Source organism: Crassostrea angulata, chromosome 4 (genome assembly GCF_025612915.1).
Source record: "Crassostrea angulata isolate pt1a10 chromosome 4, ASM2561291v2, whole genome shotgun sequence".
In the NCBI taxonomy this organism is placed as follows: Eukaryota; Metazoa; Mollusca; class Bivalvia; order Ostreida; family Ostreidae; genus Magallana; species Magallana angulata.
In genome coordinates this window covers 24,073,874-24,218,052 of record NC_069114.1, presented here as the reverse complement: position 1 = coordinate 24,218,052, position 144,179 = coordinate 24,073,874, and the positions used below count along the sequence as shown (strand labels likewise).

Below are 144,179 nucleotides of genomic sequence, written 5' to 3'. Positions count from 1 at the left end.
AATTAGCCAACTTTGACCCTCCCCGGTTCTGGGTTGGGGGTAGTGACCTACTTCAGGAGGGGGAGTGGACTTGGACCAAGACAGGGAGTGTGATTGGCTCTCAGGGCTTCTCTCACTGGGGCCCAGGGCAGCCGGACAATGGGGTGGAGCACCTAGACGAGCACTGCCTGGAGCTGGAGGCGGGCCACCACTGGCTGTGGAATGACGACGACTGTGAAGAGTTCAAACACTTCATCTGTGAAAAAGAGTGAGGCTTCTTTTTCTCTTTGTAGTTTATCGTCAAACTTCATAATGACGTACAATTTGATTACTAGTTTTATATTCTAGTCCTTACAATTTTTGCTTCGAAATGAACGGTTTATTTACTAAGTATTTTTTTTTTATTTCATAACGAGTTTTTTTTTTAATAATTATGAAAGTGTGGTTATACCGAGAATGCAAAAGTCTGTCTTGTGAATTTAAGAGAAAGCCATAAGTAAAGGAAGTCATTTTGTGTAACGAAATTCAGCAGCACCCATTTTTTCATGAAAACAGACCCTTTTTTGGATTTTGCGATTTAAAAAAAAAATCTTCGGAAATAAGCGAATTCTTCGGTAGTCATATTGTTTCTCTTTTCATTTTTCAGACTCTTTGATACAACAATCATTGGATAAACTTTCAAATTCATTGGTTATTAGATTGGAAAACAATGATTACCATTAAAGAGGGTTTTTTCTTTTCGTCGAGAATAAAGTAAATCAATTGTGGGTTTACTTAGATCGTCATTTTTCTGTTTGAGATTGCGAGAGAGAGAGAGAAAGAGAGAGAGAGAGAGAGAGAACCAGCAATTATCTCCATTATAGTGTGATTCCTTCTATTTGTTACGGAATTTAATAGTTAGTTTGTAGCCATACTAAAATCTACATCCTGTTAATTTATTGGTTGAAACCAACATCAACTGAAACTGACATGATTTATCGATTGGTCGAAACCTACAGCGACCTGAGAAAATAACGGGCTGCAGAAAATAATCATGACACGCTTAAATTCCTTTTGAGGACGATTTGGCTGTTTCTTTTAGCTTACGTACTGATGTAAATCAACAGTTATAGAGTAAATTTAACTTACTGTTTAAAATTTGTTAAAAGAAAGATGTAAATATAAACAATAATAATTATGTTCTCTTTTGTAATTCATGCGAGTTATGGAGGAAGCGATCATTCCAGATTTTTTTTTTAATTCTGCGATGCCGCCACCTTCATACCCCGCATGAATCACAAAAAAGGCATTTATTGTTTAAATATTTACACTCAGTACACTTGTATATTTCCCTTAGACTTATCTTTGCATTGGAAATCTCTGAGGTTCAATTTTCAATAACAAATTAAACCTTATCACGGCGTATGAGCACAGGTAAACGTCATCCTGCGTTTTGAATAGATATATTATTCAAGTTCAAACTTACATTACCAATTTGATATGTACTTGTAAAAAAAAATAATCGTTAAATCATATTTATCATTATCTAATCTTGTCAAAGTTTCAATCTGGTACTATATTTTTGGCAGCGGAGCGAACTATATAACATGTCTTATAGATGTTCCAGCTATTACAAGTGTTCATATCCCTGACAAAAGGCGGGTATTTAAGCATTGTATGTTAAATTTTGGATGTCGTTGGTCTTACATAACACACCAAATCATCATACCGAACTAACGCGCGGTATTCAATTTGTCTGCACAGCCTGCATCTTGTTTTATAGCACCGACGACATCTAAAAATAAGCATCCAATGCTTAAGGTGGCTAACTACACCGTGAAATATTTTCTCAAATCAGCAGAAATTTACTTGATTATGATAGATGTCATAATGGATAAGAAGTATTTAAATCTAATATGCAAAAATGTGCAATTTTGGATGAAAAATTACATTTTCAAAAATGTAATAATATAACGTTAACATGACAAAAGCTTCAGGTGGATTCGAACTCATGATCTGCGGTTCAGAAGCCCAATACTTTAACATTGAGCTACAACGATATATTACCCAATCGAACGATATAAACAGTTTAACAAAACATTTAAATCGCCATCTTGTGACGTAGTGTCTTAAAAAGTATAAGTGTAGGTTTAGTGAGGTACCTTAAATACCGGTATATATTAGCAGGAGAACAAAATGATTTTAATTGTTTACAGTATGAGTGGGCTTTGACAGTGGCTAAGTATAATATGGGTACATTTCGGTAAATCGATGCACTGGCATAGCTCTAACGCGATCATAAATACGAGAGATTTAAAAAAAATTAATAACTTTAACACCTTTTGATAAAAAAGTACCAAAAGTCGAACTTGGTGCACGTGGATAACGTTTTATGTGTTGGATGGAATGGAACAGTGGGATCTGCTTGGTACATTTTCCTCTCTCATCTGCACTAATTGGAACACTTGTCGAGTGTAGCACTATAACGGTCTAACGGTATCCGATCGCAAATTAACGTAAATACCTGTTAATTCAAGGAAACAGAAATCAAAATTTATCAGCAGAGCATCACTGTGAAGCTACACAGGAAGTCTTAAATCAATTTGCCAAACCATATCAAATAAATATGGAAAACGAATTTGGAATAGAATGACTGACAGACCGCGATATTGACTGTATACAGTAGTACCCCTTCCCTCGGTTTTATCGGTAGATGACTAATAAATGGTGACAGCTCCCGTGAATGCTTCCCCTCCCCTGTAGCATGTCTAAAGCATTATAAAGACAGTTTAATGAATATGATGCAAAAATACATGGACGATATGAATAAAACCCACATCCAGAGTGTAAAAGAAAAAGTCTCAGTGCAAATTATACATGAAGGGGGGGGGGGGGGTCCCACTTGTGTGAGACCGTAAGCTAGGAGTCGCTGTCAGTGATATGATATGGAAGTGTAATGGGTAAATTAGGTAGACTGACTTTGTACCCCTAGCGTTATTTTTTCTCAACAAGAATGTGGTCTTGTTCGAATTGTGTCATCTCATGACGGCGTACAGTTCATGTACATATACATAGCGAATTTTCCGAATCGAGGGATAATATCAGATGTCAGAAGTCATCTCAAACAAAGACTGAATTATATTCGTTTGTTGAGATCCTTTTTTTTCTCTCACAATGATGTCGATTTAGTTTTCTTGAAAAAAAAATCAACATATGGAAACCATCCCAAATGTTAAATTCGAGTTTTTAGATGAGGCAGTGACCATCACGAACTTGCAAAAATGCGTATTTAGTTAAAACGCATAATTTTACTTTACGCCTAGCATTTACAATCTAACTAATAATAATGGAAGTTGTATACTTCAGCTGGGTGTAATTTATGATAGCAAATCATTTCATATGGCCATTTTTTGGTAATAGCGTGATGTGCTATTTTTAAATTGTGTCCTTTAGAATAGATTTAAAACTTTCAACGTAAAAAATCATCACAGGAGTTCCTTAGAAATCACATTGCCAGTATGTCTGTCCATTATCGCATTTGCTTCAGACGTGAACATTAAAACTGTTCTCACAGTAATCCCCTTTTTGTTCACCAGATCCAAAGCTAGATGTATGTAGTAGTGAGAATAGTCCAACGTCTTTCAAAGGCCACACATGGGAGCCAATTTTGCAGAACAACATATAAAAAAAAAATTCTGAAGAAATCAGAAATATATAATGATTTGAGGAAGTAAAATGTGTATGCAAAATACTTTGAAGCATAATAAAGTAAAAAAAATAAAAATAAAAACGTGAAGCCAAATGCTTAGGTTTGATTTGATCTTTCAATGAATATTGAAGCGAGTAAGCTACATTGATGAGAATTTGACATTGCTGTTCATGCGTTGTAGCCATTGCAAATCTGTAGACGTGAATACAAAAAATGATTACAAAACGATTACTACCTTCATCGGCTACTATCTATATGTTCAAAATGAACATATCAATTTTCATGTCCATCGTCTTTATGTATACATACATATGCTATCAACAGTTAACCAGTGATGGTGTTTTAAAAAGTCAGTGTTTCTTGTCAGTGCACTTTGTTCGGGTGCTCAATCTACCCAGGTATGTAAAAATTACCTTGTGTTACATTTCATGACCTAAATCCGTATAACACCACATCAAGAAATCAGCGATGTGATATGTTGAAGGTATTTAGTCGGGTAGGTGATGGTAAATATGGTTTTAGCCATATTCTGGCTGAAATAGAAGGTATGTACTAATATTTGTTAACTGATTTTTGATTACCAAAAACATAAAAAATGACAATATTCCATCTCTTTTAATTAAGGTGTCCTGTTTGGAGGATTTTTAGATTAACTTTGCTAGTTTAAAATTAACGAACGACTTTACTGCATTATTTATTGCATATTTTATTTATATAAGCTCTCTTGTCTGGCGCCGACGCCTGACCATCCATATGGAGCCCCTTCCCAACAACGCCCAAGATGTTGCACGCTGCAGTCTGTGTGAAACTGCCGCCTTGTTGTTCTGTGAAGTTTGTGACATTAATTTATGTAAAAAATGTGCAGACGATCATCTATTTGATGCATCAAAAGTTCACAGTGTGGTTTCACTAAAACAACACTGTACAACTGAAAATTATCCAAAATGTGGAGAACACGTCACCAAACCATGTGAGCTTCACTGCGAGCAATGTGATGTTCCTATCTGTGTGAAATGTGTGACACAGCGGCATTCTGGTCATCGTATTGTCGACTTTTCAGAAAACCTCCAAGAAAAGAAAGACACCGACGGAGAACGTCTTTCTGAGCAGACTGATTCTCTGTCGTCGTCCTCGTCATCTTCAACAGAAGATGTATATACAAACCCGTTCCTGCAGGAAGCCGCCGAGTTCTTTCACCCAAACAGGTCATCTTTAGATACATATACGGTCGTGGCTGCTATAGATACATCCAAGGTCATTGCAGCTATAGATACATCCAAGGTAACTGCAGTAATAGATACAGGGCATATCCATCTAAATATTGTGGCTTGTCTGAACGATGAAAATATTTGGACCTGTGGCAATGACAAAATGATAAGACTTTACAACCTGCAGGGAGAACAGGTAAATTCAGTAAAAACCAAGTCGGGCAACAGACCAGAAGACATTGCAGTGGACCTGGGTGGTGATCTTATTTATATCGATTACAGTGACAGAACTGTAAACATAGTGCAGAATACACTAACAGATTGCACTTTCATCAGATTACAAGGGTGGAGTCCTCGCAGTGTCTGTAGTACCGTCTCTGGTGACCTCTTGGTAATCATGGACAGCGATGATGAAAAAACAAAAATGGTGCGCTACTCTGGTTCCACAGAGAAGCAACAGATTCAATTTAATGACAAAGGCCAATCTCTCTTTTCATCCGGTGGTATCTTATGTTGTTGTGAGAACCAGAATCTGGATATCTGTGTGTCAGACTGTGACGCATATTTAGTAGTGGTCGTCAATCAGGGCGGGAAACTCCGATTTATGTACACAGGTTCTCCCTCTACTACCAAGCAATCGTTCAGTCCGCGCGGCATAACCGGAGACGGCCAAAGTCAGATCTTGATAGCAGATTTCAACAATAATTGTATCCACATCCTGGATCAGGACGGACAATTCCTCCGCTACATTGACAACTGTGGTCTACAAGGTCCGTGGGGTTTGTGTGTGGACACCAGAGACAACCTCTTCGTGGCCGAGTGCTACACTTGTAAAGTTAAAAAAATCCAATATCGTTCGTGATTTTCCTTAGGTTGCTGAAATCGATAAACGGAGCATGTAGATTTCAGTCCTTTCAGTTTCTCCAGAGCTATGAATTGCAACCATTTTCCCGAAGAAATACATATTCCAGCGTCTTTGTCTAAGATAAAAATACGAATCGATTTTTGTAATATATTTTCCAATACATTTCAATAACAATTTTAATATTCAATCGTATAAATTGCTGTAAATATAAGCAATAAGGAAGCATTCGTTGGCTATTAGGAGGTGATCACGGTCGGGGCTTTTCACACAATATACCCAAAGAATGTGTCATTGTCAAGATGGAGAGGTGACTAATTATGCACTTTTTCAAAATGTTTTTAGAGGATAAAAAAAAACAGTCCATTAATATGACAATGTTGTTTCAAACACTACTTTAAATGCTAATTATTGCATGGCTCACTGGTTTCGTTCTGGATTAGTGACTAAAAACACGCAGTGCTTTGCGTTCAAATCCTACTGGTGAAACCTTTTTTTTTTTAACTTTTTGGTTTTTAAATGTATGTTGATAAACATGTTGTTGAATTTTAGAATATCGGTATACTTTAATTTGTCATTATTGATTTCTGCCGTGTGAACACTATTTTCTGTTATTATAACTAGTTTAATAAGATATGTATAAAATATTTAAGCATTTAATGCTTATTTTTGGATGTCGTCGGTCCTATGACACACCCTGAATGCGGTGCAGACAAATTGAATACAGTGCGTTAGCGCGGTATTATAATTTACTGTCTGCACCGCATTGGTGTGTCATAGATTTGATTTGAACATATTTTATTGTGTAAATTACACAAAAGGATTGGAAACAAGTTCTTCCTCTCCTAATGATAATGTATACAATATATACAATTGTCATAGTAATATTATAGCATTGAATGATTTATTTTTGACGTCGTCGTGTCAATAACTGCCGTCAGGTGAGCAGACAAATTGAATAACGCGCGTTAGCGCGTTATGATAATTTGTCTGCTCATCTGACGGCAGTTATTGACACGACGACGTCAAAAATAAATCATTTAATGCTTATATTTACATTCCCTTACTGAAGAAATCAATTGTTTACTTTAATAAATCGATATAAAGTGCAGATCACAGAGGGAGTAAATTAGTAACAGCAAGAACAGCTGATTTGTAAAACCGGTTTAAACTGGTTATCACAGAGACTTTTGAGATGAGATCGACGAGCATGAAAATATAATCCATGAAATATAACTATTGAAATGTTGCTTTTAACAATAAACTCAACTGTTTTGTTGAATAATTTAAAACATGGTGTTTTGACAACATTTATGAAATACATTTTTTAACCGATAACATAGAAATCACTGTTTGAGAACTACTTATGTAAATTACTTGTAAATTCATAGGCAGTGAATAGGTGTTGCATTTAGAGGCATTTAAACATCACGGAATTTAATGGAAAAACACAGTAGAATGTAAATATTACATATTACTTATAGCTATTGACTTTATAATAATTAAATTCATAAACATGCATTTACAAAGTAATTGCGAATATATAGTAGATAACGTTAATATACAGTATAAAAAGCAATAGCAAAAAGGAATTTAATTATTAAATCTTCCAGACTCTTTAATGAACTTTTGAACTTGAAAAATAAAGCAGTTTGTATTGTAAGACAAATTGTCACTACACCAAAGAAGCAAATGTGAGTTGATTAAAATTGTTTCTTAAAGCCTATTAAAAAATAATCCAAAAAGATTGTTTCTTGCATTAACATAATTCTTGCATACAAAGAAAAAGTGATAAACATCATCCTTTTGACCACAAATACAATTGGGTGATTCAATAATGTTTCTTCTATACAGATCATAATTCAAAAATACAGTTGTGTCTCAACTTGGTATGTAAAATATTAATAGTGCGTTTACCAAATGAAAAATATTTTGGAGGTTGAGGAATACTTTCAGTGATGTTTTTCTTGAATATGTGGAGAGACGTTGCTTCCCTAACTTTTAATTTGAGGGAATTCCATTTCCGAGTGGTGTCAGGTACAAAAGATTTTTTGTAAAGTTCTAATCTGCTGATTGGAACACTATAATTTTCGCAATTTCTTGTGTGATATTATTATTGAGACATTTTTTGTTACAGGAGTAATAATGTTGCTCAAGTACTCAGGTACTTGATTTGCATGAATTTTAAATAAACATGGTTATTAATTTAGCCTTATTACGTCGACTGACAAGAGGTTCCCAGCCAGTTTCTGTGTAGAGAGATTCTGTAGATGCTAAAATGGGTAAACCAGTAACAATTCTTGCAGCACTTATTTGAACTTTTTCTAATCTCTCCATGTCAAACATATTACAACCGTCCCATACTACAGAAGCATATTCAAGAACTGGTCTAATAAACGTGATATACATTTTTGATAAATTAGTTCTACCTAGAGAAAACTTTAGTTCTCTCAAAAGTCCTAATTTTTTGTATGCACTGTTTACTATATTATTAATATATTGAGACCAACTTAAATCATTAGAAAAAAGTAAACCAAGATGTCTGTGGGTTGAAACATAGTCCAGTTGACACCCTTGAAAAAATAACGTAGGAAAATCTTCTACACGTTTCTTGGTGAAAAAACAGCTTTTGTTTTAGACGGGTTAAATTTCAATAACCACTTGTCAGACCAGTCACTGAGGTCTGTCATAGGACCGACGACATCCAAAAATAAGCATTCAATGCTTATACATGTATTTATATTCATAATGATGTTTATTTTTATGAAATATATGGGTATTGACAATTTGTCACTGTAAAATCATTATATTTACATCTACCAAGTATTATTCCCTCTATTTCTTACGGAAAGTTATAGTTAATTCATAGCTCTCAGTGGCGTCGGAAGCAAATTGAAAGTGTGGGCGGGGGGGGGGGGGGGGGGGGGGGCTAGACTAATCCTCATAAATCTTGACAAGCAAAAAAAAAAAACTTAAAAAAAATTCTTACCTACCAAAAATTTTAATTCGTAGCTCTATAAAAACAGCCAGACTGGAATCTACACGCCCCGTTTATCGATTGGTCGAAATCTACAGCCGCTGAAACTGACAAGAAACTGACAGGACTGAAATTGACACGCCCAGTTTATCGATTGTTCGAGACATACAACTACCTAAGAAAAATCACGGACTGTACGAAATAACCAAGATTATGTCAGACTCAGTCTCACAGGAGACGATTTGGCTGTTCCTTTTAGCTAACGTACATATGTACATTAACAGTTAAATTTAGTAAATTTTACTTACTTTTTACGCTCAATTCATTCAATGCTTATACATGTATTTATATTCATAATGATGTTTATTTTTATGAAATATATGGGTATTGACAATTTGTCACTGTAAAATCATTATATTTACATCTACCAAGTATTATTCCCTCTATTTCTTACGGAAAGTTATAGTTAATTCATAGCTCTCAGTGGCGTCGGAAGCAAATTGAAAGTGTGGGCGGGGGGGGGGGGGGGTAGACTAATCCTCATAAATCTCATAAATCTTGACAAGCAAAAAAAAAAAACTTAAAAAAAATTCTTACCTACCAAAAATTTTAATTCGTAGCTCTATAAAAACAGCCAGACTGGAATCTACACGCCCCGTTTATCGATTGGTCGAAATCTACAGCCGCTGAAACTGACAAGAAACTGACAGGACTGAAATTGACACGCCCAGTTTATCGATTGTTCGAGACATACAACTACCTAAGAAAAATCACGGACTGTACGAAATAACCAAGATTATGTCAGACTCAGTCTCACAGGAGACGATTTGGCTGTTCCTTTTAGCTAACGTACATATGTACATTAACAGTTAAATTTAGTAAATTTTACTTACTTTTTACGCTCAATTCATTAATTGGTTAAAAGAAAGATGTTAATATTAACAAAAAAATGCTTTCGTTATGATTCATGCGGGTTATGAAGGTAGCGATCATTGCAGAAAAATTTTTACATAACCCGCGATAAACATGATAAAAGTGTTCATACCTTACGAGGGTTGCGTTGTCGTGTCCATTTTAGACTAACCTCCTTTTGAAGAAGAAGTCTCCATAAAGAACGAGGAAGTATTCAAATTCTATTTGGTGTATTATTTAGAATCTTAATTTACTGAATGCAAACGGGTCTCGGAACAGTCTGATATTTTGTTTCCATACAGAATTAATATCGGCATATATCCATTATACATATCTTAAATTTTAAGAATTTGTTTACCACCGCCTTCAGATATTAAAGGTTTCTCCATTGCAATCCCACAAATCAAAATGAATTAAATCAATTGATATTTAGTTACAAACAGTAATAAGGCAAACAGCACAAATTACATGTCACTTATTTCTTATGAACAAAGATTTAATTCAGTCTTAATATCAAATTATGAAATACATAGTATTTTAGTTTAACCACATTAAGATCTTCAAGGTGTATGTATCATTATCTGAATCGGGTTTCCACTAATGGAATGTGCTGCTTATAATTTGGTTAATTATAAAATTCATAACATTATGTGTCACAGACGAAGAAAAATTTATTCTATATTATGTGACATTTATTTTCAAAAGGCTTTGGTATCAAGGTTTGGCATAGGAGGGTTTTTTTCTTCAAACTAAAACTAAAACGGTGTTGTTGCGTTGAGAACTTCACTAATTTGCAACAAAATTTACCTTTTATAGGCGGTTTTTTTTTATCAGCGTATAAACAAGAGGCCCACGGAACCCCACTGTTGGATCAGGGGTGGGGTGGAGGGGGGGGGGGAGGGGTAGGGTCATGGCTTACCACTGGTCATAACTCCCCATTCACAAATTTCAAATCAGTAATTACTAATAGCTATATGTGATAAGTACTTGTCTAGTATTTTGTAAAAAAAAAATTCCATGAGTTTAAAAATATCAACATAGAACGCTAACGATATTTATTTTTAAAAAATTTCTGTTTGTATTTAACAAAGATTTCCTAGCATTTATATCAGATTAATATATTGTATTAATTGAAGAGAAATTTTAGGCGCAAAGATACCTTGTTTGCACTTAATTATTTTTTTCCAGTTTCTCTGAATAAATACCGAAAAATAATCATCAAAAATAACCGACAGCACATAAATCTCCCTTTTAATTATGAACCCAATGTCAATGTGATTACCAAATAATTCCTATCATTTGTTTTTTGTACTCAACATACTTGTTGATCATAGCAATATCAGACTTAAGTAAAAAAAAAATGTACACTAGCTGTCTTCATGTTTCTAGATTGAAAACACTGACAAAATTAAAATGCTACTAAAATCGTCTTAGTATAAAGTTGTTAATTACAAATTTCAATTGTCATATTATGATAAACAATAATTTTATGACTGACTGAAATTTTGACTTAAGGCTGAAATTCCTTCATGATCCTGGGGCCTGTACAATCCATAGCATCCTCAACTCCCATGGGAGCATACAAGCAGAGCTGCCACATAGCCAGCTCGTCTCATATGAGGGCTACCCATTTTTACCCCAGCTGGAGAGAGAGAGCACAAGTAGAGTAAAGTAACTTGCCCAAGGTTACAATGTTAAAGCAATAGCGACAGACCAGACTTGAACCCAGGGCTACCATGTCCAAATCGGTCGACGCTATCATATGTGCCAACATCTTAAACTGTAAAAGTAACCATCAGATGTGTCAATAGTTGAATGTGTTGTCTAGTTTATGATACAGTAAAATATTCTGTATATAATTATTACATGTACTGATATCTGGTATCAATGTCTTAAGAAACAAGAGGCCCATGGGCCACATCGCTCACCTGAACAGCAGTTCCTTGTAACATTACATTTCGTAGCATATGCTTTTTCTATTTTAAACATTGAACCCCTTTCTGGGGACCCAGTAATGGTCCGAGGTTTATGGTTGGCTTGAACAACATAAATAGTAACATAGGAATGAAAATGTGTAGCACTGCGGTGGGACCGCACGTACACAACCTGAAAAACTGAACATAGCAGAGTTCCACTTCAAGAGGAATAACTCTCAGACTGTACAGAACACAAGAAAGATAACTCTTGGTTCCACTACATTAGAGTTTACACAATTTGAGGATCCTTGCATAGTAATCTCACAAACTGTAGCATTATAGTTCTCGAGAAAAACTTTTTAAAAAAATTTTCAATATATCTTTCTATGTTAAACTTTGAACCCCTCTTGGGGCCACAGTATTAGTCCAGTGCTAAGGTTTTAATTATTTAGAATCTACATTATTTAAGGATGCTTGCCTAGTTATCTCACAAGCTGAAGCATTATAGTTCCCTAGAAAAAGATTTTTCAACATTTTCCCTCTATATTTCTATGCTAAACTTTGAACACCTCTTGGGGCCCCAGTATTAGATTGAGATCACGGCTTTTATAATTTCGAATCTACACTATTTGAGGGTGCTGACGTAGTTATCTGACAAATTGATGCATTGTAGTTCTCGAAAAGAAGATTTTTAAACATTTTCCATATATACCGGTACTTCTACATTTAACTTTAAACCCATCTTGGGTCTCTAGTATTAGTCCAGGGGTCACTATTTTAAAACTGTCGAACCTTCATTATCCAAGGTTGTATGCATGATAGTAATCTCACAAACTGAAGCATTGTAGTTCTCGAGAAGAAGATTTTTTAACATGTTACCTTTATATTTCTTTAATAAATTTTGACCCCATCTTGGGGCCCCAGTATTGGTCCGGGGGTCACGATTTTACCAATTAGGAATCTACATAAGCGAAGGATGCATGCATAGAAATTCCACAAACTAAAACATTGTAGTTCTTGAGAAGAAAATTTTTAAACTTTTCCTTTATGTTTTTTAAAATGTTTAAATTTTGAACCCCTCTTGGTGCCCATCAATTGTCCGGGAGTTACAATTTTTTGAATCTACATTATTTAAGGATGTACATGTATGCATAGTAATATCCCAAACAGTTGCACTATAGTTCTTGAGAAGAAGATTTTAAAACATTTTCCTACATATGTTAAAATCTAAACCCCTACTGGGGCCCCACTTTTTGTTCGGGGGTCACGATTTTTACAATCTTCACTATGTATACAACCTTTTGTGTATGTATTGGCATTTTTGGTGAAGTGGTTCTTGAGAAGAAAATTTTTAAACATTTTTCATATGTAGTTCTATGTTAAACTTTGAACCCCGCCTGGGGCCCCAGTCTTGGTTCGAGGGTCACGATTTCTACAATTTAGAATCTTCATTATACATACAAGCTTTTGTGTAAATATTGGCATTTCTGGTGCAGTGGTTCTTGAGAAGAAGATTTTTAAAACATTTTCCTAAGGTATTTCTATGTTAAACTTTGAACCCCGCCTGGGGCCCCAGTCTTGGTCCGAGGGGCACGATTTTTACAATTTAAAATCTTCACTATATATACAAGCTTTTGTGTAAATATTGGCATTTCTGGTGCAGTGGTTCTTGAGAAGAAGATTTTTAAACATTTTCCTATGTATTTCTATGTTAAACTTTGAACCCCGCCTGGGGCCCCAGTTTTGGTCCGAGGGTCACAATTTTTACAATTTAAAATCTTCACTTAGTATACAAGCTTTTGTGTAAATATTGGCATTTCTGGTGCAGTGGTTCTTGAGAAGAAGATTTAAAAAAAAATTTCCTATGTATTTCTATGTTAAACTTTGAACCCCGCCTGGGGCCCCAGTTTTGGTCCGAGGGTCACGATTTTTACAATTTAGAATCTTCACTATACTGGCACTGTACCAGTTATCGGCTAAAATTTAACGTTTTCTTTTCGTAATTCCTTATTTCTTGATATTTTTGGATAAAACTTGACATACTTTAAAAAGTTAACTCCTTATTTATCAATCTGTTAGTTTATATCATTATTAAGAACCCAAAACATCTTGTTTTGTGCTTTTAAGCAAGCCCCGAATTTGCCGAGTTTTTACGATTTACTGTACCAGTTATCGGCTTCGTGATAATAACATAAAAGAATCCGTGTTCATGTTGATTTTATACTCTGCTAAATATAGTTTGAATTATGCCCCTTGTGAGGTCAGACTAAAGTATTCGGGGTCATGATACATTATAAACAAAACTCATAAAATAATTCGTTTATTATCATACGGTAATACACCAAATCGTATACTATTCAATACATAATTGTGCAATCAGGCGTTCAAATGCGCTACGAATCTCTCGGAAATTCGTGAATTCCTTTTGTTTAATACATGTTAAATGTATTGATTTTATATGTCAAATCAAAGAAGGGATATAATAACGTATCACAAAGAGGTAATATTCTATTTTTAACTTATTTCGTCACTTCCCCCACTGCTGAAAGTGCAAAGATGTAAAATCAGCGGTAATCAATGATCATTTAAGCTCATGTATAAAACATATTCAAGAAAGTTTTTAAGCAAACTTACTTTTCTTTATTCGAAAAAGACGACTGAATTAAAAAATCTTGGATTGTCGCGTGCTATAAACCCGAACTCTCAGTTTAGCCGATAACTGGTCTTAGCCGATAACTGGTACAGTACCAGTATATACAAGTTTTTGTGTAAATATTGGCATTTCTGGTGCAGTGGTTCTTAAGAAGAACATTTTTTAAACATTTTCCTAAGGTATTTCTATGTTAAACTTTGAACCCCGCCTGGGGCCCCAGTTTTGGTCCGAGGGTCACCATTTTTACAATTTAGAATCTTCACTATATATAAAAGCTTTTGTGTAAATATTGGCATTTCTGGTGCAGTGGTTCTTGAGAAGAAGATTTTTTAAACATTTTCCTATGTATTTCTATGTTAAACTTTGAACCCCGCCTGGGGCCCCAGTTTTGGTCCGAGGGTCACGATTTTTACAATTTAGAATCTTCACTATATATACAAGCTTGTGTGTAAATATTGGCATTTCTGGTGCCGTGGTTCTTGAGAAGAAGATTTTTAAAGACATGCACCCTAAACTTACTGTTTCGCAATTATCTCCCTTTTGAAAAGGGCTGTGCCCTTTATTTTAACAATTTATAACCCCCTTTCCATAAGGATGCTTTGTACCAAATTTGGTTAAATTTGGCCAAGTGGTTTTTGAGAAGAAGTTGAAAATGTGAAAAGTTTACAGACGGACGGACAGACGGACGGACGGACGGACGGACGGACGACGGACAACGGGTGATCAGAAAAGCTCACTTGAACCTTCGGTTCAGGTGAGCTAAAAAACCTCTGAATGGATTCAAGTAAGTTAAGGTGCAGAGTGTTTGCACAAGAGTCATAACTCCTAATGCAAATTCCTTTACAACTGGTATTTATTACAGTTTATTAGACAAACACAGGTAAATACCCGGTATAATGTATAAAGACATTCATTGATTTACATTTAGTATTCCCCTTTGATTGAATGGAATGGAAATTAAATTGATTGTTTCCCAGTTCATTCTCAATCTGAATAATGTTCTCAAAATTTGTAATCAAGTAAAATCATGTTTTTTTTTACATCCTACATCAGTCAACTTATTTCATTGTCTTGCATTGTATGGACATAAATGTCTCTCTCAAAAATTCACAAGAGTATTGGTAATGACATAATCAACCAGATAAGAAAATTACAACATCACATAAATTCTCCAAAACAAGTATCACTAGAACATAAATCTGAATGTTTTTAATGTGTATAAACATCAATAACATGATATAAACAAAGTCTGCATTAACATATGTAAATCCTTTTCAAGTTTTACTCATCATTCATATAGGTTTTCATATATACTGATATAAAAATAGTTCTCTAGTTTTCACTTCTTTCCTTCCACCATGATGATGTGATAACCAAATTTGGTTTTGACGGGTGGGTCAGTGTACACTGGGTTGGCTAGTGAGCTGGTGGGCAGGGCGAACGCCGCATCCTGGAAAGGCCCCACCATACTGCCCCTGGTCATCCATCCCAGGTCCCCCTACAGGTAAAAATCCAGGAAGCCATGTCAGCCAATTGTCTATATTCAATATACAGATATCTACATGTCTATGCATAACATCAATACATTTCCAGGTTATAAGAAATGATGCAAATTTTAGAGGAGGGTTTCTCAGCCATGTTCCATAAATTTACATTATCTGGAATCTTTTTATTTGTACCATAAATCTGCCTTTTATACAGACAATTTTATTCAGTATTCTAGTGTTAATTAACTGTTATTCAAGGAAATGCTTGGCTTAGTGGTAGTACCACGGAAATCTACTACATCTAGGTAAAGGGGTTTGGGTCACTGATGCACCAGTACAACCTTTTAATTTTTTTTAACTTGATCTCAACTTGTATATTTATTCCATCATATCCATAGTGGGTGAAATTGCACTAACTTTGTAAAATGCATGGTATCCATCAATTAATTTCTTTTTATTTCATTTCATACAGTTTGAAGGACAAATAACATTTTTTCATTAAAAAAATACTTTGAGGCTGAGGAATTGGAGAACCTTATCCATAGGCGTCAGAACCGGGGGGGCTAGGGGGGGCTTAGCCCCCCCCCCTCTTTTTATGCAAAGTTATACCTAACCATTAGAAACATAGCATGATAGAGGGTTCAGCCCCCCCCCCCCCACTTTTTCTCGCTGGAAAGATTATTGTTCCTAAATTTACCTTGAAAGATTCAGAAGCATACTAGCCCCCCCCCCCCCCCCCCCCCAAACGGATTAGGAATTTCATGAATTTGGGAAAAAAATATTTGGGTAAGTTTTTTTTTCTTTTGGAAGTATAGGTATACTTCCCTCCAACCCCCCCCCCCCCCCCCCCCCCCAGGGGATTAGGATTTCCATGAATTTGGTAATTACTATTTTCTCAATATTTCTGAGGATTAGTCTAGCCCCCCCCCCCCCCCACTTTCAATTTGCTTCCGACGCCAGTGTTATCTAAATGGATTGTAAAAGACAGTAAACTGGATGTACATATACAGGCAGAAGATTTTTTTTATTGATACAAACCAATAAATCATCATCTTCAATAATCATTACCTGCTATACATTTGACATATATGTAACATATTGACGTACCCCTGATCTGGCCTTATCCTCACTGTACTGAGCAGCTACTTCGTTAAACTTCATTCCTCCTTTGATTTTTTCTAAAGCCTCTAGGCATTTAGATTGCTTCTCACACAGTATGTGTCGTACCTGAAACAATAAAAAAACCAACCACTACAGCAAATTCAATAATCAACGTACCGGTATTCACAAAGCCGGACGAAAAACTTGGTCAAAGGTCATCATGCCCATAAAGCTTTAAGTTTAAATGATTTGCCATAGTTTGTTGAAGTTTGAAACTGTCATTTTAATGATATGTAAACAATTACAGGGAAAGTATGTACATTATAATGTGGCAAGTTTGGATTATTTATCCTCATTAAAAAATTTTCAATTTGAAAAACAATCATATGTCACTCTTTATCTCATGGTTTGTTTCTGATAATTACTAATAAATTTTTAAAAAATAGAATAAAATGTGACAAAATTCAATATTTTAGACTATATTCCAATATACCTGGGTTAACAAAAACAAGTTATTTGAAAACTTTTCAAATCCATTGATCAATTCTCTTTCATGGAAAACTTATCATAATACTGCATATGTAGTATCTGGTGTGTCTATTTACTTTTTCAAAGAAAACTACAAAGCCCAGTGATATTAATAAATAAAGTCAATCATAACATTATGTAAATCATATCAGAAAAGGAAACAGATATTCAGTTACAATGAAAATCTGAGTTATCTATCTATAGCCGAGTCTTGCATGTAATTAGCATAATGTTATGAAGGTTTTTATTTAGTTTATCAATATTCTAATCAATTTATTGGATTTGCAGATATCTTTTAATTTTCATAACATATGAATCAAAAAATTGAAAATATAAAACATTTCATAGATATGTAATGTAAAATAATATATATGGATATTAACAATTATATTCAAGCATAATTATATAACTGCTGAAAATTTACAGATTGGTTTTTCTTATCACTGTAGCTTTGCATGAAAATTTACAGATGTTACACAACTCTTTAATTTTCTGTGTACATAGTAGCTAGCTACATAAATGTATTTGGTTTCACAAAATAATGTTTCTTATAGTCTACATACTGTACTTCTAATATCTTACGAATTCTTATGAATTATACCTAGTCTCATTAGACTAGACAGTTTATATAGACTTACAGATCTTAATATTGTATTGTTATTTTTAAACCATGACCAATTTCAATATCCATTAATCAATTGTTTGACAGTCTTATTTTTGTAGGTATTCCCTTCACTTAGCTTCACTGGCTAGACAGCATTTAACATATTTAAAGAGGTGTAACCTTGAACAATTAACCTGAGTAAAAATTCTCTAGAGCAATGATGACTCTGGAGATGTTGGAAAGGTAACAGCTGGTCCCCAACCCACTCTGTTTGCTAAACGATATAATTAAATACCAGTATATCATTGAAGATAGCAAAATAAAAAATTACTTATTGTGTTCACTTGTGTGTGCTATTCTTTCTAGTGACAATGACGAAAATGTAGGTCTAAATACAATAATTCATACACCATGTTTACCAAGAACTTGGCTTGTCTAACAAGATGCGTTTTCACTTCATTCGTTTTGTTTGCAAAGTCATTATTAAAAACACTGCAAGAGTAAGTTAGGGTCATTTTGTTTTGTAATAAGCACAATGCACAGTCTCAATAGTCTACATGCAAGGTAAATGCACCAAGTCAATAGTCTTTGTATATATAAATAAAGCATGAGTATGTTGAAACTGTGACAGAGCAGTCACGTTCTCTTGTGTTCTCCATTTCGATCCAATTAAATTTTGATCAAATTCAATTATTGACATTACTGGTATGACCTGAAATTTCCTATTGTTTGTTATGAATGGCCCTTGTTGTGAACTCTCTGAGTAAATATATATATTATACATTCAATAAACTGCACATGCTATCGTCCCAATAGCCAGTAAATAGATATTTTATTATACCTACGGTATGAAAACTTAATTCTTGCAGATTTTCTTGATGGTAAACAAATTAGAGTTACCGGACTTTGAATCAATCAAATTACTTTCACTTTATTACAATGTGGGAGATCTAATGAAGTTGGTGAATAGTTTCATGCAATGACTATATTCACCATGGGAAGATAGCATTTCACTATTTCGCAGTTATATTGAATAGTGTGTTTATTCGTTGTAATTTTACATAGAAAATATTCACAAAGGTATAATAAAGTACACTTTATTGGCCTATTATCATGTAGAAAAACATTTGGAACACAATTAATTGAAACCCCCCAAAAATAGTGTACCTCATATAACAAATGAGAAAATAAATTAAGTGCAACCAGACCTACCAATTTGATAAAAATGATGAAATACATTACCGTATATACTTTCATAGGTCGATCTACAGGGATGTGACTAGAAAGAATAATCTAACAGTGACCAGGTTGGGCTCAGGTCACCAGCAAGAATTCGTCCCATATACTTGCAATGTAGCAAGTAGCCTCGAAGTGGATTTGCTATGTGTCAATTTTAAGCTTCATTGTTAAAAATAATCTGCAGGGGAAAAACATGTAGGGTAGATATACATTTATACAAACCTTTTTGAACATGTTTATGTATCTAAGTCCATAAACATGATAAAATATCCATTTAATTGGTCATACCAAAGTGGATATATTTCTACGATGTACATGATCTAAACATTTGAATTTATTGGAAATCACACACAGAATATTTCAGATTTTATCTTTAAAATTTCAATTATAAACAGAGAATTTTTAAACAAGATGTTAAACTGTAGTGATTTCTTTGCAAAAACAATATATGTGGTAAAATGGGACTTTAAAAGAGCAAAATAGAGGTGTTTTAGACCAATCATATGAAAATTTAGTGAAGATACAATGTAATAGTTTTTTTTTCATTTGCAACCTAGCATGTGTAGGGGATACATTGCATCGTTAAACCAGGTGAGGTCCGTAGGACATGTGTCATTTTAACGATAGAACATTCTATCTAGGATGTGAACATTTCATGCCTAGTTTATCAACACATTAAATTATTTACAATAAATGTTGCATCAATTTGGTAAACCAACCTGATTTCTTAAGGGTAATTCATCATAATGACAGTACGTTAGCTCCTGGGTGTATTCAACAACATAAGTTGCCGTCTCCCAAATGGATGCAGCATATAACATAGAACCATTTCAACAAGTTAGAGCTTGAACTTTGGGCAGTACATGACAAACTCTGATTTGATGATGGCAGCGTTTTCTCCATGACTTACTGTCCAGTCATTGGCCAATAGATATGAATAAAATGAACGCAATGATGGGCAAAGCCCGACTCGCGATGTGGACTTAATGGTCACATATATATATTTAGGATAATAAGTGAAAAATGAGAGTTGAATCAGCGGTACTATCAACCAAAAAAATTGGGCGCCACCATATTAACCGCCATCCTCTCATCCAGCATCTGAAACCTATGTCTGAGATTCAAAATTCAAGCCTGTCAAGTGCAACAGTATCATAATATGCACTAGCCAAGATAGTTTGAAGTGAGAACCAGTAGTAAGTAAGATATAGTCATCAAAGGGCAACGAAGTGTTCCTAACACTTTATCAGCTCCAAAAACCTGGCTAACCTCTACCAGCATCCAAAACCTATGGCCGAGATCCAGAATGCAAGAGCATGTCAAGCGCATTAGTATCATAAGATGCACCATTCATGCAAGTTTGCTGAAGATAGGACCAGTAGTAACTAAGATACATTCATAGTCACCAAAGGGCACCTGCTCCAAAAACTTACACCTGTTCAAAACAACCTTTATTTCCGCAGAACAGACATACTGTAAACCAACTTTTATTCACAACGTCTTTATAGAGATAAGAATAGAAACAATGCTCTGTTACACTCGTTACCCTTGTAACCCTGTTTCAGAACAGAGATATACATAGAGATACAAGGAGAGATCCAAGAGTCTGTTACCGTTGTTACCCCTGCTACCCTGTTTCATATTGATCCAAGCTACCCTGTTGTGAACAAAACAGTTCTAATGTTTTATACACATGATAAAGATTCACATTTACATATACCTTACCCTACTTTGACTCTACATAAGGAACATAATTTTGTGCTCTTGGTGTAACAGGGTTACAGAATTGCCATACTGGGAAACTGTACTGGATTTGAGACATATCTGAATGAAATTACAACTTCAAAAAGAACCATGTGTAGTTTTCCTAGTTTCAGTTCACTGCGATAAAAGTATTATTTGGATGGATAAATTGATAGATATATGGGCAAAACAGACGCAAATTGCAATTACTTATCATCAATTACTATTATAATGCGTTTTTATGAAAGTTTAAATGCATAAAGTAACACAAAATGAAAACTGTTCAAGACGAGTTTCAATATGTTGGGAAAACAATCAAATTATTATAATTATTAGTGTAAATAATATATTCCCACATTAATTTTTCCTTCTTCATTTATAAGTCTATTGAAATGTACCTCTGGTGTATTTTCGAAATTGATCCGCCCCAAAGTATTTGATCAGAAGTGAGGGCGCTTGATTCAATATGGAAAAAAAATATGAAACTCGGAAAATGGAGGGGGTGTTGAAGTTACTGTCTTCGGAAGTTTGATACAATATACTACAGTTGAGAAGGACAAAGAAACTTGATTGAAACAAAAAATGAAAACATTTGAAATCCCGTCAATAATAGTCGCAACGAAACCGCATTCTGATTTGTTAACAGTAAAACGTCTGTATACTTCAGCTATAACCAAAGTGTATTCAATGTACATAAAAAATGTTTATTTTTTAAGAAATAATTTAAAGTGAGCAGGTCCTACCATATTGCGGTAGTTAAATCATTTTGTCGAAAAATCTATCAATACAGAAATATTTCCAGAAACTAATGTTATTTTGAGTTTCCTCTATTATGTACCCCAGTGATGTTCATCATGTCTCTGTTAACTAAATCTAAAAATATTCCGACGTCAAATGCCAATTTCAGCGCATGCTACTGTACACAAACAGAAATACTGTGATACCATAGAACCCGCGATGTGATAGGAAACAAGCATACATTGATTACACACACTTTTTTAACATGATAGATTCAGTGAATTTATTTATTGCAATACACAGAAATACACTTAAGATTCTCTTGGAGAAAATGTACCCTATGAAAATAATAAATAATGGTTTTCATGGATATTCTTAAATGAAACAAAATAAAATATACAATGAACATTTGTAGCATTTGTTGCTGTTGTTTTTAAATGCACGTACTTAAATTATCAAGACAATAATTTGTAACATATACATACACGAACATGGCCTGAGCAGTTTAATTAGTCGACAATTAATACACCATAAACGATTCCCTTGAATAATTAGTTTTTATTGCAATCTCATTTGGAGAACTTGATGATGAGTAACTCAAGAAGTTGATATCGCATTATTTTTTTTTTTTACATTTTTTTTTTGAGATTTATCTATTAAACAAAGTTGCTTAATAAAACCAAGTCCACATGGAAACTACTACGAAATGTAACATTGGACAGTCAATTTGCTTCTGACGCCACTGACATGCTGCTCAGGTATTTAATTGATTATCATTATAATTAAAATCAGGGGATCCCGCATGGAGAAACTCAAATCGGTAAGGCTACCGATAAATGGATAATTAGAAGTAGTCAGATAACACTTTATGACAAGTCATTATTTCGTACCTAAATAAAAGTTGCTACAATTATTATAAAGATATTATTCATAAAATGAATACATTTCTATACATCTATGCATTAAAATATGCATTAAAGTAGCATTTGAAAATTATGAAAACCCTAATATTATAAAATTTAACAAGCTCATGAATACTTTTAATATAGAAAAACTAAAAAACTTGTCAATATTTATTAAGAAAATTTTCAAAGTCTGTTCTTCCAGAAACCAACTTTAACAACCTATTGTATTGTGATTCAAACCTTTTTTTGTCATTATTACTTCTACTGTACATGTGATCCTTGACTGTATTCCTGTACATTTGTATATACTGATTTTGAACCTCAAATACCAGTGAACTGGTCTTGAGCGAATAAAGAATTGAAAAATTGAATTGAAAATTATTTAATATGTCCAACCCCTTTAAAATTATAAAGTATTAAATTCATATATCTATAAAACTCTTACATTTCTGTATATTTATTATGCAAAATAGTATTTAAAACTATTAAAAACTTTTAAGTAGTATAATTATGATTTTCATAAGGTACGTTTTCTCCAGGAGAAAACGTACCCTAAAGATTGGGTACGTTTTCTCCTGGGTACGTTTTCTCTTGGGTACGTTTTCTCCTGATACCCTATTATCGACTTAAATGTCCCACCTTTACAGAGTTCCCTCCCTTTGCTTGCTTTTTTGATGAATCATCATCGCCCCCGCCTTTAGCTCCTTTACCCCCTCCGCCTCCTCCTTTATTTTTTGGCATTTTTCACTTTGTTCTTGTTTAATGTTTACAGTTTTTACCATTCATCCACATGTCACAACATAATCAGTGTTAACATTAGAATTTGCATCAAATCGTTGTAATATGTTATTTTAAACATTCAAAAGATTAAGAAAATTTAATTGCAATATAGATTATGATTGGATCAGCTGTGGAAAGAGTAAGTTACCTTGACCAATCAGATTGTCAGACTCATACATGTGTTGGAAAATAATGCAATATGGATGACGTCTGGTCAAGTTAAATAAAAAATTACAGTCTAAGCCACACTTCTCTTAAAATAAGAGTCATTTAGCTTCAGCAATGTCTGATGAAGATTGTTTTGGTCCAGCGCTACCTCCAGGTAGTTATTTTATTTTATCAGTGCCGAGTGTTTATTATGAATAGAATAATTCTTCTAAGACACAGGTGGGCTCGGTCGGTTAGCAGGTTCAGTAATCTCAGACTTAGCTACGTAGCTTGATTTACATACAGAGCTTTATTTACCTACCTGAAATAGGTTTATTTAGCTACCTTTATGCAATTATGCCTTATATTTGTACTGTGTAGTTTTATAAAAGCAACCCAGATGGATAAGTGTGATCACTTCACGATCTGCTGAATTATATATATCTGATATATTACCAATCAATTATCATGTTTATAACCAGAACTGTTTTTCTTTGTTATAATTCCATTTTAGAATTAACTGTTTGGTAACATAAACAGTTATACATATCCCTAAAACATTAAGAACTTTGACAGTTTACATTTGTGCAAAAAGAGCAACAATTTTAAAGCTACGTGATTTTTTAATAAATTTTTGCAGATCAGTTCAAAGTAAACGTACCTGTGTGCAACTTTGAGTACAAATGCAACAAAAAATATGATTGAGTAGCTAAATAAATCTACTTCAGGTAGGTAAAAAAAGCTTTGTAGGTAAATTAATATACATAGTTGTACTGGATCTGGTTGTTGGATAGTGAAGTTTTGCTCCTAAAGAAAAAAAAATGATTAGAACAAGTAATCTTAGGTGTATTTCAAGAAATAAGTTCACTGAAAACCCCAGTTTCAATCATGTTAAAAAAGTGTATCTGATTACATCGCGGGTTCCGTTGTATCGCAGTATGTTTGAATAAATTCGTTTTATTCTGCAATTTTCCACATTAGGTTTATGCACCAACTTCAAAAGAAAGTTCAAAAGACCAGAATGTATTTGATGAGAAATTTTTTTTTAAAAAAAGGTAAAATAAAATGCAAATTTTATTCCCTAACAAGCCTAAGTGACTTTGCTTTTATGAAGAATCATATTTTAATTTTTAAAAAAAATAAAACTGTCTGTTATGACTGAACCAGACTTCCAGATTTTCAATGCCGTGATAATATGGAACTCTTTAATTTTGAAGGTGAAGAAGACTTGTGATTTAAAAATGACACACAAAATAAACGAAGTAAGTTCGGAAATGATATTCCTCAGAAAAGCTAGTACAGTGGCACCTGTTTTAAGCGGCAACTTGTGGGACAATGACAAACTGGCCGCTTAAGACAGATGGCCTCTTATTCTAGGTTTCAAATTAATGAAGAAAAAACGCCGAGTATTTTCATTTTGGCTCTATTGCACAGATTTATTAATAGCATCTGTAATGGCGGCATACACGAAGATGGTGAATGCACAGCTCGGATTCAATTCAAATTAATTCAATTTGTGTCTATCAAGGGATTAAGAGCAAAACATTTTCTGCTAAATACGCCCAAATAATAATTTTCAAGTGATTAAATGCGGTAAACAAACAGAAGTAGCGTTTCCGACAAAGGCTACTTACTGAATTACGATAGCCAATGTTTTACCTCTTAAAAAAAGTATCAAAATTCCATTGAAATATAAAATAAGCACCCCTTTAATTATCTCAAAGAAATTTTCTAGAAAAAAGGTGCGTATAACTGGCTATGATTGCTGTAAATGTTAAGCTGTTTAGCGCAAGACTGGCCATTTAATAACTTAGAAATGAAGTATATAAGTACGTGTAGATACATAAACACAAAACAGGTGTTATGATAACCAATTATCTCATCAAATCTCAGCAGACTTCAAATTACACACTCAATTATTTGTCATTAACTCATTATCAGCTGTCGAAGTTTGGCTTCTTTTGATACGGGGTCACAAGTCAGAGTCAAAAGTTATGGGACAAAACAGACCAAATGGCTGTTGAAACCACGGGACCTAAAAACAGTGGCCGTTGGCCGCGTTAGACAGGTGGCCGCTTAAATCAGTTAAAATATAGTGAAAAACTAAACAGGCGGGTTTGAAACCGGCCGTTCATGGCGAGTGGCCGCTAAATAAAGGTGGCCGTAACAGCAGATGCGACTGTATAATACAAGCTCTTTCAACTTGTGAAAATGACAAATTGATCTCTTTTTTTAGGGAAAAAATATGTATGGCGATATTATGAGATACCTGTTTATATTAAAAAAGGTAAACATGGTAAAGAGATGACACTCACCATCTTGGATTTATAGTGGCCCGGGTCCTCATTTCAAGCTATGTTTTAGCCAAGTTTTCCAATTTCTGCAGCAATTTCTGACGAGATCTAGGTTAAAAAATGATCAAATGACTTATCCCTAGCTATCATCTGACAATATCTGTATGCTGCATAATAAACACACCATTCCGAAATGTACTAGATACTTGCCAAGCTTAGCGAAAGCAACAGAATTTTACTTTAAATTCTCCATATAATTTTTTTTTTTATAATTTATTTTTTTTTTTTCATTTTCACAATCATATATGATTTCATAAAGAAAGTAATATATATAAGAATTTTTTGGCATTCTCACTTTCACACTCTTTCTCTCCCTTGCATACTACATTATATATATGTATATATCCTTTAAATTCTCTATATAATGACTGAGATGTTCCGAAAATGTATGATAAGTCTAGAGATAGAGCTCAAAGTAGACTTTTGGAGAAAGCCGCCAAATGTTAATGGCAACCTACTTTGAATTTAACTTTTAATTTTTTGTGCAAGATCTGCTGTATTGTCTAAATATTTTGAATATGATACTGTGATACTGATTTGATTGTTTATTGTTGCTCAATTGAGCGATATGGCCCCTGGGCCTCTTGTTTATGTAAGCATATGATTGTGTTGCCTATTTAAATATCTTTAAAGCAATTTTTATTGTTTAACTTAAGATATATGCCATTTATGAGTTAAAATTTTCCTTAGAAACCCTATCTATTTTTTCTACTGTGTTGCTATGTTAATGCACCACAAAGTATTATTTGTAATTTATAATTTTTTAACTTGGTTGATTAAAATTGAATTTACAGGTTAAAATTTCCCTTAGAAACCTTATCTTTTTTCCACCATGTTGCTATGCATTATGAAGTATTATTGGTTATTTAGAATTTTTCAATTTTTTTAAAATTAAATTTCTTTAAACAATGTTCAAATTTCCTCCATCTGTACATGTTGTCTATAGAAACCACTAAAATAAAATGATTTCATTGTCTCCAGGTTTTAATGAAAGAAGCACTTTAGAGAAACTACAGAAAGAGACACCTGTGAAACGTGTCAGTGGAATAGGACCTCAGCTTCCTCCCCACCTACAGAATTCTCAAGAATCATCACCAGATTCCACTACAGAAGAAGAGGAGGGACCATGCTTTGGGCCCTCCCTGCCCCCCCACATCAAGTCATCTTTTAACCAAAAGCAAGGCTCAGTTAACATTGGCCCTTGTAGAACCTCACAATTAAAGTCTGAAGACAGCTCCTCAGTGATCGGCCCGGCCCTTCCTCCACATTTAGACAAGAAACAATCTCAAGGTAGTGATGTAAAGGACAATGAAAGTGGTGCATGTTTATCCAAAGGTCAAAGTTCAAAACAGGACTGTATTATTGGCCCCAGTTTACCCCCTCACTTGCAGAGAAATGTTCATTCAGCATCATATGGAGAAAATGTGCATGATGTCAAGGATGATGATGCTGATGATGATGTCATTGGACCACTTCCTTCAGAGATGTCAGCTGGGAACTCTGGGTCAGATTTTTCTGCTGAGTTTGAAAGAAGAGCCCGCAAAATGAAAGATCACTTGGATGGAAAAGTATAAATTTTACCTTTGATTTTTGTTGCTTTTATCATTTTTATGTTTGATTGAAAGCGTAATTTTCATAGTAAACTAAAGAAGTTAAAGTACACATTTTTATGCCTTTAGAGTGAGAATCCAACTCTTTAAAAATGTACGATAACATCTCTCTTTATTCAGACTCAGTCAGATGGTCAACCAAAACGTGAGGCATGGATGATGGAGTTACCAGACTGTATGGGCCAGAACATTGGACTCACTGCTCGGACTTTCCGCGTCAATGCTGGTCCGGACCTGAGTGATCGGTCCATGTGGACGGACAGTCCGGCTGACAGAGCAAGGAAAGAGAAAGTCAGTTCATTTGATAATCACAGTTTAGTCCATCTTTTGTTAGTTGCCATATATTCATTGATTGAACTACTAATATTTGTTTTTGGACATAAGTAATGTCAAAAAGTCCAAGAATACAAAAAACAAAATACATTGGGCCAATTATAGTACATATATGCACTGGTAAGGAAACAATTATATATTGCATGTATCATACAGTATTCTCTGGCTTCAATATTTAATTGAAAATCAATTTTATAAACAAATTATTAGATTCATGCTGAATATGATTTAATTTCAGAGTTTAAAACTGTGTTGTATTAGCTGTGTTACTACTCTGACTAATACTGTTTGTATCACAGTATGTCGAGATATAAATAAAGAACTAATTGGGTTTGAATTGACGTCTATTGCTGTAGGAAGGAAATACAGATACCAGAAAAAGACCACACCCAGGCTCTGGGCCCTCAGGAAGGGATCAGCAAATCCGGTCAGAGCTGGAAAGCTACAATGTAAGTAACATAATGCAATTCTTCAACTCACAGGGTTCAACTGTTCATAGTAACACACATGTCATATGTGCTGTAAATTCATATTTCTTCAAATCTTGAAGTTTGTGTATAGATTAGATTTTACAAATGATTTTATGAAGTCTGCATGTCGTGTGAAATGAAATTTGATATACAGGTTTATCATAACAATGTCTAGATCAAGTTTGATTTTGGGTGCGATCAAATAATATTTGACAGAGATATGCGCCGTGGACTTATAAAAATTCCAATTATTTGCAGTTTTAGACTAAAACTTTTAGTTCATTTTCTTTCGCGTAGGATGCATATATTGAAATGAAATTTGGTATACAGGTTTCTCATAATGCTATCTAGATCAAGTTTAATTTTGCATACGGTCAAGCATTTTTTGACAGAGTTATGTGCCTTGAACGTAGAAAAATTCCAATTATTTGTACTTTCTGTTTATTTTCTTCACAGATGTTTCCAAGGGAGGGGGGCATAAGTGTTTTACAAACATCTTTTGTTTCTTAAAATTTTCTTGTTTAATTCTGAGTTCATGTAAAAGCAAATCCAATAATCCAAAGCTCTTCACTAAAACTATATAATACAAAATGTACTCTATTTACACTAATACACTGATAGCTGGAAGTTATGGTTCAGATTATTAACTGACTTTTATTTATTGATGCAGGTTTCCAAAGTTTATAACAAATCAGTGGTTATAGACAACATTATAAAATCAGTACCTAGGTTATGAAAATCAAATTGCAACAGGTACATGTACCTGTATCTATTTATAGTAACAGTTACTTTCCGTTCAAACATGGGTGTAAGAAAATTATGGAAAAAGGCGCTATACCTCTTTCCCATTAAGCTTCAGTTCTGCAGCTATTTGAAATATTGATATAATTATTCGTTTACCTTATTGCTACACGAAGGTATTTTCTTTTAAATATTTAGCAATCTCAACAAAGTTAATTTCTCAGAAGCATGCTTAAGTTAACATTTGATTTCATCTTTTTAACAGAAAGCACGTGAAACAGAGTCATTGCTTAATATGCACCAGAAGAAGATGAAAAAACAACAGGTAAGTGTTAAGACATTTTGTATTCACATGCATTTTAATTATTTTCCATAATTATTAAATGGATACCCTGCCATTCATTATTACATATCGTATTGCCAAGTAAAGTTGGAGCCCGGGGTATGTGAGGCTGCTCACTTTTACTTTCATTAATTGATAGCTATCTACTGACCAAAATACAAAGCAAACTGTGATTTTTAGTTAGTCAGTGTGTGTCCGTATACATATAGAAAGAAGAAAGCAGCAAACCAAAGGAGCGGAGGCCATTTGATCGTGACCTTGACCTACAAGCTAACAGATTCGATGATGCTCAGAGGAAGGCAATAATAAAGAAATCTCAGAACCTGAACAGTCGATTTGGCCACAGCAAGGATTCTCAGTATCTGTGACCAGGAGGACAAAAACAAAATCAAATTATTGTTCAGTGTGAATCAGGTTGACTGATACAAACATTGATCAAGACTCAGTGAAAGCGATTGCTAACTCAGAAAGCATTAACTTGTCAGCTGAGATTGATTCATATAAATATTTTACAAGACTAATTTATATGTACCTGGGTATACAGTATTTACAGTTGTAGATTTGTTGATACAAAGTGAAAACTCATACAAAAATTAAAATTAATGTTTTATTAACAATAATTGTGCATAATGTAATAACAACACCAAACATCATGGAATCAAAAAGTTTGCAACGGAATGATACACAGCAGACAGATAAAAACATATATAGTTTGGCTATTTTGAGAGAGACAGCAGTTTTCCTTAAAAAAAACTTGGAGTGCAGTGAATATGTATAGTGTTGCATGGTTGCATTATCTGTCAATATATCAGTAGTTACAGTGATATTTACCTATTAAGGTAAATTAGAATTGGAATATTGCATCTTGTAACATTTCTTTCTTTCAATACAGCAATGAATATGGCCCCCTCCACCAATAAGGATAGTGGGGCAGCGTCAATACTTTTATCATATGATATTTAGTATATAGCATGTCTATTAATTACATTTGTGGAATTTAAACTCAGTTTTTCATACCAAAGATTGATTTTGTCGATGAAAGGGGATATAGTGTTGTTGTTATATTGCCAGTGTCTAAATATTATGCTAACCGATTTTTCATATTCATGTTTAAATAATAATTGTTCTTATTACATTTAGGCAGAGCAGGGACGTATATACTAACTGACTTTAAGTTTTACAAATAAGTCGGTGCAGATACGTTGAACTTGCAGCAGAGTATTTTCTTAAAGGCGGCCCTGAATTCCTTGTTAAAGAAGGTGTAGATGACAGGGTTACAGGCCGAGTTGAAGTACCCCAGGAAAAGAGCCAAACTCTGCACAGCCTTTGGGAACACACAGTGGGGACACAACGGTACCAGAATGGCAATGATAAAAAACGGAAGCCAACAGACCAGAAAGCAGCCCACAACGATCCCGAGTGTACGGACTGCCCTGCGCTCTTGGGGCAGAGATATGGTATCTTTGCGCTTTAAGCGGCGCAGTTTGCGAGCAGTTGTCACGTGACCTTTTTTTCCCGTGACGGTGGGTTTGGAAATGCTCTTTGGAATATTAACGCCGTTAGTGTCCTGACCACCCCGACCTTTAATAATCAGTTTTCCGGTTTCTATGTCAACTATTTCTGTAATAATTTCGTCCTCTGCTATGCTCGGCATGCACCCTTGGTCTTCCCTCGCATCACTTGATACTGAAGCTTCACCGGAAGTAGTGTATCCTGAATCTGTGCTTGACAGGTAGGAAATCTGACGAACCAGAGTTGGTCGTTTTGATTTGGTACATGCAGGTTTCTCAATATTTATTTGGTGAACAAAACTTGGTTGCATACCGTTGTCGACAGTCACTTTCTCAATATGATTTTCTTTAGATTCATCACTGTTCTTTTCAATAGACAAGTTTTTACCTTCTTTCTTTCCAGTGTCACAACAATATCGAAAAGTATTGTAGGAGTAAAGTCCCTTTTTCTGACGAAATTTGATTATCAAACTATTCCCAGGGCCTCTTACCCACTGTTTACCTCTTAACCACGTAACTTGAAAAATTTTGCAGTAAAAACACAACATAATGGCCAAGGGAAGGTAGAAGGCCCCGATAGTGGAAAAGAACGTGTAACCAATGTTTTGGGAAATAACACAGGAGTTTATCGTCATTTGATTGGGCGTTTTCCACCCAAGAAGAGGGGGTAAGGCAATGACAATGGAGTAGGTCCATGCAAGGATTACTAGACAGAGCGCTCGTCTGACGGTCCGAAATTGCGCGTAGTGAAGAGGCTGCGATATTGCATTGTATCGGTCGTAACTAATGACGCACAAATTCAAAATACTTGCAGTACAGCAGATAATGTCCATGGAGATCCAAAAGTCACAAAAGATTGAGCCAAAATTCCAAACCCCTTGGAGCTGATAGACCAAGGCGAAGGGGGTGACACACAGACCCACAAGGATGTCGCTGAGAGCGAGACTGACGATGAAGATGTTGCCCACGCGATGGAGGCGACGGTCCATCAGGATGGACAGAATCACCAAACTGTTTCCAAACACGGTGCCGATAATAATCAGGACAGCGAAAATGGCGATGAAAATGTTAACGGTTCTACTTACAAAATCATGTCCTAGGCCGTCCATTCTTAAACAAGTGGTGAATATAACGTGTTGGTACAAGGATATTTGTAACACGTTGCGGAGTCCAAACTAGGCTTATAATTCGCATTAGGTCTATGAATTTTTCTATTGAATATTAACAAATGTTACATATGGTTTGTTTAGAACCTCCAGTATATTTATCAAGTGGGCTCATCTCAAAAGTTTCACAGGTTGCCATTGGTCGTATGTTATTACAACCTCTAAAAGACCCGCACCAAGAATCCAGCTATCACAAAATATTTCATTGATAAATCCAGAATAAAACTTTACTCTATTGACTGAATATGTCGTGTTCCTAGTTGCAGAACTGCCTCATCGGGAAAAAGTGTTATTCAAATCACAATATGCTGTCAGTCTATACATGAAAACGGTCTACTCGAAATTACGGATGTTCTTTAAAAAGAGAAACAGAATTCTAAAAAGAACCACCTTTAAGATTTGTTGCTTTATCATTTATTGGACAGGAACAACTTTAACTGAGCGTCGAAATTCTACTCCTTATAGAATATACTCAGTAGACATTCCAATCGTAAATCTTTATTATCTTGTGATCAGATTGAGTCGAAAGTATTCTAAATTGAAGCAGTACAAAATGCTAGACATGTCTTCATTGATTCAACTCGGGCTTCTCCCTCGGGGAAAGGTATCTCTCTCGGATCGGGCGTCCTATAATCTCCGCCAGCTCGGGGAGACCTGGTTAGTATTCCGCGTGTCGGTAACGCGTGGGTGGGCTGATTAACCAGGGGATTTATTGTTCTCTCTGTCCAAAGGTCGCCATGTAAGACATCGCTAAATGAAAATATTGATTTTGGCTTTCCTTTGGAAACTATGAATATCAACATTATTGTTGTATATTTTAACATTTTCTTTATAACTTTTAAATCTTTAATTTACAATTTACCCGTTGGCGTAATTCACTTCATGTCATCATTAGTGTTAAAGAAACCCAAGCTGATTCGCCCTCATTGAATTGCAGGGTAATGCACCAGTCTTTTCATTCGTGAAAGAGTTCAGTTCTTGTGGTATCATTTGAAGGATTTGCAGTAAGCAGTAAATTGTTCGGAAATTCAATGTCCGCAATCACAGCTCCAGATAGGAAGATGACATTTGTTGCGTACCAACACAATAACATTGGCAAGAAATTTACATATTGGTATGTAAATTCCATGTACTTTTTATCCAAAATTGAATTATTATGACAGTTAAAAGCTAAAACCCAAAGAAAAATGGAATAACATATTATATTTATATATTGTCACATCAATTTTAAATGATGTGATAAGATAAGCATAGTAAATTTTTCCGTAGTCCACATGAGTAAAATTTTTATCATTTGCAAGGTTATCAGATTTTACAAAATTCGCAAGTGATATCATAAAAGCATATTAACGAGTTCTGGTCCTCACACACGTGTTAGTAAGTTAAGCACTCATTGATAAGACAGCACACACAGACTTCTTTCGTTTTTCTTGTTTTTGTAGAACTGTACATGTAATGTATATTTGTGATGCTTTGATAAGATTTCGACCGAAAGCTTCTACGTTGGAGGCGATAGGACATATACATAGAGGTTCATGGTGAAAAGCAAATGGCGGAAGGGGGGGGGGGGGGGCTAACGTCACCGACAGCGTTTGTCACATTCTGATGAAGATACCAATCATTGTTATAAGGATGTCGGTCATTTTCATTATGAAATCGAAACTACATATTGTAAATTATTGATCCTCATAGACTAATTACAATAGACAATTACAATACTTGCACAAAACGCCATTGCGCTATAACTGTCTTGATGTTCAAGTGCAATGGTGTTTATTTGTGCGACAGCGTTTTTTGAAGTTGCGATAATGCGGCGTTGTGCTATTTGTAGTCGGCGTGATGATTAAGCATATTTCAAACAGATTTTTTTTTTATAGAAACTAGACTTTGACCCGTGCGTGCACGGGTTGACATTGCATATCGGACATTTACGAAATAGGTACATGGACACACCTTTTTATTGACATTTACATAAAAAAGCTATAAGCCTACAATAGTGCTATTAATTTCACTACACCTTCCTTGGTTTGAATAATCTAACTGTGTCTTGGGAAAGGCCCTCACCACAGTTAAAATGCCTCCCTTATACCCGTAATATAGCAGAAAATTGCAGAATCGCTCCGGAACGGTTTTGGAGAAAGATAACGAAGTTGCATTGAAAATAACAGGCAAATTCATCACAACAAACCTTCTTGAGACTGCAAATATCTTTTAAACTAAAAATTTTTATCCATAGAATGGTAGAATTCAACACCTTTTCACCAACGTACACGTATATTCTTTGTAAAACTGGGTCCGTAGGACATTATTCATATTTACGATAAAACATACATGTATTTTATCTTCACTCTCCTAACAAATATAATGTAACTTTTTTTGCATGTAATCAAATATTTTTTGCCATCACGAAGACAAAAGTAAGTACTTAGTTGAAATGTATATGTTATTTTATACTTTCTATCCAAAAAATCCAGGTGATTTCCTGGATTTTTTAAGGAATTTTCGTTGATTATTCATTAGCAAAGCTTAATTGAGAAAATATAAAAACAAATTGGTATTCTACTACAGTTATTGCCAAGATCAAATGGATGCCGCGGACATTATTATATAAATAGTGCCTGTTTGGGAGGGTAACAGTTGAAATTGACACCCCGAGAAAACCATTGTCAACCGACGCGAAGCGGAGGTTGACAATGGTTTTCGAGGGGTGTCAATTTCAACTGTTATCCTCCCAAACAGGCACTATTTATTTTGTTATACTGAATGTCTTTTTTAAAACTTTTAAGAAAATTTTACTGCTTTTATATAGGAATAACGTGAATTCTACAGCGAACCGTACGCGCATAATTTTCGCGCATGTAACGTTTTTTAATGTTACCCGTTGCCAAGTGCGTTGCTAACGCTGAGGGTAATAGTAAATATTATTAACTGCGTCTTAACCAATCAGATTTCAGTATTTAACATGAAAGTATAACAATCTCCAATATACCACGAACGTCATCAGTAAATTATCAGATCAGAAATAACTATTTTTCTCGTACTGATCATGAAAGTACAACTTCAAACCGTAAAAAAGTTTTAAAACCATGTCAATTTCACGTGTTAGTTCCAGTCAAAACGATGTGTATTGCCTCAAATGTTTATCTTTAAGAGATCAATGCGGCTGTTCCTAGGACCTCCCCAGCACATTTTCACTGCGTGTTTTTACATGGAATATATAACGTGTACTAGTAATAATCGTATTAAATTGTCCTTCAAATTTTAGGAACATAACTCAAAGATATTTTATAAATAAGTGAAGAGTAATAAAAATCCAAAGAAAAATTTTGTCGTCTGCATGTGATTCCTTTGATCGATATACATGTAAACATTACTAACAAAAACGTTGGGGTTACACGGAACAGCCGTCAAAATGACCTAGACCGTCTCTCTATAGAAGAAACGATCTGTAGAAATACTGGGCTGTTAGTAGAATAGAAATAAAGTTCTTGTTTTCGTGAATGTTGCAGGATAACTTCCTCGGTCTCGAAATGTTGTTTGAAATATAAAAGCCTCGGCTAACGCCTCGGCTTTTATATTTCTAAACAACATTTCTCGACCTCGGAGGTTATTCTGCAACATTCACGATAACTCGTACTTTATTTCTTAAATCTTCAAGTACCAATGATGTTTAAAATATATAAAACAAAAGACAGTATTCTTCCGATTTCTCGGTATTAAAAACCAAAAATTCGAGTCTATTATTTTAATATACATGTAGTAGTATAAAAGTTGAAACTTTGTGATATACATTCCCTTTTTGACACAGTTCTTATGTGTGTAATTATACATGTATACATTTTTTTTTTGTCATCGAGCTATGATATTATACATTTCTTCTGCAAGAAGCTCGAAATAATAACATATATATTAAGACTGGTTTATTCGATAGAATCCATTTTTGTTACAATTATAGGCCTATATAAAATCGCCTTAAAGCGATCGCGGACTCCAATACTGCCCCCTCCTCGATTTCTTCTCTTAGAGAGTTATTACTTTGTTCTCAGTCTAGCTGCTAAGCAACGCCGCTATCTGAATAGTTTATGGAATGCATCCTTGAGCTGTATTTTTGCAGATCATATCAAACTAGAACCATTTGAAAGTACACGTGACGTATATTTATTTTTCATAAAATATGCATAGCCTCAAAATAGTTTCATTTAAACAATATTGCATTTCGTTAGAATCAATGATCAAGACAATGGTTGTTCATCAGTTATGCAACACTCTTCCTTTTATGTATTAGTAACGGACGTCTAATGTCTCTTTCTCTCGAAATGTTCAGGTCGTCAAAAATTAATTTTACAAAAAGCCCCAAACATGAAATGGTTATAATGAAGGTTCTGACATGTTAGATATTAGTCCGCCCAGAATCAATTCTACGTTTAACGACACCTACAAGGAAGGACGATAAAACCAAAACAAAACAAAATTTGCAAACAAATGATTTTTTTCATTTAAATTATTACAAAAACAGAGAGTTTTTAAACTGCATGCAAATTATCTCTTTAATAGTGATCTTTCCTTATAATCCTATTGATCAAATTAGAATTGGGATTTGTTTGTTTTTTAACATTAAATTTCTCCTTAACCTACGCGCGTTGATTACGGTAAACGTAGAATAAATTGTGGACAGCCTTAACTAAAATTATGATTAATGGTTTCCATGAGAACTGGCCACCAGGGGGCGGTCGGTAATACTGTACGATCCATGTAAGTAGCTGTGTGTCTCTACGGAGTTAATTTGAGCAGTCAATTAATAAATAAACAACAAATCAATGTGGCATTCATAAGGATGGTGTATGATATTGGTTTTTTCAAACATATTTACCACAAAAAATACCCCAAACAAATACAAGTGAATAAAAAAGACATTTTCAAGGAATTGCAATGGCTGCGTTTAAACGCCAAAATAACTTAAGGAAATATCAGTGAAAGCAATGTTAGATAACCCATTAATGGTGGCTTTAAAACTTGTTCAGACGCCAGATCCATTTTGTGCAAGCTCAGCACTAACACCGACAATTTTATTAGCTCCATTACCAATCGCAACTTCTCGGCAAGCTCGGAAAAACACCTCGAATGTATTAACATCACCGGATGTTAGAATTTTATACAAAATGGAGTCGCTTCCCATTAAAATAAGTATCGGCTACACAGTCTTGTATGTCGCTTCTGTGTTATATTTTAGTGTATATCGTTTACTTTAATGAAGTATAGCTCACATCTCAACAGATCGTAAAATGTGTTCTATTTATATCAAGTTTTACAAAAAGGGGGGCTGTTATGGACGCCAAGGTAATACATTCGAGGTGTTTTTCCGAGCTTGCCGGAAAGGCCCGAGAAGTTGCGATTGCTCCATTACGAGTATTACCTAAAAATATGGATAAAAAGTCTTGTCTGCGTTTACCTCATTAGTTGTAAGATTTATTCAAAACAATACATGTACGTTGGGGAAACTGGCGACAGCCGTAGAATAAACAATCACAGTTCCACCATAAAGACCGAAAAGTTAAATGCGGGGGACATCGCAGTCTCTGTGGTTACAAATTGGAAGATACGGCAGTAGTGGTTATTGACCATAATCCTCATTGAACAGACGCGAGAGGGAGGTGGGGGGGGGGGGGCAAGGAAAAGTTCTGGATGCAGAATCTCGCGAGATGCTATTATATAAATAGTGCCTGTTTGGGAGGGTAACAGTTGAAATTGATACCCCGAGAAAACCATTGTCAACCGACGCGAAGCGGAGGTTGACAATGGTTTTCGAGGGGTGTCAATTTCAACTGTTATCCTCCCAAACAGGCACTATTTATTTTGTTATACTGAATGTCTTTTTTTTAATTTTTAACAAAATTTTACTGCTTTTATATAGGAATAACGTGAATTCTACAGCGAACCGTACGCGCATAATTTTCGCGCATGTAACATTTTTTAATGTTACCCGTTGCCAAGTGCGTTGCTAACGCTGAGGGTAATAGTAAATATTATTAACTGCGTCTTAACCAATCAGATTTCAGTATTTAACATGAAAGTATAACAAAAGATTTTAGTCACTGGAGATTAGAAAAAATACCTTGTATAAGAGTTTACCTCATCGGATAAGAGTTTTATGGAGTTTTTAAATAGTATCAGAATTTACGGATCACCCTATATATAAATAGGGTTAATCAGTTTAAACCTAGCGCAATTGTGTGCGCTGTAAATTGGATACGAATGTAAACATTTCTTGAACTGGCTTGTTTCTGTCCGAAACTGGCCAAAAATGTTGCCAACAGATATAAAAGCAATAAATATGAAGTCCTACATGCCATTTTGTTTGAATAATATGCATTTTTAATCATGCACCCAGAACAACTGTCGAACTGCGCAGCTACAGACCTATTTTGAAGATTTAAAAATCTGAAAAAAATATGAAGGGGGTTCATTTTCTCAATCATTTGTAGAGAAAAAGTTTCAACTTTGCTAATTTTAGTTGTAACTTTGTCTCAAAGCAACCACTAATCACTGCGTATATAAATTTACATGTAGTTTGCATAAGTAGTTCCAAAACATTGATTTGTATATTATCGGTTAAAAGTATGTTTCTCGAACGCTGATGAATGCAATAAATGTACATGTATACTGTGAATGAATTTGAAAGGAAACTTTAGAAGAAGAATGCATTGGCATGCGATTAGCAACGCACGTTGCTCGTGTTTTTTTTTTAAATTGTTTGATTGCTATTACATTAGAGCTATAGTAACATTGGTGAATCGACTTTGCCCTGTTAAATATTGAACATCCAATTATTTCAGACAGGCTATCATATTGAAGGTACCAATAATATACACGACCGTGGAAATACTATTGTAAAAAGTATTAATTTATAACCATTATTTGCTCTCTTTGTGAACCCAATGAAACCGACATGTATAGTCACTGTTTTGGAATTCTTGTGCCATTGATTGGGGACAGCTCTGCTTTATAAACCCACTGAATATGATAAGGAATTTGATAGTGATAAAAGAATCAATTCTCGCGTTTGAATATCTTTAACAGGGAAAAGGAAATAATATCTATAATTTCGATATCCAATTTTTGAAGGAAAATAAACATCATGATAGTGCACATGGTTTTGTCTTCATATCATCTGATATATTGAACATTCGGAAGCCTACAATCTAAATGTATTTATTTCATTTCCTTGCCCTATAATTTGTTATTATTAAAGTGTTATTTTCGCTTCTTTTACAGAAGAGAACCGAGAACTGGTAGTTAACTTGTGTATATTGTCTTCCCACAAATGTTTATTTAAAAATAAAATTTGGTTAACACTTAATTTTATTTTTAAATAAACATTTGTGGGAAGACAATATAAATATATATTATAAGTATTAATTCTGACTGCATTATAAAATTAAGGTAATAAACATATATGTCACGTGATCTTTATTTGTCCAACGCAGTAGTAAAAATACCCAGACGCATCGATATCAATCTAATTTACGGAGTTTTAGCAACAAATAAAACCTTTAAATATAGCATCAGAAATATTTGTTTTGTAACAAAAGGTGAATTTTAAACAATGATCAGTCCGATTTGATTATCGAGTTTTCCTTTCTTGCCATGGATGTCTTAAACGCTTTACTTCAAGCTAATTATTTAGTAGAAAGCACCCCTCTTTTACTCATAAACACCCCCCCCCCCCACCACCAACACCCCCCCCCCCCCCCAAAAAAAAAAATTAACAGAACAAATCATCAACGTTTCAAATAAGTTTAACTTGAAAAAAATAAATTATTAATTGGCTTAGCTTTGAGTTACCAAAAAAAAAATTGTGAAATTGTGTTAAACATGAATGTATCATGGATCAATACGTATAAGAAAGAAGTGTTTAGATTTAATATTGTTTTGAAGAAAAGTCTTTTAATGTTACTATGTATATATATTTCAATATTTACATTTTTCAGTGTTTTTGTCTGTGATAATACTAAGAATCGATTTTGCTTCGTACAGTCCAATAAATTCAAACGCCGTGTTGTTGGGACGCGAGCGGGGTGAGCATAATTAAAGGAATTCAAAATCATTATGTTCCTTATTTCTTAGATAAACAAAAGGTCCATGGGCCACTTTGCTCACCGGAGCACATCTAATTTCGCCCGTTAGGTGACAATAGACTCAACAAACAGAACCAAAATGTTATCTTATGATTACTTTAAATCTTCAAAGCTTATTCTTAACTTATATTTTTCATAATATCTACTAATTTCTGATATAATATTTATAAAGTAACTTGTTTGCGCCGAGGCAGAGATTTAGGAAATTCTTTTTTCTTTTTTTTTTTGGGGGGGGGGGGGGGGCGCTATTGTAGTCATTTTGCCATCGGGTCACGATTCATCTACCAAGTGTCTTATTGGTTTCCATTGTATTTATTTAACCGTATAACCATAAACAACATGGGTGCCAGATTAAATTTTTCAGATAAAATTGTCTGTAGTTTTCATTTATGAAAAATGAATAAGTGATGAAAAAGGATTTCACATGAACGCAAAATCAATACAATATGCCAACAGGCTTACAAATCGAGTGTCCAAATTGAATTAATTGTTTTAAGTATTTACCCGCTTTTATGTATACCTTCACTGTGTATATATTTTCTTTGCATATGTTCCACGAAAGAAAATTGATCAACTGGCATTTGTCTGGAAACAAATGTTCCTTCAAACTCCAACCATTCCAATGCAAAACAGTTGACACTCTGTGCACGTTAGTGAAGTTGTAAAAAAATATTGGATATTTATTAGGGGAATAGGTACGTGTTTAGTTTAATTGAAAGGCTTTGATTGGATTCGATGGACCTTGCAGCAGTAAGTCCCGCGGGTTGCTTTCATTAGCTTGACATGTGAGCAAAAAAAAAAGAGGGAAAGGAACAGTGAGACAGAACAGTACGTTTGTGATATAGGAAAGAAAAGGACGAGCGAACCAAGATGAGGCTGTTCATCGCGGGATTTCTCACTTTGTCCCTCATGTCGTCTGTATGGATGATAAATTTGTCGCCCATTCTTGAAGGTAATTTTTGCGGAGTGTTTTTTTTTTCTGGTTCCTTTTTCCTTAATAAATTCAAATCAATAGATATTCACTCATTTATTCTATCCCTGAAAAAGTAAAACGATTAAGCTTTTGGAAACTTTTGACGTGTTTGTTCATTTTGTATGTTTTGGAGTTTACTTATCAACTTCATTCGTTAACTTAAATCAGTGAATATTATCCTTAAATTGCATATTGTCTATTAGAAACTCACCTGCCATATACATGTAGTTTTTAATCACTTTTGTAACAAGTATTAAACATAATCATATTTAGGACAGATATTTAAAGGGACGGAATGGAGGGAGTGATTCCAGTTTGGCAAATTGAAAAACAGCCTGTGTAAGCACATAGCGCAATAGATAAACGAATAGAAATAATTTCTTTCTACTGCTCTGTCCGTTGTGTAATAAAACACCCGCAGAGCATCTCATTTTAAATAGAACAAACTAGTTCATGCTGATTTGTTACTGTAAAGGGTAGTTAATTTGTATTCACCTGTCAACATCCAGCGCAATGAATCAAATAAAATAATTGAATTGCGATCGTGTCTTTAAGTAACAATTTTTTTTAGAATTAAAGTGTAGAGTAAGAACGCAATAATTGATCAAAATTAGCTTGAAAAAAATTGATTAAACAAGATAAATTAAACATGACCCATTCCGTGGCAAAATGCTGTTTGAGAAAACGGTCCGTTTGTTCAATGAACTTATCGAATTTTCAATGGGTTATAAATCATTTCCTAGTGGTAATTAAAACACCTAATATACTGATATTCTTGTTAATGAATTATATGAATGCTAGTGTATATGGATATTTGAAACATTTTATATTTACAGAAAACAAACTCAATCCTCGATAATTGACCAAAGGGGAGCTACGGGTGAAAGGAAAACTTGTTTACAAATTATTGATTCGGACTTAAATTGTATTTTGCAATCTTGCACAATTGCCTGTATCTCTTTATCACAAAAGACTCGAAATATTGATGAATAAGGTGGGATTTCTTTTATCTATATTCATTTTACAAACATAAAGTGTAATGTATCTTCTACAGAGCATTCAAAATATAATTACTAGCCCTAATGACACCCACCTGGCGCTAGTTATTTAATGTGGCTGTTTTGTAAGAGGGCGGTATGTTAACGTGTGACGTTTTATGTTTAGATAGCTCTACGAACCAGTGTGCGCGGGAAAAAAAAACCGAGCTAAACCTACAGTTCATCAAACAAAATTTTTTGTCTACGTCCCATAATGCTCTCTAATGTTTTCACCCGTGGTGCTATGCCAAAAATGGCCGACTTTTAACTCGTAATTTACAGTGACCTAAAGTTTGAAGACATGTTTTGAGTACCGCATATGCTTTGGCGAGACTCAAAAGATTTGTTACATGCTTCGTAATTGAGTCGAGAAACTAAAGTCATGGATGACGTCACAGTGCACTCGCGTTAAATTTCCCGCGGTAAATTAGAGGTGGATCAAACATCTGTAATGCGTGTACTAGCAATTTCAGTATAGACTGCGATACCTGCCTCATTGACATATGATTTGTTTTTAATTTTATTTATTATAGAGATTTTATGTATATATATTAGCCAGAGCCATACTTTACTGTCATATCTATCCATTTTTAAGCTAACTGTGCATGCATGAGTAGGGAGTAAATAAACAATAGAACATTTTGAACTAAATAAAAAGGAATAAAATGAAAAAATAAACAGTTAAAATTTTTTTGTAGATATTGCATATAGTCGGACCATTATACATGTATTTAAAAGTGGGAAATTACACCCCTTCAAACAGGTACTCTCTCTCTCTCTCTCTCTCTCTCTCTCTCTCTCTCTCTCTCTCTCTCTCTCTCTCTCTCTCTCTCTCTCTCTCTGGGAAGGGGGTTGCGGAGTATTTCAAAGTTTTAAAAAAATCTTACAAAATACATAGACTCACTTCCCCATAAAATATTTCTTTACTTTTGGAGAGAATTGATCAGTCTGTTAAATGTAATTGTGTTTTTAATTTAATCAAATTTGTAACCGATATACCCGGGGTATATTGTTTTTCTATTGTACCTTGTTGTTACATTGGGCATTTTTTTAAATTTGTTTATTTTTACATGCTAAATGCATACGTTGTATCCATGCCCCCGGAACCCACTTTGTAGGTTTGTAACTTCCCATTTAAAAATAAACAATATCTATATAGATTTTTTCACTGTTTATTTTTTCTTTTTTTTATTTAGTTTACATTGACGAGGTTGTACCTTTGCTAACAATTTGCCAATAGCATTTTTTAATATCTTCCTTACAAATGCATATACTTACTGACATTTTGGAACGATGTGTTTATTATGCAGCGTACAGATGTAGTCAGACGATAGGAATAAGTCATTTTAACATTTTCCAACCTAGATCTCGTCAGAAATCGTTGGAAAAACGGAAGAACTTGTTTAAAATATAGCTTGAAACGAGGACCCCCTATAAATCCAAGATGGCGAGTGTCGTCCCTTTACTTTTTTTAAAGTACATTGAATACACTTTTTTAACATGACTGAAACGGGGGATTTCAGTGAATTTATTTATTGCAATACACAGAAATACACATAAGATTACCAATTTTAATCTTTTTTTTCTTCGGGAACAAAAAATTAGGAAATTCACTATCCAACAACCAAGCCCGTAAAATACGAGTAAAATATCAGCAATTTTTGACATAGTACTACGGGAGAAAGCATTAGAGAGCATCATGGGATGAATCTGTAGGTTTGATCGTTCTTTTTCGCGCGCACTGGTTCTTAGAGCTTACGTCACTCGCTATATAAAATCTCAGGCTGATCTATGACTAACAAAACACTTTGACGACGCTATAACCAGCTGTGCTTACCCGATAATTATGCTGCTGCTCACATAGTCCGATATATCTGGCGTTTTCCTGGCGTTTTAAGGAGTTTGAAATCTTTACAAATTTTCTGAACAAATGGACTTTTGGTTTTTTAAAAGTAGACACCAATGACCTTCCTTTATTTTGAAAGAATTGAAGTGTGCAGCGGGGCGGGTTTGGTCAGTTTTTGGCATAAATAAGTCAGACCAAGAAACGTTTACAGGTTCGTCCACATACATGTAATATACTTGTACAAGTTTACCGGGCACTCCCTAAATGACATCCTTCTAAAAGGCCAGTTAAAAGAGAACACATCTAATGGAAACAGCCAGACAATAACCAATCGATCGTTCGTTAAGATCCATATCCAGCTTTGGTATGCAACTGCATTCTTTATATTAAATTGTCACATGTACAAGTATTATCAAATTATGACTAATTATGTTCATGTGTTAATGTTAGTGACAATTCGGAATAGAGCCAAAGAAAAATCTTCAAGGGTAACAACCCAGGGCTCCCTACTCCTAGAAAAGCGCAAAAGATGTTTGCATACTCTAGTATTGTACAATGGTATTTATACATGGCACATAAGCATATCGCACAAAAACCAAATTAGTTAAACTTTTCTCGTCCTTAGACACCGAAGCCCAACCTAATGGTGTCATAACAGTATTTTACTGAAGGTTCAAAACATGGTTGAGCCAAAATAATTCCCGAATTTTCCTTTGAATTCGGGGCGTTTCCGCACGCGACAGGAGCTGATTTTTTTTATGAGATGAAAAACAATGTGTAAGAGGTCTAACTATCCCATTTTTGTAATAATGCGAGGTCATTTGAATTTTTGATGCGTGTTGTTTCCGGAGGGGGGTGAAAAGGCCCGGGCTTGATTTTCAAGCATTTGTGTAACTTCGAGGTAAACAAAGTCTCACGCCTTGCTGGATGCACGTGTGTATTTTGCTAGAAAATTGTAAATGAAGCGTTGTTCAAAAAGTTGTCAAGAGGATTTTTTCCAGAAGTTCGTTTTGAATTTTTAATCTGTATCTAAAGTTGTGCAATTTTGGTAAGAATAGTAAGAATATATAGTAAAATTTAATACTGTAGTGCAACCTTAATGGGTCTATCGTAATCGGCGCCATTTTTAAACCTCATACTATGGAAGTCTTTTGAATATCCGCTAGGAACATTTCAAAAATCGATGAAAATTGTGATTTCAGATTGTTTCACATATTTAATTCAACAACGTATCATGTCATGATGATTTGTAGCATTTCATTTCATTAAAACAGTATTTCGGATTTGTAAAAAATTCAAAATTCAAACGCAAGTTTAAATTTACAAGGGTCAATCTAATTAAAAGTTCAAGATTATTACATGACAGAAAATGCTAAACTTTAGACTGAAAATTAGTAAAAGACACAAAATTGAATAATCGACGTTCTTTTGGAACAGCGCTGCCCACTGTTACGCATTTACAAAACTCTCTTGATTTTTTTTTATCTCTTTTTGCAGATATTGTAGCTTAATTTTCGAAAACCTTTGAGGTTTAAAGCTCCCATGGCTACCATGAAACAATTTATTATTAGGCTTTGTTGTGACTAGTATCAACAAAGAGGCTGGATTTTGTATTAACGTAGCTCGCGGGTCACAATAGGAATCGACGTAAAGAGTTGACCGTCAAAGTAAATTCATACATTTTTTTAATGACTATTGGGATGTTTAGAGGCATCAAAGGAAATACTTCAAAAAACTTAAATGCAGTTTATTACTGTTTATACAAACATTTATAATTATCAAGTGCTGAAAATTCAAAGACGTCACAATCATTGTTACATTTTGTTCTAAAAAGTATGAGTGTGCGTTGGAACTCTTCCATTTAAAATCATGTTTAAAAAAAGATAACTAGATTAATTGAGCCTTATGCATTAACTTCGCTTTTTTTTTACAATCTTCGGTAAATTTAACTAATTTTTTAAAATTCTGTTCAGCAAATTATCTTATACGAATACAAACTGATGATGTCAGTAGTTGCCTGGCAAATTTTTTTTGCATTGATTGATAAAAACAAAAATAGCAATTTTCTGTATATTTACAGCCTTACATTAATTGCATTTGTGCATTTGATAACATTCACAATAATGTCTAATTAGTATTTACATGTTCTAAAATGTGTTAATCAGCTAGTCTTGTCAATAAATGCATTTCAATTTAATTTAGGGTTCTCAGACTAAGGAAATGCTGACGTCGAGCTAACGTTGTAATGAAAATATAAGGTTTTGAGAAATCTTTTCAATCTTTAAAGTTGTTTTGCCAAAAACTAGCCGAGAACACATAATGATTATTTTTTATGAATTGATTCATAATTATCTCCTCCGTTATTGTATTGAGTATAATTAATTTCGTCTGAATCGTTTAAAAGTTTGGAGCATAGTTTTGTAGTGCGTTTCTCGGCTAAGATGTGCATTTTACTAAATATTTCATTGAAATGGCGTTGCTTGATTTTTTCAACGACACTGTATTTGAAACACGATAACATTATTACCGCGCAGACGAATCTCAAATAAATTTTAGAAATAAAACTCTGAAACCTATGGATCACGTGGACAAATTTTCAAGGTAGGTTTTCTCACAAGCAGGTAAACCCGCGAGCTACCTTAATTATAGCAACCTAATAGTTTTCATTATTTTCATTAAAATTAAAACAAAAATAAAATTAAAAAATTTACTACACAAAAAACAAGAAAGTCGTCACACCCATTTTTTTCTTCGAAAATTCTATTTGCAGTGGCGTAGTCACACCGAGCTCAAGAAAAGTAGTTGAATCATATATATATAACATCATTTGTGTCTTGACTGTGACGTAAGCGGTCGACAAAAGGAGAAAATATCCCATATATGCATAGATATATCTATTTTAAAGCATTTGGAAAGAATATCCGGGGATAAAGTGGGATGTGTACACCATCCAACCAAGGGGAAGGGCTCCCTCTTCCATGGTCTTCAACCATAAACTATAATGGAAAAATCTTTCGGGGAGAAAGGGTGGTAGAAAGGACATGCTTGCAGAAAAATCAATTATCTAATTTTTCATAATCTGTTTTTGCGACATGATCAACCCGTACATGCACAGGTAAAATCTAATTGTTATACCTCAATAAATATTTAAAAGTTAATTTGGCAAATCGTTTACTCGTACGTTATCCTTCCATCGCTGAAAATTAAAACAACAATTATGTTAATAATTGTATTTATGTGTTGAATACTATAATTTTATTTGCTTATACATTGTATTTTTCATGTTTATGTTTGATTAGATATGTTTCTTTCCCAGGCCTTGTAGAGGTCGTTGGCCATATCATGTAATTTCCCTGCAGTGGTCACTGTCCATGTCTATTTTAAGCCCAAATTCCTAGTCTAAAAACCTCCCAGTGACCTATTATGTACTTGTTAAAAATTCCATGGTGTAATTCTCCACAAATTAAATTTAATAGCCAATCAAATTAAACGATATGGTCACGTGGTTTGATGCGGTCAGTATCTGACCAGTGAGAGTAGGGTCATTCTGTCCTCATCTCTGAGAGTGTTAGCATGAGTAATGTTTTAATACACCCACCACCATCCCCTATTTTTGAGGTGCTATCTTTTTGCTGGTTTTGTATATATCGTATATAATTTTGAACAAAATATTGTTTTTCTGTAATTTAAGGGGATCAGCATATTGATAAGTTATTTAACATTTTGTGTGAACAGTTTTGGGTCTGATCCCGATCCCCTACTATGTTGTTTATATTTTTCTTTACTTTCGTCATTTTTAATAAATGACATATTTCATCATGCACAAGTGTTGAGTTCATTTATCAGACAGCAAAAACGGAGCTGCGGTGAGGTTGTGCAGCATGAGAAAACATAAAAGAAAATAGTGTGTTTGTAATTTTTGTTTACAAACATTTAAAATGATAACCCCCTTTTTTCTATATAATCCTATATAAAATGTCGGGGATGATTTGAACGACCAAAATTTGAGCGCAATAAACAGATAAACTATCCGGTCAATTTACTTTATATTTTGCACATAGTTTACTCATAAGTTGACCTTTTTAGTGGAAAAAAATTAAAGGAAATCGTATGTTTGAAACATTCTTTTCGGTGACTACTTAATGTGTATAAATTTTTGAATCATTAAAAGCACACTCTTGGTTGTGTCATGAAAGGTTTTGAAAATCAATTTTTTTCATAGATAAAAAAAAAAACCAGTTTTAAAACAATTTTATCATAGTAACCCAGAAAAGCTAAACACGAAAATATCAATTGATGTCTATATTTCGTTTTGTTTTTTTTTATATTGTAGACGATATGGATTATCATATGAAAATCATTTACATCAACGAGAAAAAACTTTCTTACAACGAGGCAACACATGCATGTGCCATTTTGAACGCAACACTGTTGACAATGAGGAGCTGGCAGAAATGGTTTATGGTGCAGCAGTTGTTTAACTCCAGCAGCGACTGGAACAAGGAAGCGTGCGTATCCATGAAAATTTATAATGTAAAACAGTTAATCTGATTGGCTGCTAGCTTATTTACGTCACAGCCAGACTCGCTCAATCTTTGAGAATACCATAGCGGTTTTACATGGATATGGATTTATTCATATTTTACGACAGCATGGAAGGGCCTGATGAAAAAAAAAATCAGTTGATCCTTTTTGTTAAGACAAATTAGCAATTTATTCGGGCGTATTAGGATTTATTTGGAAGAATCAGGATTTGTTTAGACGAATTAGCTAATATATGTTCGGACGGATAAGTTATTTGTTCGGACGAATAAGGATTTGTTCGGACGAACTAGACGAATTAGCAATTACATGTAGTTAATATTTGTTACGACGAATAAGTTATTTGCAGTTGTTCGGACGAAATGGGATTTTTTCGGACACATTAGTTATTTGTTCGGAAAAATAAGTTCTTCGCTAAACTAATCTGGCAATGAATTGATGTAGATGAAGTGGCGTCTGTATCAACGCACCCCTTTCCTGGAATGGTTTTCCTTCAATTAAAGCTGCTTGGTCCGATTTTATATCAAATTTTATGCCGGCTTTTAAACGATGGTTATGCTTAGTATATGTACAATAATAGACATTGCAGTAGTTTTTTCTAGTCAATGATGCCAAATTTCAATGAAGAAAAATACGTACAAAATTTGCTAACAAACAAACGACATAAAAGGGTACCGCGTTATTTCACCCCTGACGACGAGACGGGTATCATGGTTGTATTACGACTTTGATATCGTATTAAATAAAGGTCGAAATAATCAGACAAATTACAAATAAACATGTGTACGTTTTGTTCGCTAATATTTCTGAAGTTTGCTTTCTTTACAATCGATGCATAGCATGCTGGCTGAATACTAGTAACCCCAATTATTTGGGGGACGAAACCAAACGGTTTCCTTTTCTAAAAATTCCCGTGATGCACTTTGGTTTGTTTTTTCGTTTGCCCAAAAAGAAATTATTTTTATTTACTTTGAATATTTCTAACTTTGAAAGGAGACTGATTCTGCTGGTGTAAATAGGAGAAAGTCCATAACTTTCTAAGATAAATGGTTTGTATGGAAAAAAATTTGATACTGTAATAACAACAAAATCGGACCAAGCAGCTTTAATTAATTGCCATATACACGTAAATGAATCTAATATTTTGCTTCTAGAATATAAGCTCAATTCTCAAAATCTATCGTAAATTTGCATGTCGGTAAAGGGTGGGAGATATATTATTTGTTCTGGCGTGGCGCGAAAATTTTCTGTATCCGCGCATGATCTCGTAAACTGCTTATAGTTAGACTTTTCACATCTGCGTATCTATGATTATCTATATATCCCATCTTATGTCTATAATTGCAAATAAATAAACATGCACTGTATTCATTTTAAAAGAAGCATTACAAGGATCTGAATGTTTTGGGATATACAGTTTACTTAGAAAATGTATCTTGCAAAATAATGGTACCAGTGAAAGAGGTATAGACATTCTGCCTAGTTCTGTTTTTTTAATTGTGTGATGTCTGTTAAGATCAATTTCACAGTGTGGGGTTCGTGAGACACCGTGTAAATCGAATAAAAAAGCTGTAGCTTGTGGTGACAGCAACCAATGGTTCCATGCAAAGTGCATGAGTATATCAGATGATTCATACCAACAATAAGGAAAAAATATCAACCACTTGGTATTGTACTTGCTAAAATAGTTGTAACCATTCAACAACATTGAACACCTATGATGTTTCACCAAGCAACAACACAAATTCTTGGTTATCAGAGTGTAGTAGCAACTCACTGGATAACACCACATCATCCTCGATTTGGAGTAAACTTCTGACATCATCACTTAAAACAAACAGACCGACAGATATAGTCAACAATCAGCGTAAAGGACTTTGCACCCTCATCACAAACTTAATTATAGTCAATTAGGGGGAAAAGGACACGGATCACGTGACTGTCATTGCAATGATGCTTTGATTTGCTTACTCTATTATGACGTCATAATTAATTTGATTGTATGATGCTTTTTAAAAAAAAAAATTTAAATACTATTTATGCATTATGACGTCAGATTCGATAGATATGTTCCCATACTTTACGGCTTTTTAATCTTTTTCACGAGTTGGCAAAAATATAACATTTTCAAACATCTAGCCAGGGACAAGTATTCACAGGAAATGATCTGCGAGGACTCGAAGAGATTGTGGTCCTATACAGTAAACACCAAACACGGGACTTAACAGTGGCGTTTCTTCGCTCAAAGTCCCTGACGGACTTCATAGTGACACATTGTCAAAGGCAGAAATCTTGAATAACTAGTTTCACTTGGTTTATAATGTACAAAGAAAGAACTTTTTCAGATATGCCACCCAAAGGAGACAGTCAACATCCAACTTTCATGATGAAAACATCTTTGCTGTGGAAGTCGCATCAATCCTGACAAAACTATTCCAACTTTCGCTTGATACGGTATTGGAAAGGTACTAGACGACTGGAGGGAAGCACCCATTGTCTCAATATTTTAAAAAGGAATGAGACACCTAGCTTCAAACTACCATCCGGTCTCCTCAACTGACGTTTTATGCAAGTTATTGGAACACATAGTGCCCCGCCAAATTATGGATCATTATGACAGCAGCCATATACCGAGTAATGGAAGATCAACAACACAGTTTCAAATAAAGACGATCATGCGAGTCGCAGCTATTGATTACAGATTACGAGGTGGCCAAGTCACTGGTCCTTGGAGATCAGGTAGACATAGTACTGTTAGATTTTTCAAACTTTGACAAAGTGACACATCAACGACCCCTACACAAACTGCAATATTGCATCAGAGGAAAAATATGAAACTGGGTTAACTTTAAGGACTTTCTTGCAAAACGGACACTGCAAGTCACCCTACAGGTTCAATCATCTACCAGGGGTATCTGGGATCCACAGGGGACTATGATGGGACCATTACTCTTTCTTTATCCATGACTTGCCAGAGTATACTTCATAAGATGTGAGATTATTCGCTGATGACTGCCTGCTCTATCGCAAAAATAAAATCGGAAAGTCAACTCCATATCAGATGCCGAGCAACTCCAGCTAAATTTGAAGCCACTAGAGAAATGGAAACCAGAATGGCAAATGAATTTCACCTCCAAGAATGTACAGTCATCCCTGTCTCCAGGAAACAAAGACCCATAAACAACAAATATCTCTTACAGGAACACACACTAGAGTCAGCTAGCAGCGGAAAGTATCTAGGTGGTACCTTAAACTGGACGGAACATGCAATACCCGAGTCAATTCATGCAAGACCCTAGTCCTTCTTCGTGGAAATCTTCAGGTTTGTAGAGCGGACGTCAAATCTACTGCGTACAGTACAATGCTCAGACCAACCTTGGAGTCTGCAGCGAGGGTTTGGGATCCTTATTAACAGACCCATTCCAAATTACGTTTAAGAAGCCAGTACCATCAAGGACTTCAAGAAGAAGCTAATTAACACCACATCAACATTAGGAACTTTGGCGAACATTTATTAGTTTTTAACCGGTTTAAACTTGTTAATAAGAAGCATTTAGGTGACACTTACATTCTATGCCTAGGTCAGCACATAATAGGAAGAAGAAAAAATATTTTCATCTTTTATTAATTTGGAACTCTCTCGGAACATCTCGCACTATTTTCAATGCTATCATCTTTTTACTTTCAACCCACTTGTAGTGCAAAATTCACGTAGTAGACTTTTTTTATATTTAGCTCAGTACTGAATTTGACAAGCTAGAGGGGGAGTCTCAAAATCTTATTATTTTTCAAAGTATTGAATGAACAACGTTTTTTTTTTATGAATATCGAATAATTTTAAAAAATATGCTTGGGACATAGTATAACAATTGTTCATTGTCAAATTTGCACAGTGATTAATGTTCGAAAGTTATTATAAATTGGCAGAGAGAATGGCTACATCAATAAATATGTTTAAATTAAGTTGTTGTCTGATGAATGGTTCTATTTGACTGACCAATAGCACAACATTTGGATATTTACATTGTAGCTCTTCTGAGCCAATCGGTATTTTACCAATAACAAAGATTTTCTGCTATCTTTAGGACTGCAGAAGCATGGATTGGCCTGACCAACACTATATATGGATATAACTGGATTGACTGTGTTTCTTTGGACTTTGCTAAGTTTTCCTTATTCAAAGGTGAAGGTGAATTGGAATATAAATCAGCCGAACAATGCTACAGAGTTAAAGAAGGAGATAAATTCCGATGGGAACAAAAGAAGTGTGGCGAAGAAAATGGTGCCATTTGTGAGCAACGAATACATGGTATTGATCTATTTGCGTTTTTATGAAAAAGATTTCAATTCTCAAAACAAAACCACTGGACTGGTCGTGAGCAATTTTATGTTAAAGAAGATGGGGGAATAGGATGGCGCAAATGCCCATTCGGTTCAGAAGTGAAATACAATTTTAAATTTATTTTTCCCCAATTAAATCTATTCAAATATATTATAATACAACTTTGTAAAAGCAAAATTTCTAACTATAGTCAGTTTTTAATATATTTAACAAAAAATAAGAAAAAAAAAAACATTGTCGGAAATTTTGGTGGTATTGAACCCGTAACATAAAACCCCTAGATATATACGGTTAGCTTATGCCAGGTACTCTAACCACTGAGCCATTTCAGACACAACAAAGGCGGCTTTTTAAATATTATGTGTGACTAAGGTCACGAATTACCGGACTTGTATTATTTTTTCAATACGTTCAATTGTTGGGATACAAAATGATATTTTTAATGTATAGTGGGTCATCTCTCCACGTTTTTGATGATTGAAATCGGTTTGTTTTCCATTAGACCTTAATTAGACTATGAGAAAAATATGGAGTACAGACCCACTCTATAAAAGAAAATGCCTTGAAGTTCTAAAAAATTACAATATTTGCAGGTTTTGATACGTATACGCCTGTTTGAGTTAACATATTCCAAGTATTGAACATACCTACAGGTTACAAATCAATGATTCGTTAAATATATATTGTTTTAAATGATTTAAAAAAAACCCATCAGATTTGTTGATACTTTAATTTTTTAGTAGCCTGTCCGACCGCGTATGGGCATTTTACACGCCTTATCCACCCATCTTCTTACATTATAATTAAGAGTATAAAACTAACGCATGTTTCACTGACATGTTTTTAATTGCAATTTTGATAATCAATCTTAACACATTCCATTTAAAATAAAATTTGCAGTTCCATCTGTAGTTGAAAGTACTATAACCGACTGTTAAGAGAGCCAGTCCGTTAGGCTATTTGGTAAAACCAATATGACCGACGCTTGCATTGCATCAGTTTCAAAGTCGATGCAGGGATTGTATTCGACAACAAGAAATAGAAAAATCAAACCGCTTTTCAATTATAATTTTTTTTACTTTTAATACCCTTTTAGGCTAAAGTTGAAATTGGTGTACTTGCAAATATATATTATATCTTATCACAAGATAATAAATACAGTATTTATGCAAATATAGTTATAAACAGTAAACTGTTATTTAGGGCCGTGTGCAAGTGCACCCATTTCAACTTTAGAAAGGTCAATATATTATTTTTTCATGTTTAATGTCTAGAATGGTCAGTATAGATTATTTTTATTGCTTTGGTAAAATTTGGAAGTCATATATCGAGTTACAAGCGAGTTACAGGGGTTGGAATTCTCTGGTTTTAAAACAAAGCTTCGATTTCTGTTTCTGTTTACGGATGTGTTATATATTGGTATTAAATCTAATGTTGCTTTTTGTTGTTGATAATATTTTTTTTTAACATACTGAATCATTTTATCTTGTTTGACACAAGTTATTTTGTCAAAGAAATGGTAATTTCTGTACTTTACATTATTTGCAAACAAATATAAGACTCGAGCTTTGTTTACATAACAACGACTTCTTTTCCCTGTCTCTTTCTTGTAACATGACTTCTAACATTCAAATTCTGGTGAATCATTCAAAATACACAAGTAATCCATTTTACACAATAAAAAATTGAAAATAAAATTTTCATCTCAAATCATGTCCAAGTCCCTTTTAACTCCGAACAACTCTGACGTAATCCGAGTCGCTACGTTGAATTCAATGTCCGATAACTCTAATCTGTTTTCCATAAAGAAAATCTGCATCGTCGATAAATAAAGTTTTCTTCGGTGTAATAAAATACCTCTTTACTGACTTTCCGGACGATAGTAAGTTCATTGTCCCCCTCAACAGCAACTATTTCCCTCGGCTTCGCCTCGTGAAATATAGTTGCTTTCTTGGGGGACAATAAACTTGCTATCGTCTTCATAGCCAGTAAATAGGTATATAATTTGATACGTAACGCAATAACGCATTCTGGTGTCACGAAACATAACCAGCAATACTCGTAAGTAAGAATGCAATATCTTTTTTTTCTTTCATATCGATTCAATTGTGTGCACACGTGTGTGTGTGTGCGTGTATTCTGCACTTGCACTAATAATAAATCTTTGTTCCACTAGGGGGAACTTGTGCTCCCGAGAAGTTAATGACGGGGGATATTATTGATATTACTGGAAATGACGAATCGAATTGTAAATCTCAATGTGCGAGCGAGGAGGCATGTTACGCTATGATCCATTATAACAACGGGACTCAGGACAACTGTATCCGTATAAGGAAGACTTCCGCTGGACCCACTGTCAATGTCAAGTTAAAACAGTGTATCACAGGTAAATATCTACATCCATCAAGTAGGATTCCCTCTATTTCTTAAACAAATTGTTGTAATTCATAGCTCTGTAAAAACTGGCAAGACTGAACTACATGCCCCGTTTATTGATTGGTCAAAAACTTCAGCAACCTATGAAAAATCACGGACTGCCAAAAATAAATGTAATGTCCTATTCAAATATCTCATTGATACTCAAATTCCCATAGAAAAAGGTAGGCTGGTTTTTTTATCTAACATCCTGATGCAATTATTAACAATTATAATTTAGTAATTTTACGTACTTTTTACGATCAGTTTATTAATTTGTGAATAGAAAGGTGTAAATATAAACAGTAACTGCTTTCTTTGATGATTCATGCGGGTGATGAAGGAAGCTTTTTACGCGGGTTATGTTTTTTTTCTGCACTTTAGCCACCTTAATATCCAGCGTGAATCTGTAAAATCGAGGGGAAAATGACGATAGAATAAAGGAATAAACCTCTGATATTCCTTTAAACACCATCACCAGCCCCGGAAAGTGAGAAAGTGTAGTTTGTTTACATGTAAACGTTTCGAAAGTAAGTTGTGCGTTTTGCATTAACGTCCTTTTTTACCCTTTCCGCCGCCCATATACAACACTGTGCCGGATAATTATGCCAGTGCCAAGGTGGCATTTTTGCACCCGCTTAAGCTGCATATATCGAAAAATTCAAATATGCCATATGATAGACCCTTGCTTAAAGAGTTAACAACCACCTTTTTTATCAGTGTATCTCACCTGTCAGGTAAGATATTTACCTTTCAAAAAAAAATTCCTATAGGAAAATATTTTTTCCCATAGGAAAATCAATATTCCTAAAGGTAATTTGAAATTTCCTATCGGAATACAAGAACTTCCTATAGGAATTTCAATTCCGATAGGATTTGATAAAATCCGATAGGAAAATTTAATATCCTATAGGAAAACTACATGTCTGAATCAAATTCCTACAGGAATTACCATTCTCCTATAGGAAATATAATTCCTACAGGACTTTTAAAAAATCCTATAGGATTGTCAATATTTCCTGTAGGAGAGTCAATTCTCCTATGGGAATTATCATTTTCCGATGGGATATTAATTTTTAAAGGTAAATATCCCACCTGTCAGGTGAAACACACTAAAAACAAAAGTGGTTATATACTCTCTAGACAATGGTCTATCATTTGGTATACTTGGATTTTTCCGAAACTGCATCTTAAGCGGGTGCAAAAATGCCATCTTGGCACTGGCATAATTATCCGGCACAGTGTTATACATGTAGTCCCCTCAACCCATATACATGTAGTCCCCTCAACCCATATACATGTAGTCCCCTCCGCCAAAGATCAGTATCAAAGATAACCATCTTTCCTCCTCAGTAAAATGACTATACAACAGCCCCCCCCCCCCCCCCCACCTCTGGAAATGCTTATGTAGTAGAGTCTCCCCCACGGAAAGCTAACAATTCGTGACTTTTCCCCCTTTGAATAGCCAAGTTACCCCCACGGAAGTCCTTCTTTATAGTAAATTTTCCCCCTTTCTTCAATTCATGATTATGGCGGACCATTCGTGGCAATAGATGTATTTCTGAGATACGCATGATTACTCATAATGAATAGTAATAAATGTTTAGCTCCTTTCAAAAAATCATTTGCCAAATATTGACAGAAAATTTGTGTGTACCATTTTAAGGAAAGAGGTGGCGGTAAAAGATCGCCAAACTTATTACTCCCTATATCCCCAACATCCATACAATTGTGGTGAAAAACTGCGTTAACTTACAATCTTTTCAAACATATGAGCTTGTTCCTGTACTAAATGACCATGTCATTTTTGGCAAGTTAAACACTAACAGGAGTTTACACCCAGTGATTCTCCAGAGTAGAGATAGGCGCGGACAAGCACTGACGGAGAAACAGACGACGAGATTAGTCGATTTTGTAAAATTTTATTTAGAATGATTTAGAAAATTTTACTTTTAAAACCAGAGTAGAATAAAAATCTACAAGTTCTAGCTATATATAATACTCTACTTTGACAAATGATATTAAATGACACCATTTCAAAAAATGTACGTTTTGGTATCGTGAAATGCAGATTTAAATATGTAAAAGATATGACCCAAGTAATTGCAAAGTTCAACATTTGTAAATGTAGGGGAAAACCGTTTGTGATTTAAACAGTAAATTGCTTTCTTTGATGATTCATATATGTTTTTTTTATCGTTGCTAAGTATATAACAAATCCAGAGTTGCTCGAATGAAAGTTCACGAGACTTCACCGGGATTTGTTCAGTTCCTGTGAAATTTCGAGCGCAAGTATAAGTGTTCGGATAATATTCTCAAAATACGTAAGTACTGGCCCCGGGGCCATAAAACTTAGACGAGCTCACTTTTGATCTAAATCTCACTTTTACAAAAGGAATATATAGTGGAAATGTGAGACTGAAATCAAAAGTTTTATGGCACCAGGGCCAGGTCGTTTTTATATCATTTCCTACTTGAATTTATGTTAAAACATGAAAACCTTTTAAGATATTTGTCTTATTTCACCATCTAGCGGTTATTTACATTAAACGATAATATTCAGAACAGAGTTATCGTTCGTGTTCAACCACGTGTAGAGTGGTTGAAATTATAAACATTGGGTTGCTTAATAAAATCATAGCCATGTTTAATGCTTATGGTGTGCAATACCATGTTTTTAGAAAAATAATGGGTGTTTTGCATAATATTTTAGTATATCGAGCCATTTTCAATGAACATTCTGCATAAATAGTATAGTCTGTTTCACTATTGATGCTACATTACTAGGTCAGGCGCGGATCGAAAATTAATCCTCAGGGGGGATCTCTACAAGCATGTTAATTGTTGCAACAGCAGACAAAAACTATTTTTTGTATTGTCACATTTATTTCTAGAACACATTTTATCCACCAATTAATGAAGATAAAGTTTAAAATAAATAAACCTCTAGATTTTATATGTGACTGCAAGTACCTAGATTCTATGAAATAGACTATAAACACGAGGCATGCTTTTTCCTGCGAAACTAGAAGGCTCAAATAAAATCACGTGATCTAAAATAACAATTACATTCGCAGAGGTGATATGGAGATGAAGGTGGCGACATTGCAGAAAAAAACATAACCCGCGTTAGCGGGATGTAGATTTTTTTCTGCATAACCCTCATAACCTGCATGGATCATCAAAGATTTATATTTTCATTTTCCATTTGACAAAGTATTAAATTGAACGTAAAAAGTAAAGAAAATAACTAAAATATTGTTAATGTACATTACTACATCAGTACCTTTGATAAAAAAAACGTTAAGACCATCATTAAAAACATCTTTGTTTTCCCTAACCCGACCCTAAATTTTGAAGGTCGGTAGGTAGGTAAATATTTTTTTTCTGCCAGGGCATAATTGAAAATACATTATAGAATAAAAATGAAAAAATCAATTTTTAAATTAATTACAAGGCTAAAAAAATTGACCAGTTGTAAAACAAATTGTTATGCATGTACTTGTTTTAAAGGAATGTTAAACAAATTTAATATAATCGAATTCACAATTTGATATTTTTAATTAGGTCACCTAAGTAAACTCAGGTGACCTATTGCTATCCGTTTTCGTTCGTCGTCGTGCAACGGCCGTCATGCGTTAACAATTTTATATTTTTAACTTGTAATTAAAACCTACAAGTCCAATTGTGGCCATTTTTGATGTGAGGCATTTCTATGGTAAGAGGAATCTAAATTGTGAAATTCATGGCTCTACTACCCCCGGGGCACCACAGGTGGGGCCAAATATGCAAAAAAAGCCAAATTTTTATACATCTTCTTCTCTACTCCCACACACGTGAGTAAAAAACTGTTGCATGATTATGATGTCCTTGAAGCCCTCTGCCAAAATTGTGAAATTCATGCCCCTTGGTTCATGGGTTCTGGCTCTGGGGTGGGGCCAATATGGCCATATAGTAAAAATGTATTGAATCTTAGAAAGTCTTCTTCTATACTCCCATATATATTTGTTAAAACCTAAATGCATGATTATGATGTCCATGAAGCCCCTTACCACAATTGTGAAATTCATGACCCCTGTGTCAGGAATTCGGGCTCTAGGGTGGGGCCAATATGGCCATATAGTAAAAATGTATTAAATCTTAAAAAAATCTTCTTCTTTACTCCCACACATGTAGGTAAAAAACTGAATACTGGTACATGCTGATAATGTCCACTAACTCCTCTACCAAAATTGTGAAATTCATGGCCCCTGGGTCAGGGGTTCAGGACATTGGGGGGGGGGGGCAATATATGTTTAAAAATCTTCTTCTTTATTCTCACATATCTATATTGAAAAACTGACTTCATAATTTTGTTAAGCAAGAAGTCCTCTACTAAAATTTTAAATTTTATTTCCCCTGGAGTATGGGTTTAGACTCTAGAGCAGGGCCAAAATGGATGTATAGGTGTTAATGCATATAATGTTTAAAAACTACCTTCTTTACTCCCACACATCTGAAAGGAAACTTGAATTCATGATTTTGTAGACCAGATCTTTAAGTTTTTCACCATAATTATAGGTTTCGTGGTTCTTTTTAAAAGATTTCAGGTGGTCGTCATTACAGATTTATAATTTTTCTACTCCAGATTGAAAACTAATTAAATGCATATATGAGACTCCTCAATAAGTTTGTACATGGGTTATATGCTACTCAGGTGACCGTTATGGCCAATTGGCCACTTGTCTTGAATTTAAACATGTTTGATTCAATGACTAGATTTGCATGAATAGGTTCATTAACATTTGTATGTTGATGTACATGTTAACTTATTTAAATATCATTTTAATGATCATGTACATACTTTAAAGTATCAATTAAATTTTCAAAGTTTGGTTTTTAAAATGTCTAAAAGTATATTAAAACAATATTAGTAATAGGTGATAAACTTTAGGTAATGTAATAAATGTTAATGTATTTGAATTCATCTTTAATGATTCTTAAATGTCGAGCTTACACAAAATCACTACACTTGCAGATAATATCCTTCTTTGACAAGGAAATAGGAGTCTATAGAAAGAAAACAAAGGAAGAAATAATATTTAGATAATAAAGATTTTTCAAATTTACCTAATTTCACTTTATTATAGTCATGACCAGCTCTTTTGTTTCGGTCTATTTGAACTTTGACGAATTAAAGAGAACTGTTTAAATTTTTCACAACATAAAGAGTACGTCTTTCATATCACGGGTTCCAACCTTTTTTTTAGAAGACTTATTTCTCCCTAACAGAAAAGCAGAGAGAAGTTTGAGAAATCATGGAGACTGTCATTATTTGAAACAGCATAACCTACAGAAATAATGATATATGATACACGTTACATGTTACATGGTGATGCATGGTTACTGAAGGTTTCAAACAATCTATAAAAGGGGTGTGTAGATTTCACTCCTGACAGTTTATACAGAGCTATGAATGTCAAATCAATTTTCGTAAGAAATAGAGGGAATTACATTTGGTGGGTGTAAATATACTAGTTATATATTAATAAATGTTATGCAGTACTACTACTTAACCATTGTGGCACATAATATAAATGTCATGAATTTATCATCCACAGGAGAAATCAAATCCATATCAGACATCAACACTGGATCTATAACGATATCTGACAATAATGATGAAACGCCTTCGTCTACTTGTTCTAATACCATTGGTAACTCTCTCTCTCTCTCTCTCTCTCTCTCTCTCTCTCTCTCTCTCTCTCTCTCTCTCTCTCTCTGAGTTTTTTCTTCCACCATTTTTTGTTCGCTTGATATTTCGATAATCATAAATACCTTTGTGCTAAAACTACGTTCATCCACTAATATGAAAAAAATCCAGATTATCTGTTTTGAAACGCCCCCTCTACCGCTTCAGGTTTAGGTTTCAATACACAACCTAAAATAGAAAGTCTGCGGGGATTTTGCATTGCATCAGCCATGAAACAGCCCGGATGGTAATGTTAAAAAATTGTGCAAGGTATTCCGAGTGACTTCCAAATGATGAAAAGATTAAACATTTCCCATTATAAATCTCCGTAATAAATTTGTTTACGTTCCTGTGAACTTTTGAGTGAAAAATGATAATGTGTCAATGAAGATATCTTAAATATCCCTTATATATCGATTTCAGCTGTATTTCTTTCACAAGTATGTATATTTTTTTTTTATCAAAAAACATCAAAAGATGATGGAAGCGATAACTTTGGACAGACTTTAACTACCAACCACAGACACCTGACGTTATAAATTTTTCTCATAATGAAAATAAATACTCTATACCTAATAATACACAAGGTATGTGTCGCCGCCATCTTGAATTTTTTTTTCAAGCTGTCACATCGGGTGAAATATTTGCTTCAAACTCATCGGTAATTTAATTAAAATTAAAAAAAAAAAAATTTTACAAATGAGTTTTAAGCAAAAAGAAGGTGTTGCAAAACAATGGGACTATTCCCTAACGTGGAAAGGACCTTTAAATATCCGTATCGCTTGAGAGCCACATCTAAATATAGACACATTACGTAGACGACTATATGTACACAACGGGTATGCTTCGTACGAAGACAAAATAAACAAAATTTTTATGCGCATTTCTATCGAACACGGCAACCACCAAATACAGTTAGAAAGATAACCATATACATGTTTTCTGTATTCGAATGTTAATATATCTCAATTTGATATCTACTGTCCAGCGTGTTTAAAATATCATTCTTTGGAGCTACATGGATAAATCTGATTCTGGCTCTTCAAAACCGTCAGAGTTGTAATAATAATCATCCTATGTTTCTATAGTATCTAAATAAACGCTAGGTCTAGTAAAAAAGTACAAATTTTTCCATACATAATTATGTTCAGTAACCTATTGCTTCATCACCAATTCAAACTTTCTAAAATGATTTTGTTTGCTTTTAACAACCTGTACATGTATCTTTGAAATCAGCATACCCATTTATTTCATAAAAGGGTGAAAAATTAACTTTCTAAATTGATTCATACTATTAGTACATTCTTTTAAATTCTCTTGTTCAGAATAAAATGTTTTTCAAGTTTATAACGGGGACTCCACACAGTAATGTTGAAAAAAAAATCAGGCATGCAAAATATTACATTAACAAGAGCTTAAATAACTTTGTTCTGACATCCTTTAATTATCTCTATACATTACCTTTCCATGCTATTTAAAAAAAAATAAAAAAAATTTTAAAAATCCTACTTTTTCGGGATTCGAATGCGTTGATTTCGGGATGCGTTACCACTCGACTAATCTAAACATGAATTAAGAAGGGAAAATTTAATACTTTCTTTAGATTTCAAAGGTCTTAATAACTTTTGTCCAAAAGTCAGATTTATTGAAAAAATGCCTCTTTGAAACAAAAATCGGAAATGGCAGTTTTCAAGAAACTGTCTTACTCTAAACGTAAGATTAAATTAATTTTATTTCTTCAAGGAGGCATTTTTCACAATGATGAGGATTCCCCTTTTATATAGCGTGAATTCTACCACATTTGTCTGTGTAACCATTTTCAAAGAAGATGGGTGGATAAGGCATGTAAAATGCCCATGCACAGTCGAACAAGAAACTGAAAAATTAGAATATCAAATCAATCTGATATTTCTTATAATATCATTTAAAACAATATATATTTAACGTATCATTGATTTTTAACCTATAAATATGTTCAATACCGAGAATATGTTGATTAAACAGGCGTTTATGTATCAAAACCTGCAAATAGTGTCATTTTTTAAAACTTCAAGGCATTTTCTTTTATAGAGTGGGCCTGTGCTCCATATTTTTCTCATAGCTTAAATAAGGTCTAATGGAAAACAAACCGATTTCAATCAACAAAAACATGGAGAGGTGACCCACTATACATTGAAAATATCATTTTGTATCCCAACAACTGAACGTATTGAAAAAATAATACAAGTTCGGTAATTCGTGACCTAAGTCACACATAATATTTAAACAGCCTACTTTGTTGTGTCTTATATGGCTCGGTGGTTAGAGCACCCGACATAACTAACCTTACATATCTACGCGTTTTGTGTTATGGGTTCGATACCGAAGAAATTTATTGCAATATTTTTTTTCTTATCTTTTGTTAAATATATTAAAAACTAAATGTATCTGAAGTTGTGCTTTTGCAAACTTGAATTAAAATATATTTGAATAGATTTAATTGGAAAAAATAAATTCAATATTGTATTTTACGACTGAACTGAATGGGCATTTGCGCTACCTTATTCCCCCATCTTCTTTATTTCATGGTCTTAAATTAGTTAGTAAAAACTTTCCAAATACTGTAAATTCCTAATTATACGCCAGGAATTAATATCCGCGTAAAATCGCGAGAAGCCCGTCTCGCGAATTTTAAAATCTTGCTTTTAATTTTGGGACACATGTAAACAACATGAAAGTAAGATAAAATTTCGGCATTCGCGATTTTATGTTCTCGCGATTTGATGGTAAATCGTTGAATCGCGGAATTAAGTACTCGCGTAAAATAAGGAATCTACAGTAAAATTCTACACAGCTTTATGTACAGCGTTGCATGAAAAAATTTTTTACATCGAATTCTGTAACTTTGATTTTTCTATTTTATCTGCAACTCTTTTAGGGAAAATTAGCATAGGAACTGCAACACCTTCTTTCAAAATACGATTTTGACGAGATTCAAAGGGTATGTGGTTGAAATACATGTCATGAAACATTGAGATTTTTGGAGGATGCAATGTTGAACAGTGATTAGTGAATTTATGATTAGTGGAAAGTCACTGCAAAATGCATTTTAAAAAATCCACGAAACCTAATTCTCATTGGAAATACAAATATTTTACCGTAATTAACTTGATAAACTTATAAGTAAGAGCTAATGGAACGCTCCCTCTAACGTGAACACTCTATACCATTAATTTATTATTGACAGGCAAATTGAAAAAAAAACCTTTTCGCAAAACTTCTTTATCAATTTTGATGTTACCATTCAAAATTCAATTTTCTATATGAATTTTTTTTTTAAAGTGTTTATTGCAAGAAGAAGCTCTAGTGGTATGTGTCTACAACCTGCTTGCAATCAGACTGTAAACTATCAACTTAAAAAAAAAATCCTCTCCAAATTGGTTTTTAAAAACTTTTTATATCAAAGTGCATGATATGATTGGTCGTTCAAGTGCTCCCTTGATAATTCCTCATTCCACATAATGTCTCTAAGTGTCTCTAAAGTGGTTCAGATCCCCACCATGTGTGTTTATTTCCGACTCGTACCCGCCTTGGACAGAAGAGTGGGTTGGGCAAGTGCACGGGGCTTCGTGTAACATTTCTGGCTCATAAACGTTATGTCTGTTTATAATTAAAATTAATGGTTTACAACAATAACCTATGTTTTAATTTCAGCGTTTCACACAAACGCGGTAAGTTCTCCCATCAGTACAAGTACTGTCACCGTGACCCCCAGCACCGTGGACACGACCTACATATATACCAGCTGTTTCAATATCACCGTCACAGCGACAGAGACGTTTATGAATAACTTTACCACTTACATCCCCCAAACAACCATTTCCTATGTGCAGTCGCTGCTTACCACTACCATGACAACAATGGTTCCGACAACTGTAGTCTATACGACAATCTTGGCGCCATCTACTGTAACTGTCCAAGTGACGCCATCGCCTACCTCGTGTCAAGAAAGGACAACCTTTATCAACATAACGAACACCAAGTACATCGAGGAAGCCGTGGAAAATATCACCAAAGCTCTGTACGTAGATAAAAAACAAATTAGTTCCTATGTGCGCTCCAAAACATGCGCACAGGATAAACGACCATCCGCGGCTACCGTAGGGTATTTCGGGATCGTGTTTATTGCTGTACCTTTCGGTCTGATTTTTCTTCTGGATTTGCGCTCAATTTTTGCACAGATGAGAGACACCGCAAATCACTGTCAGCTCTGCTATGATTCGGATGAATAGCAGTTTTCTTGAAAGTGAAAAGTGTTCTATTGAAAGGAAGAATTCTAGAGATAAAATTGAACAATTTTTTAATCGATTGCCGGCAGTTATTTTACCTTAATTAACGAATGGTTTGTCTTTATACAATCTAACACATAATTTAAGTTTTATTGAGAAAAATTGCCTTAATTTTTCAAAAGACTAATACTATCATATCTAATTTTCAAATAATGAAAAATTATTTATCAAGACCTTCGAAGCTGGTAATCTTCGGAGAATCTTCGTAACTACCACATTCTATTTTTATCAACTGAGATATCCCCCCTCCTTTATTGGATAACGATAAATCCATTTTGAATCAATGTGACTGCGTGTTATATTAATTTACGCATCCTTTGAACCCTTTTCTAGTTCCGCTTTGAAACTCATTATTTTGCCGTGTTCATAAATTGACGTCAGTCAAAGACAACATTAAATACTGTTTACATTGTTAGATGTTGTCCTCTTTTTAATCATGTTTTTACGGTCCAACCGTTAGGGCGATCGCAGCATACGTTTGAATTGAATACACAAAGCTATGTACATACATGTATGTTTCATAATCATGATGATTTATGGCTTGATTTACCAAATGGACGAATAAACGTTATCAAATCAAAGTACTAAAAGTACTAATACGAGTTGATGGTATTGAACAAATCCCCTTGCTTCAAATGAAATAGGGTCTTAAATCCAAATTTTGATTTTTGTCAAGTGAATTATATAAGAAAGTATTATAAGCTTAATAGATAGGATATTTTTTAGAGATATTTTGTGCAATGAAAAATGTGTCCTTGCTCTAGTTTAACACAATTATTTTGATTTAAAAGCAAAATCAAAAAAATGTTTTCTGCCACTTTTGAAATCCAACTCTGAACTTTTAGTTATATGCTAAATAAATGTTATATTTTCTTCATTTTTTCCAATCTAGACTTTCAACTCATGTCTATGACATGAACTATTAATTATTTATTATACTATAGTTATCTAGCATGTATACATTTCGTAAATAAAAGAGCTAGGGACTTTTTTTCGCATAGACTTTGTATATAATTGTACTGTCATTAGTATTCTGCAAGGAATTTATCAGACAGGTATCTGCAAAAAATGCACAGCTGTAAACCACAGCCCAATGCCACTTCTGCGGCGCCCACAATTAATTACATTAGTACCGCTGTATTTGCAATGCTTGATGTGCAATTCAATATATATAGCTAAGTGAAACAGCTCTTATTGTGTAGTAGATCTTTAAGATCATGGGACTATAAAAATGGGCTTAATGTATATTAATATAGAGTCCCGTTAACAGTAGTTTGATAATTTCTGTTTAAATTCAATATCTTTCCCAGTAAAATATTCAAATCACAGCAGTTACTGTGAACGTCCTGCTGAAGAACTTTAATTTAAAAGCCTAACACAAACCTAGTTGACACATTAGGCCTTCTGATAAATTCATGCCGTTTTCATTTATTGATAAAATAGTAAATTTGAAATAGCCTTCAAAATCACGTTCATGTACACATTATGCAGTATCGCTGATACCAATTCGATCAATAAGCATGGGTGAACTCATGTGCACTGCAATTTGTAAACAAACAATAGGAGCAACTTGTATATATAAAGCCTATTTTAAAATAAATAATAGTAAATATACATGTATAATCATTTTTCTAATGACTCAGCTCCCTTTGCTTCAGATTCTTCGTTTGATATTCACGAAACTCCTCTGGTCTTCTTCCTCGAAACTTAAGTTTGTTTACAAACACGGACAACGAGTTGCGTATTGATATATATATGTCCATGACATTTTTTACGTCAATCATGTAAAAATAGTGTGTTTTTATATAATGTTCAAATACGTCAATTTTGTTTCTTACTATAATTATTATAATAAGTTTTATATGTTAATAAAATTATTTTGAGAGATATATCACTTTAGTCGCTACATTTTCATAACACTATTTTCTTTTGCGGATCGATAATTTTTTTAAAAAAAAATCATTACCAATAATCACGTGATTAAGCACTCCTAGACATGAAAACCTCAAGTCTTTATGTTCATATAATATGTAGTTTATCCAAGTTTCAAGAAGATCACTAAAATTATAATAATATCGTAAAAAAGATCATAAAAAAATCATCTCCCTTGGGCCGAACAGTATTTCAACCAATGATTTTTCTACCAATAACAAAGAACAGGAAGTGCACAGCCCGGAGACTGTAAATTATTTCAACTCTTTGAAGGAAGACGGTAGTAAAAGGAGGCTATAGTTCAAATTTTCCTTTTGCCCAGACATTGCCGTTGAAGCTTGCAGTGCTTGCCTTGCACTTCACGTTTTTTTATCAAGACGTCAATACCTCTTAACAATTAAAGGCAGATTATGATAAATCTTTTCATCTTGTTGATAATATGACAGAGGATTAATCAATATAATTTCAAAAAAAATAACCCAATTTGTATCGCGAAACAGATTAATTTGTGAATTGAATAAATAGGTTTGAAACCCAGACCATTTTAATGTGCCTCCGTGATATCGTCAGCACCTGAATAATTTAGTAGACAATATTGTTATGATCTCTTCTTATCTAGGAATAGTAAAGTGACCTGTAGGCCTAGTCAGAATCGAAGTAATATCTCATAGCACCTGATCGACTTTTACAGATCAATTTATTATGAAGGTCAATGTACATTTCAGGTTTCATTATTCAAATTTTCTGCGCACCTGTTAGGTACCCATAATGTAAATAACTAAATTCAAAACCTCCTCGTGAAATCAGACCATTGACGTACCAAAGTTTTCAAATTTATATACAAATGTTGTTAAACACCAAGTAAGTCGGGCCAAAGTTCGCAATGTAGGGGTTTCAAACAAGAACTTACTTATTGCTGGTTGTTAAATAATTGGAAGTAAATATATAAACTGTTAATATTTCTTATGTTTATCATATTCAAGAGCACTGAAGTGTACAAGCCAAATATTATTACATGTATGTATTTCTGTGTCATCAAACAATGTCGTCGGAGCTGATCAAGCCCAGTTAGTACACAAAGGTCACAGAAAAATATTTTCACGAGTTGACTTTGGCCTGTTAGGTACTAGCAGTAAACCAGAAGTCAGAAATTAAAAGTATGAAATGCTTTAGATTTCATTTTAAGGATTTATGCAGATATATCAGTCCTCTTTTGAACATGGATTAAATTATATGCATTGCAGTGTAAGGAGCTTTCCGGGAGAAGCCTCAATATAGGGGAGTCTGGTAATGTGTACATGTCTCTGGGAGAAGTCTCAATATAGGGGAGTCTGGTAATGTATACATGTTTCTGGGGAAGTCTCGATATAGGGGAGTCTGGTTATCGGTTCCGACAAAATAACATGATTTGTAAATTTTTGTAAAGAGATCCAGGTTAACACATGTTTGAAGTTATAATAGTTTGTGATTTTAAACTTTGTCCATGCACATTGAATTTGAGATATCAATTTATTCAAGTTACTTCAACCACATATAAGGTATATAATATTTAGAACACAAAAGAAACATAAAAGTTGGTACAGTTTTTTTTATACACATTTAAGGGGTAAATGAAGACGATTTTTGCATATTTTTGCTTGGAACATAGTTACAATTTTACAATGCGTAGGTGCTCATCATTTTAACCAGTGTACAAAATAAAGTGTATGGCACGAACTTTGCCATCATAGGCCCCTTGCCTAGATCAGAAGAGACTAAAGTTTTTAAATTGCTCTTCTTTTATATGTGGCCATTTTTATTTTTATGATCAATTAACATTCCTAATGGTCTAGATATTGTAAAATGTATGTGCATAAAGATCTAACCACCATATGAATTATAAACTATTGTCCATTGCATGACTGTATATGTACTTTGCAATATTCAACATCAATATTCTGCAATATCTCAATATAGACACATTACGTAGACGATTATATTTACATAACGGGTATATTCTGTATGTAGGCAAAATACACAAACATTTTACGGGAATTCTATCAAACACGGCAACCAACATTTGATTTCATAAATACAGTTAGGAAGATGATCAAATATTCAGTAATTCGATGTTAATCTATTACAATTTGATTTCTATTGTCCAGCGTGTTTGAAATAGCATTCTTTTGAGCTACATGGATAAATCTGGCTCTTCAAATCCGTCAAAGTTATGTTTATATATTGTAACCATTTTCAAATTTATATCATTGTCTTATAAAAGTTAGTACAATCTTTCTGGATCAAATTCTACACTGCTTTATGAACAACTTTGTAAACAAATAAAGATTTACATCCAATTCTGTTACTTTGTTTTTTCCATTTTATCTGCAACTCACAGGAACTTGTTAAACTATATCCAACAACAGGGGTGTACATGTTCAAGAGATTACAATGTAATAAACAGCACAATAAACGGTCATATTTGAATAAAACTTGAGTTTTTTATATTTGTTAAAAAACCCCATATAATTCTTTAGTAAGTGAATGTTTTTAAAAAAAATAGTTATACATATAAATGATATAATTTTTGTGAAATTTTCCAAAAGTATAAGATTTTGGTTTTTTTAAACTGTCGTACCCTCATTAGATTTTCATAAATTATTGATAAGCTAACATGATGTATCTTGGTGCATAATTTGATAAACTATGAGATCATGCTTCATTGTGTTAGAATGTGACTGTTGAAGTTTTGGACCTTGTGATATTCATAAACGATTAACGTTTCAGGTGGATTTGCGCATGTACGCGGGAAAAGTAATTCAGAAAAGCAACTTGCAGAACGAGGTAATACGACAGGTTTGTTTACAGTTGTTTGAATTCATATAAACAGGTTTGTGGGCTTTTAACGGGAAAAATATCAGATATTGTCTGCTGCATTCAATGAGGACAGTTGCCTATCGGTGTCGATGACAATCGATGAGAGCTCTTTTGCAATTGACCAATATTTTCATACATTTGACAACATAATTATATAATAATAAAAAAGAACGTCAAGATTATCACACCTGGGGCCCCTTGACACAAAACATGCATAAAATTTATAGATTTTAAGTAATCGAGTAATAACTAGTACACAATATTTTATCATTCAAACAAAGAATATAATACCAGAGACATAATTTTGTTTCCTTTATGAGTTAATATCTTACTTAACAAAGAAAACACGCCGCTGTGTGACCCCACCTGTCTATAGCAGAAAGCCATCAAGCTCATAGTTAAACATGAAATTTCTAACACGTGTCTACCGCTCAAAGTGGTCTTTAATATAGATATTCAACGTTTTCTATCAAATTGGTTTTTTCATCTTTCTTTTCTCCCCGAGAGCGTTATTCCACTGCCAAGCAAGTTTTTGTGTCGACATCTTATGTATGTTCTAAAATAATTAGCTTGTCACATCACGTGCTCATGATTATTTCAAAGTTGGGCGTTTACTACTGACCAACCCGGGGAGTAAATATAAATGAATTAGAATTTATATTTAATACTTTAAATGCGTTTGATTCAAATTGTATAATTTGCAGAAAGTTTATAACTTTTGTACCATAATTGTAAAACGCAAACATTTCTTTATTTTGAAATTTTCATTTCAAACGGCATATATACCTTTTACGTTTGAGGTGGGTTTGCACATGACATGTGCCAATTTTGTCATTTTAAACTATTTCATGGACTCAGACCTTAATTAATGTTGCTTATTCAATAGAATGACATCTTAGAAAAAAAAGATTTAAAAAAAAGGATATATTGACGTTTTTGGCCTTTTTTTAACGTTACCGAAATTTACAGACACCGTGCGCGACGTTTTACACATTTTCTTTTTACCATACGTTGTAAAAATTAAGACATATGGAAGTGTCTGAAGTGTCTACCTTTGCCAATCGAAGTGACATTAGGGTCAAGTTTATTAGAAAATCTGTGTATTGAACAGACGTTGACACGAATTGAGATTTTTTTTGGGGGGGGGGGGGGGGGGGTAGGTAAAAAATAGTTTGCATGTGCAATTTCATTGATCGAAATTTCAATGCTAGAATTTAAAGTATAAGAGAGACACAAAGATAAAAACATCGCATCTTTGCTCATACCGTCGCATCTTCGCAATTTCGCTCTTTCGCCTTTGCAACTTCGCATTCTCGCATGTTCGTAAAAGTGAAAGCGCAAAGAAACACCATTATAGTGTTTGCATTTTCATCAACAATCTAGTCACGGCAGTTAATTTGTGAAGTTCTATGAAGGATAACTCTTCCTTCAGGGACGCCGACTTTATTTTCATTTTGTTTACAGCATTTTATTTAAGTTTGTTTTTTTCCGACTTGGCTGAAATACATGATTGACCTTAATTCAATTTAGACGTTCTGTATTTGTAATCCACAAATACATGATAATTAATCGATTTCTGGCCACAAACAATCATAATTCAACGTAGCCTTCCAACATCTTAAATTAGCCGCTCGCGACAAGAATTTTACTAGCCATGTTCATTTCTTAGTCACCGCTACCCGGTTTCATTTTTAGTCCAAAATATCTGACGTGTTCCTGGCTTTTTATCAATTTTGATATTTTACTTGCCATGCAAATATCGTTTTTGGACTACTACATTGTTTGTATAAGCAGCATTTGTTTTTCTCAAATAAATAATCTTGATGTCACCGGTCACCAATCGCCGATTCATTCATTGCGCATCTCAATGAGTTGGCATCAATGGCAGCGGCATCGTATCCGCTCCACTCTCTATGAAATATTTAAGGAATAAGGAATCATTCTTTGAGTATTGTGAGGTGATAATTTTGGTCGGGGCGTGGTCAAATCCAGTAAAGCCCGAAGGACTTTATGATAGATTTGACAACGCATCAATAAATCCTTACTACTTATATTTTTATTATTTCCAATTTCTATACTTTAAATCATGTAGCACATGCTATGTATTACTACGCGGTGCAGCCAATTATGCTATAAGACACGCCCATTTTGTGTCACTCACGTTTTCTGAAATTATTGGGCTTTAGGCTTCAAAATTGATTCGTACTGTTATTACAGACGAAGACAGTTAAAAATGTAAATATTTCTATATATACATATGTATTTCATAGAAAGTAAAGCGAATACGATGCCCCTGTGCATTACTGTTCATATTTATAAACACGGCGGATTTAAACCTACGTCACCTTCATTCGATTAACAACCTACAGAATTTGAAGTCGCGCTTGATAAGAGTCGCCGTTGCCGAATTGCTAGTGTACAGGGTCGAAGGTTTGAAATCGGAATCCGGTATGGCCGTTTTTTGGTTTTTTTTTTAATTTCCTTTCATCTAAGGTCGAAAATCGATTTTTCTCTTAATTACTCATTAATTATCAATATTTTGGGAAATTTTAGTAAGACACGATAGAAGGTCTGTAATTGCCCAAAGAAACTGTTAAGGTTCTTAAATGCATATTCTTCTCGAAGCACGGTATAACCCTACAAATATTTGTGCCAAAAGGCAAAGGTGTAACAGATCGGTATACGTATTACCGAAAATTATCACAAACGACACCTTGTGCCAAAATTTAGGCATGTTTGTTTAAAGATGATAATGCTCCATCACATACGTCTAAGCTTGTGAAGCAATTTTTGAAGACGGAGAAGGTTACAGTCTTGCCACGTCCACCAAACTCTTCATCTTGGCTAGCGAAGATGGGGAGCAAAGTGGACCGAAAACCCTTGGCTAGCGAAGATGCAAACTCTTCAGCCCCATGCAACTTTATATAACCCAGTGCAATATAAGTTTTCATAATTTAAAATCTCATTTCAATTAAATTACATTAAGGAAGTTGAATGGTCAACAAGTTAACCATCAGATCTACCTTAAAATATCTGACCTGATTTCTTTTATAGCCATTAAGTATTACTGGTATTTGGTAAATTTTATAATCAATCCTATTAAATCTAAAATTTGAATATCTCCCTTTATCTTTCTACATGTGTAGATTTTCCTCTTTAGGAGATCAATATAGTCTAAAAACCACCATTTCTAGACAGCGCCGTGTTTTATTTAGCATATAGTTCTGAATACATGAAACAATAGGTACAGTGAACAAAAAAGATACCGAGGTAGAGTACATAAAATTATCGATAAAGAAATGGTTTTAAACATTAATTTCAAGCATGGAAAATTTGAAATACTCTTCTTCGTTTTAACAAATCTTAATTAAATGTATTCATTTCCATAAATTGTGTATATTCTAGTGTTCATTTTGATTTACTTTGCATTTACAAAGTTAACACAATAATTGGCAAGTGGTATTTAAAAGAAAAACAAGTACATGTATGTGTAATATAATTCAGATATTAAATTTGTCACTGGTTACAGGAAATAATATCATGGTATATGTTCCCCATAAACTACTTTTATCTGATGCAGATATATATATAACCACTAATAAAGTTATTATAAAAATCCTTCATTGATCATTAATATAAACACTAACTAAGTTGTAGGTTTGGTGCTGAGGGAGTGACGGTTGGAGCAGTGTCACTGCTTCCGAACAAGTTGAACACCTCGATGTACATGGAGCCGTGAGAGAGCGCTAATTTAGGCGGTCCGTCAGGGCGGACGTTGATTTCTTTCGGTCTGATGATTGGACAGCTGGACTTGACAGTGCCATACAGCACACCCTCCATTGTCAGAATATGGATCGTGTTCGATTTGGAATCCGCTACAAACAGGAAACCTCTTCCATCTGTGCACGTTCCAACTGGCTCCAGAAGCGGGTACTGCTCCGATCCACTGTACTGTCCGATACGCGCGCCCGTTTTGCTCAGGAAAGTAACAGCATTTTTTCTCCAGTCACAAATTATAATTGTGTCTTTGATTGACACATCGATGGAACGAACGAGAACTTGGGGTGGTAAGGGAAACTGCGCAAGGAGAATTCCACCAGTATTGATGACGTCAATGCCAGAGGTCCCGAATGGAGACGAGACGCCACAGACAAGACAGCCATTCTTTTGCTCGTAAGCAATGCAAACGTATCCTTTCCTGGTAGCAATCCGGTGTCTTATCAACAGCATCCGTCCCTCCATTATCTGAATCAACATAACCAGTTTCTGTCGGGGAACAGTAGTGGCACACGTTAGTGGGTTATTCGTCGTTTCTATGACATTCACAGTACACACATCCCAAGGTTCTCCGTCCATGAATTTTAGACTGTGAAGAAATTCACCCGTTTCTGTAAACATCTTGATCTTACTATTGAAACGATCGACCAGTACAAGTTTATCTTGCAGCCATGCTATTCCTACTATTGGTCCACTGCGCGTGTCGTCAGGGAGCTGCGTTCGAATTGATCGCGCATGCGTTGCATATTGCAATGGACTTGAAGTGTGTATGACGTGTACACTGTCTTCTCTATACATTATTCTTTGTGGAACACGGTTTCTTTGTCCTGTTCTTCGTGGCGACGAAAGCCCGGTGGTATTAGATTCTAATGTTCGGGTTGAACTTAGCAAATGTTTTTCTCTACTTTGAAGTTCTTGGGACAAGTTGAACGAAAACTGGGGAGTTCTTGTGTTGTCTGTCTCGCTCTCTGCAACCGCCTCCCAGTAAGACGGGGGTTGTTCCTCGTCGTTTCTATCAATAAGCTGTAAATTCCTTGACATTTGGTCTGAAACTGCGCTCAAATCGCCTGAAGGACTTTGTGTTGAAATTTCTATGTTCCTGGAAGATATCTGTCCAATACGAGATGTATGAGTTTCGTTAGTCAGCGAATCGTTTGGCATTCTGATGTTTGCAATTGGTGGTGTCTGGGTCACGTGTTGGTGGGATGGTACATTTTCCGCTGTGTGGTCGATACCATCTTGCCCTGCATGATGTACAGATACAACTTCTTCAGTATTGTCGTCTCTAAAATATTGATTTGTCGGCGTCATTTCTTGTCCACTTTCATCTGTCTCGTCGTACGTACTGGGTCTTAGCTCTGGATTTTGAGATTGATTTACTATAGCTCCAAAGTTTGAAGATAAAATGAGGTCTCTCTGTTCGTGACCCGCTAGGAATCTAACGTCACATCGCATGGATTTAATATCATCCATCATACGTCGACATCTTCCCAAGTATGTAATAATCCCCTGCCTAAAATCTTTCATAATAGGGTTAGCTCTATTTGTATAAATTTCGCTAAACAATTTAAAAACAGTTTCAACATCCTCTAACACTCTCTGCCTTCTTCCGTTTCCCTTTGAACTTTCGCGATCATATCCCTCAAATATCGTTTCTAATTCGTTAAGAATGTCAGAACATTGCTCTTCTAAGTAACTGGTCAAATCAGATATTAATGAATGGTAAAATTCGGTTATTCTCCCCCGAAGACATTCTTTGTGTCCACTAACTTCGTTCATAGAGTTTTCCATAGCTAACCTGACACCATGTTTTATATTGTCCACCAATGTTTCAACCTCATTTATACCATCTTCATCCTTTGGTAGGCTGGTCTGTCTGCAGGAGTTAGCCTGCAGGGCGAGTTTTCTGACCTGACTTTCACAAACCTTCAGTGGATCGGTCGGTTTTTGGCATATATGACAGAGAACACAATTTCTTTCCGTGTCCAACAACTCTCGCTTGATGCAGTTTGAGCAAAACACGTGCAGACATTCTAATTCTTGTGGTTCATCAAACAGGGTGCTACATACTGCACACTTTAAATATTCCATCTTGGCTTGTGTACATTACTGACATACCTGTCTCAGGTAAAAAGGTGGGTTCGATTTTCAATTAAGCACTTACGAAGCAACATATACCTTAGCTATCAATTCGTTCAGTTAGCCACGAATGACTTATATCATTGATCGTTTATGAAACGGCATAAAATATGATGAAATTCTTCGTCAATCTTTAACACTTATCTTATCACTGTATATACTAATGGATTCGGATATATACACTGTAATAGGTAAAATGTAACTAAACGCACCTGCTTACAGGTCGTGTAAAAGTAGACACACAAGCCGCTGTAATGAATAATTGAATAGACTGTATACATGTAGTTACTGTATTATGACTTGATTCGTAGTTACTATTATTGCAAAGTTATTTGAATGTTGATTTTATGTTTCTGTTTTTGGTAATATTTTCTACTAATTAGTAAAACCCAAAATAAATACGTCATCATTATGAACCGTCCAATCCGATGCCTCGTAAGAACGGAGTAAAAATTTCTTTTCAATATGGCTTCCGGCGACACTGCGCTATGGCTTCATAATAAATTGGGATCTACGGACGACTTGTGGTCAGGAAAAACAATATGTTCACAACTCAGCCAGAACAAACTGCAAAGTATCCATGCATGTTTTCACACGCTGCAGCCGCACGTGAAGGTCAAACTCATGCTTTCTTTCCTTCATATTCCAAGACGAAATGTCGAACAGGTAAACAAAAATCATAAAGATGGAGGGAAATTTTCTGTTTGAATGAGTTTGTCGAGTTTTAACCGAATTTCTGGTCACATCTCCATTCAAATTGTATGAGAATTTTACACATTTCAGAATTTGGTTATATCTTGTAGTAACTGACATTTTTACTGTTTAAACACTGTTAAAAGGATGTGAATATAATGTATTCTCTTTTGAGAAGTGGACAGGCATAGCCTACATCCACTTCTCTTCGCAAACCCTCACATTTTGATTCTGGAAAATGTGTAAATGTCAGAACCAAAGACAGTTTAGGCTTCGACCCATATTTTGACTCTAGTTTCCCTGAATTTTCGTAACAGATCTATTATTTCATTAATGCATCCGTTCGGTTCTAACATTTACACATTTTCCAGAATCAAAATATGAGGGCCTTGAAGAGAAGTGGATGTAGGCTATGCCTGTGCACTTCTCAAAGAAGAATAGATCGAATGATAGCATGTTATTGTACAGGTTGTGGTGATCTGATCATGACAGATTAAGCAATCATTTTGTATCACTGTATTAGATTGATTTAATCTGCCTCTAGGAAGTGACACTGTGCATGTCACTTATGTTGCTAGTTTTACTTATTAAGTTTGTACTTGACTGTTTAAATACTGAAATGTTTCTAATTCTATAATAAGCTGATAAAGGTTTTGTTGAGTGCGCAGAGTTTTCGTATTACCCGTGATGATAAACCAAAGACAAAAATGAAAAAAAAATGTACCTGCAGCTTTGTTACAGTAAATTATATGCTACTTGCCATCTATGGAAACTTAGAGGGCAGTTACATGACACATTTTATCCAATGACATTGCAACATTGTGAGGCAAAACAATATTACATTAATTAATGTTTATCATATAACATGATGGCGCTTCGCACTTTGTAGTGGAAAGGTGACATGGAGGATATCCTAGCTCAGGCCACACATTTTGACACTGACCAGTGGGTGTCTGCAATAGCAGAAATCCTTCAGTCCTACCCAAGCACTGGCTGTCTGAATTTAGAAATCGATAACAGTAACTCCACCTTCATGGAGATCCTCACAGACCTTAGTAAAGTTGGTAAGTTTCTTTTTGTTTTCAAAAGATATATAGGGTAAGCCAACTAAACCCACTTGAAAGGTTCTAGAGTATCTGAAATAAGATTCTTTCAAAGAGGTTAAATTCATTCTTCTTCATATATGTTTTTTAAGGTAATTTTTAAACATCGAAACAAGTTGATGTTTTTATTTGATTCTGAGTTGTGTAATTCAATAAATAAAGAAGAAGAGGTTTGAATCTTATAAAAATTTAAAAGATATTTTTTTATAATTCATCATACTGGTATATTCTTTTTCTGATCTTCTCCAAATGCATGAAAATCAAAGTAAAAAATCCCTTAGAGTTTTACTTTGATTAGTAATTTATAGTGCTGAAACGAATGTTCGAATATTCCCGAATGAATAGTAAATTTCTAATATTCGAATGTATATTTAGCATTCGAATATTCGATCACATGTTAAACACCCATATCAAGCACTTTAAACTATGCAGCATCGTGTTATTTCATTTTACTCTGAACGAAAGTATATATAAAGCCATTTATGACTGCCATGCTTGGTAGAGTCTATTACTTAACCCAGTAATAGACTCTTCCGCCATGCTTGTTTACCTTGAAAGTAAAAGCAGGGTTTACATCGAACGGAGACAAACATTCTAGATTTTTCAATTCATGACAGACGCTGAAGAAAAAAATTGCTTAACTGTTTAAACGAGTGTGAGCAACGGAGAGTTAATATCGAAAGGTACATCGAAAGTTTTTTTAAAAAGATACCTTGATATAATTTTTTTTTAAATAAACAGAACATTTCCGTAGTTATGAGCATTATCAGTTTTCTGTTTAATACTATATCAAACATGGCGGAAATATTTGGACTGACTTACGAAGTTACGTATCGGTCTCATACAGGAGTGAGGACTGCAGTATATTATTAAAGAAGTAATAAATCTTTTGATTGTAGTTGATGGCAATTTTTTAAAAATCAGTATATTATTATTTGCTTAAAAATTAAATGCGCACCCAATTCAATGGATACTCATGCATTAAGTGTCAACTTCGAACTGACATGTTTAAGCAGTCTACACATACACCCACTTCGCAATACAAACTATTATATATGCTTAATACATTGTCTATGACGTCTACGAATATTCGAATACGAATCGAATAGTACTCACGAATATTCGAATACTGATTAATGGTATTCGTTTCAGCACTAGTAATTTACGTAATACCCAAAGAGTTTATTTAATAATCACTACCTATCAAAGTATGTATTATGCTACTTTACACAAGAAACACACACAGTGATGCTGATTAGATTAGAATAAGCAACTACATGTATACTCCATTTCTGTAATTACAGTGAAGAAGTGTGCCAGTGTAAGGATGCTTCCAATGGAATGTCAGTTTTTGAACAAGACAGCGCTTGTAGCTGCCACTGGACCCCTCCCCCAACCTGTCAAACATTTTGCCCTCAAACGCAAGCCAAAGTCAGCCATTCTCAGAGCTGAACTACTACAGAAATGTAGGTGCATTTGACATACATCTAAATAAAGTTCTCTGAAATTCTGAAAACTTTCCATTAGAAAAAACAGGTTTTTTTTTAAAACTTTGCCAAAGCTAACCAAAGGTTTGATGATAAAAAGTTGATAGCCACTACTCTTTTCATACACATATCTGTAATAGAATAAATACGGTATTTATTTTATATAATACAAAAAATATATTGTGCAGCAGGTATTTAAAATACCTGCTGCACAATATATTTTTTAAACAGTTTTCTTTATTAACTTGAGTTTAATGCTTTCCCTTTATATATACATGATGATATACATGTGTAAAGTGATCATCATTTAGTCTTTTTTCTTGACTTTTGAAATCTTGATTAATTCCCTTTTCAGCCTCAGAGGTAGCCAATAACAAGAAAAATAATGCTCCAAACAGTGTACCATACAAAGTTCGCAGTTTTGCCAAAAAGATGGACGACTCCAGTAAGAGTTTGAATTTAAGATTGAATGATTAATATCATATCATATACATGTACCTGTCAACAGCCCCAATTTATTTGATAATTTTGGAATTTGAAATAACTGATCTGCATCCAAAATTTTTGAGATTTTGCTTTTAGTGACTCTTAATTGTCTCTTTCTACAATCATTTATGTAAGTCTATTCGAGTTGGCATTCATGTGTATGGTGAACTTTAATTTTTTATTATTCTTAAACAAATAATGATTGAAGTCAGATTAATGAATGTCATATATTTTAAATAATAATGAGCTTTTTCCGTATATGTTTAGATTAATTTATTTATTGCGTATATTTTTAGCCCCGTTAAAGGGTCTTCCTGGAAGGACCCCACCATCAGCCGGATTCCGGTCACCGGGAACTGTGATGGGACGATCTAACTCCCTGCAAGGAACCCCTCTAGGTGGCCATCGACAAAACTCCCTAAAGAAAGAAGGAGGAATTAAAGTAAGCCAAAAAGTTGATATAACTATGAGACTGTTTTACCCCTGCCTTTCTTCTTGTTCTCTTTAACAATGAAATGCTTTCTGTAGTGATTCATGCAGGTACAATGTGTAATGATAGCAAGCATTGCAGTAACTAATTTATTGTTAATGTACTGCAGTATGTTAGAAGAAGAGTCAAATTTTTTATGTAAGGTTGCTCAGAGTTGCTTTTTAGGACATTCATTTTTTATCTATCTCTAAAAAGGTATGATGATTGGAAAAGGAGATGTTTAAATATGTTTCGAACACATTTTCAACACTCAAAACTTGGAAAAGCATTCAAAACATCAAGACTGTAATGGTACAATTTATTTTTGACATGATGAATGTCAGATCAATAAAATCATGAATGTATTGAATACAACCACCTTTTAATAGTTAAAAAATGTTATTTATTTCTACTAAGCTGCCGGGTATGTTTTGTATTTGAAAGTTAAATATATAACCTTACTTCTTATTGAATAACATGTACCGCGTATATGCTGAAAATCATCTAAATATATATATATAAAGGGGCTAAATATTTTTTTTTTTAACTTTCAGCTCTTGGACATTGAGGCTTTGCCCTTAGGGCCAAAAGAAGCAAAACGACGAAAGAAAATACAAGGTGAGTGCTAATGTTGTCACTTGATGTTAAGTTGATGGCCAAATTGGATTGATTTTGTACAAGGATGCCTTTAAAAAATTGATGTTGGTCTTCTCCAGATGAGGGATGTCACTCAGGTTTGTTTGTAGGGATGTTGATTTTTTTTTTCAAAGTTGTCTGAAACAACCGCACTGGTATTTGAACATTATGATGATGCTCAGAATTTTGAAAAGAATATCTGTGTCAATGACTTTTACTCAGTCCATCAGGAAAGGGAAAATGGGAACAGTTCTTTAAAGGGGGACTACAGCTCAGTCCAAGACTTTTGCACAACATCAGAATTTTATATGATGGAGAACCCCAGAGTTTTATGCACTATATATGTATTGAGATATACATGCAATGCATTTACAAGTTGAAGTTCAAGTATATACATGGCTCTCCGAAAGAAAAATAAACATTTTATTCTTTAATTATTTAGCATCTCAAATGTTGGTTTCAGAAATGGAAGAGATGGAACAAAGAAAAAAGGAGAAGGAGGCAGCTGCTGCAGCAGGGACCAATCCAACCACTGCTTCCTATACTCCAGATTATGCTGCAGGTCTGGTGTCCCCAGCCCCTTCAGTAAGTATACAGGTATTATAAGTACCACTGCTTCTGATATTTTTCGTTATGCTGTGGATCTGATGTCTCCTGTCCCCTTAGTAAGTATGCAGAAACAACAAGAATCACTGCCTCTTATGCTGCAGGTCTGGTGTTCCCTACCACATTAGTAAGCATAAAGAAATCAATACTCCAGGCTATGCTTCTGGCCATGTTTCCCCTGTCCCCCTCAGTAAATATATGGAATCATTATGCTCTGTCCAGATTACAGTGGGAATAAGGTGATATTGTTTTTAGTGTGCACAACTACAGGTAGATACAGACTGATGTGCTCACTTTACTGGGGTTGGTTTTTTTCCCACATGCATTAAAGCAAGGAAACAGTTTACCCTTTTGATGTGTCTCGAACAACATCAATGTTAATGTTAATTGAGTGTTAATGTTTTTGTAGAAGCTGTCGGCACCCACTACAGTTTTACCTGGAGGAACAACAATTTCATTAGCAGCCCCAACCCCCACAGTGACATATGTACCACCAGCAGCCTCCAGACTAACGGCCCCAACACCCCCGTCTTCATTTGGTGGGTATTTTGCTCATCCATACATTAGTCTGCTCAACTGTCAACAATGGTCGACCTTTTTTGCTGTGATATTTGTTATTTTGAAACCGATTTTTAAAATTTGAATTTAAATTTCAAATGTGTGTCATTTTGAAAAGAATGGATACCTGGAATGAAAATTTATAAAATTATATAAAAATATCAAAAGTACAGTTTGGTGTTGATAATTTTAGGTTAGGGTCAGATAAGTATTAAAGTTAGTTAAGGTTGAAACCAATTCTTGAAGGTCCCTTTTTTGACCTGTTTCATTTTGTAGTCTCACCTGTGACTGCAACACAACAACAAGCCAGGGACAATCTCCAACAACAGTTAGAACAACAGCTTGGCCAATCACAAATCAGAACACAGACTGCCATACAATCCAATCAACCACAGACAACCTTACAAACAAATGTACAGAAACCATCCAATCAGAATACACTTCCTCAGTCCCAGGCTACTGCTGCAGCAGCTCCTCCACAGCAAAAGAAGGGTTTATCACTTACAGTAAGTTCTATATCCTAACCACATAATTATTGGTATACAAGTAAACATTAGTACATGTATCTCGAACTTGGTGGATATCCAAGAGTTGAGATATCCGAAGTGGCTTTCCAGTTTAAATTCTTTGAACCTCTTATATTTACCTGTATTTAAGTACCGGTATATAACAAATTCTTCTACTACTCATAAAGGATATTCAACTTAATAGATGAAATATTTTTTGTGTTGTTTTTCCATATGAAATACATATTAATACTTTTATTAATATAGTTTGTATTGTACTAGTAAAAACAATGTAACTATAAAATCTTTGTATCTCATATGATACAATGACAATAACAAACCGTCAACCATCTAAAAAATCCATAAAACAAAATACAAATTCAAAGCAGAGCAACACGGATCTCCAAAAACATAGAGGTAGAATTAGGTGCCTAGGAGGAGTGAGCATCCTCTGCTGACCGGTCACACCGGCCGTGTGCTCTTCGTCATAATCAGGAAAAAAAATGGAAAAGTCTGTAGGCAATTAGGTGATTTATTATAATCTAACAATTAGTATGAAAGACGTCAGTCAGCATGAGACCCAGCAGAAGATTGAATTTGCTGACAAGGTGGTTATATCGACCATAGAACTTACGAAAAGATGACTTCAAACGAGACTGTTGATAGTCCTGTTTTATTAACTTGTTTGTCTCGTATCTTTGGCCCTTCAATTTACTTCAACATAAGCTGGGTATTCAAGATTACCGTATTCGAGATATCAAGAGTTTTTTTTTAATCATTGTCATAGAGAAAACAGTTGGGACCTGTGATCGACTTCGACATAAGCACGGTATTCGAGATACATGTATCCCTTGTTTGAGATCAAATATTTACCTGTATACTATTTATTTATAACTCATGTATCAGTGTAGCCATCAAGACTTCTGCTGTAAATATAAATTTGACTTCTTTATTTTTCAGAAAGAACAAATGTTGGAAGCACAGGAAATGTTCCGTACATCCAACAAAGTCACACGTCCCGAAAAAGCTCTCATTCTTGGATTCATGGCAGGGTCAAGAGGTCAGTAGCGATTCCAGGAAGGGCGGGACTTAAGGGACCTATTCAGAATTGTTGCAAAAGTATTATAGATGCATGTTATGTTTTTCTATTGAAAATTATCTAAATTTCTTTCTCTGATACTTTGTATTACGAATTTGCCTAATATACCCTAGGAATGTGTCCACACACCTTTAATTATTAAGCAACCTGTATACAACTTTTTGAATATTTTTGTGTGGATCAAGTATAAATCCATTTGTTACATGTATGTAGATCTTGCATTCATGGTTGTAGGTTTAAAGTCTGGTTGTCAATCTCTATCTCTTTAAAGGATTTGGCTTATTGGTAATATTGGTGTATTTTCAGACAACCCTTGCCCACAGCAGGGTAATGTACTGAGTATAAGACTGAGTGAAAATAAGGAGATCCTCCAGCAGGCAGACGGCTCCACTAAGACCATGCTGGCAGACATTTTCTTCCAGATGAACTACGAGACTGGCGAGTGGAAGAGGATCAAAAAATACCGCGAGTGTCCAGAGACCTGAATCTTTATTTGATGGTTATACCTTGGTAAGTCTGTCATCATTTAACGGAGAATTTCTTGTCACAAGGCAAAAATATTATAGATATTGGTAATCTTTTATAGATATAAATACTGGGTATCTTTGAAATAGATTTAATAGTGACTGAATTCTAAGATTATACATTGGCAGACATTGTCATAGATACTGAATTGATTTGTTTTATCTTTGTTAGCACATGTATAGGCATAGATATATCCAGGCTGTATATAAAGCTTTACACAAGGGTTTTCTTTTTTTTTCCTGATCAAGAGTGCAACTTGCTACAGAACTGGTTAATCTGGATTAAGAGCTTTGTCTGATCAGCTTCCTCACTCTTGTGTTGGATCCAAGAGTTACAGTTCATGCCTCACCCATCAGCCACCCAAGGCTTCGGCGTAGAGGATACAGGAAAAGCGTGACGCCCATCATACAGAAGATCAAGTCCACATTCTCACCGCAAACAAAGAGTGCTTATATAATGACACAGCTTCCTAGTTCTGCAACACAGCAGTCCAGTTGACCATACATTTTGTGCCATTCTTTAACATGAAAACTGACTATGTGATTATCTGATATTATTTCTCATTTGTTTTCATTGTGGTATCCTTGTTGTATGGAAATTTGAAGATGTTGTTATAATATTAAAAATTGTTATTTTGTTGTTGGTTAGTAGATTATTTACTTAAAGGAGAATTATTGACCAGGGAATAAGTTTTATTAGGTCACCTTATTCAGTCAGATGACCTACATGTATCTCTCTGTTTTTGTCCGTGATATCACATCAATTGTAAACATTTAACATTTTCTGCATTTTCTTCTAAATTTCTTTGCCAATCTTTACCAAATTTAGTATGCATTGATTGCAAAACTATTAATTCCCATACACACGGTGCCTCTACATGTATGCTGGATGAAAACTTTTTTAGATATATGTATAATGATTAAAATATTTTGCACTTTGTGTCCTTAGCAGCCTAGTAAACGGTTAGGCATCGTCTCAAGACATGGTCTGGGGTTCGCAAAGCTTTCATCGTTGCAAACTAAGGCCAAAACGTATGCTCCTCTAACCATCTGGAGAGAGTTTTGCAGACTTCAGGCTGTGGTTTGTGAGGATCCTACTTGCTATGGTTTGCGGCAGTGATGATCAGTGTATTCACAGTATTTTTTTAAAAAGCTGAACACCGCTCGTTAATAGGCACCGTCATACCGGTACCTGGTATATAAACCCTTTGATTTCGTTACACCCGATGGCACACCTGAAACTCGTGGCCGACGTGTAGTATTCCTTTCATGGTCTTTGGAATTTATACATTTAATTCTTATTTTATGTGCATATTCTGTTTCTAAATTATATTTTGACCAGTTTATTTGATGTAAGTATTCTCCTGGCTTGAAAAAGTGCATAAAATTTGATTTTTAATCGCGACCATCACGGCGAAGCAAGATGTACGTCCACACAGATGAGACCTCCACAGGGAAATATAATACTTTAAATTGTTAAGAGGTCTGTGGCTTATATAGGGAAAGTGGTGCTGAAAGAGAAATATGGCGGACAGTGCCTATTTAAGACCAGGGCGTTTAGCTTTAATGTACATGTACATTGAATACACTTTTTTAACATGATTGAAAAATGGGTTTTCAGTGAATAATTTTAATGCAATATACAGAAATACACTTAAGACTACCAATTTTCATCATTTTTCCCATGGGAATAAATAATAAGAAAGACCACTATCTGATACATGTAACCACGCCCCGCCCACTGCAAACACAATTATCCAACCCCCCCCCCCCCCCCCCCCGACTGATACTTATAATTTAGGGTTGGGGGTGTCTGGGACACTCTAGAAAATTCAGTACATATATACCGTAACTAGGCCTTAGACCCCCCTTAAACACTCCTCCCCCCCCCCCTCCCATGGAAAAGTGTTATGGTTTATCCTTATTAGTCAACAGAGTTGATGTTGGAGCAATAAACTGCACGGCTTCCCAATTAGAGTTTTGTTAAAATTTAGCGCCATTCCTCACGCGAGCGTAGGTGCTCATCCAGACTGGTTGTCGGCTGAGGTTTTATCAACCAATCAGCGCGTCTGTATGTAGTCTGTATGCATGAATGAAGAATAAACAAAGTACCCCGAAGGCAGCAGACGAGAAAATCCAAACAAACCGATCCTAACTCGGAGTTCATCGGGACAGACATGTGACACACGGTACAAGAGATAGTAAGTAGACTTGAACTTATTTGTTAACCTTCATTAATTAAGAATTTAGAAAGACAGTCACTTTTGAACACAAGGGGAAGATCGATATGGCAAGTAAGAAATGCGGTGTGTACCCGATCAGCGTGATCTAGTACTGTATGTAAACACGTAGGGTAAGACAGAGTTGTACGTCCTCTTTTGTTTTGTTTTTTGGGGTTTTTTTTTTCGAATTTATTCTGGCAATCAAGTAAATGTATAAATTGTTTGAAACCATTTTTGCAATTTTGAACATGTTGAAAATATACTGAAATAAAGGAGTGTTGAGATACACAAGTCAACACATGGTTCTAAATTTACCTGTGTGTCGTGTTTACCTGAGAAACCTTTACAAGGATAATAGAACAATAATCCAATAGAGCGTTATTGCATGGTTTTGTTGTACAAATGAAGGTTACCCCAGAGTTCAACGTTAACATCGGCTGATGGCTCATATGATCAAGTTATTCTTCGAAAGTTATAAATGCCCTCGTTGAACTCGCAATTGACCCCCCCTCGGTAAGGGTCAAATCTGGATTATTTTTTCTCTATTTTATGATGGGTCTTCCCTCTACATAGAAGGTGGGGGATTAAATGGAGCAAGTTCAATATATTTTGTAATTTACTGAGATAATCACCCATCATTCACTTCCCATTTTATACTTGAATTGTACAGTCATGTATGTACACATTATGGGGCAATTTTACATCCGGATATGAAGCTTTTCAAGTCAGTGTTTTACAGAATTTTATTATATAATACCATTTCTTGGGCTTTCGACAACTCGACTTCTTTCAGTGCAATTTCACTAAGCCAATCGATCCTTGCTCAGAACTCCCTTATTAAGCTGTTATTCCATAGGAAATTGCAGTTAGTCATCTTTTCTTGTTTCAAAGCCGCTACTATTTGCGAAAACAAATAGATATTCGGGGAATTCCCTATTTACACTCCTTCGTACCGGTCTGATCTCTGAAGGGGTCGTGGTGAGGTCGAGATGCATGGGTTTTTTTTTCAGCAGATGCTGATGTTTTGTCTGGGATAAAGTTGCTGTACTATTATATGTAAACCCGAAACTTCACTGCAAGTTTAACGAGGTTAGTGACCTTTAAATTCATGATGAGCATACATACACACAGAGAGAGAGAGAGAGAGAGAGAGAGAGAGTGGGGGGGGGGTACAACATATACAAAGCGACAGAGGGGAAGTAAAGAGATCTTGATCGCCTTATCTTAATTAGTGAAGGGTTTGTTCCATTGAAATGCGCGCTTTACTGTTTCTCAGAAGCCCTTTATAATCTCTGATTCAAAGTCTTAGAAGTCTCTCAGAACCTACAAACGCCGTAATAAAGAGCGCCATTAAGCGCGGATCGTGAGGGGTTTGGACCCCCTCCTCCAGGAAAACTCAATTGCAAACCTGTGAATTTACATAGTACCTACATGTAAAAAACCCATCTGGGAAACGAATTCTAAATCCTCGTATGATATTTTTTGAAATTTGTGAATTAATTGCGTTTTTTATATACACATAATAAGTATTTATCTTCCGCAAATTTATTACATATGGTTGTTGTTTTTTTAACCTACTTTCATAATAAATCAACAAAAATGAGAGATAAATATTTAATGGAGGAGAGGACATAGTTAACCCAACCCCCCCCCCCCCCCCATCCCCCCCTACACATCCCCTCATGCGGGACTTATTATATGTGGAGGCATGAGTGGATGATGAGTTGCTTTCAAGGCTCACTCTCTCTCTCTCTCTCTGACATCCGGTGCACTTAGTGGCCACTCTGCGCTGTTGTTTTTACACTCTGCTATGGAATGGGTTTATATCTGCAGGTTAGTATATTTTCATTTCAAGTTCATTTGAGTATAAAACTATTGTGTTTGTCAGATTGTTTGGAGGTTTCCAACAAGTGTTTTGGTGGATAAATGAGTAAAGGGTTTACGTACATGTATATAAATGAGATTAAGTATTATCAACAGGCGATGGCAAGTTATTATCTGTCATATTTTTACCAGGAAGATTGTGTTTACACTAGGGTATATTTTATTCAGAGAGAGAGAGAGAGAGAGGGGAGAGAGAGAAGTGGATTTCGAAAATTTTCCATCGGCTAGTAATTTAGGTCAAACGACCAGTGGTCAGAGGTTTTCAAACTTCTTCACATATCCGATATAGAACTGTGAGGTTCATCGGTAAATCAGCCCCCGACAAAACGTGTGGAGGGAGTTAGACTAATTGGGTTCAGAACTCTGTCCCAAACGCTAGATGACTATACTGCCGTTCATGATTGTGTAATTTAGTTTTTTTTTAAACATGTTTAAGGTAATCGTATACTTTATATCAATTTCATGCACTTTGTCCTTTTCGAACAAGCGAGACTCGTTGTTTACACACATACAAATAGATGTAGAAGAAGTGCATACATCATGATACATGTTTAATTTAATCACAACCAATTCGAGGCTTAACAAGTATTTCTACTCATAAGTGCAGTAATTTTGTGGTGGCTCGACACACCAGCTAGCGCATTATTTAATATTAATTGGATTGATAAAGAATTATTTATAAAAAAAAATATAAAATATTAAGCTCTAAAATACCCGGATTGCAGTCAAAACAATTTTTCCATTTTACTGGGGAAAAAATACAAAATTTATATAAAATAATTGAAAGTTGATGACGGTATCTGTTTTGTAAAATCATATTTAAAACAATTCTTCATTAATCCAACAAATAAAATATTTGTGTGTCGAGGAATCTTAAGGCTAAAAATGTGCAATATGGTTGAATAATTTTGGACTCATTGGTGCGTTATCACGTTATATAACATACTGTATAGACCTGGTGGATGTTTTCATTCATTACGCGGTCATTGACTTTATACACTGTTGTAGGATTTCATCGGTCTGGTAATGTGTGACTTCTGGTGGAGAATGAGAAAGAGGAGAAAACATACAGTAGCATGACAGATTGTGTGACGTCACAACTTGGTCTGTATGTTAAATCATGGATTGGTCGGACCAAAATGAGGCGAATTTTTACTATATTTATTTCATTCGTGGTCCTGGGTTTTCTATCCATGGCCTATTCACTTTTCCGGGCCCGGGGCGGATGGAACAGTTACTCTGTTAAATCGTCTCCCAGCGGGCACATGTCCATGATCCATCTACTGAATGCTGACGGATTCTACGAGGATACGATTGTCAACGTTACGGAACGAAACAACACTCTATTTAATAAAACAGGCCATAGAGAGATCTGGACACATCCCCAGCTAGACATTTTACACTCAGTACGTTCGTAAGATTCTAAAGTTATAATTTAGTATAAACGCAATTCTTAAAGAACTTTACGTATACATGTATTTCCTTGTGAATATTTGATATTATTGCATTCACTTTTTTAAGGAAAAAATAAATTTTCTACCAAATTTCAAAAACCCATGTTGGTACGAGGACCTTCACGAACCCAATGTGTATCAGTTTAACAAATACACCGTCATCTCGCGCAACATACGTACCACCATGACGGAACTCATGAAGGAATGGGCCTATCGAATCGCCAAGGAGAAGCCCGCACGGCGCCTGCGCTGTTTGCCGTACTTCCTGATCATCGGACAGCCCAAGTGTGGAACAACAGACGTGTACCGAAAAATAGTCAAGCACCCTGACGTCATCAATCCACCAATCAAAGAACTCCACTGGTGGTCCCGGAATCGACAGGGTATGTCCATTGAAGATTTAAAATGTAGATACATACTTTTGAATACATCCGATAACCGGTTAGCTATATGTTTCAATATTACTTTCATTGAGGTGTCATTATTAAAAGTTTTGCACTAATAAAACAAAGCAACTTATTTATAAATTTCTTATCATTGCGTTCACATGTGTGAAAAGTATATAACATATTTATGAGATTCAAAGCTCTAATTTTCTGCATCATTTAAAAATTTGTTCATACATTTCTCTATTTTTCATTCAAGGATCTTAGTTCATAGTTACTGTACTGTTCTTGAACTCTTTGTTTAATAAATGTCAACTCTTTTATTTGTGGAATAGTATTATTGCGCTTATCACATCCGCATTCTTTTTCCAACTTGACTATAACATTACATAATAAATGCCTTAATTGTGATACATGCTACTGAGAAATCATTAAGTTAAGTATACGTGGATCACTCTGCATTTGAAGCCACTGATATAATTTCAGGTCGGCGACTTAACTATACAGATATCATTCCTCTCTCGGACTATGTTGATATGTTTGACATGGCCGCCTATCACATTGAAAGGAGATATGCGCATGATCCGGAAGTAAAGAACCCGGATACAGTCTACCATCACACAGTAACAGGTAAGACAAAGAGATATAGAGGCGGATATAATTATATGCATACATATCTTTTAATTTTTTAAGATGTCGACCAATCTTGCAAATAAAGAACCATTGGCAAATTTTACCATGGACGAACGTTATAATTTATAAATTATATAGATTATTTTAGAAAACATGAAATGTACCGGTATTTATATAACTAACACAAACATGTTTGAGGACAGACGACTTTTATTTCGTGGCCACGACTTTTATTTCGAGGTCACGAATTAAAAAAAAATATCTAAAGCATGTCCTATGGCAGCCACCGTAGACAGGAGTCTCCAAATTAATTGTTTTATTCTTCTGTATGTAGCTTATACATGTACATTTACTATTACAAGCCAAGCAAAGGGTTATTAAATCATACCGAACTTCATAAGATTTACGACTTTGCCGAACTAAGTTAATTCATTTGTATTACGTTCCCACAACCTACAAGTGTGGACACTGTTGTCGCGAGGTGCATAGGTTAACATAAATAAACCACAAAACAAAAAACCGGAAGTCGCAGAAAACGTCAAGGACACTTGACTGTCAGAGCTTAGTGAAAGAATTCGGAAACAGCACTTTGAACACGTGTTTAGTTTACTATTTATCACGTTTTTCGATTCAATACAATGTTAGTTATTTATCTGGATCTACCTCTTGAAATTATGAAACATACTACGGCTTTCTTTTTTGCCTGGGTATAAAATATGGTACAGTTACATGTAGGAGTCCAGCCTTTGAGACATGGGAACTTTGTCCTGGTCTGTCTGAACCTCGAACACGAAATAAGGATTTAATATCGGTTATAATTTATTATCGCTGTGGTTGTCTGACAAAAGGTCGTCACCCAACATTGTTTTATGCATATGTCCCTGTTATTTAGGTAACACCATGGGACAATGGTCTTAAATGTTAATTTTCAAATAGGTTATTAACCAAACAACTGAATTTTCAAAGGAATATAATTAATTTCTATATAATTATTGTTAACATTATCATATATACATGTATATACCTCCAACATGAATGAAATTTCCCTAAAAGCTTGGTTAGATTTCTAACGACAATATATTTTTGCCAGAAACAATCGATGTCAAAAAATAGATGGCCCTTTGTTTTAAAAGTTTTTTTTCTTTTTGCAGGAGAAGCAAGTGCATCGATTCTTTGGGAAAACGACGACTGGTTTCACTTCAAGGAAAACGAAGCATTCACGGAACCAAAATACACCAGTGCCGATTACATTAGGCACGTCATTCCCAATGTCAAGGTCATAATCTGCGTCCGAAACCCAACAGACAGGTATGGGGAGCGGGATAGTCACCTCTTGTATAATATCTTTTTCATATCGGGGAGCGTTACAAATTCAAACTCAAGAAAAAGTATACAAATATTGATTTGGATTAAACGATGCGTTTAAATTCAACAAGAGAATCTTTCCAATCAAACACTAAAGGTCATTATTAACCAATACGGTTCCTGCGTAATTTTGAATTAACCAATCAAATTGTTCTGATTTAAGGTTATACTCGGACTATCTGTACTTTACAAAAACCAACAAATCAGCGGAAGACTTCCATAATGCTGTATCATACGCCCTGGAAGTGTACAATAACTGTACAGCTAGTCACTCCGTCAGGTTCTGTGTGTATAACAGAACTGTAGCGTACCTGTCGAGGGTAGGTACAGTAGACAGAAACTCTTAATATACGTCAATGGGGTCACAACACTTTCTACGCCTACAGACAATCTGAAAATTATTTTTGAGAGTTTGTGGTTGATATTTTCTCGTATAAACGTTTGGACATTTGTAAGTTGCAAAGAATTGAGAGATATATAAAAGCTTTTACGTTATTCTACGTCTTTCTATACATCTTTATTCACCAATCAAGTGCCCCGGGGGGCATATGCATTATAACAATTTGTTATACTTTCATGTTTAATACTGAAATCTGATTGGTTTAGACGCAGTTTATAATCCGTTCTATTACCCTCAGCGTTAGCAACACACTTTGCAACGGGTAACACAACGAATTGTTACATGCGCGTAAATTATGCGCGTATTCGCAGTAGAATTCATGTCAATTCTATATAAAAGCAGTAAAAATTTCTCTTAAAGTAAGACATTCAGTATAATAAAATAAATAGGGCCTGTTTGGAAGGGTAACAGTTGAAATTGACACCCCTTGAAAACCATTGTCAAGCTCTGCTTTGCGTCGGTTGACAACGGTTTTCTCGGGGTGTCAGTTTCAACTGTTACCCTCCCAAACATGCACTATTTATATAAAAACAACATGATCATAACAAATAATGGATGAAATATATAAATATTGTACTGTTAAGTAAGCATAGTAAGTTACAATGGGAGGTACATTTGATATAACACACATCAAGTTGTCATACACATGTAAAACTTTCACGTCTTTCTAACAATTACCAATACCTATAGATGTAAACCCTTCTAATGATTTTTACTAGTATTCTGCATAGTAACGGTAGATGTTAACCTTTCACGTATAGATTTATTCGATTTACTTCTACAGGTTCGTTTACGTTTAGGAATGTACTCTGTTTACATCAAGGATTGGATTAAGGTTTTCCCCAGGAGTCAAATCTTGATTATCTCCCTTGAAGATTATGCGCAACACACTAGGAAGATTCTGAATCAAGTTTATAGTTTCTTGGATGTCCGTAAGTTATTTCTAGACTTGTCTTTATATTTCTTTGCTTTATTGTGAGTCTGAGGTTAAAGCACGTTTTGAAAGCAGTTAAAACATTGGGTTAGAAGTACTATTTGGAAAATTAGAAAGTCATCTAATTTTTTAAAAATAATTTGTTTGTCTTTCCCCCCGAGAGAGAGAGAGAGAGAGAGAGAGAGAGAATGTTGTTTCCTGGGTATATATCCTAAAACATATTTTCAGGAATTCTTGGTGGGGAAGACATGAGATCCATTGCAAAACTAAAAGTGGCAAACAAACGAAAGAAGTGGGACCGAAATGTTGGACCAATGCTAAATGTGACACGTAAAATGTTGAATGACTTCTATAAGCCATACAATGAAGAGTTGGCGGAAATAATGAACGACGATCAATTCTTGTGGGAACCAGAAGACTACGATTACGAAAGTGTCGAAGACAAATGAATCTCGATCTCGATATTATAGTAACTGTTGATAAATTTTATTGACTATATATTATTATTTATTTAACTCAGATTTATTTTTATACTCGTGTATGTTTGCTGACAATGTTGCGAGATCCAGAGGAAGCTTTTCGCATTGGTTTTGTTGTAACTTTTCGAGACTTATCACCATGAACAAATGAGTGAAATTAATATTTAACAATGTTCGTAGATATTAACTAGCCCCAAGGATGTCCAATGACTACCAATAAGAATTTGTGATATAGTTTTACAGAAACTGAAACGTGTTTATTTTAACCAAATTTATTTTTGTTAGGTCCATTTTTAGCCTAATATATTACTGTTATAATAGACAGTTGCTGTACTTAAAAATAATGTTGCAAGCATGTATTTTAACCAGTCGTCATAAAATTGTTTGAAGTTTTATGCATATAAATCTTACGATTTTAACTCGTATACATGTATGAATTCAAAGTGTTTCTCACATTGAGATTTGTAAAATATGTACACTGTGTGTACAATGTTGTACGACAATAGAATGTACATATTAAAATATATATAATAATATATGATGTAAATATTTTATGTATAGATATTTTTTTATATCTGCCATTTTTTTTATTTGAGAAAAGACATAATCATACGCCCAATGTTCTTTGTTGTCGCACAGTTAGCTAAGTTAAGATATTCCATTTATGTCTACAAGAGAATGCAAAGACTAACCACAGCAGCTACTACATTTATCGAACAATCATCTTCAGATTTTTTTTCTTCAAACAATGCAGTTCCAATAAAACCCATGGTTGAAACCCCCGACCATTTTCTTTTACGCGCAATTACCTTGGGCATTTCATGCCAACTCATCGAACTTTTCTCTTTTTCATTAATATAAGTCACTAGTATTTATAATCCGCAAAAGAAACAATTAAAACGATCTAATTTTTATAGGAACAAAGAGCACAGCTCATGTGATAAACACATTGTTTGTTAGATTCTTGGGTAAAAAGCATTAACGCAATTACATGTAGATTTTCCCCCAAAAGTCGCTTCAGGAATTACCTCTAAAATCAACTTTTATAAGTTAATATACGTAGTAAACGTGTGATTAAACATTTACATACATTATAAAGCATAAATTAGTCCCTTTAAATGATATAGTTCCAGAGTTTTCTAGAGACCTGTATTTAGTAAGAAATATTTAGAGAGTTGGCCTATGGTAACCCGTTGTATATGTTGAGGAGGAACTGGTCGTGGTGTTCTGACGATGATGAAAACTCAATTTAGTTCAAGAAACACAATTCAATTACGTAAAATTATACAATTGTGCGCTTGTGGATGCGGGCGTGTATGTAATGTGGAACTACTTGAATACCCTATGTTTTATCTTTCATTGTATTTTACAATGTATTTTTTGAAAATTTATTTGTGTAATAAACCATGACAAGTCATGTTTGTGTTTTGATTTCATTGTAGCTTAGCGGAACATTCCGGTGTCTCTCTCTGTCTCTCTGTCTCTCTCTCTCTCTCTCTCTCTCTCTCTTAGATTGCTTGAAATGTTAACTTTTACATAAGGTACTACTGGTCTTGTAGCATAATTGTCCCTGCTGCGTAGTCTTTCCCAAAATAAAAACGGGCTCAGGTTCTCTAACCCAGAAATATTGGCCTCACATAACCCCCCCCCCCCCCCCCAAAAAAAAAAAAAAAAATAAAGCAAACTGGTACCAAATTATCTTTCATAGTATATATCATAGTATATAGACTTCCCCCGCATTTTAAATTTTAAGCTTAAGCTCCTATCCGGTTCTATTTATAGAATTTTCTTTATACATCACGAGAAAGACCTCATTAATTTCTATACTGAAAATGATATTCTAAATCACTATCATGATTATTATAATTATTTGACAAGGCTGAGTCTAATTATTTCTACCCTAGATATTTTGATGATATTTCTTGCATGATGTTTCACTACTGTATCAATTATTTCAAGATCAAAAAATAATTTATTTACCACACCTATTTCCTAGGGGATCGTCTAGAAAGGTAACACTTTTTCCTATGAACCACCACAAATTCTAATGATTTCACAGAATTAAGTGAAAGAAAGAAGTACAAACCGCATGCAAATTTGATCTTCTATCAGATTTTGGGGAAAACGAAGTTGAATTCATCTCGCTCTTTCATTCGACTTGTTACGAAAAAGCCTTCTTGATTTTCTGAAGCGCATTCACAACTTCACTTATGTATGTTTCTATGTTCTTCAGAAGGTATCCAACGGGTTTCAGCAACTTAAATATTTGTAATAAGAAAAATTCGTGTTTTCATTATATAAAACCAGTATTTCAATATATTTTTTATAGTATAAAATCTTTATTACTGAGGAATCATTTAATTCCGTGGGAGCCAATTTTCGCAGATTGTTGGTTTTTTGCTTATTCGCGAAAATGTAACTGTGGATGCGTCGGTTTTTGGTTTCAGAAGAAGGATAACTCTTTCTAACTTTGTTTTCGTTGAAGATTGAAATCCGTGGGGGAGAATAACCACGAATACCCCAATAAAAGAGCTACCAGTGGCGTAGCTACCTTTTAATTGATTGTATTCAAAAAAAGGTAGGGGTCTGGGGGCTCCTGGATTTTATGTCATTTGAATGACAAAACTGCCTTAAAGATATGACATTTTTTAAGTATTATGATTCCAATAAATATGAACAAAAGTTGCTGAATTCTGAGACAAACATTATTTACCTGGTACTCTTCGAATATTTTCTTTAAAATTTCAAGACCCCCGATGCTCTTGGATTTTAGGTTTTAGCTTTTAGATTTACAGGCTTTTGATGATGAGATATTGTCTCAAAATATTACCGTGTCGTGATCGTCTTTGCCTTCATTGTGTAGCTGTTGTGCTTTTAAAAACGATTTTTAATTGCTTTGTACTGACATACTTTTTATATTTAGATTTCTTACGTAGTAAACTCAAAACCGGATGCATAAAAAGTATGAATTAATGTAAAGTATGGAATGACGGTATTTTCCGGAATCGTAGTAATTGCGTGGTTTACAATGAGAACTGAATACTAAATATGCAGATTATAATTCAGTGGAGTCTCAATACGATTTGCTTACGTGCAAACAATAGGAAACTCAAATCATAAGACCTATGCTTTGCAAAATTTTGGGTATTCATTTGCGTTTTTGCGTAAAGGGCGCTACGCCACTGGCTACCACGAATTCTAATGATTCCCAATAATTAACAACTGTAAAACGAAATTAAGAGTTCGTATTTATTTCACATTTGCTCACAAAAACAAATTCATTGTGCTATTTTGACTTGTAACATTTAAACTAGGAACTTTAACTGTAATTTAATAACATGTTAATCATAAATCATTAATTTTGTTTAACAATGATAAAATTCAAAATCATGCCATAAATCGAAATAACTATTTTATATCCGATTTCAGATAAATATTTACTCTTCCTTCTGCATTATGCAATTTTATTGGTTTTGTACATATTTTCTTCATAGCTAACAATTTTGAAACAACGGGATTTACCATGAGAACGTAAGACGACCGCAACATTGTCCAATCCCTGGCTGTGGTACATGACATCACGTGAGAGTTTTACGACTGCGCGAGATGTCGAGACGACACCGTCCCAATGTCTGTGTTTGTCCCGGTAAAAGGGACTCCTTTATGGCTTTTGGTCATCCACCGCGGTCGCGAGAAATTCGTGAAATTTTGATTTTTAATTTCAAGGTCTTGTTTTTACTTCGATATACAATCATTTCATCGTTCTGAATAACCTGAGCTGGGATTTGTCAATTATTTGATTTCCTGTAGGGAGTAAAAACAACGGGTTTTTTTGTGAATAAAAAATGATTCAAAATCAGCATGCTTCATTTTTTAGAATTGTTATTTCATTTAATCGTCTTTGGAACAAAGTAAGTTTAATTTTTTTCTTTACATCCTCAATTATTTTGAATTCTTCTGACTTAGATTATGGCGATTTACACGTTAAAGTTACAGGAATATGAAAATTGCGTCATTTTGCTTCCGTTTAAAATAACACTGACAGCTGACTTAAAGGAGACCGGTCAACAAATCAGCTATCAGATCTTCATCAAATATTTAGATATGATGTCTTTAGCTGTGTACTATCATTATCATTAGATAAATAAAAAAATCCATGTATTTTAGTTTTAAAATTTTGCTATGTATCTATAGAGCTTTTCAAAAGAAGACAAATATAGTGTAAAAATGGCCACGATCAAGCCCTCTTAGAATAAATAAACACTTCTAATATCCCCTCCCCAATAAATAAACACTCCCAATACCCCCCCCCCCCCCCCCCAATAAATAAACACTCCCAATATCCCTAAAATAAACACTCCCAATTTCCCCAAAATAAACACTCCCAATATCCCCCAAAATAAACACTCCCAATACCCCCACCCCACCCAATATATAAACACTCACAATATTCCCAAAATAAACACTCCCAATATCCCCCCAAATAAATAAACACTCCCAATATTCCCCCAAATAAAGACTCCCAATATCCCCCCCCCCCCCAATAAATAAAACACTCCCAATATCCCTAAAATAAACACTCCCAATATCCCCCAAAAAAACACTCCCAACCCCCCCAACCCCCCCCAAAAAAACCCATTCCCAATCCCCCCTAATAAATAAACAGTCCCAATATCCCCCCAAATAAATAAACACTCCCAATACCCCCCTCCCAAAAAAAAATAAATAAATAAAAACTCCCAATATCCCCCACCCCCCCCCCCCCCAAAAATAAAAAATTAAACACTCCCAATATCCCCAACCCCCAAAAATAAACACTCCCAATACCCCCCCCCCCCCCCCCCAAAAAAAAAAAAAAGAAAAAACACCACTCCCAATATTTTGCATCCCCCCCCCAAAAAAAAATTAAAAATAAATAAAAACTCCCAACATCCCCCCAAAATAAATAAATACCCCCAATATCCCCCAAAATAAACACTTCTAATACCCCCCCCCCCCCCGAAAAAAGAGTAAAGCCAGGATTTTATTTACAATCGTCTAGTTATCTTTCTTTATCGGTATATTTATGAAATGATTGCTTATTGGCTTTTTTTCTACTTAATTTACAAACTAAACAAAATCTTGTCTCGATTTCTTCCTTTTGAAAATAATGTGTAAATGTTAAGTTTATACAGACGAATACTCGGGCGTGTGGGTGTCAAAATCTATAGCTAGATGCTGTTAGATATTAATTTTCTTTGAATTTCATCAAAAGTCGCGAAACGATTTGGTTGTCTGGTAAGGATCTGGCAACAGCAAGTTATGGCGCTTAGTTTGTGGCTCGCCGTCACGTTCGCGTTGGTGGTCCGGTGATTGTGTGATGGAGGGTCCAATCACACGCCACCAATTCATGTTTACGTTAATCACCAAAAATGTTCGTGAAATATCCACACTATATTTGAAGAAAGACAATTTACGTCTGTTCAAGGACTCGACAAAATACCTTCTAAACCACAAAAATATAATTAATTTGCGGTTTTTAACAAGAGTGACGGTTTGTGTACTTGATGCCATTTAAATAATTGGCTTATTTTAATATCTTGATTAAGTTTCTAAGAAAACCTTTTACCTTAATTATCGACAATTAAATATTTACAAAACGAATTGAGGAAAATACAATTTTCACCCCCCCCCCCCCCCCTCTCTTTAAAAAACAAAAACAGTAAAAATGATGGATATATTGGAATGTATGTTGGAGAACAAATATATAGGGATAACGATTAAGACCAACATTGATACAAAAGTATTATTAGAATGAGTCATTTTGAACAGGTGTTTTGTGTATTACTATAATCCTATTAAGCAAGACTAATTAATCGTATGATTAGGAATTAAGACTTTAACAAATCTCTCTGGCTGACTGTGGGGAGACGGGGGGATTAAGTAATGGTGCACGGCTGATCATCTCAAAGCAAAGACCAGTGTTCAAGGTAAATATCACTTTCTATCTACTTGTTTTATCACTTAATTTCTCATTTGATAAATCTGATTACTATTGTCATTATTACCAATATTATTATTGATTAGTTGTTTATGTGTTCCTATTGTCGCTTTTGACGACTGTTTAACTGGTGAAGATGAATACAAGGTTCAGGTTTACAATCGGCGTAAAGATGCAGTGAAAGTTATAAGAATGTTTTCAGATCATTCTAAACATAGGATCATTCGCTGATAAACGCATCGTTATGTAAGGCAGAGTAGAATTATAAAGTTGAACTTTTAGTCTCATTTTCTCGGATCGATACAACAACTTCTCCCAAAATGCTTCGTTTAGAAATAAGATATGCAAGGTGATACAAACCTGGGCATAGAAGCAAAGGTACGCATATATCATGTAATCCATTTATCGTTGAACTTTAACATTTTGATAGATAGTTTGGTGACTTCCGGTATCTGTACAAGACTCTGTATCTGTATAAGATCTCTCTGAAAATTAGCTACCAAACGGACCGTGCAACGACAGACTTAGAGCTATGTTGTCAGACAATGCTGGATCACAAATTCTGTCGTTGAGTAGTTGTGTAGTATTTATTGGTGATGTGTACATCTCATTTATCACGTGAAATGTATGTTGGATTACCGTCTGCTCCCAGAGTGCAACACGCGTCGGCACATCAAACGGAACTTCTGAAGACATTAAGCCATGTTGACAGAGAATGAAACAATATGTTAACGATCACTTGAACGAGGGCTACTCAAAAATTACTATCTAAATTATCTACCCAATAAAACGCAAAATGGCGATGAATTTTTTCAAAATATTTGACAATTTTAGCTCACCTGAGCCATGATCTTAAGCGAGCTTCCTTATCAAAGTTTGTTCATTGTCTGTCATCACTGTCGTTATCGTAATCTTTTCACATTTTCATCTTCTTCTCCAAAACCACTTGGCAAAATTCATCATTTAGTAAAAGGTGAGGTTTCTTTCCAAGGGTCAATAATTAAAGAATTTTTAAAAAAGAGGTCGGTGGTTACAAAAATCTTCTTAAGATCCAAATAATTTGTTATACTCAAACAACAACTCTAGTATTTACTATATGATAAGTAAATAATGACTTCTAAAACTTTCTTGTGAAGACCATGGCGATTGAAAGATTAAAATAGAATAAAAAATGAAGAATTTTCAATGTTAGTAATGCCTTTATTATCCTTATTAAACTTGGCACAAAGCATCTTGCGTGTAGAAATTTCCAATATGTTTAAATCAAGAGTCAGACCTGCTTTCTCTCATGAGTGAAATAGCATGTGATATGAAATATTTTCACATTAAACTTTTTTCCATATAGTAGATATAATAAGGTTCATAATATATGTTACAAGGGGGTTATAAGCGGGTGCAGTGCAAATTCAAAATTTATTGCAAAAATAAACTGAAGTCGTCTTCAAAATGTATTTGAGATATGAACATAAAAGAAAGACCTTTTGGAACTGCTGTAGTTGCAAGGTAATGTCTGTTTGGGTTTATACGTTATTTCTCTTGATCCTTGTGTGCAAAGTGTGTTGGGTGGGGGGGGGAGGGTAATTTTACATCGAAAGAGATTTGTAGAAATAGAGTATTTGATTTATGAAGTTAAAAACTTATGTATCATTATCGATCAAAGTCGAAGCAGGTACGTAGCATCAGGGGGGGGGGGGGGGGGGGGGGCCTGGCCCCCCCACTTTTTCTCGCAGCAACAATGTTTTTAAAATTTGCATAGAAAAAAATGAATTATAAAGGAGTTGGCCCCCCCACTTTTTTGGAAGGTATTAAAAAATTGATACGAAAATTAGGAAATGAGCAGTCAAATTGAAGGTACCCCCCCCCTCTCCCCTCCCCCCCCCCCTCCCCCACGGATTAGGAATTTCATGATTTGGAGGGAAAAATTTTTTGGTAGGGAAGAATTTTTTTTTGAAAGTATAGTTGTGTCTAACCCCCCCCCCCCCCCTCACGGATTAGGATTTTGAAAATTTTTGGAAAATTGAAATTCCCTTTTTTTTTTTTTTTTTTTTTTTGCTTGTCAAGATTTTTTGGATGGGTCTGGCCCCCCCCCCCCCCACTTTCAAAAACGATGCTACGTGCCTGCGAAGTAATATGCACATCTCTGATATATGTACAATTTAACTGCAAAACAACAACGTCCTATCTTGAAAACTGTAAGAGAGAGTTATTCGTACAATAGGGAAACCCTTTTGGTCTGCCGCTCGTCCGCCCGCCATTTTCACCATTTCAATAACCGGATTTTTCCTTTGGAAAACCCAGTAAAAAACTAATTCATGTTTGATTGATATACGTATATTGATATTACCATTCAATAGAAAATTATATAGAACATAAGTTAAAACAATTCTATTTAACTTTCTGACCGCCATACATGTAGCGGATTTTATTCTCCATGGATGATACCCACGGCTACGTGTTTGAACGTGTTTGAACAGAAAACTCGTACACATACATGCATTTTGCGACGATATGCCTGTTTTGATATCTAAGTTAATATATGTTTATTTAATCTAAACAATGCCTGGAATGTCTCCTCTGTAGATATGTACAGTATTAGTGCATGAATTAGTCCATGTATCCAGGTAAATGTAAAGAAAACATGGCTACCATTTCAGTGACCCCGGACTCCCCACCTGTCAGCCGCTCACCAAACAACAGACTCAGATCCATCCAAAACTTATTTGTAAATTCTGAAGAAGAAAAAATATCCTTTTTTTCTTCTGGGATTGTTTGGAAAGCAAACATCCTGAGAGCGTCCATTAAATAGCCATTTAGAAAGATCCTCGCCCAATAAAAAATCAATTACCAGCATGATTCGCAGCACGAGACAGGCAAATGTTCCAATCTCCCCTCACACCGGCTAGAGCAATGTCTTACCTGTGTGCCTGAATTCGTTCTCTCTTTTTCTCTCTCATTTTTTTTTTAATTTAATAAAAACGCAAAGGTAATGTCGACAGTGATAAGACTACGCCGGGTCATGTTATTACTACCAAAACGGGAAAAGTATGTATATCACATTGCATCTCAGTTTTACCCCCGTAATTGAAATATTTGATATCGGTAGCAACATGCGAATTGTGAACCAAAAAAGAGTCTGTTATGTTTGTCATCCCCGTCTCCAGTTGATAAGAATTCCCTAGACGGGACAAATTGTCCGGGAGACCGAACTGCCATAGGTTTATTGATTGACACCACCGGACCTGGAATCAGAGTTTTTACCCCTCACGTGCGAATTACCTAATCCTTAATGATTAGGATACATCTTTTCGTTAACCTATCGTTGCGCATTAGACAGTAGAATCACAAAATACCATTCTACACTTTCGTATAATTTTCCAACTGCTGCAGATCTCGAAATTTATTTCATTTTGGACCGGATCCTACCATTGCTTGACACTCAAGTAAGTGAAAAGGTTTTAAACTTAACGAGAGGACGTGTAACAAATGTCTACGAAAGTGATTCCATCCGGCTTGCATCTATACATTTTATAGTTTTCTTTTGACACCCCCTTTTTAACGAAGAGGTCTGAAACCTTTTCGACGAGCACAACAATTGTTTTACATGATGGGGATCAGTTTCTGCAATTAAAGAAACCAAATTGCTACACTTTCTTTGCATTGAGTCCTCTTTAGTCTACATATTATAGAAATTTAAGCAAAAAGTAAAAAAGAAACTTATGTTACATTAAGCCACTCTAATTATAAATGTTCTCTTAAAATTGTTTTAAAAACCGCACATGTGAACGCAGACACGTCTATTTCTTGATAGAAAAAATTAAATTACTCGGAAAGGCGGGGGAGGGCTTGGGAATGTTTAATGAAGTTTTGTCTGGTATTCTTTGTTTGATATGAAAAATATTTGAGTATTCTACCATCAAAACTTCGAAAAATACTTGTTAAATTCCGTACGTCGAATCACCGACTTCCTGTAGAAACTGGTAGATGGTTAGGCATTCCTCTAAATGAAAGATGTTGCACATTATGTAATAAAAATCAAATAGCTGATGAAATGCACTTTATATTAGAATGTAATGCTCTTTCATGTATTAGACAAAAATACTTGGAACCTATATTTTGTGAAAGACCAAAACACTTTTAAATTTTGTGAATTATTGTCTACTTTAAAACTTAAAAAACTCAAAAAACTCTGTTTATTTATAAATGAAATTTTTGAATCAGCCTGTCCTCCTTGAACATTTGTACTTTTTTCTCATATTTAATTCTCTCTAATTTGTACTGTACATGTACCTCTGACTCTATACCTACATTTGTAAATATTTATATATATGTACCTCATGTACCGTCATGTTGACGGTTTGAGTGAAATAAATTGAATTGAAAACCTCAGATCTGTAATTTAGATAGAAAAAGAATCAGTCAATGTAAATGCAAGCAAAAAAGGACTCTAACCAATTAGTTTAATCAACACAATTTTTAATTATACTTTTTTTAATCGCATGCAGTGGAAATTAGTGTGAATCAACAACGTAACAGTTGCACAATGTTCACCGATTTCTTAAACCTTTTATCAAGAATTTACAGTGACTGCCATAGGAAATATGCTTAAGATATTTGTTTTAATTCGAAGTCGTTCCTACGAACTGTGTTTGTTGTAACAAGATAAGAATTGAATGGGTTTAAAAAGTACTACAAGTACTACGTTTTATATACTACATGTACTTTTATATATTTTATCTTTTTAGACGGTCAACATACAAAATAACTTTTTATGAACCTGCATATTATTTTTTTTATTATGACTTACATTTATTACTTTTTGAACTTCAGATAGGAATAAAAAGTTTGTTGAGAAATATGTTGAAATAAATCCTTTCATTTTATTCAAACCCATATTTACAATGACCCATAAAACACATCACAAATCAATTAATTCTTGTTTACCTTTTACCCTAATTGACTTTATCGAATTAAAATACATCCCAATGAAGTTTTTTTTTTAAAAAGCCCTATATAAAATGTAAGGTATCAGCAAGATTGTAAAATATAAATGAAATCATGAGCACAACTGTTTCATGTTTACTAGTATTTGGCTATTATCTAGTGTTAAATTCTTTACAATTACTTAATGTGGATAAAATGTTCTTTTTGTTTTACAAAAAAGTGTTGCATTGATAGATAAAATGTTCATTTTGAGGGAATTGTTAAGAATTAAAGATTAAACATAAGACGTATAATTCGACAAATTTCTTCAATTGTAATTTCATTTGAATAAATAGAATTCGTGGGAACGACTTTTATTTCGTGACCACAAATTAAAAAAAAATATTTATCATATGTCCTATGGCAGCCACCGTAAGAATTGACACATACGTACGAATGTTATATACGCGATTACCTTAAGGGCCAGTATTTTTTTTTTTAAAGCGCGAAAATTGTCCTTCATGAAATTAAATGCCGCTGTATTACCTGTACTAAATATAGCATGATCGATATATGTCCTGGTTTTATTAGATTTGTTGCTTGTGAATAGACCACCGTAATGTTCTAACAAAGGTTCTTATTGAGCAAATATGAACATTACATGTACCAATGCTTAATTTTTCTTTTTAAAAATTAAGCTCCTTCAAATGATGAATAAATATCAGTATGGTGCCATCATTTTCATCCACTAAATGTTAAGCCCTTTAATTATTTTTTTTAATATCGAAATTGTTCTGCAGTGTTTACAATGTGAAATCGTCGGACTTTGCAATATGCTCGCCAACACTTTCTAAATACTATGATTGCTTTGTTCCCGATCTCGACATCTATCCTCTTGGCTACTTACACACGAAAAACAAATAACTGGTCTCATCGTGGAGGGGAACATTCCGGAAACTTTTATTCCGAGTGTTTACTGCCACCCGGTCTGTATAAACGCATAGCTAGCAGACAATTCAATGCAATTGAAATATTAAAAATTGCATATTATTCTACATTTGACAATTTTGTTTTAGTACACATCCTATGTCAAGGAAACAGTATATCTAAGTATTTTAACCACTTTCTTCTTTTTAACAATAACAAAGGATGTTTGTCATCCTTTCTTAATTTAAATATCCAAAGGATGAAAGGATGGATGTTCTCTCTCTCTCTCTCTATCTCTCTCTCTCTCTCTCTCTGAGTTTTGTTAAATGTCAATTTACAAATATAATCATTATATACATGTACACTCAGGTACATACTTATAATGCACACACAAAGAAGAATCGTTCGGTTTTTTTCCTATTTCAAAATAAAACCAGAAATATCACACGATCAAACTCCCGTGAAGCTCGATACTTACATGCTAAATGATTTGTTAAAAACAATGGTATTCAGTCTGTCTGCAGTCACGTGGTTTATTCGTTTAATACTAAACAATGCTTCTAAAACAGAATCCATTACGTGAGTATTTAGTGTCAAATTGATCTGACATTTTGTATTTAAAGTAATAAGAAACTTATTATAGAGATTTCAAATATAAATGTCTATTGAAAACTTACAGTGGTATTGGTGTGTCATGTGCAATTCTAGTTGACTTTTGACAATTTTTCTTTACAATGAGATTTTTATCTAAATGTATTTGAGCTTTTATTGTAGAAGCTAATATTTTCTTAAGTAATTGTGTTTCTCTATTAGTTAAACTTATATCCCAAATTGTAATAAATACCAGTATCCGGGATGTCTTTATGACTACCAATTCAGCTTATTAAAACGAATTTTTATTTAAAGCAAAACCGTTCAGAAGTTTTCATCTGATGATTGATAAATTCTTAAAGAGGGATATTATATTTTCCCGATTTGTAAAAGTGGACCCCAAATTCTAACAATTGCATATATAATAAAAAGTTGAACTTTTCTTTTTCAAATCAAAATTTAGCTAGGATTTTAGATTTTAAGGCCTCAAAATGGAAATAAAGCAACAGTTGACTGAAATTTGGTTGTTAATGGTATAGTAATTCTATTGCATAAATGCATACATGTAGCGGTTGCAATTAAAACTTTAAAAAAAAAGAAGGATCGATACAATTTTGAAAGTTTTGAATTGCTTTGTAATCCACATCATATACGTATTGTGCTTTACCATCCAGCCACTAAGAAAGGATACAAGATATACAAAACTTTCACAGTGCAACCTTTCTGTCTTTGACCAGAGCGCATGCCTAGACAGGATCGCAACCAATTTCCCTCTTAAGAAGAAGCCCCATAAAGATAATATTTTATTCTTGAATGATGTAGTTAAAAATAATTTTATTTCACATTAATGCTTCCGATAAAATGGCGCACATAAAAAGCGCCCCCTGTGGGAGCAATCATAATAAGGCACACTCGGTGACCCCTTTGAACTCGAAAGCGTCAGACAACAGGACTATAAAAGTATTCACAAGTCTTAGCAAGATGAATATGATAGAAGTCTAGCGTAAGCAATAAAAATTGAAACTAGAAAAGTTGCGGTAACAGTTCTTGAAACTGTTCTGATCTTAAATAAGACTATCTTTATTTGAAATACTAGTATATACGATTACCTGTAAAAATATATACTTAAAATATCATTTTTCAGAATTCGTAGTAATGGACGAAATAAAAACCCCCTCTCTCTCTCTCTCTCTCTCTCTCTCTCTCTCTCTCTCTCTCTCTCTCATATTTGGTTAACCATAGTGGACATTCATCCAAAAATTGTTGTTGGTCACATCTCTTTCTGATCCAAGTAAAAGCAGTCGTTTTAATTGTATCAATTGCAATTCGTTGTAACTGGAAGCTACGTTTAACATGAGGGCATTATTTTCTCTGCTGCTTCATTGCTTTGGTACAATAAAAGAAAATTTACCCAGACAAACTGCTGTATGTTTGACGCGAATGGTTTGCTAAAGAGTTTTGCTGTTTGATTTTCCACGCTTCTATCGATATGGTGTGAAATTCCATATACGGAAATGGTTGTGCTTCTTTTCCGCATGCGCCATCTTTTATACTTCCGCCAAAAGTTAAGATCTTGTTTTCTTTCATCTTCCAGCTTCAGCATACAAAGGACGTTATTACGGCTGAGCAAGCTAAATTATAACTATCATAATTAAAATGAAAATGAAACATGTCTGTTTGGTGTAACATCGGAAACTGAGCCCGATAAAATCAAGTTGGGGATTTTCACCCATTGAGTGCCGACTGGTTAACCATTTATGGAAGAAATTCCCACACTGTTTGACAAAATCCAACTAATTTTGGTAAAAGTTCAAATATCTTGAATTTTCATTGCTCAGCTCTGATACATTTCTTTGAAGAGATGCATTACTCTATTTTCCGTATTCATCCTTTCATCCATGTTTTTTTTTTTCGTTTATTTAATTAGGTCAGGGGCACATTTTAGTTCTCTATTTTCAATATTCTGAAATATGTCCATTTGATAGCAGTTAAAAAAGTAGAAACAACTATTTTTTTCTTTATCTTTTTTTTTTATTTTAATACTCAATATGAATTATATTCTTTTCACTATTTATACAATGTGTTTTGAATGAGTAATTAATATCTATTCATCGCTTAACAAATGGTAAAACAATTCTTTGCTCTCTCTCTCTCTCTCTCTCTCTCTCTCTCTCTCTCTCTCTCTCTCTCTCTCTCTCTCAAGGTCACAAACTCGTCCTTCTGTACCTCATAAAAGAGGAGAATTAGTATTCGTAACAAATAGGGTTAATAGAGTCGTAGAAATTAAGCGAAACATCTCCATGTAATTTGATTTGTATGATATCAATGACAAATCATCGGTCCATTACATAAAACCGTTTTAATGATACTCCATCAATCATCACCAGCCATGCCTTTGGCTTTTACAGCGCAATTAAATTCGGGTTTATTGCTTTTATTAAAAGATGCATATGTACAAATTGATCAAACAATTGAGAACTTGACAAAGAAAGGTAATCTCAGAGCCTTGGATGTGACGGTAAAGCAGACATATCTATTGCATAACTCAGAAAACACTTTTTTTTTATACATCAAGGAATTTGAAGTTTCATAAAGGAATTATAAAAAAGTTAAGTGGTTAACCAAATCGGGAGACTATTGTCAGTTAGATTTTATGATCAGGGGCAATGTAGTACAAGTAGTTTTATAAAGCAATCAAGGCAGTAGTTTCATAACACATCCTGTGGACCTATATTACTTTAAAAAGTAGCAAAACCCGTTAAACGGATAGTTTCATATTTAGTGTGAAATGGATTCAAGTTATCCAAATCTCTCTCATTCCAATAATGAACAACATTCTAAACTCACTGTTTACGATACAGTATTTGGAAATATAACAGTTTTTCTCCCCTTGAATGCCTTTGTCTTCGATATTTTCTTCGCGTATTTAACTTGTTTTTTACTTTTCTCTGACGTAATCAATTTTATAACATTTCCAATTGTGGAAATATTACAGTAGACAAAATTATTATTTGACCTTTTAAAAATCAAACACAATATTCACTAAAATAATTGAATAGAGATTTTTTAAAGCTCAACAGTCAAAATAATCAAAATTAGTCGACATTTTGGGAGTCTGTGGGGTTTCTGATGGCTCGTTTTGGAAGGTTATTACCCGTATGTAATAGGGGCGTAAACAACCAGGTCTGATTTTATCGGGGTTCGGCCCGTGGTTAACCACGCCATCAGTGGGGGTCTGTGACATTTAGACTGTTTGTAAGCTTTTGTCAGCTTCTTTTGGCTTTTGTTCACAGGAACGTATGCGCGACATGTTATTGTCTCGCATGAAACTTTACACTCAACATTGATTCGTCAATTTTGAAAATTTGAACTAAAAATAGGTTCTACTGATTTCAGCTACACTTTCTCAGACTCTGTGTACTAAACGTAATCGGAAACGAGATATGAACAGTGAATTAAATCCTCCCCTGATTAACAACAATTCTGTCCGCAGATATTGACTTACTGTTTATAAAAAAAAACTCGAGTCGCTGTTGTAATTAAGTTCCTTGTTTTCTTTTGATGTTCTCGTTGGACACGAGATTTCATCGGCTACGAGATTTTATCTCTTCCGCTTATCGCACAATCAGGTCGCTGGTTACTAGTGGAATTTATTTTACTACAGGGAAAGTATGAATGAACTCTAGAGGAACGATGTATCCAAACATACACCGCAAATATTCAGATCTCTAAACGCAGAAAATGCCAAACTTTATTTTGGGCCAAGAAAAATTCAAAAGCATGTATTTTAACAGATGTTTTGCTAAGTCGTGTATATGTTTCATGTCGAAATGAAAAAATAAAAGCACTTAAGATCTTCGTACTCTCAGTGTCAAAACACTTGCAAAGGTTCAATTCCTCCCAAGGTACACTATGAATATAAGCACTACTACCCTCTTTTACGGTGAAATACATTGCTTTATCTAACTTTTTTTTGTTTAAAAAGAAACCCAAAATCACTTAATTTCTCTCACGAACTTAGCTTTGAAAGTCATTGCAAAAGCTGATGTTACCTTATTCAAACCTTCCTTACATGTATGATAGGTAAGTTGTGTTTGACTGGATATTGCAATCACTGATTTGATATCAAATCTTAGAATGCGTAGGATTAAAAAAAAGCATAGAGCTCAGACGAAACGAATACTATCAGGCGTGTTTTGTCCTTCAGGAAGATACATGACACGGTGATAAACATCATTGGCCTTCATCAATTCCCACGACCGTGCAATCTAGTGCAGACATTCTCCCTGGCCCTGATGAACAACAAACAAACAAACAAAAAAATTAAATACTTTACTCTCTAGGCGTCATCAATAAAAATCAGTGCATATCATTTTCTCTCTTTATTATCAATATTTCAAAGAAAAAAGTTGGTCATATAAAAAAAATAATGTCCTTCAAAATATTTCCTTTTGAAATTAAAGCTATTAAACCTGCGCAAGACCTTACATAAATTCAACATAAGAAATATTTAACCTTCTTTTTAGCCCAGTATTGACGAAAGTCTAATTTGGAAGTCAATGTCATTCATTTAATTGATTATATTAAATGATTTACGACTTTCAATTTAGTATATATGTTTCGCTATTTGATGTTTTTCTTTTAACTTATCCATAAAACTTCACGCTTCACTGCCAGTCAAATGACTGAAACAGGTAGACAAATGTAGGTGGGTCATCACGGGTTAATTAGTCGAATCATTGAATTGTTTTAATCCCTTGTTTCACAAGAATTTATATACATTTGTAAATAGTTTTGTTTTGTACCTCGTGTACTACTGGTATGGTTTGAGAGAAATAAAACATTCATTCCCAAAATATCCTTAAATTCATATATTTTTTTTTATGCTTAAGGGTTTCAGTAGTTTAATGTTTAACTTATTTTTTACTTATCTATAAAAAAAAAAATCCCCGTCTGATATGACCATGAACCATGCAGTTAAATTGTTCCTGATTATAACGATGTAAATATTTAATGAATATATCTAGAGAAATGTCCCAAAGACTATGAATTTCGTGTCTTTCTTTCGTTGCTTTTTTTTTTAAGTTCGTCGACTGTGATTATGTACGTGTAGGCCGTATGCGAACTGATTTTTCAAATATATGTTTCTTAAAATTGTGTATTTTTGTTTGGAACCACGTTGGAAACGCCTGCGCTGCAAATGAGCCCCGAAAAAGTGAATCCTTTCATGATTCCAACATATTTCACAAAAAGAATTTTGTAATAATTCAAATAATTATATTAACATCAGAACATCTTTCTTCTTTATGGCCCGTTACCAAAGCTATCACTAAACACCGGACCAACACATATATATATATATATACCTATTACTGACGGTTCACGGTCCTTGAAATACATTTTTTTTATAAACAGCTTCATGTTTTATGACTTTAAAAACATCGAGTTGGTAAAAAACTTTCAGAGCTATAAATTTTGTTTCTTTGAAATTGCATTATTTATATGATTCCGTCCGTTGGTTTTCTTTTTCTCCGTCAAACGTTTCACGACTTTTTTGTTGCTGATGGATTCAATGAGACACTCCTGATTTCGGAATACAATGACAGAGGTCGCCAATTCCCTATGCTTGAACTGGGGAAGAAATGTCGTAAAATGCGGTTATTTTTTCAAAAGGGGAATATTTCAATATCAAATGTGTTTGGAATGATTGGTATTTAGATCTCTCTCTCTCTCTCTCTCTCTCTCTCTCTCTCTCTCTCTCTCTCATGTATTAAATTAAGTACTTACATTTAATTTTCTGTCACTAAGTACAAGTACAAGTTTTATTAATTCAAACCCGGTTTGCATTTCAAATTACTTTAGTTACGATGCATGGGCTAATATATATATATATATATATATATATATATATATATATATATATATATATATATATATATATATATATATATATATATATATAAGCTTTCATCAATGAATAATTTCGTCTAATTGTTTTATTTGTTTATTTCATGTCTTGTCGTACTTCATGGCTTGTTGTATTGACATTTTTTGAGATTGTAAAAATTCTGTCTGTTGTTTGATGAATTGAAGTCTTTATTGAACTTTTTAGCATTCCAATAATCATCAAATGAAAATTAAAAGATCACATTGCGATGTCTTGTGCACGCATGCGCCATGCCAACTACAAACATTGTATGTTTTCATTTTTCGTCCCAGGCTGTGGCGGAACAGCGCGGAGTTTATTTAAGATAGACCTGTTCAGTTTTGACATTTATGTGTTTTTTTCCTTTGTCGACCGATCATTTTTATAAGTTTTTTATAAACCAGGTATTGTCATTAAATTTTTCTTCTTATGAATAATATGCATAAAAAAATTAGGGAGACGTATTTTTTAAATCTTTAAATCATTAATAACCCGTGTCGATGTTTATAATAATGTGACTTTTATTGTCAACAAAAGTATCTTCTGAATTTTTGGAATGTTAGTTTGTGTCCTATGAGATTCAGGAGCACTCTTAATAATCAGATTCTAATGTTCTATCAAAATGTGCATGTAAGACTCCCTCTTGATTCCCTCTGTTGTTTGAAATGCTGAGTACAGGTTGCATATGTAGGGTACAATGTTTATCGATGTGGTATGTCTTAACTAACATATTTGTCAATCAAAGACACCAGACAGGAACATTTTAAAATGGTCTTATCCTGACTAGGGATTTATACTGTGGTCAAAGGAACCCCTGATTAACTTTTGTGCGGTTTCCTCTCGGAACAAAAGCCTGATTAATATAAGAATTGATTAAGCTTTCGATTTTTGTTCTTAAAGATTAAAATCAAGACGCAATAATCATTAAAAAAGAAATTTAAAGTAAGTAGTTAGCTTTGGACCCTACGACAGTTGGAATTAAAAAAACAAAAAAATAATGATATAGGAAGACAGTGTCAGGTGTTTAACAAATAGGTAGATAAGTACATGTAGATATGATTAATTTCGTCCAGCCGAATAAAGAATGTCCGAGGTTATTAAATCACGAATATTAAAAAAAAAATTGAATAAAGAACATATTGATTAGGGGGTCCTTTCGTTCCACGTTCTACAGACAATCTTGAAGTATACTTGAAATTTAATCCTCCCATTCTAGTCTTCGCATCGTGTTGGGGTGACAGTTAAATATTTACAAAACACAGTGTTCTCTTGAAAACCGATACAACTGGTCCCTGCTTTTTAGTTACAAGTTAATTTGAATGCAAGACTAGAATTCATAATTAGAGAAGATATTCTGTTCTCCACCTGACCCGGTGGGATATAGGTATTTGATTTATGCTGGTTTAAATGCGACTAGCGAGGGCAGCTGTATTAAAAGTCCGTGCATTAATTCTAGCGGGGTTATCAGTAGAGAGCGCCCCAAGAAGACGGGGAAACTTCCTTTACGATCTAATCATTTTTTTTTAAATATCATGTCATTTATATTTCTTTATTTCTTACCGGTGAGTGTCAATATCTGATAAAATATAAACAGAAGCTTGAATTAGGTATTCAGAAAAACTTTCATAGCCGAAACCAGTCGTTTGCATCTTAGGTTTATCCCAAAACAATTTATCTAGCATTCGCTACTCTTAAGCCGAACCAGTATTCTAAGAGAATTCTTCATTTAACGCAGTTTATTCTATGTAGGGAAAAAGTGGGCCGGACAAGCGCTCCGAAGACTCGAGAAATCAGCTCGAGGGTTTACGATCCGGGCTGGGGTAAGGCTGATGCGCGGTGGAAGGCCGGATTCAATGAACGGTGAAATCGCTCGGGGTTTTTCTACAGAGGGTTTGTTCGTATTCTTTCAGAATGTGGAAGTGATTCCAAAGTGAAAGAAGTGAGAGAAAAAAAAGTTCCATTGAATTGCAGTGATCATAAAAATATTTGGTGCGTGTATTTACCTATATAATGGATTACCTCCACATGCTGAATCAGACTGCCACAGCGGAGACAGGGATGTAGGAAGACTAGGACACCCCCACCTCCGGCAACCTTCTATCCCTACACCAAGAAATGTAACACTCAGTTGCAACATGGAAAAGGAAAACTTACAATTTTCATGACATTTTTGGATTATATCATAACTTAGTGCTTGAAGCATGCGACCTGTCAGAAACACAGCCATTTCTTTGCTCTTGGTGGTTGTCCTGTTTTGCTATAGGATAGCAGCGGTCCGCTGGCTGTAAGTATTTATGTAGATATGTAGACCTATTTCATTTGTCTTGCAAAAAAAAAACAAAGTTATATATTCGGGGTCAAACTTTTATTTCCTGTATGATAGAACATAACCTTTGTAAAAAAAAAATTGAGAAAAAACCCCACCAAAAACTTCAGTGAAAGGTCAACAGCATGTGTAAATATTCATGACAGTTTGCATTATACCTTTTTACAAGACCTCTCTCTCTCTCTCTCTCTCTCTCTCTCTCTCTCTCTCTCTCATAATTGTAATTTCTAATTACATATCTGACACCACTCTTTTCGGTACAACTTAACGAGATGTAACACTTAGGGAGATAAAGCGAGATCACAGTAGACAATAATTTGATACTCCCCCAAATGTTTTCTTTCACCCTATTTTGTTCGCCATCTCCAGAATTCTTCCCTAGCTTTGTGTACATAAAACCCGAAAATTACCCTGATTAATGTTTTTGTGCCGCTAAATTTCTCTCTCAAATAGAAAATGCTATCTTTAGGTTGAAATTTTTATTTCAAGAGTTTAAAAGAGCTTTATGTTTTGGCGATTATGCTGAGAGACGCTCTTCAGGTACTATATCTTATTCTGATACATTTATCTGGTTTTTTTATTGGAGGTTTCTGTGGCGTACCGTAGCCCATTAATATTACAGACCCTAGCCAGGAACTTAAAAATGTGCTTTGAAGAAATCATTGGTCAAGCGAATTTAACTGTATCAAACTTTTCCCCGCTACTTTTCATAAAGATTCACAGGTTTCGAACTAAATTGCAGAATTGGGTGGGATTTACGATTCAATGTTCAAAAAGAAATATTTGCAAAATTTACCTAACTACACGTGAACAAAAATTACAACGGTTTTTGTGGTTAGGGAGGTGGTGTTGCGTTTTGCATTCAAGGCGTGAACAACATGTATTTATATTAAATTGAAAAATACTCTGGTCGTTAGCCGGGGCTATCTGCTAGTAAGACAGAAAGGCGGTTTAAATCCTGATTTTAATATTCCTGATAAATTTCTATTCCCGGGGGATGGACTATTTTAAAAGCATCAACGTGCCGACTTTTGGCTTGATCCGTTGTATATACATTATTGTAGAATGCAAAATATAGAACAGAGATATTGCAGGGTACCTTCAAATATTTTTTAGGTGTTTTACACGTATAGATCTTAAAGTATGACAATCCGAAGCAAGCACAATTTTCTTATAAAACATTATAAATTTGAAATACCGATCTTCAAGCTAAAGAAACTGATATCTGACGTTAACTTAAGAAAGGTATCTACGTGTAGATGTATAGACAGAAAACAAAATATGCATGCAATCAGGGGAAGCCGTAATTTGCATACAATGCATAAAGGTCCAACCGATATCGAACTGTTCGCCTATGAAAGGAAAAAGCAGAAACTTTTTGAGCAAGAAATCAGCACTGTGAATCAGGGGGCATAAATCTTCTGAATTTGATAACACATGTCCTGTGAAGATTTGTGGCAGGTTGCGTATTTGTAAAGTCTCTTTTTTGTGTTTGCGAAGTCAAAGAAATCAAAGAAATTATCAAGACTCAACAAATTTATTACCGAAAATCTCTCTCTCTCTCTCTCTCTCTCTCTCTCTCTCTCTCTCTCTCTCTCTCTCTCTCTCTCTCTCTCTCTCTCTCTTAAGTTGCTTCCATTCAAGAAATATTTATAAAAGAGGGTGACGAATTTTCCTCACTTGATTTATTCAGAAGCTTTTGATCTTTTTTGCGTTAAATCTAGCAGAAATTGAATTTTTGTTGAGCTTTTTTCCCGGTTTCAAAGACGTTTTGCTTCTATTAAAGAGACGCGATGTGAATGAATAGACTGTATAAATTGATAGGAGGTCCTGCTTTCTTCAATGAATGTGTTTTGTCCTTAAAGTTTAAACTAACCAATAAACTTTAGCAATGTTTGCTTTAAATCCCATATTTTCCATCCCGAAGAAGATCGTAGCAGATTTTCAAAGAAATTTGTTTGGGATTTACATTCTTTTCACAATTAGCCAAAGGTTTAGTCTAATTTCATTTTTATTGACGATCTATCTTCACAAAAACATCAAAACACGTACTTAAAGTTTCAATATTCCAATTCTTCGGGTTGGTCGAGACTCTCTCTCTCTCTCTCTCTCTCTCTCTCTCTCTCTCTCTCTCAAAAGAACAAAAAACAAAAAAAAGAAAACAATTGATAAAATTTGGAGAAAAATTCAATTAGTATGAACGTGATAAGTGCAATGAAGACAGTGTTCAATGTTGATGATAATCTAATTACTGGAGGTGATGACAAGTCGGGGTCGGACAATAAGGCAAGGGGACCTATGGACATCACGGGATCCTGATAAAAGCCCTCGTCGTAAACTTGTCGACTTCGCGCAGACCCCCAGCCAGACTCTAGGTGGGTGGGGGTCATAAATTGGTCCGAGACAGCGTAGTGTCAACGCTAGCGGCCACGAGCTAAGAGACTCTTACCTGTATCAGTGATATTTTCTCCAGCTTTAATGCGTTCGTTTCTTCAGGGAATCCTGACCTGAGATATGACGTTAAGTGGTTAATTGTCAAAACAATTAAACACAATGGGATAATTGATATTGTTGCAGTTTACTAAGTCTCACAACTGCTCTTACATATCTTGATCACGGAGAGCGACGAGAAGTGGATAGGTAAAAATAATTGAATTTTGTTTTGGCAGATAATAATTGTCTTTCAGTGATTGTACCCAAAGGTTACATCCATTCTCTGTTCAAAATATTCATACATTCCTTGTGTACTTTTGTATCATAGAAGAAAAAAAAAAGAACCTTTGAAGAGAGAAAAGAAAAAGAAACAAACTATGCCTGAAATTCGTTCATCGGACAAATAAATAATTTTGTTATAAATGGCACATTCCTTTCTGCAGTTTTATCCACTTTTTTTTTTTTACCAATTTCTCGAGCGAACAGCACTTTCTTTTCAAGCTTCCAATAAAACCCTATAATAGATTTCACGCATTGTGTAATCGCGTCGACTTAAAAGCTTCTTCGTCCTATCAACACGTTTGATTATGGCCTCTTGTTCAAACAAATTAGATTAGATACAGATTTGCATAAAACAGATAAAAAGATTCGCTGGTATAAAGCAGCAGCATTCAGACAGTTACTTTGGTTGGATTAATTGATATCTTTTCCCCAGTAGAGAAAAGATTACCAAGAATAGTAAAAAGTGTCCAGAATCGCCCAGGGAATCGTACTAGACTCACAAAGAATGAAACAGGCAAAGACGTTTACTTACAAAACCAAATTTGATTTGTTACCCCCCCCCCCTCCACCAAATATGATATGAGAGAGAGAGAGAGAGAGAGAGAGAGAGAGAAATGACGTTCCTTAGTGTCTGCATAACATCAATGATTTTCAATTTTGATCATGAATTGCAAATAAATGAATTATTGTGATTGTTAATTTACTAATTAGATCGAATTTTACCATAATATAAAGACATCCTAGTCAAAAGAGAACGAAAGATTGATTGCGTCATCAGCCGTGTTGACAGGAGGTGAGAACCAGTTTAGTTGCTGTCAATATGTGTGACGTCATAGCGTGATTTTTTATTCAGGAAGTAATTATCTGATCTGACAAACTGCGCTTTTTTCATCAGTATAGGGGAACTGACACGTTTAAATTAAATTTAAGTGATTTTGATGCACTGGCGCATGTTCAAATTCAATTGAAATGGTAAAATTGCAGAAAGGTTGTACATCATTTGCGCAAACACAGTGCATCGTTTACAACAAATGAATAATGTTCTTCACCAAAATCAATACTTTAAAGATTGAAAGGCTTAGTTCAGGTAGTTCATATTTTGTATCAATTTTTGTATGAATTAAATTTTTTTGAAGATCTTATTTTGACAGATCAACTGAACCTACTAGTGTAATCTGAAAGAACACGAGATCTTATTTCAATAACGCGATAAAATCCATAAAAATTAACTAACATACTTCAGCTCCAGAGATTGCGATATTATAAGTAAAAACAAACAGGAATGAACCTCTGTATGCAAGCTCATTTATTTACTATAGGCTCTATTACCGTGAATTAAATTTGAGCGGATATTGCGCACACTGTTTCTCTCTTCCCAAATCTCTGTCAAAACCATTCACTGTGTGGAATAAATGAAGCATTTTCCTTTGCGTCCCTCATTCGTCATCTGCGAGACACAACACATTCATAATTCTTAAACGTCATATTTATTGGGGTTTATGAAAGTCTCGCGATAAACACCACTGACATCTGTGTGGTTCTAGTTTCCTCAGCTTTACGATTTATCCTACACAGATAGTATCAAATGCTAAAAAAACTGTACACAAAAAATTTCACGATGTAAACATAGATCATTCAGTAAATGAAATTGTAAAAGGACCACGTGTGCGTTTACAGAACTTGTCTCTAAGTTATGAAAACGTGTAACGAGAGAAGGCAGTAAATGCCAATCGAACGCTCTCCCCAGGAAAAGATCTCGACAGATCTCGCAAAGTCTCGCATGGCTTTTTATACCATTGCTCCAGTGTCTGCAAAAGCTCAAAATCTTGTTTTGTGAAAATTTATAGATCTGTCTTGTAAAACAAATAATATATTAGGGCGTCCTGGTTATTTATTGTTAGGTTTATAGGGAGCTAAAGAGCGCGCTGACGTTGATGGGGAACAGGAAGGGTAAGCAAAGCAGCTAAATCATCTCCCTCATAAAACCAAAATCTTCCTAGATTTTTAACCTAGGGAACTTTACCTCACGCCTTAAAATAAACAATTCCAAGAAATATTTTTTAAAAATTTCATTATTTTTTATAAGCTTTCGGATTCCAAACATCACTTTCATTCTCTTTTTAAATATAACCCATCATTAATTCTATGAATAAAAGAAAACTCTTGTAAAGCTGTTTGTTGGCGAAATTTGCACTATGACAGGGTTTCTCGGGTCTTTGATGTAGCCAACTGTTCCCAGGGTAAACAATAAATTCTTTATAATTTCAACTGCGAATGATAAACTCTGGATTTGAATTTCTGAAATTCCTCTGTATTTGTAAAATATATCGAATATAATTTAGATATAAAGTATTGCGTTTGAAATAAATTAATTTTTTTGCGTGTTCTACTGTTTTAACAGTTTACGAAAAACGGCTTTTATTTTGAGTGCTCTTGTTCAAAGTTTGATAGGAAATAAGTTACGAAACTGATTGATATGTTTCTATGAAAGGGGTGGTTGTTAAACAATTTATTTAAAGTAAAGAATTTTTACTTGATTCAATGCGGAAATGAGAAATTGTTCTTTGAATTTAGCGTGGTCTTTGATGTCAAAGTATTTCGATATTCGTATAAGAGTTAGATATGGCCTAGAGTTCTCCTGAATAAAAGTACATCTTCACAAATATACATAGCACAGACACGAGTATACAGAAAGATAAAATAAAACCAAAACATTTAACACACGCTAAAAGTTAAATTGAATTTAAAACAAATATATTTTACAGACCCCCTTTAATGTTTCTCATTGTACAATTTCTGGAATTAGTACCATCGCGGCGTCCCGGATGGATAACCTTAATCATGACCTAATAATTTTGATGCAATGGAGAATTCACCACATAAAAGAGATAGGGGATTAGATTTTAATTGAGCGACTATTATCAAATTTTAGTCTAGACGTACGTTAGGATTGTTTCAGGTTGCGGTTTTCTCCTCAAGAAATTTGATCGGTTGGTGAAAGTGATTATTTCATTAAAAAAAGACTTGTTTTTCCCCTCTTTTTTTCGCAAACACTTGTCAAATTACCCAGGACACAGTCCCTATGATAATATACATCGTAGTTTATGGCAAGTGATAAAATTCAAACCTCATATTTATATTCAATATCACTTAAAATGATACATCTGTATATTTTTAAAGACAAAGCTTTTAACACATTAAGTTTTTGTACATTAAATATAAAACCATATTTGTACTAAAGAAATGGCAGAGAGAGAGAGAGAGAGAGAGAGAGAGAGAGAGAGAGAGAGAGAGAGAGAGAGAGAGCAAAAAGACTGAAAATTATTACATTGAAGATGGTTTTAAAATGTTTAATGCAATTAAAATACACATTGCAGAAACAATACACTTCTTACGATTGACTTTCTGGTGATGTAATGGATAACTTGCAAATGACTGTGTTTCTTTCACGCTGGTTTTGAACTATAGGGAAAGAATTTCAAACGTTTCTAAATTTGTTGTACCTTGTACATGCAATTAAATTTATCATGTTGCAGGTATGGCGCGGTCTAAACAATTACATTAATATCTGGTGTATAATATTCCGATGCTTCATAACCAAATCTAAGGGAACCTAATTTTCAAGTTAACAATTTAATTTGACAGACGTAGGTAGCACAAGGTTTTAATTTTCGGAATTTACTTATGTTTGATGTAATAGTGCACTAACAGGCGATGGAAATTTTACGCCATTAGTTGGTAAATATTCATTGAATGTGTAACTCTCTATGTGGCGACGAGAGGTATTTCAACCGGGTTATTTTCTAACAAATGGTAATATTTGCATTTCACACCTCTCCATTTACTGTGCAGTCTCCGCCATTTTACGATGCAATAGCGTACCCGTGTAGTCTATTGTTATCGCGTTCTCTGACACAGTCGGATTCCGTCGACCCACGATATTGAATTACTGATCCGAGTTACATCGAGATATACCTGTTACAATAATTCCCTAATAAAATAAAGAAAAGTTTCAAAGCGGGTGTCATTGCACCATAAGTTTAAAACAAATATTTGATTCTACCCACAATTCACACGTTCTCCGCCCTCCCGCTAACGTTGAAGGAGAGGCTCGGGCGCTCCACTTCATGTTTGCATTGATACACGTGTTCAATAGTCTACAACACTTATAAAGATAAAACCATATCTCAATCCAGTTGTCCATTAATAAACATCCCACCCACCCTTTAATTTAGTGCTCTCTCTCTCTCTCTCTCTCTCTCTCTCTCTCTCAATCAAAAATGAAAACGTACCAAGGAACGTATCACTGCCACTCAGAGTTAGAAAAGGAATTTAGATTGATAATTATTTGACCGACTGGTGACAAATTTTAATAATCTGGGATATTCATTCAACTAGTTGTAAATTCCTTTTTCCTTATTTACAATATGAATTATAATTTATAAAAATCAACATATAATTATGTGAAATTATCGTCCATTGGTTTCACAACGGTACGTAGATCATGAAAGCTGAGCAGAGATTTCACATAGAAGAATTTAAAAGTTCGCTAGCGACACTAGCTATTTCTTGCTTTGATGTTTTCTGGAGGGCTGTTGAGAAGTGCCATTGAACCAAGTATTTTACAAAAACCGACATACTCCTTGAGGGTCCTATTTACAATTTGAGGGTACAGTCTGAAGGGGGGTAATGTATTGCAAGCTTAAGCAGACGATGGATTTATTACTTCTTAATAATCGTGTTTACCTCTTGTGTCAACAGACCTCTGAAATCAAGGGGGACTTTTCGAGTGCAGAATTTCTTTTGATTTTCATCTCCAAATACTTATAGAGTAAATATTGAGAATAGACTCTCAATATCTCTGATTCATGGACTTTTTCAGCCTTACGTGGTCTGTACAGGTAATAGGAGTTAAGTACATCGAGACGGTCCCCCGTGAATCTCCCGCGAGTGAGGTAATCCTTATCAAAAATATTCATACCTTACTTCCGTTGGTGATCAATATATAGTATATTGTTACAAAATGATTCCTTACGCCTAAACTATGAAATGGCTTAAGTGCCCACATGCTAACAATTAATGAATTTTAAAGTGTGAGTTGCTCCATTCTGTAAATAAACGACTTCTTTATATCCAAGCCAATTGAACAGAGCAGCTGACATAAAAAATTTTAACTTTAAAGATTCACTTATTTCATTTTCGTCCGTGACAAAAAATATTACACATTTAATGAGATAATCGCTCGGTTATCTTGAGTTTTTGCGTGATTTACGACAATCAAAACTCGGCTTCTCATTGACAGGGTTACGGTATCACTCTCCACGGCTTTATTCAACACGATCCAGGTCTCAGCATCTAATGAGATGGGATTTGGGTTTTAATTTTAATGTCGACTCCCGACTTCCTGCAAAGAGGGTGGTTTTTGTCTCATTCATCAGAGTGACACGAATGCTTTATGTTCCGCAATAGAAGTAACTTTAACAAAGAATTTTTATTGGTTGAATACTGAGTACAACATTAAGTCCACAATCTCAACACTCATTTCTCATCTTGTAAATACAAGTCGGATAAAATTCCACAACATAAGATACAGTGATAAGAAATACAGAGCATTCAGAAATTAATAATGTAAACACGTGTACAAGTGTTCTGTTCGTCTTCAACCGGTTTATATTGTAAATGAAAATAATTTGGCCCAGTGGTCGCGGTTGCTCTTGTTCTTTCTAGTATCGATAACTCTGAATTTTGCTTGATTTCAAAAAATTGCATCGGAAGAAAATCAGTCTGTCGCAGACGTCATGCGCCCTTCAATTCCATTTTTTTCTTTTTAAAGTAAAATGAAAGCACCTTAGTAACACAGAATTTGAAGAAAGTGGACCATTGAAATGAAAGGAATTGTTATCCTTCAAATACAGACTAAAAAGAACCTTGAAAGGTTTTTTTGATATTTGCATGTCATCGTAACTTTTTTTTAAGCATTTGTGATATATATATATAACATGCGTTAGCGAGTTTAACGCGGGTAATTTTTTTTCTGCAAAGATCGCTACCTTCTTAACCCGCATGAATCATCAAAGAAAGTATTTTATGATTTTTATTGTTTATATTTGCTTCTTTCTTTTATTAAATAAATAAAATGGTTGTTAAAAGTAATTTAAATTTACTAAATTACTGTTAATTTACATCAGTTAGCTAAAAGAAACAGCCAAATCGTATCCTATAGTTTCTGAGTCCGATATCATCATTATTATTTCGTGCAATCCGTGATTTTTCTTAGCTTGATGTAGATTTCGATTAATCGTTAAACGGAGTGTGTAAATATCAGTTTTGCAGTTTCAATAGAGATATGAATTAACCACAGTTTCCGGAAGAAATAGAGGGAATTATATACTCGGTAGTTGTAAATATATATATCAGAAGGGGTTTAGTTCCTGCTTTTAAACTTTGTACTTATTCTAAGTATTTTTTCAATATTTTTTTTTCACTTCAAAAAGTGATAAAATGATGACAACCTTAACTTCAAGGCCAAAAGCTTAGCATTCTTTGTATATTGGTGACTCCCAGTAATAAAAATTGCTTGCATAAATCTGTTTCACCAGATGCTTTCAAGAAGAGCGTTTGGTAGAAAGGCTTTATTTGAACCTGAACGTGAAATGTGTTATGCAATACGGATTATACAATGAAACTGAATTTTCCAAAGGACCAAAGAATATCTTTTTGAAAACATAAATTTGAAAATTATACAAGTTGTTTAACCCGATACTAAATACACCCATAAACGAAGCACAGGTCAAGAAAACAAGATAGAATTATGACATGAAAATACCCCACAAAAATAGCTAAGTCTTGAACACAATTGAGTTGATTTGTTAATCAGTGCCTTCATGGTCGTTACACATGAGAAGCCTTGTTAACATCATGTTTTTAAAGAAATAGACCTGGTTTATCTTCCAGAAATTCCCACATAAATCAATTTTATACAGTGCCAGCCCGACGAATAGATTCTATACTAAAGTCTGATTTGTTCTGGTGCCTTTGGCAATTTAAATCAGCAACAACCCTCTTTCCTCCTCTCCTCAACATACCCCGCCGTTCATTTCCTTTATTAAATTTTTATTAATCTAAAAAAGGTATTGTTTAATTTGTATAAAAAATATCATTTTCTAATTTCTCCGATAATTTCATAATGATATTTTTATGAATATTACATGAAGATGTTTATACATAATACATGTAGATGTTTATCATAGTATCGTTCACTGGATGTCGTTTGCTGCACGATCATAACTGTGATTAATACTTACATGTATATTACTTTTTAAAAAAGTATCTCATCTTTTAGTGTATCATTTAAACTACTAGTATTCGTTGCTAACCCGTACACTGCTAACGTTGTACATGTACATTTTAAAATCCTTGTTAGGCTGTCAATGCACCACAGGTCGTGACCTGTTACTGTTTTCTTCATCTCAAATTATTTCTTTTTACGGACTGTGATCAAATATTGTTTCCATCCAAAGGCGTGATAGCAATGCGAGTACCCATATTTTGTTGAAGTAGTTTAGGCCTTGATAACACCCTCTGTCCGTGTTCACTCGTCCTACGGTCTCGGGCTATCCCGTTACCTCTATCGCCCCGGATCTGCAATATCATCCCAATTAACCGATTATCTCTTAAAACAGTTGTTGACGGATCCTCACTGTGATCGTGGGTTTACGCACTCGCTTTTTTTTCTCCATCTAAGATGCACATGAAATGCACACGATTTCGCAGTTAAAAGCGCATTTCATGATAACATTAAAATAACCCTTTGGGGGACACTTTTCATCTGTCGGCTATGGTAAGTTATACACATTTTTATAAAGTAATAAAAATGAATGCTTATGCGTTTATCCGGTTGGTATGATTGGTTTACTAACCGACTTGAATCCGGTAGACATAGTGATCGAGTTCTCCCTCATTAAACATTAATGAAATAGAACTATCGGTAAGGTCAAATTCGGATGAAAACGATGCAAACTCCTAGAGGGTGTTTAAAAAAAATCAAGATCAATGTCTTTTGTGCACCGATTGTAGCTTATTAATGAAGCTTTAAACACTGCAGGAAGATGCAGTTAATGACTTTCATCTTATCATTGATTTATAAGTCGATGATCTCTGTATGAAGGCCTTAGCAATGCTTTGCAGCATTTCAATATCAACAGTCTGTGTGAACATGAACATCCATTCATAATTATAGCAAAATACTTCCATGAACGCCGATTTTGGTATATTAATCTCATACATGTAATAATACCAAAAAAGAATAATTAAATAGATTTGCGTCGTATGTTTTTTTTTCTTCTTTTTTTGATAAATTGTCCAAGTGTCTTTGTGCGAGTCGGTGTGTATTTTGACTACTATGGAAATATTAAACATGTTCATTACTTGCCAGTCTTTGTCAAAAAGTCATTACTGACAGAGATGAATTTTCATCGTTATCTTTATCCACTACAGGAAGATTCTCCACCCCGATAGTCAAGTAAGCTCTTTGACATAAAATACCTCAATTAGCCGCATCGTAACAATAGGGTCACGTATATCTACGGTGCATGTCCGTAGTTTAAATCTGATGCCTGCGATATAATAGGAGTTCAGTCACCGATTTAGGTATTTAGTGTTATCTTGTCTGTATCCGGTTACAGATGGCTGCATTGAGATAGGTGGCCATGTTGGACAGTGTTTCACATTGTCAATAGGAGGTGTAAATGTTCTGTGTGTAACCTACCTTTTGTAGTTTACACAATACTGTTATTTATGACAACAGTTGAAAACTAGAGTTGTAAGAATGTAACCAGCCAGAAGTCTGGTAGGAGTCAACAAGAGTTAAAAAGAATGTAATTTTGACTGACATTGATGTGTTCTGAGTCTGCGGTATGGAACAATGAATAAAACCACATCAGTCACAACTCGTGTAATTACCAGCCAATGTCAAAAGTAAAGAATATGTCTAAAACTTTGCATCCCCCCTTCCCCATGATATGCCTTTTTTCAAAGATTGGTTTAGTTCATAATGCTATACCAGACAGTCGATGTATTTGCACCTGTACAGAGATCGACATCTAGGTCACAGTTTCCAGCTGATCGCTGAAACACTTTAATACTATGTACATACCACGCCACCTCTGGGTCACCCTTTCCCTCTGTTCTTTCGTTAAATGACTAGTTATTTCTCAAAATCTCGTGTTTTTCGGGATTAAAATAAATTCCCCAACTATTTTCCCAGCGCACCATCTTAACACCGGGCTTTGATTTGACACCAGACTTGGGTAGGATGTTGTGTAATGTCAGGCTGCGTTGACACGCGGGATTATGTATGCAACAACAGGGCCGCTACAGTTCATAAGAATTGCGCTTTAATCCTTTGACACACATTAATGCACCATCACAAATCCCCTGTCTTTTGTGCAGTCCGTGACTCCGTGTACGTCTTAATCCAGCAAGCTACCGATAATGTACCACTGGAATCTTGAGGGTACAACGTGAGGAGGTCGGGCTGCTCCTATGGAGGGGTTACGGATAGTGTACCAGCCTGAAGGTTTCGGGTCAAACTTCGGGCTGAACAATGTACATTATTGAGTTTTTTATTATATTTAATCAAATCAAACAGTACTTGATCAAATTTCAAAGGTGTTGAGTTTACTTATATACAGGAATTAAAGGAATCCTCGTTGCGCCAATAAATGTGCTTTCATCGACTTCCGGTTCAACGCCACCTACTTGTATGCATGCATATTATATTTTAACACTGATTCTGTTCTTAGACCATATACGGCTTGGTAAATTCCTAATACCAAAGTGTTAATGACTAATATTTCAACCAAGAAGAAGTATATGTATAGTTTAGCGACATAAACTGTCTCTAACTTTTTAAATACTTACCTAGTATGACTCAAACTCACTGAAATTTTGTACATTTGTAATTCATTATTAATTTTATATATTAGCTACATCTGCAAAAAAAACATTTATCTTATCAGGTAAAAACTGTTGAATTATGTTTGCTTAAGTACGGTTTTATCAGTTTAACATTAAAGTCAGCGAATCAACTTGTATAACTCTCTAAATTGTTAGGTATTATTGTCATTTCACTTTAAGCTTGAAGTGTGTTAAAAACACAATTATCAATCAAGAAGTATTGGCAAAACCATGAATTATATTAGACTTATACATACTAAAAGTCGATAACGGTAATATATACCGGAATGCTCCCGATGACATCCGATAATCGAAAGATCTTTTAAAAAGTCGACGTACATATTTTTCCTTATAATGATAAATTTACGTGTTAAGAACGACGTTTTTTTAATCATTAAAAGTCTAATATCACTTTCAATTGTTCGTTTGCTTGGTTTACTAATGGGTTGGGGTATTTTCTTCTGTAGATCCCTGTACCAGAGCAAGCAGAAGGCCTGGACGGACGATAAGAATTGTTCCAAATCTCTAGGAATGGTTGGAAAGCAGAGCAAACAGTGTAAACAAAATCTAGACCTTATGGGGACAGTGTCACATGCGGCATATGTAGCCATGGATACATGTCAAGGACAATTTGCAGACAGAAGATGGAACTGTTCGTCCATTCGAAGGACGCCAAAGCTATCACGTGATCTTACAAGAGGTAACATACATGTATATTGTTTAGCCTGGGATTTCAAGCTTCTGTAGATTTCAAGTTACACTCGAGTTAGTGAACATTGGACAATTTTTGATATTAAGAAATGTCCCACTCAGCGGCAATCTTACCACATGTGGTTTAAATTTATTTTAATAAAGTTAATGTGTTGTTATTGGGACAATATGCGCAAACATAGACAGTGTTTACTTGTATGTGTAAGCAACTAAAAGAAGCATTTTCGCATTGCGATCTTATTAATGAGTAAAGTGCACTGCCCAAATAGTATGATCCTGGCTCAGCATTTTACGGTAGCTAAGAATGTAGGGGAAACAGAGTATTTTAGAATAGAGTAATTTATTTAAACGTGAGATAAAATCTCAATAATTCATCATATACTATTTCATTCAAAAATAAAGACTTTCAAGTACATAGATTTCTGGAAAGGGGGGGGGGGGGTAAATTTACATATAAAAAGTAAAATATTATGGAGCTGCCCCCCCCCCCCACACTTTTTTGAGAACATGTAAATAGGTTAACAGTTATAGGAACTTCACCCCCACCCCCAGCGCAATGTGTTAGAGCGGTTACCACGAATCTGCAAGTTCGAATTTCCATGGGGCTAAAAATTTTTACCTTTCCAAAAAACTAAAAACCTTTTTTTGTTACATATTAGATATATTAAAAATTCCGGTAAAAGTATTTTGATTGTAATGTACTTTTGTCCACTTTAATAAATACAGATGCCCCATAATACCTTAATTATTATTGCTTTATTGCTTTGACATACGTCCAAAATGGAAATTCATATGTATTTATAGTTAGTCTGTTTAAATATATATGCATATTTGATGATTATCTAAACCATCTATTCTAGTAACACGTGTAGTCAATCTACTTCTCTTTCAGCAACGAGTGATAAACGTGCTGAAATTATTTAACTCTATACCCTCCATTTAATGCAGTTTATGAAGCAGAAAGAATCTTCTGCCTTATAATTTAACAGTCACAAAATGGAACATTTCCTTCTTTTCTGACAAACATACATGAAATATATTAGCATTGCCAACAAAGAGGGTGATGCGTCCCGTCTTCATTTGAAATAAGGTGTGAAACATCTTGCATTACAACAACCCAAGCCCATTATGTTATTTCAATTAATAGTTTTATGTAAATATCTCTCTTATTCTCTGTCTGTCTCTTTGTCTGTGATTTCTGTCTCTCTGCAAGATTTTGGATTTTTATAGGAATAATGAAGAAAGAGAAAGTAAAACAAAAATGTTTGGAACCATGAAGTGACACCGACTTCTTTATGAAGATAGACTTTTCCTGCGCGCGTACCAGAGAAAGATTTTAAATTGCAGTGCCAAAGGTGTCATGTTCATTTCAGTCTCCTTATAATCACAAAAAGCAAGACGATCTCTTAATGATAGCTTTGTCTTAAATTCAAGGAGTTCTTGTCTTCACGTTTAACCATAAAACCGGGGATAAAATTGCTGCATTCACGGGGAGAAGAATCTTTTATTTCGAAAATTAGATTCCAGACTCGAATTATTGCAAAGTGAGTTACATTTGAAATTGGCACTGTTACCAAATGTCATGGTATTTTAGTGACCGTCCATGATTGGTTTTTTAAAGTCATACGTTATCGTTCAAATTGATATGTAGTCTTCATATGAAATGCTTGATATTTCATTGCTGGCAGTGGTAGATACGATGAGAAAACGTAATTATTATAAAGTAAACACTGATCAAAGGTTTATATATTTGCTGTAATCGGTGCACAATGTACCAGGAAGTTGACCTGCAATCTAAAATCGGTTTAAGTTGAGTGTTTTAATCGTCGATACTCTATTAACACTGATCTAAACCAATCTGCCGACGAGGACGCCATTGACATTTGTATACTAGCGTTTGTTTGGGTAAAATATTTCCGGTATCTGAATTCTGAATATAAATTACAAGCAAATATATGTTTTTAGTTAATCGTATAGTCTGTAATTGTTCCACCGTATTGACTTTAAAATTTTTATTTCATTAAGGGTATGGGTAAGAACCGGAAATATTCAGAACAGCAATCTCTAAAGAATTTACATCCAAATTGCGAGAGACAGGACACATAAATCTACCAATGGAAAACTAGCGCTGTATCATTTGCCTGATTTATATTGTTACCAAGTCGAAGATAAGCCGCCCGTGATGTATTCGACTTTTAGTTTACTGTTTTATCTTCCGCTAGGTGTTGAGGTGGGATATCTGGGTCTTGTTAATCTGTGAATAAAACGAAGCATGGTGTCATTTCAGACTATTTGTGAAGATCTCTCTTCTGCTGGTGCTCTCTGCTTTGTGTCATTCAGACGAAAGTTGGATTCATAAAACATTCACTTATATCAAAAGGCGGGCCAGGCATTGCGGGCTCTTGGAGCAATACCAGAAAACATTTGTCGTAAAATACAATATTTATCATTAGAACATCAAGAAATAAAAATCATGTCTTATTATTAAGAAGATAATGAATAAGTGAAGCGGTTGACCAACTGCTATACAATTTTGGTCTGTGAATATACTTCAGAGTTTCATCAGTAGAGATGCATAGAGAAAGATAGGGAAAGTAAGTAGAGAGTAAGGATTTTAAATCAACTTGGTATCTTTATTTAAGGTCCAATGTGATATTTAAGCACAACTCGGTCCTCCCTTTAGTTTTTTCATGAACGTACATTTTTGATGCACTGTTTTGGAACTTATTAATAGTTCTCTATCCACAGGTACTCGAGAGCAAGCGTATGTGTATGCGATCTCATCAGCCTCTCTCGTGCATTCCATCGCACGTGCGTGTAGCGTAGGAGTGACAACAAAATGCAGCTGTGGAGCTCTCCCCAATCATCCACCCCACGAGGACTTCAAGTGGGGAGGATGCGGGGACGATTTAAAATACGGACTGTACTTTAGTGAACAATTCACTGATGCGGAATTAATGAAAAAAGGAAAAATAAGGAAATCAAAAAAGTCTCAGATGAATAGTCATAATAATGCTGTTGGTCGCTTGGTAGGTTTGTTGATTAATTGTTAGATAGTAAACTAACAGAATCAGAAGAGAATAGACCAATTAACAGTATAATTGTAAACTAGATGAATTAATTCTCATCTTACAAAAAGTTTTTTTTAATTGATAAACCATATGAGAAGATTTATAGTCTGTCTGTTATTTGATTGAAAAAAAACCTTTACTCTATTTGGTTGTACTTATAATTGCAAATCTTGAAAAGGATTTTATTCCCTTATTTGACCATTGTTGTCAATACATGTACATTATGATTCCGATTGCTCACGCTTTGGTGTCTATCTTACAGATGGTTGCTAAGAGCATGACAACAGCTTGTAAGTGTCACGGTGTGTCGGGATCGTGCTCCGTCAAAACTTGTTGGAGGTCACTTCCGGACTTTTCTGTGATTGGGACAACCTTAAAAAATTTATACGCCAATGCAGTGGAGGTGCAGAGAAAAAAGCGCAAAAACAAGCGTTTATTTGTCCCATTGAGGTCAAATGTACAGAGTGTGTCAAAAGAATCTCTTATTTATTTTACAAAATCTCCGGATTACTGCAGTCCGGATCCCAAAACAGGTTCCGTGGGAACCCAGGAAAGGTAAGTTAATTCAAAAACGGGAAAGTAACTTTTAGTGCTCATTGGATATTTGCCTGCTGTATAGCAAGAATCTTATAATAACCACGAAACATTTTTAAATAATTCATTTAAAAAAAACTTTTAATGACATAATTTTCGACAATCATTACTGTATGTCCACTGACAGAAATACTATTCTGTACTAACTGCTTATCATTCTGCAAGGCTTATAATATTTGCCTGGTAATTTTATTTGCGACATACTTTGGAACGTTTTGTTTAACTTTCAGATGAATGTCTCAGACTTTGTCTGATAATCATTCTGCTTTTTTATTTCCAACTTTTATTCTTTATTGCTGACTCACAGATAGTCAATAATTGATAGGGCTTTGTGTCCAGAGTCGCAGACAGATCCATTGTGTCTCAAACACTCTTTATGGTGATTACAACTGACATTCCGTCGTGCAGTTCTCGATGAACAAACCTTTATTATCTCCTCGTTCTAGAGAGCTAGATTCTCTAAACTGACCTTTATTAGCTCTTTGCCCCAGAGAGTCGGGTTCACAGCTACAATAAACGTTTACAGAAATTTACAGAGATACCATCGGCGATTTTTAAAAGAAGCTCCCTCTCATAAATAATCCTCTCTGGTTTGATGTATGAATTACTATGACTATCATTAGAATGTGAACAAGTACGAAATAAATATAGAAAAGAAAAGAGATGACAGTCTTCGGCTCATTCACGGAAGGGTTACCCCTTATATACCGTGTATACAGCAATCAGTTTAATATTTTTATGACACGTGAACTTTTCAGTTTTCCTTTTCTTTTCAATAGAGTTTTTAATTACTTTTAGCCGTATATCTCAACTTTTTCGCTAGACTGGTCCTCTGTCTCTTTCGTACGCTCGCGCATATCAGACAGGCATTGCCAGTCTACTTTTTCGCATGCATCAAAATTCTTTGGCATTCGTCGTTGTTGTTTAAGTAACTGTTTAGATTTCCATCTTCTTTTGATTACCGGACCAATTTCAATTAAAACCCAATGTTGCATAACATCTTTGGACGAGGAGCTATCAAGTTTGTTTAATGGGGAAATATTTCAAAATACAAATAGAGATAACTGTATCGGATGTTCTAAATAAATATAACTATTGTATCAACTTCGTAACCATAAATATTAGATTCAAGCTTGTGCCGATTCTCCTGTGGTCAGAAATGAGCCATATAAACGGTATCAAGATTTTTGAAAGGTTTAACACCATATAACACCCAAACTTTTGAATACATTTTAAATCAATGCTACAATTGCGAAAGTATAAATTTATGAAGTAGGACTTTGCTAATAATGTATCTTCACCCTCCCAATTCGGAGCCACAATGGGGTCGATGGTTCAATTGCTCACGCATATAGTAGATATAGAAAAATATACCGAAGGGTATAGGCGCTATAGTTTATAAGAATTGATAGTGTTTGAGGTTCGATGTTAGATTGTTAACACTATGACCACCATGAGTTATAAAGATCCAAAATTTCAGTAACGATGCAAACAATAATTATAATTGTAGATTTTTTTTTATTAAAAAAACAAATCCGTAAAAAAAAATATGCAACGGTGGTTCAAACTATTCAGTTAAGAAATAGATATACAGAGAGAATTTCCAATGGGTAGCTAGCCACTTGTAAGTGATACTAAGATGATACAAGATTTTCCTTGGAAATTAACCAAAGTTTCCAAGTTTGCTTTTCTTAATGAAAAAAAGCAATTATGATATTGGTACAAATTTAACATACATTTATACTTGTTCTCTGTTTTGCATATGCATGCTACTACACTTATTTCTAAATGTTGTAATCAACGAATTTTCATTTTTCTCTTTAAGGTTCTGTAGCAGCGAGAGTTCCGGTTGGGGCGGATGTGATGCAATGTGTTGTGGGCGGGGCTACAGAAGCTTCACGAAAAAAATTGTGGAACGATGTGAATGCAAATATTACTGGTGTTGTTATGTGAAATGTAAAACATGCGAAAAAACGCTCCATTTAAATGTCTGTAGGTAGTTTATACTCATTGAACTACTGAAAAAGCCATTTTCAGGACTAAGTGAAAGTTGCATCTCTCTGCGTATAGAGACCCTGCATTTCTAAAGACTTTTCTTTTTGTCCGTGTTGGAAAGAAAGATGGCAAAAGCAGGTCATCAAGATGATACTGTGGACTGAAGGTCTACATAGTTTTGCAATGCTAGTGACATTGATAATACATGGCCAATTTAATGTCATAACATTGGCATTCGATGCAAGATTTCCACTACTAGTAATCAAAACGGATGGGAAAAAAACTAGTAGCGGCCTGCTCTAGCGCACAGTCTAGCAAGACGAACAATTAAATGCTGCCAATTTTCTGCAAGATGAAATCCATCTTAAAAGTATAAACATTTGTATGTATGTATATATTTATATATGATTATTGATATGCAATTTTCCATAATGTACCTATTGTTGAAATGATATTGTAAATACGAAATTATATTTATATAAAACTGTATAAAGTTGACACTTGTTAATAGGTAGTTTTCTCAAGTAGTGGTATATTTTATGAATAGAATTAAAGTACTGTGTAGCTAGACTAACAGACGTGTATTTTAAATCTGACTGCAAGTTAACAAATATCTCAAAAGTACTAGAACCGTTGAATTTTACTCAAATGACCGAAAGGCCAGGTTTGATATGCAAATTCAATTGCATTAAATTTTATGGAAAAATCTCTCTACCCTGTACCAGTATATGATAGTAGATGTTCAGACGGCTGATGGAATATAAATTGTGTTATAGAATTTCACATTATAACTTATATAATAATATATGTTTTTGTTCAATCAAAGTATTTTAGTTGTCAAACCTTGTTACAATAATCTTAAAAATTTGTTTAACATTTTTGATAAACACTCTGCCGTGTAACATGACCATACACGACAACCTTTTACTAATAAATAAATAATGATTTCCTTTCTTGGATTCAATTACAAATGAAAAGGACGAATAGACACGAGTATTAATTTTAATTTCAAAAATTAAAATATGAATATATCATTAGAACGTAAAGCAGGGTCAAAATAATGAATTTCATTCTTGACTTCTAACGGAGATGAAATAATATCTTCATAGTTCAAATTGACGAAATAATAGAGAGTAGAAAAAACATTTTGTCATTGGTTTGGATCAAAATACTCAAATGCTATATCCTGCCAACATGTTCAGAACGTCACAGAGAGCCTGCACGTAATGAATTCTGCAGACACTTACAATGACGTAATAGGAAATTTCGTTTGGAAATAATGCCTGTGTATGAAACTACTGCAATTGTAGAACATATAGCCTTTGTCAATCTTGATAACTTCAGCCTTGTTTCTTTTGAGAAAGTCGTGAAGATGTTCACGATATTAACGAATTCTTGTAAATATCACAAAATCTTATTAAGTGAACTAAATAAATGTCCTTATATTTTTTAGAATTGTTTGTCTTGATTCTTTTGAAGATTACGAGTGGATTCTATTTATGTGCGTTGCTTGGCAAAATTAAATAAGGATCTCTACACTGTCCACTGATTTTAGGGTAAAGAGGCCCACGGGCCTTAACAGTCACCTGAGTACCATAGCCCATACACATACCAGTCGATGAGTTTCATATATGCATTTATTTAATTAAGCTTCATTCTGGAGTAAAAAAAACCCTAAAATATAGCAATGGCCATCCCCTCCCTTACCCGAAATCTTGCAACAATAAAATCTATAACTTTGATGAACAAAATATCAGATAATATTAGTACATGAGCAGATATTGAAAAGGTGCAAGGCTCTTATGACAGGAAATAATTTTCCCATAAAATTGTTCACTGTCGAGATAGATATTACGTGTTGATGTTTTTATTAATAAACAAAGATGGCTAGTATACATGCTTTAACAACACCACCTCACCCCCAAAAATCTTCCCCCAAGGCATTTAAATGAAAAAAAGATTTCTAGTCTGCCTTTTTCAGTTAATTTGCATCAATTCTCTTAAGAAGAGAATTCAACTCTTGCTTAGCATATCTAAAGCCCCCCCCCCCCCCACCACCACCACCACCACCACACCAAGCCAGAACTCATGCCCCATGGGGCCAAGGCTATCATGATACTTTAGAATCATTCTATTTTCTAAATATTTACATTAATTTCTTTCACTGAAATTCAACACCAGAACAACAGAATAGGATTTTAGACACATTTGATATACTAACCTAACCCCCCCCCCCCCCCCCCCCGCCGTTCAATCCAGAGTCTCTGACGTATGTGTCATGAAATTTAATTTAAGAAGACCTGCTTTATGGTCTTTCTCAATATGCAGTCCGTTACTCGGTTTCTATTCAGTGTCATCAGACGTAAACATATTTTTAAATATTATTTATATTTTCACCATATGACCATTTTGGCCACACCCTGAAGTAATAACCCTTACCCCTGGGGGTCATGGATCTTACAATTTTAGTAAAGGGCTTCATATTCTATCTAATTATATAGTCAGCGTCAATTCAGTTTCAAGACAAGAATATTTTAAAACATTATATATATATTAAGGAAGGAGTCGTTTCTGGTTTTCGACTTGTCAAACGTAAATTTGATTAAATGTTTAGTAAATCAAGATGAAAGGAAATTAAAATAGTCTATTTTTCTTTCTTTTTTCACTATAATACAACTTGGCATAGAAAAAATAATTAAGGTTTAGAATCTAACAAGTACTATATTTTTGGCGTAATATTGGCGTAGGAAAATATCACATGTTTCGCAATTCAGAATATCTGCAGATTAATGAGTCTGTTTTAGCATTTTAAAAACAATAACATTAATGTTGGATTTTTTTTTTACTAATGTAAACTAATGATATGATACTTTGGTTTCAGAATATGTTTTTAAAATATGATTTGCCTAGCAAATTACATTTTTATATTAAGCTATTTAAAGCGCCTATTCTATAGATTGATTTTTGTGAAAAAAAAATCACTAAAATCAGTTTTCCTCTCTTTTTAAATGGTCATTATAATTATTAGCTTTTCCGTCAATTCATATTTTTATATAAAGTCTTCATAATACATAAAAATCAGAAATATTTTATTATTGGAAGCATAAAAAAATATTCAAACTTTCTTCAAAATTTCAGAAAATTAGAGGAAATGCGGGCTAAGCAATATCAATTTTAGTATAAATATTTATTCCAATTTAGTAGTATAAGCTGATAGACATTCTAATATTCTATCATTTCATTGAAGAATAGAATCTTCAAATCTTAAACAAATGTCTACAGAACTACAAAGAGCTACACTTATTTTAATTTCATCCTTTCCGTAGGAAAAAGGTTGTGACCTTGACCTGACCTTTTTGCGAAAACAAAAAGGTCAAATTTGATTAAACTGATAGAATCATATGGTAATATGATCCATTTGAATGTGTCAAAATTTCATGAATTGCTGATTATAAGAAGTATGTTTGATAACGAGAAGACTCCTTTCTTATTAAATAAATATTATTTGACCATATATCCGAAGTCAAAACCCCTAACCCGGAAATTGAAATTTATATTCTTGGTAGAACTCTACAGTTTTTCTAAATATACAGCCAGTTCAGTGCAAGTAAAACTAAAGAAGAAGACTTTTAAACATTTTATACATTTATACAATATGACCGATTTGGTTCTGCCCTTGAGTCAGAACCCCTACCTAGGAGGACATGTAATTTACAAATTTTGGCAATGGGTTTCCTGCATGGTCTACATAACTACCGGGTATTAATTTAGATTTTCTTTCAGAGGTGATTATTAGTATATATTTACAATTTCAATTGTCTTTGTCTATGATAACATTACAAATCAATTTTGAACCCTAAAACCCAATAACTTCATAAAACATGAGTGACACAAAATGGGCGTGTCTTATAGCATAACCAAAAAAACGGTATTGACTGCGCCGTGTAGTAATACATAGCATGTGCTACATTAAAAGTAGTGGTTTTAAAATGATGTTGTTTTAAAGTGTACAAATTGGAAATGATATAAATATAAGCTATAGGGTATCATTCTTTGAATATTATACGGTGATAATTTTGGTCGGAGCGTGGTCAAATCTATCATAAAGCTCTTCAAACTTTATTGGATTTGACCACGCCGCGACCGAAATTATCACCTCATAATACTCGAAGAATGATTCCTTATTCCTTAATTATAGCAAGTTCTTTTACGTACATTTTCCTAAATAGTCTCTAATACGTATACCGGTAAGTATTGAAATTTATCTACTAGTAATTTTCACATAAGGCACAGAGGTTATCCAAGGGTCGTCGGCGGGACCTGTAACGATAAGAACTTTTCACGTTTTGGGGGAAAAAGTCGCGTGGGGCTAGATCTGGAGAGTATGGTGGGTGGGACAAGATGGTAATCTTCTCCGACTTTAAAAATTACTTCACAAGATATATATGTATGTGATGGGGCATGATCATGGAGTAAACGAACATGCGTAAAATCCTGGCACAGGAAGTTGTTCATGAGCTTATTTAGTAAGACATCGCGGTAATACCGATCTGTAACACTTTTGCCCTTCGACACCGCAATTTGTACGTCTATACCATCACATGAGAAGAACATGCAATAAAGAACCTTCTTTTGGCAACTACAGGCTTACCATGTTTAGTAAGTCATGTATTGTTTCCAAGTATTCTTACTGGTTCGAAATAGTGTACCCATTTTTCTTCACCAATAACAATACATGTATTAATTTTGCGAATAAGCTTTGATTGAATTTGGGAAACAATTTAGCAATAACTCAGTGGTTTGTACTCGTACCCATTTTTGGTCATCCATCAATATATGGGGTATCCCTCTGGCAGAAATCTTTCGTACTTTCAAAATACGCTGCAAAATTAAATGCACCCGCGATAGCGATATGTCAACAGCTTTGGCAACATCACGAATCGTGTATCTGCCATCACTTTCAATCATTTCCCCGACTTTGGAGACATTTGCCCTGCTTTGCCTAAGAGTCACAGGTCGGTCAGATTTTGCTGCACCTTTGAAGGACTTTGTGCAAGTCAAAAATTTCGTTCAACTCATACGAAATGTCTCATAAGATCATCAGACTCTCACAATTCACATGATTCAGTAAAAATTTGCATTACCGAATGACCGAGTTTTGTGCGACCTTTTATATAAACTTTGATTTCTTTAGTATTCTCACCCTGTTTCCCAACAGTGTTACGTAAACGACTGCAGGATCTATCATGTCTACTGAAATGACAATAAGTTTAAAACTATGTTTAATATATAAAACCGAAGCATATCAATACACTGTCATGCGAAATTGTATTATATGACACAACTACATGTATATTCATAAAAATAATTGATTCAATATCATTTAATGTGATAATATCAAAATTGTGTCTTATTTCACAGTATCATAGCTCGCATCCATAGTTACATTAACAAATCAAATCTAAAGTCATCACTCCAAACGGTTGCAGTTATTTTTTCTATTTTAAATGGAAGGAGAGATAACTTTGAGTATAGATCCCGGGAAAAGGCTGGTACACGTGAAGGGGAAAACAGGAAAAATGATTGAATATTATGTTATGTTCGAGGTCAGAGAGAGAGAGAGAGAGAGAGAGAGAGAGAGAGAGAGAGAGAGAGAGCATTTGGTTAAGCGATACAAATAAAATAAAAAACATTCAAAAATGTTAATAATGAAGACTATATGAAATATGGTATTGTTTTTTTTTTTTTGTTTTTTTTGGCATTTTTTTAAAAGACATTTTCAACTAAAATATACTTAACAGAAAAAGTAATATTTTAGTGTACTAAAAAATATATTTTATATTCAATGTACTTAAAATATTTTTGATATTCAATGTACCTAAAAAATCATATTTTTGCAAATGAAAAATATGTCTTTATTTCATTTATGTATAAGTAGATTCTATGAAATTGTATCCCAGCGAACCGTTTAGAATTCACAATCTACACAAATACACTACATTTATTAATGTAAATGAAGCCAGCGCACAATTCTATCCATGTAAAAAGAAATATGTATAGATCTCCTTAAAAAGATACTAAAGTTTTTATGATATCATTTCTTGTAAGTTTTCAGTGAGAAAATGGTCAGAAACAAGTAATATCTATTGATTACTCTTCATAGTCAACAAGCTTGTCAATCACTTGTCAAAAAAGAAGTCATCATTCTTATCTTTGCATCAATGCACTGTTACAACGCACAATTGTTACAACGCACTTTGAAAAATCACGTATACGTAAAAAAATTTCAAAGTGCGTTAATTTTGGGACCAAGTCAACGCACTTTGAAAAAAAAAATATTTTTCGTCGATATTAACGCACTTTAAAAAAAATGTTCATGGTTTAGTGAAAATAGTTGATAGTTTTATAAACAATAAATGATTGTTTTAACCTTGTCCATCAGATTTTTTTTCAGACCGGGAGCTATAGACCTGCATCTTATATCTACCAAGCAGGCTTAGGTAATGCTATAAAGTGTAATGGTAATGCATTGCAATGCATTACATGTTTTTAAAGTAAATAAATGCTTGTAATGTGTAATGCCACAAATTTAGCATTACAAGTAATGGTAATGTAATGCATTACTTTCCAAAATCTAGTGTAATGCTGGCATTACTATGCTTTTCTATGCATGTTTATTTTTAAAATTGAGATGAATTGAATAACTGAAAATGTATTTGATTAAAATTAATTTAAAGAAGAAATATAGTTCTTGAGATAAAATTATTTTAGTTGTATGATTAAAAAAAAAATACAAATCCATTCTTAAATTGTCAATATAACTAGCTAAAACAACACAATTTTATAACATTTTAAGACTGTTGTTATAAGAATTTGATATCAATTGAAAAATGTACTCCAATTAGTTGTACATTCAAATATTCTTTACTGTGAAGAATGTGCCAACAACACAGGAATGTGTCAACAACACACAATGCCCCCAGGATAATCTAGGTGCTAAACACCTCAATCCCCACCCTTCTCTTAACTGTGTTCCACTAGAATAAAGAACAGACATGCACCCTTAAAAGCAAAAAAGAATGCACTAAAAGGAATGCAATTACCAACCATGATATCTGGAAGCTTAAAAATTACTTTCAGTATTATAACCCATTTAAGAATAATCTCTCTCTCTCTCTCTCTCTCTCTCTCTCTCTCTCTCTCAATATCTGTGTTGGATATTAAGTACAATAGTTTGGACTGATAGAAAATACAAGATTCATGTATTTTTTTTTCTATTAACGCCTGAACACTTATATCTTAAATTTTCAAACCCTACAGGATGCAGTAAAAAGATGAAACTTTGATGATCATAAAGTGCAACGGCAATCTTGTATAAGTCATTTTTTAACCTGATAGTGAACATGAACCTGTAAATATGTTTAATAAGCGTGTTTTCTATATGAAACATTTTGCAAAAACTCTTTATTCAGCTTTTAAATGACTTTTAAAAAACTTATTGACTTTTCACAATTTAATACTCAAAGTCATGAAGTAATGGTAATGTAATGCATTACTTTAAAATGCAATTTACCCCAAGCCTGCTACCAAGTATTGTTCCCTCTAATTTCTTACGGGAACTTATAGTTAAATCATACAATGTAGCTCCTTAGAAAGAGCAAGAAGAAAATCTACACGGCCCGTTTACCGATTGATCAAAACCTACAACGACTGAAACTGAGATGAATGATATATATATATACACGCCCCGTTTATCGATTGGTCGAAACATTCAGCGACCGAAGAAAAATCACGGACTGCACGAAATAATCATGATGATGCCAGACTCAAATTCCATAGCAGACGATTTGGCTGTCTCTTTTATATTCTGTCCCAAGATATCCTCGATTCACAATTTGCTTAATTTAAAAGCAATTAATTAAAATTATTCGATATATTTAAATACCCCTGGGTTAAAAAAATGTTACTCAAAAGAATGAAAAATTTCCATGATTTCGCCGTTGAAACGTCCCCTTTACCTTACCGGGTATCAGGTTTCAATACATGGCTAAAAAATGTAATGTCTACGGGAATATTTATATTGAAGCAGACCCGAATGAAAGCGTTAAAAAATTGCACAAGGTATTCCGAGTGACATCCGAATAGAGAAAAGATGTGAACATTCCCTACTATAAATCTCCGTAAGAAACCTGTTTTCGTGCCTGTGAACTTTTTTCCGATTGAAAAATGATTATTTATCAATGAAGATACATGTATCTTGGAAATTTTTCCCTTTCATCGATTTCAATTGCACTTATTTCACAGGTATATGTACTTTTATTTATAAGCAGCGAAATGTGCTCAAATTTCTTTTTGTTTTCTAAAAAATATGTATATAGTACTAGTATTAGGAGTAGTGATATTACTAAATTATTTCTGTGTGCTTCGGTCAAGGCGTATATATTTAAGTTCTATCTCGGGGGTTTTTAAAGTCATTCGAGTTAGTACTAAGCTAAAAATAACAATCATGACAAGTTTGGATGTTAAATGGGGTGTTTGCTTGTTTGCAAACGTTTTATAGTTAAATTTATTTGTTTTCTGTCGTAGGTTTGCATTGAATTGATGTCCAGTATGTACAGGTAAAGTGCTTGATGGTAGATTTAAAATTGAAATGTATTGAATATCATAAGTAGATTTACAGTATCAAGATTTGTATATCAAAATAATTTTTAAATAATAAACTACAAGAAACGTTATCTAGCAATTATACCAATCGCAACTTCTCGGGCCTTTCCGGCAAGCTCGGAAAAACACCTCGAATGTATTAACATCACCGGATGTAAGAATTTTATACAAAATGGAGTCGCTTCCCATTAAAATAAGTATCGGCTAGACAGTCTTGTATGTCGCTTCTGTGTTATATTTTAGTGTATATCGTTTACTTTAGCTCACATCTCAACAGATCGTAAAATGTGTTCTATTTATTTCAAGTTTTGCAAAAAGGGGGGTTGTCATGGACGCCTAGGTAATACTTTCGAGGTGTTTTTCCGAGCTTGCCGGAAAGGCCCGAGAAGTTGCGATTGCAATTATACATGTTCAACAGAAGAAGGATTACATGGGCCGGAATAATTAATAATTATGAAAATCAGAGCTGAGTACACAACTCTTATCTAATAATAAAAAATCGATCAAAGGTATTGTCTTTGTGTTTCATTATGGATTAGAAAAGAAATATTTTATTTGTGAATAAAAGAAGTGAAGTAGAAAATAATGCATAAATATCTTGGGACAGACTTATAGCTAACGTACTGAGGTACATTACCAGCAATTAAGAGAATTTTTCTTACATTTAACAATCAATTAATTAATTTGTGAAAAGAAAAATGTAAAGATAAACAATAAACTGCTTTTTTATGATCCATGTGGGTTATTTGAACATATTTTATCATGCAAATATATATTTACATAAATGGATTAGGCAGCAGGCAATGCCTATGTAAGCCTTCTCTATAAGATGCAAGGTAATACATATAAATGATAAATAATTCACTTTTTTTTTATTAAATAGTATGATGTAGCATAAAAATATATATTCAGATGGAAAAAAAGAAAGCAAAAACCGGTTTGTGGAAAAAAGAAATTAAAAAAAAAAACCCAAAATAATCAAGAACTTAAATACTACAGTTACAGCATAAATATACTACTTTTGCGTATGTATGTATTAGATGCATAGGTATAATTATGATAATTTTAACTAAAACTCTATATTTTACAATGTAGTTATGAACTAATTTAAATAGTACAGTATTTTTATCATATGAAATGTCATTATCTCCAAATAACAAAAAGTCTGAAGTAATTGGTTTTTGTATAAAAAAAAAAAAAAAAAAAAAAAAAAAAGATCAATGTGGATTTGGAGGGTTGCGATCATTCCAGAAAAAATTATTTTGACCACCTAGTATGATTCCCTCTATCATTTTTACGAATATTGATTGTAATTCATAGCTCTGTAAAAACTGACAGGACTGAAATATACACGCCCCATTCATTGATGGGTCGAAACCTTCAACAAGCTAAGAAAAATCACGAATTTCACGAAATAATCATGAGGATGTCAGACTCGGATTCCAAAAGAAGACGATTTGGCTGTTTCTTTTATGTGACGTAATGAGGTGTATTTACAATAATTTGGATAATTTTACTTATTTTTAAGATCAATTTATTTGTTTATTAAAAGAAATATGTAAATATAAACAATGTAATGCTTTCTTTGATGTATTTTTTCTGCAATGACGTCACCTTCATATCCCACATGAGTCACCAATGAAAGCATTTTATTGTTTAATTAAACGCAAGTCATGCATGAATACTCAAAAGCAAACTATATACGAGGACGAACTAAAAATCATCATCTTTAATACAGACTATTTTATGTTTTATTTCATCTTCGGAATGATCAAACGTTGATACGAGAAAAAATCTGAGATCTAAATTTGATATTGATAATTAAATTAT

The 144,179-nt window shown here is 34.3% G+C and overlaps 10 protein-coding genes across 15 annotated transcripts in view; 7 read left to right on the top strand and 3 right to left on the bottom strand.

Moving 5' to 3' along the window:
- Nucleotides 1-746, top strand: part of LOC128180279 (perlucin-like) — a 4,583-nt gene extending 3,837 nt beyond the window's left edge. For both annotated transcript variants that reach the window (XM_052848253.1, XM_052848255.1), the window contains 2 exons: nucleotides 7-247; nucleotides 626-746. In XM_052848253.1, the coding sequence (XP_052704213.1) occupies nucleotides 7-247; nucleotides 626-653 (269 nt within the window). In that variant the 3' untranslated portion in view covers nucleotides 654-746. The remainder of the gene's footprint in view (nucleotides 1-6; nucleotides 248-625) is intronic.
- A 3,260-nt stretch (nucleotides 747-4,006) lies between these two features.
- Nucleotides 4,007-6,566, top strand: LOC128180268 (tripartite motif-containing protein 2-like). Its single transcript, XM_052848238.1, has 2 exons — nucleotides 4,007-4,212; nucleotides 4,387-6,566. The coding sequence occupies exon 2, from the start codon at nucleotides 4,421-4,423 to the stop codon at nucleotides 5,735-5,737; it is 1,317 nt and encodes a 438-aa protein (XP_052704198.1). The 5' UTR covers nucleotides 4,007-4,212; nucleotides 4,387-4,420; the 3' UTR covers nucleotides 5,738-6,566.
- An 8,464-nt stretch (nucleotides 6,567-15,030) lies between these two features.
- Nucleotides 15,031-23,361, bottom strand: LOC128180280 (peptidyl-prolyl cis-trans isomerase NIMA-interacting 4-like). The gene is made up of 3 exons (XM_052848256.1): nucleotides 23,180-23,361; nucleotides 16,790-16,909; nucleotides 15,031-15,693 (listed from the first exon to the last, which is right to left on the bottom strand). The coding sequence occupies exons 1-3, from the start codon at nucleotides 23,279-23,281 to the stop codon at nucleotides 15,535-15,537; spliced, it is 381 nt and encodes a 126-aa protein (XP_052704216.1). The 5' UTR covers nucleotides 23,282-23,361; the 3' UTR covers nucleotides 15,031-15,534.
- A 124-nt stretch (nucleotides 23,362-23,485) lies between these two features.
- Nucleotides 23,486-30,359, top strand: LOC128180274 (GPALPP motifs-containing protein 1-like). Its single transcript, XM_052848245.1, has 6 exons — nucleotides 23,486-23,642; nucleotides 26,803-27,389; nucleotides 27,552-27,722; nucleotides 28,121-28,213; nucleotides 29,241-29,300; nucleotides 29,528-30,359. The coding sequence occupies exons 1-6, from the start codon at nucleotides 23,603-23,605 to the stop codon at nucleotides 29,684-29,686; spliced, it is 1,110 nt and encodes a 369-aa protein (XP_052704205.1). The 5' UTR covers nucleotides 23,486-23,602; the 3' UTR covers nucleotides 29,687-30,359.
- A 109-nt stretch (nucleotides 30,360-30,468) lies between these two features.
- Nucleotides 30,469-32,822, bottom strand: LOC128180266 (5-hydroxytryptamine receptor 1F-like). The gene has a single exon (XM_052848236.1). The coding sequence runs from the start codon at nucleotides 31,936-31,938 to the stop codon at nucleotides 30,496-30,498; it is 1,443 nt and encodes a 480-aa protein (XP_052704196.1). The 5' UTR covers nucleotides 31,939-32,822; the 3' UTR covers nucleotides 30,469-30,495.
- A 7,785-nt stretch (nucleotides 32,823-40,607) lies between these two features.
- LOC128180267 (uncharacterized) lies at nucleotides 40,608-65,759 on the top strand. The gene is made up of 6 exons (XM_052848237.1): nucleotides 40,608-41,082; nucleotides 48,320-48,494; nucleotides 52,614-52,837; nucleotides 55,047-55,256; nucleotides 60,886-60,981; nucleotides 64,710-65,759. Exons 1-6 carry the CDS (start codon nucleotides 41,001-41,003, stop codon nucleotides 65,285-65,287), a joined length of 1,365 nt encoding a protein of 454 aa, XP_052704197.1. The 5' UTR covers nucleotides 40,608-41,000; the 3' UTR covers nucleotides 65,288-65,759.
- An 8,015-nt stretch (nucleotides 65,760-73,774) lies between these two features.
- Nucleotides 73,775-76,000, bottom strand: LOC128182171 (uncharacterized). The gene has a single exon (XM_052850777.1). It carries the CDS (start codon nucleotides 75,998-76,000, stop codon nucleotides 73,775-73,777), a length of 2,226 nt encoding a protein of 741 aa, XP_052706737.1.
- Nucleotides 76,001-76,498: 498 nt separating this feature from the next.
- On the top strand, nucleotides 76,499-84,855 carry LOC128181101 (negative elongation factor A-like). The gene is made up of 12 exons (XM_052849371.1): nucleotides 76,499-76,714; nucleotides 77,631-77,805; nucleotides 79,149-79,310; nucleotides 79,687-79,776; nucleotides 80,114-80,259; nucleotides 80,841-80,904; nucleotides 81,386-81,507; nucleotides 81,938-82,067; nucleotides 82,363-82,592; nucleotides 83,553-83,652; nucleotides 83,998-84,201; nucleotides 84,465-84,855. Exons 1-11 carry the CDS (start codon nucleotides 76,514-76,516, stop codon nucleotides 84,174-84,176), a joined length of 1,599 nt encoding a protein of 532 aa, XP_052705331.1. The 5' UTR covers nucleotides 76,499-76,513; the 3' UTR covers nucleotides 84,177-84,201; nucleotides 84,465-84,855.
- Nucleotides 84,856-86,272: 1,417 nt separating this feature from the next.
- Nucleotides 86,273-95,389, top strand: LOC128181217 (carbohydrate sulfotransferase 15-like). Of its 2 annotated transcripts, none has more exons than XM_052849527.1 (8): nucleotides 86,273-86,416; nucleotides 89,330-89,727; nucleotides 89,843-90,158; nucleotides 90,648-90,791; nucleotides 91,946-92,102; nucleotides 92,323-92,479; nucleotides 93,344-93,491; nucleotides 93,722-95,389. In XM_052849527.1, exons 2-8 carry the CDS (start codon nucleotides 89,398-89,400, stop codon nucleotides 93,940-93,942), a joined length of 1,473 nt encoding a protein of 490 aa, XP_052705487.1. In that variant the 5' UTR covers nucleotides 86,273-86,416; nucleotides 89,330-89,397; the 3' UTR covers nucleotides 93,943-95,389. The 2 variants fall into 2 exon arrangements, with proteins under 2 accessions (XP_052705487.1, XP_052705488.1); XM_052849528.1 differs by lacking the exon at nucleotides 86,273-86,416 and adding an exon at nucleotides 88,140-88,270.
- Nucleotides 95,390-99,892: 4,503 nt separating this feature from the next.
- On the top strand, nucleotides 99,893-134,284 carry LOC128181699 (protein Wnt-11b-2-like). Of its 4 annotated transcripts, XM_052850188.1 has the most exons (7): nucleotides 113,841-113,878; nucleotides 114,066-114,136; nucleotides 114,227-114,600; nucleotides 127,782-128,014; nucleotides 130,774-131,054; nucleotides 131,359-131,651; nucleotides 133,516-134,284. In XM_052850188.1, exons 3-7 carry the CDS (start codon nucleotides 114,518-114,520, stop codon nucleotides 133,688-133,690), a joined length of 1,065 nt encoding a protein of 354 aa, XP_052706148.1. In that variant the 5' UTR covers nucleotides 113,841-113,878; nucleotides 114,066-114,136; nucleotides 114,227-114,517; the 3' UTR covers nucleotides 133,691-134,284. The 4 variants fall into 4 exon arrangements, with proteins under 4 accessions (XP_052706149.1, XP_052706147.1, XP_052706146.1 ...); XM_052850189.1 differs by lacking the exons at nucleotides 113,841-113,878; nucleotides 114,066-114,136 and adding an exon at nucleotides 99,893-99,941; XM_052850187.1 differs by having other exon boundaries at nucleotides 113,810-114,136.
- Nucleotides 134,285-144,179: the final 9,895 nt, after the last annotated feature.

Coding starts and splice junctions, on each gene's coding strand:
- LOC128180268 (XM_052848238.1), top strand. CDS start 4,421: ATGGAGCCCCTTCCCAACAACGCCCAAGATGTTGCACGCTGCAGTCTG.
- LOC128180280 (XM_052848256.1), bottom strand. CDS start 23,281: ATGCCAAAAAATAAAGGAGGAGGCGGAGGGGGTAAAGGAGCTAAAGGC. Junction 16,910..23,179: donor AGGGAGGGAACTCTGTAAAG/GTGGGACATTTA, acceptor TTATTGTTTCAG/GTACGACACATACTGTGTGA. Junction 15,694..16,789: donor AGGATAAGGCCAGATCAGGG/GTACGTCAATAT, acceptor TTTTACCTGTAG/GGGGACCTGGGATGGATGAC.
- LOC128180274 (XM_052848245.1), top strand. CDS start 23,603: ATGTCTGATGAAGATTGTTTTGGTCCAGCGCTACCTCCAG. Junction 23,643..26,802: donor TGGTCCAGCGCTACCTCCAG/GTAGTTATTTTA, acceptor CATTGTCTCCAG/GTTTTAATGAAAGAAGCACT. Junction 28,214..29,240: donor CAGAGCTGGAAAGCTACAAT/GTAAGTAACATA, acceptor TCTTTTTAACAG/AAAGCACGTGAAACAGAGTC.
- LOC128180266 (XM_052848236.1), bottom strand. CDS start 31,938: ATGGACGGCCTAGGACATGATTTTGTAAGTAGAACCGTTAACATTTTC.
- LOC128180267 (XM_052848237.1), top strand. CDS start 41,001: ATGAGGCTGTTCATCGCGGGATTTCTCACTTTGTCCCTCATGTCGTCT. Junction 55,257..60,885: donor GTTAAAACAGTGTATCACAG/GTAAATATCTAC, acceptor TATCATCCACAG/GAGAAATCAAATCCATATCA. Junction 60,982..64,709: donor TACTTGTTCTAATACCATTG/GTAACTCTCTCT, acceptor TTTTAATTTCAG/CGTTTCACACAAACGCGGTA.
- LOC128182171 (XM_052850777.1), bottom strand. CDS start 76,000: ATGGAATATTTAAAGTGTGCAGTATGTAGCACCCTGTTTGATGAACCA.
- LOC128181101 (XM_052849371.1), top strand. CDS start 76,514: ATGGCTTCCGGCGACACTGCGCTATGGCTTCATAATAAATTGGGATCT. Junction 80,260..80,840: donor AGAAAGAAGGAGGAATTAAA/GTAAGCCAAAAA, acceptor TTTAACTTTCAG/CTCTTGGACATTGAGGCTTT. Junction 83,653..83,997: donor ATTCATGGCAGGGTCAAGAG/GTCAGTAGCGAT, acceptor GTGTATTTTCAG/ACAACCCTTGCCCACAGCAG.
- LOC128181217 (XM_052849527.1), top strand. CDS start 89,398: ATGACAGATTGTGTGACGTCACAACTTGGTCTGTATGTTAAATCATGG. Junction 90,159..90,647: donor GTGGTCCCGGAATCGACAGG/GTATGTCCATTG, acceptor ATATAATTTCAG/GTCGGCGACTTAACTATACA. Junction 92,103..92,322: donor GTCCGAAACCCAACAGACAG/GTATGGGGAGCG, acceptor TTCTGATTTAAG/GTTATACTCGGACTATCTGT.
- LOC128181699 (XM_052850189.1), top strand. CDS start 114,518: ATGCGACCTGTCAGAAACACAGCCATTTCTTTGCTCTTGGTGGTTGTC. Junction 131,055..131,358: donor ATAATGCTGTTGGTCGCTTG/GTAGGTTTGTTG, acceptor TCTATCTTACAG/ATGGTTGCTAAGAGCATGAC. Junction 131,652..133,515: donor TCCGTGGGAACCCAGGAAAG/GTAAGTTAATTC, acceptor TTTCTCTTTAAG/GTTCTGTAGCAGCGAGAGTT.